The 144179-nt window shown below is 38.4% G+C and overlaps 1 pseudogene; it reads right to left on the bottom strand.

Annotated features, from left to right (window-relative positions):
- Positions 1–76261: 76261 nt before the first annotated feature.
- On the bottom strand, positions 76262–76812 carry LOC145092425 (auxin-responsive protein SAUR23 pseudogene; annotated as a pseudogene).
- Positions 76813–144179: the final 67367 nt, after the last annotated feature.

Raw genomic sequence — 144179 nt, 5'->3', positions numbered from 1 at the left:
ATCTACGATCCGGATATCACCAATTACGAGTTCTAGAGGGGGATATTCCAAAGACAGCTTTCCGAACTCGTTATGGACACTACGAATTCGTGGTGATGCCATTCGGATTAACCAATGCACCAGCAGTATTTATGGACCTAATGAATAGGGTATGCCGCCCTTACTTGGATCAGTTCGTCATCGTCTTTATCGATGATATACTTATCTACTCTCGAAGTGAGGAAGATCATAGTCAGCACCTACGAAAAGTCCTAGAAACACTGCGAACGGAGAAACTCTATGCGAAGTTCTCTAAATGCGAATTTTGGATTCGAAGAGTCGAATTTTTAGGTCAAGTTGTTAGCGAGAAAGGTATACACGTGGACCCCTCCAAAATTAAGGCTATTGAGAACTGGTCGGCACCAATGACACCTACAGAAATTCGTCAATTTCTAGGTCTAGCTGCCTACTATCGCAGATTTACAAAGAACTTTTCGAGCATTGCGAAACCTCTTACTACATTAACCCAGAAAGGTGTGGCTTTTGACTGGGAAGCGAAACAAGAGAAGGCATTCCAGACACTAAAGCAGGCCTTGTGCACCGCACCGATACTATCCCTCCCCGAAGGGATAGAAGACTTCGTAGTGTATTGCGATGCGTCAAATCAAGGACTTGGTTGTGTTCTTATGCAGAGAGGGAAGGTTATCGCTTATGCCTCCCGACAGCTTAAGACACATGAAGTGAACTATACGACACACGATCTTGAGTTAGGAGCAGTGGTATTTGCTCTGAAGATCTGGAGGCACTACTTATACGGAACAAAGAGTACTATTTTCACCGATCACAAGAGCCTTCAACACATTTTCGATCAGAAGGAACTCAACATGCGACAACGACGATGGGTTGAGTTACTAAATGACTACGAATGCGAAATTCGTTATCATCCTGGCAAGGCCAACGTAGTAGCCGACGCCCTCAGTCGAAAGGAATACACTGGTCGGAGGGTCAAATCTCTGACCATGACTATCCATTCCCACTTATCCACACAAATTAAGGAAGCACAAATGGAAGCTTTGCAACCTGAAAACGTGGTGGGTGAATCCCTGCGAGGAATGGAGAAGAATCTAGAAGTCAAGGGTGGCGGAGCCTACTATCTCATGGACCGAATCTGGACCCCAAAACATGGTGGTTTCAGAAACGTAGTCATGACTGAGGCTCACAACTCAAGATATTCCGTTCACCCGGGTTCAGATAAAATGTATCTGGATCTTAAGAAACTGTACTGGTGGCCTAACATGAAAGCAGAAATTGCTACCTTCGTGAGTAAATGTCTTACTTGCGCTAGGGTTAAGGTCGAGTATCAGAAACCATCAGGATTACTACAACAACCAGAGATACCAGAATGGAAATGGGAGCGGATTACTATGGACTTCATAACCAAGTTACCCAAGACGACCAGTGGACTCGATACCATATGGGTCATTGTCGACAGATTGACCAAATCCGCGCATTTCCTACCCATCAAGGAGACTGACAAAATGGAGAAGCTTACAAGAACTTACTTAAGGGAAGTAGTGCGACTGCATGGTGTTCCGATATCCATTATCTCCGATCGAGATAGTAGATTCACTTCAAGATTCTGACAGTCACTACAAAGTTCCCTGGGAACTAGGCTAGACATGAGTACAGCCTACCACCCACAAACAGACGGACAAAGTGAGAGAACAATACAAACTTTAGAAGATATGCTGAGAGCCTGTGTGATTGACTTTGGAAAGGCATGGGATATTCATTTACCCCTTGTCGAATTTTCATACAACAATAGTTATCATACAAGCCTAAAGGCTGCTCCGTTTGAAGCCCTCTATGGTCGAAAGTGCAGATCCCCTCTGTGCTGGACTGAAGTTGGCGATACCCAGTTAGCTAGAGGAAGAGTTCCTGAAAGCACTCTCACCGGTCCGGAAATCATTCGAGAAACGACAGAGAAGATCGTTCAGATTCGTGAACGATTGAAAGCCTCTAGAGACCGATAGAAAAGCTACGCTGACCAAAGGAGGAAACCTTTGGAATTCCAGGTAGGAGACCACGTCTTATTAAAGGTCTCACCGTGGAAGGGTTTAATTCGATTTGGAAAGCATGGGAAACTAAATCCAAGATACATAGGGCCTTTCGAGATTCTTGCCAGAATCGGCCCTGTGGCTTACAAGCTTAACCTACCGCGCGAACTTAGTAACATCCATCCAACCTTCCACGTCTCAAACTTGAAAAAGTGTCTGTCCGACGAGACTCTTGTTATTCCACTCGACGAGATCGAGATCAACGAGAGCCTCAACTTTGTGGAAGAACCAGTAGAAATCATGGACCGAGAGGTCAAACAAACAAAACAAAGTCGCATACCCATCGTGAAGGTTCGCTGGAACGCCAAGCGAGGACCTGAATTCACATGGGAACGTGAAGATCAGATGAAACAAAAGTACCCTCATCTCTTTCATGTTCACTAGTATCTTTACTACTTTAAATTTCGGGACGAAATTCTCTCTAACGGGGGGATGATGTGACAACCCGATATTTCAACTCTTTGTAACGACCAAAATGGGTCAAGTATTGTAACCACTTTTGAGTAATAAAATTTACTTTCATAATAAAATGTACAAATAGTTCTATTTTAATTTCCTTCTATGTTTAAATGTCTTTGAACCATGATCGTACGTGAAAAGAACGCCCAAATCCGACTTCATATAGCGAAGTTATGATTTTTCCAAGTTCGGCTTAGCAACAGACAGCTAAAAACTCGAATAGGAGATCGAGCGACTTTTGGCCGGAATGACCTAAACGAGAATCGAAGGTCTCAACATTAGTATTCCAGCGGTAAAAAGTCTGGCAAAAACCGACATCAGATAAAGAAGTTATGAATTTTCAAAGAAATTCCTTAAACACGATGAGTTTATAATAAATAATAAAAAAATGATTTCGGAATTTGCCGACGGAGTCTAAACGAAAGTTGTAGAGCGTAGTCTCGCCTACGCGTGGATATAAAGACCATCGAAAACGGAGTTCGTATGAAGAAGATATGAATTTTTGAAGTTTATTAAATAAATTAATTATTTATTTAAATCAAAATTCGGACATTAACCGAAGGGGAGTCAGCGTCCTCATCCGAGGTACGCGCTGCGTACCCCTGTACGCCCAGCGTACCCGAAGGACTTGGCCTCTGATCGTCCACGTCGCCATATCCGAAGAATCCGACCCGTCCGAAGCTCCGACCTGTCCGACCCGCTGTCCCGTCCGACCCGCCGTCCCATCCGACCCGTGTACCCAGCAACCCGTCTCATCCGAAGCCGAGGCAGTCGAGGCTTCGGTCATGCATGACGTACGCGTACGCGCTGCGTACAAGCGTACGCCCCGCGTACCGAGGCAGTCCAGCCTTACTATAAACCGGATGCGAGGGCTTCCAAGAAAAGGGCTCATTTCTCTCCTCTCTCTCACAATCTTGCCTCGTTTTCCGTGCCCGTTCAAACCCGAAGCTCTGGTCTTTTTGGCTCAAGTCCCGAGTGTCGATTTTACTCCCGAGATTCCCGAGAATCCCGAGGAAAATCCGTTTCCCGAGACGAAACTCTGCCCGGTTTTCCATCTCGCTATCTCCAAAACTTTCAAGTGAGTTTCATACCCCTTAATCAACCTTTTTAAATATTCTAAATGCTTTTATATGCTTTCAAGGGGGGGATTACAAGTAAAACACACGAGTATTATCGTGTGTTACATAAAGAAACTCTTTTATATGCTGTTATATATTCAAATCACATGCGATTTATAAACCTTTGAGGAACTTTTATATATATATAACATATGTTAAAATAGCATTCTATCTTTTGAAGTATAAATTTGTTGTAATGCATGTATAAACTAAACTTTTCTTAGATTAATCTTGTCTATCTTAGACTCTACACCAAAAATCTATGCTTTCATAAACAAGTGATTCCTTTTCTAGGTATTTCTAAACAAACAAGACACACTTTTAGAAAACTATAATAGGTATAGTTTTACGAACAAATTTCTAACTCCTATGTACTAGAAACATGAATTTCAAGAAGTTTACTTTCGTATACAAGAACAAACGTAACATTTTAACAAGTAGATCTGTTTTTATACCACGGTTTTGTGAGACACTAACTTCATGTACGTTCGAGTACACATTTCAAGTCCTGTATTATATACCAGAATCCCTTGGAGGGGGAGCATGGTGTTTGTGTATAGATCTATACGGGCTTGACAACCCGCGCCCTGACTGTTAGCTGCAGTCCACCGTTTGGGGTGACAAACGTCATAACATTCCAACACCTGAAGAACGTTGTGTATAGGCATGCCGAGTCAATAGTATGGTTATAAAACTCACAAGGGGTATTAAAAATGCATTGATTTACAAGGTTTTCAAACTCATTGGTTATTTTACATTTACATACATTTTGGAAACAAACATTGGTCTTGAGTGAAGGCTACTTTTATACTAGTAGAAAATATAGGATTTTCTAAACACAAACAAACAAAGATAAAACATTTCATTTCATTCAAACATTGTCACTTAAATACTTATGAAATTCACCAGCTTAAATGCTGATCTACTCTTTCAAAATTTCTTGTATGTCCCAGGAAATCAGTAATTTCAGGTATTCATTACGCTTTTGATGAAGGGATGCTGCGGCGCCAGTTTAATCTTGTATTTTTGACATCATATTGTAATTGAGTTTTGAACATGTAACTTTTGACAAATGTAAACTTTCAATTATATATATATGATGGTTGTATTACTTTCTTTACTATGTATTCATTTGTTACGTTACCACATGAAGTCATCCGCCCCCGAACGTTTCCGCCGTTCAGGTTTGGGGGTGTGACACAAGTTCATTTAGGTTGGGCTAAGCTTTCATGGATAGTCCATGGAGTGTTTAACCCATGGATCCTAGGAAATGATAGGTCATGGGTATTAGGGTTTAACCCTAATCCTCCATACTATATAAAGATGTCCTTGGTTGGTGAAATTGGCACTAGTGTGGTACACTAAGAAGGGCTAGCCAATTTCACTAGAGAGAACCAAGTAACCATATTCTCTAAAGTATTCCAAGGTGTCTTGGTGATTTGTGATTCCACTTGAGGCTTCCACACTATTGGGGCTAAGCTCTTAAAGCTTCATGAAGACTTTCTACACCAAAGAGGTATGTATTCTATCCTGCTATAGTCATTGTTTTGTATGCTAGATTAGGATAATACCTTGGAAGTTCTTATTTGCATGTATAATAGAGAAAACATAGATCCAAGGTATTTAGGGTTGCATGTACACTTAGGAGTATTAGAATGCTCAAAACCCAACAAAAACATGCAAACTGAAACACAAGAATAATACTAATCCCATATGGCCTCAAACCTTTGAGCATAAATAAAACACCTTTTATTTATCACCATATCGATTACTCATTATTTGTTGTTTCGGGTAATCAACTTTTTACTTGAATTATTACACTTGTCCCATGCTCTTATCATGCACACAATGTTTACCTATGGTTCATACTTTGTGAAATAGATCAAATGAACACATTGCCAATCATACTCATTTCACAACTTCAAATCCTTTTTCATAAGTGAAAGGATATCAAATTCTTGCCACTTATAGAATATGTTAGATTCTAACATTTTAGGCAACGATCCTTTTGTAATGTCATAGCTCAAAAAATCACAAAGACTATTGCCAACGATATTACAAACTCCTCTATCGGAGATTGTTACAATACAATTCCTTAGATATGATGTCTCTCGCTCAAAGTACATTCCTTTGAACATCCTTTTGCATAAAAGTTTCTAATCTAGACACAGATTTTCAACATTCAATTCCCAATATGGAAAACATTCCATACTTACCATATGACAACTCATTCTTAATAGAATCTTATCTATTCATAATAATGTCGATATAGTCCATTCAATACTATACTTCCAACTACTCTCAAGCGACCAATCCTAGGCGAACTTTGGATTGTCCTTTGATAGTTGTTTAATTATCTTAGTCAAAACCGATTCTTGTCCTTTTCCCTCTAAATGCACTGGACATTTGGAAAATTTTATAATGGTCAAATATTATAGCATTTTCAATCAATCCTATACCCGAGGCGTATGGGACATGAAGCATAATGTCTTACATAAAGATTTGATACTTTATCAATCTTCTGCCATAATATTTTATGTGCTTTGTTCTCAAAATTCGAACTATGAAGAGGAATGCCATAATCATAATCGAAATTTGTGAACACATTATGTTTCCTTGACTAAATTATTAACATTACATAACCTAAGCCTTTAGATTTCAAATAAAGCATAACATTCTCTCCCTTAATTATAGCAAAACAACTTTTTAACTCTTGCAACTTTGCAAAGTGTAACTATTGTTTTCTATAATTAGTATTGCTAACTTGCAATAATTTCCATAATAATAATACAATCATAACATTTATGCTCCCATAATCGAATTCGAGAATTTAATTTCACAATCACTATCTTCTTAAAATATTTCTTAGTGAAAGCATTTCCTCACAGTCACTTTCATGAAGGAGGGAATCTTATGAAACCTAGATTTTAATGGTGTATGTGTTCCTATCCATGTGAATTTGTCAAAACCAAAGTTTACGACAAGTTCAAACTCATATGGACCGAACTTTGTTAATCTTGACTTCTTGCCTTATGGTAACACAACTGCCCACCATGTCTTCCAAGTAGTTAAGCAGCTCACCTTTTCCTATCAATGTACTTTTCATTGATCAAGGTCCTTGCCTTTTATGCATTCAAATGAGAACTCATAGGGCTCACATGCATAATTAACTCAATTGGAACGGCACAGAAACAAAATAGTGTCAACACGATAGGTTGTAAACCTCAACTCGTGTGCAAGTGATGATCGATAAGGTTTATTTTGATTTGTTCTTGAAACCTTTCAAGACCATTAAGACTCCCACTGACTCCTTGACATATAAGATTCTCTTGTCAATAAACATTTCTTGACAAACAAATATTCAAGAGTTAGTGTAGTTTTTATCAAAACACTTCATAAATTGGTCCTAGTTGGTCTTTGTCTTATCCAAGACATCACAACTTTCCACATTTGATGAATGCTATAAACCTTCTTAATACTTATCACTCAATTTCACAATCATAAATCTAAGACTTGTTTTGGAACGAAGTATGATTGACTTCTTGGTTTAACGATTTCTTCAATTCTTGATTCCTCTTCTTAGACATACAATTGTACTAAGACTCATTTAGAGGATCAATTCAGATATGGATCTTAATCATTAAGACCTATCATAAAGCATAAAAGGTACTCTCCCTTCTTCTTAGAATGGAGAAACTTTTATCTTTCTGCCTACTTGATTCTTCTTATTCGTTCTGCTATTGATTTAAACATTTTCAATCAATTCAGAATTACACTTAATCTTATAAGTATAATCATATTTACTAAACCCTTAGTAAATCATGACGAATATCTTGGTTACTCTTATGGTGGACTTGATCAATACGCAACTTTGTGTACTTGATCTCCTAGTCCTTCACTTGACACTTTGTCAATGAATTAGTCTAATTTCCAAATATGAAATTTCTCATTCATCGTGCAACCAAGTTGCATGATTCCAAGTTTTTGTCCAATTGAAACTTGGGCGATAAGAAACTCTCCTTATTTGGTAAATTTTCGACATTTCCATAATTAAGAATCAAATCCATTATTGCTAATAATAGAACCATTCAAACATCAATTTTTCATACACGTCATTGCAAGGATAAATAAATAATATAAAATCAAATTTTATTTTATTGCGGAAAAAAAATTGTCCTTATAATGCAATTCATTGAAAAACTATGCTAATACATATTTCTTAGCAATCTAATTCTAACTCTAAGAAGTAGCTCAAGAATCTAATCTTCAAGTAATGCGATCGAAATCCATTTCTTCACGGTTAGATTCTGCTCACTTCTTCCCTTAAGCTTCCTTCCTTTTCTTCGATCCTACAAAACATCAATTGTAATATTATCATATTATGTATTCAGAGTCTAGAATAGGAGCTTAAAAGAGTTAGTCAATGGATTTTACCTAAAGCAGATCCATACGTTTTGACTCTCCCATCTCTTAGATCTATTAGGTAAATAGGGCAGCTTCGTCTCCAATGCCTCTTCTCTTGGCAATGAAAGCAAATTAACTCTTTTGGAATAGGACATGGAACTACTTCAGACATTGGCTTTCTCTTATGATCAAACCTTTCGATCATAGCATGTCTTTCGTTCCCATTGTCTACATCCATAGAGGTCCTGAAGGTAGATTCACCAATCGACTTTGCTTTTCTATTGCGCCAAACCATTGCAGATCCAGCGGCAATAAGCATATAGGTGAGATCTATAAGGGTCACATCGCAGTTTATCATATAGTAATCTCTTACGAACTCACTATACGAGTTAGGAAGTGACTGAAGAACCCAATCAACAGCCATCTCCTCACAGACAACGGATCCCAACATTCTTAACCTATCAATGTGTGACTTCATCCCTAGGACGTATGCACACACCAACTTTCCTTCTTTATGTTTACTTGCCACAAGGGCTTGAGTGAGGTCGAACTTTTCAAGCCTTCGAACTTATGGGTTAGGGAGAATAATTGGAGGAGGTGGAGGAAGTGAAGCATGATTTCTTGTTCCTCAATCGAATCGTGGAATATCATCTTCATGTGGAAATCTTGTTCCACGGGATTTGGGAAGACCATAGTTTTCGAACTTTGACATCTACAAAACGGGAGAAAAACGAATTCAAGTTAGTTGATTGATTGAGTCCTTAATAATCACCCAAATGAAATACTAAGGCTAGGACCCAACACAATATTCCACAACTCGGGAAAGGGATGCCATAACCCTAATTGTAGAATATTTGAAGGTAAGTGAATGACGATTCACTAATTTCCACCATGAAAAACGAACAAGAAATTTAAGTTTTAAATCTATGAAAACTCCTAGATCCTTTGAGATTCATTGAACATTTCAATGGCATGTTTAAATCTCGATATGCCCCTCTAGTTTGTGACTGAGATGCCGAGGATCACAAAGCGGGTGTGAATAACCATGCAAACTTACATGGTGCCCTCACATGTTACAGTCACCTATTCGATGTGCCCGTAAACCACACACGCTCCACCGAACTATGAAAAACATTGAGTCACCCTTTGCTACCTTTTCTTAGAACCATTTAGTGTGCCGGTAAACCACACACGCTCCACTAACGTCTTCACAAGGGCACAAAGTGTAATTTCATGGAATCGCATCAATTCACTTTTTCCTAAGTAACTAAGATTGGGAATTTGTAAAACATTTAGTTACTTTTGTACTTCATTATACTTATAATAGAAGGTTTTGTCCTATCCTACCCGTTCGGCTAACGACCCTCCACTAGTCAAGAGTGCGGTGGATAAGAGTGGATACCTATTCAATCACCATTTTATAGGCAATTTCCTTAAACACCCCTTATAGAACAGCTTCGTGAATGAGGCCTACTAACGGTAAGACTGACTTTTACTCATACATATATATAATGTTATACTTTTAATGTTATATATAGTATAGAGTGTATTTTACAATTTTAAAATACTAGGAGGTCAAATTTAACAATTATACTTTTAATTCAATTAAATTGTAAACCTAAACTTTATGGATTTATTAAACCTCTTTTAATTATACACCTTAACTAATTAATAAAACCATAAGGGTGTGATTTGAATCTTTTCAAAACATGACTAGGGTTTTAGAATTTAACATTCCTAAATTAAACCTTTTAATCAACTTTTAAATTCCAAAACTTGAGGGCAAGTTTTGAAACATTTCAAAACATTTAGGTTTAGAATTTAAATATACATTAAACTTTTAATCAAGATTTAAATTCCAAAACTTGAGGGCAAGTTTTGAAACATTTCAAAACACAAGGGTTTCAACTATTTAAATTTCAAAACTAAACCTTTTGAGTTCAAATTTAAACTATAAAACCTAAAGGGGAAAATTGAAACTTTTCATAATACAAGGATCAAATAACAAACAATATAAATTAGACAATTAATTTCATCATTATCTATATTTGACCTAATTTCAATTTCTTGCAAAATAAGTTACCCAGTTAATACAAATCATCAACTTAAATCATATAAGGAAGTAAATATTTTATTAATTGATAAATATCTTCAATTAGATCAAGAATATACTCATATATATATCATAAAATCGGATTTATATTGATCTAATATGATAAAGGCAAGTATCTCAAAGATAAACAGCAAGAAATCCCGATATTTGCTCTTTCTGACGCTCGAACTCGCCGAGTACCCATATGGACTCGCCGAGTTGGGGCTACTCGCCGAGTCCACAATGGGACTCGCCGAGTCCATCAAGCAGTACCACAAAAATCAAAATTTTTCAACTTGAACAAACATACAAGGCATCAATACAATAGAAACCAATCAAGGCTCTGATACCACTGAAGGGTTTTAGTCTATAAGAACATCCTATGTGCTCATACAAACCCTAATGCATTGATCTAGGTTTCTCTATTGTACATGCAATTTATCCAAGACTATAAACCCTAATTATAGCATACAAGTAATCATATTAATATAAGAATGGGTTTAAGATATTACCTTGATTGTTATGTAGCAATAACAATCCCAAATCCTCCTTGTATTGACTTTAGAAAGCTTAGAGTCACAAATGTCACTCCTCTAATTGTTCACAAACACCAAGAGCAAGAGGATGAAGAGGAGAGGTATAGGAGGCTACCCAAAAACGTCTACAAACCCTAGAAGGAGTCATGTCCACGTTTTTGAGGCATAAGGACTCTATATATAGTGAGGCTATTAGGGTTATCTAACAAGGAAACCCTAATTTGGATGCTTAAGCCCTAAGCAACCCATGGACTCCTTTCCTTAAGGCCTTGGACGATTTCTAATGGGTTTCCCCATAGAATTTCGTCCACTCCTTAATATAAAGCAATCCATAGCCCAAATTGCAATTATCTTATAATTACAATTCCAGTCCCTTAATTTTAATTAATCTCTTTTAGTCACAAACTAATTCTTAATTAATTCTTGACTAATATTAATTAAACAATATAATTTCTCCTTTAATATATAATTCCCATAATATATTAATAAATCATATTTATCCTTTCTCTCCATAATTCATCCTATCAAGTTGCTTTGGTGAAGGCAACCCAAAAGGACCATGCACCATCGGATCAAGTACATACCAAAATATTTATGGACTTAGACACTAATCCAACTATTGTAAGCCTTAGTAATCCTTTGTTGATGGGCAGTGATACGTATTTTGGCAAGATCTATGAGTTCGTCAACAGTGTAAAGATCTTGGGCAACCATCTTTTCAATTGTTTCTTGATTTTGGTGCAAATATGTTGTCGTCGAGATCACTACTTTGGTAGGGATCATCGCTTATGTCCTAGACACCAGGGAGTAGGGGGTCTGACCTGTGGCCATTTTGGAAGTTGTCCTATCTGCCCATAAGGCGAAAGGAAGCTCTTATGGTCATCTTCCTTTCTTCTTATCCAAAATTTTCTTCAAGTTGTTTACTATGATTTTATTGTTGATTCTTCTTTACCATTAGCTTGGGGATGAACAGGAGTGGACAATATCATTTTGATTCTCCAACTTGTGCAAAAGTCTCTTGTCCTTTTGCTTATGAACTGGGATCCATTGTCGCATATGATTTCGGTCGGGATTTCGAACCAGGTCAAGATATTATGTTTAATAAACGAGACTACCTCTTTGTCTCTTACCTAAATGAAGGCTTTAGCTTCAATCCACTTTGAGAAATAATCAGTCATCACCAGCTTGAAGACTTTTCCCCCTAGAGGTATTGGTAGTTTCCCACTATATGCATTCCCTATTTCAGGAATGGCCATGAAGAGATAACATGATGTAAAGGTTCTTCTGGTTGATGTAGGATGTTGCTATTGTTGGATTAGTGTCTAAGTCCATAACTATTTTGGTATGTACTTGACCCGATTATGAGCATGGTCCTTTTGGGTTGCCTTTACCATAGCAATATGTAGGATGATTTAAGGAGAGAAAGGTTTAAATATGATTTATTAATATATTATGAGAATAATATATTAAAGGAGAAATCATATTGTTTAATTAATATTAGTCAAGAATTAATTGATAATTAATTTTGTGGCTAAAAGAGATTAATTAAATATAGGTGACTGGACTGCAAATATTGGATAATTGAGTAATTGGGCTAAGGAATGCTAAAGGAACAAGGGGTGAATGAAATTATGATGGGAGCCCATCATATTTTCGTCCATAGCCTTATCCAGAAAGTTCCATGGGCTGCTTAGAGTTTAAGCTGTCCATTAGGGTTTTCACTGAAACCCTAGCAGCCCACACAAGTATATAAAGGACCCCTTAGGCTCCAAAAACGTGGACAACTGATTCTCTAGGGTTTCTAGTCGTTTTTGGGCAGCCTCCTTTCTTCTCCTCTTCATCCAAGTTGTATATGGTGTTTGTGACTCCATTAGAGGTGCAGCACTTGAGGCACTAAGCTTTTGAAGCCAATCCAAGCAAGGAATTGATTGTTATTGCTATATAACAGTCAAAGGTAATTCTATAAACCCTAATTCAGTTTATAATATGTTAGATCTAAGTTTGTTAGTCTTGGATTCACAGCATGTACAATAGAGAAACCTAGATCCAAGCATTAGGGTTTGTATGAGCACATAGGATTGTTCTTATGCATGAAACCCATCAGCTATGTCATTGGCAAGCATTACGCATGTAGGAAAGAGTCTCTCTTCATGGTTGGCCAGTAGTATCTTGTTCTTAATATCTTGAAGCTTAAGGATCTACCCCCAGTGTGATTGCCACAGTCTCTTTCATGTATGTCTTTCAATACTACTGAAGCTTCAAGATCTTCCAAGCATCTAAGGTATGGACCTGCCATAGACTTTTTATAGAGTTCACCTTGGATTATTACGAATCTTGAGATACTTGTTCTGAACGCTCTTTCACATTTTTCTGTTGTTCGAATGGTACCATTTTGGATATATTCCATAATATGTTGGGTCCATGATCGTGGACTTACTTTAGGATGCTATTCGTCATGATCCCTTTGAGGAGGGATCTGATGGTCAGGATCTTTGACGGCTGCTACACTTATTGGTTGTTCGAGATCTTCTGATTTGTCGGGAAGGGCTTCTATGGCTAGAGTTATTATTATTGGAATAGTGTCTAAGGCTGCAACTATATTAGGCAAGTATTTGATCCGGTTGTGCATGGTCCTTTTGGGTTGCCTTCACCATAGCAACTTGATAGGAAGATTTATTAAGAGAGAGTAAATATTATATATTATGGGAATAATATAATGAATAATATATTTGTTATTTGATTAATATAGGTCATAGAATTAATTAGAATTAATTTGGTGACTTAAAGAGATTAATTAAATAAAGGGGTACAAACTGTCAATTGTTTGATAGTTAAGCTTTAGACTGTAAATCCATTGGGATATGCTTTGGACGAATTCTAAGAGTGTTAGGATAGACTAAATCGTCCAAAGGCTTATCTATGGAATGGATTTGGATAGCCTTAAGAGAAGATTATCCAATTAGGGTTTAGGTTGTGTCCCTTAAGGAGTCTACAAGTATAAATAGAACCCATGGCATAGGGAATTCGACACATCTCCTAAAGTAAGAGAACCCTGGCCGAATTCCTCCCCTCTCCTCTCTCCTAAATCATTCTTCTTGCTATTGGTGTTTGTAAGCCATTAGAGGAGTGACATTTGTGACTCTAGAAGCTCCAAGACCTCAAGATCAACAAGGAACTCAAAGGTATGATTCTAGATCTGTTTCAATGTTGTTGTTTAGCCTAATTAGTCATTAGAAGACTTGGATTCAAAGCATGTTTATTAGAAAGCCTAGATCCAAGCATTAGGGTTTTTCATGCGCACATAGGAAAGTTCTTATGGCTAAATCCCATCAGTGGTATCAGAGCGTAGCTTGGTTTTCTTTAAATTGTTGCTTGATTAACTAAAACAAACCTGCAAAATTTGATTTTTTGGTTTCTGAGTCACTGACTCGGCGAGTCCCAAGGTGGACTCGGCGAGCAGGCCTGACTCGGCGAGTTCCCTTGTGCACTCGGCGAGTCCAGGCGTCAGGAATGGCCAGATTCGGGATTTTTTCATAATTATCTTATGGAAACTTACCTTAATCATAATAGATCAATCTAAATCCGATTTTTTGATATATATGACTATTATCTTGATCTAGTTAAAGGTATTTATCAACTAATAAAATATTTAATTTCCTTATATGATAATTAATTAATTATTTTAATTATTTTGGTAATTATCTTGAATAAAATCAAATATAGATAATTAGGATATTAATTGTTAATTGGAATTATTTGTTATTTGATCCTCCATGTTTTAAATGTTTAAAACCTACCCTCAAGTTTTGAAATTTATATTTGTGATTAAAAGTTTTAATTTAGACAACTTAAATTTCAAACCCTAGATTTTAAAAGTTTTAAAATACAACCCTATACTAATATGATATTACTAGAATAATATATATATGTATAACTAAATGCTAGTCTTACCGTTAGTAGGCCTCATTCACGAAACCGATCTATAAGGTGGGTATAAGGTTGCGGCCTATAAAATGGCGCTTAATGGGTGTACACTCACACCCACCGCTTGCTTGATTGGTGGAGGGTCGTTAGCCAAACGGGTAGGATAGGGCAACCTCACCCTCTCATTAAAAGTATAATAAGAAATATAAAGTAACTACACATATTTTTAAAATTTCCCAATCCTAGTTACTTTAGGAAAAGTGAATTGATGCAATCCCATGAAATTACACTTTGCACCTTGCTAAGATGTTAGTGGAGCATGTGTGGTTTACCGGCACACTAATTGGTTCTAAGAGAAGGTGGCAAAGGGTGATTCATTGTTTATCATAGTTCGATGGAGCGTGTGTGGTTTACTGACACATCGAATAGGTGATCGTTACAATGAAGGCACCATGTGAATTTGCATGGTAATTCACACCCGCTTTGTGATCCTCGGCATCCCAGTCACAAACAAGAGGGGCATATCGAGATTTAATCATGCCATTGAATAGTTTCAATGAATCTCATCCGAACCTAGGAATTCTCAAAAACACTTAGGACTAATAGTTTAAGTTTTGTGATGGAGAATTAGTGAATCGTCATTCACTTACCTTCAATTTATTTGCATGTTAGATTACGGCATCCCTTTTCTAGTATGTAAATGTTATTGTTGGATCCTAGCCCTAATTTTTCTTATTGGGTGATAATTAGGGATTCTTATTCTAATCTATCTTTGTCCTTTTCTAATTGTAGATGTCGAACGCAAACAACACTGCTGCTAGTTCTTTCACGTTGATGAGCTTTTGCCAAAAGGTCACCTTCCATGGAACGAACTTTAGCGAATGGATAAGATACATTCGCACCATTGCTCGCTATGAGGATAAGGAGTATGTCCTCGATGAGAAGCTCGAGAAAATCAACCCCGAAGTTGCTACTCCCGCCGAAATCACCGCCTTTGAAACTCATGAGCGAGATGCAACGAAGGTACTGTTGGATTAGTGTCTAAGTCCATAACTATTTTGGTATGTACTTGACCCGATGGTGCATGGTCCTTTTGGGTTGCCTTCACCAAAGCAACTTGATTGGAGAAATAAATAAAGAGAGAGAGGTTATTATGATTTATTAATATGTTATAAGAATAATATATTAAAGGAGAAATCATATTTGTTTAATTAATATTGGTCAATAATTAATTAAGAATTAATTTTGTGATCAAGTGTAATTAATTAAACTAGAGGGGCTGAATTGTAATTATGTGATAGTTACAAAATAAGGTAAGGATTATCTTATATATATGGTGAACGAATTTGAGGTGTAAATCCCTTAGAATTCGATTAGGATAAGGGTTTCTAGGACTTATCTTATGGTTGCTTGGTGGACAAGCAACTAGATAAGGATAAGGACTAAAACCTTAATCTTTACACCTATATAAACCCCCTAGGGCTTAGGAATTCGTCAAACCCTTCCCAAGAGGTCCTAAGGACGAATTCTAACCTCCCTCCTCTCTCTTTATACCTTCTCTATTTGCTCTTGGTGTTTGTAAGCCATTAGAGGAGTGACACTTGTGACTCTAAGCCTTCCAAAGTCAATTCAAGGAGGAATTGGGATTGTTATTGCTACATAACAATCAAGGTAATATCTTAAACCTAATTATATGTTAATATCGATTTCCATATGCTAGAATTAGGGTTTATAGTCTTGGATTCAAAGCATGTACAATAGAGAAACCTAGATCCAAGCATTAGGATTTGTATGAGCACATAGGATGTCTTATGACCAAAACCCATCAGTGGTATCAGAGCCTTGATTGGTTTCTATTGTATTGATGCATTGTATATCTGAAAAATTCGATTTTTGGTGTTTTGGAGGCTGGACTTGCCGAGTCCATAGCTGAACTCGCCGAGTCCAAGGTGACTCGACGAGTCAACTCGTCAGATAGAGCTTATCTCGGGATTTCTTGTTGTTTTTGCATTGGGATAGTTACCTTATCATGTTAGATCAATATTAATCCGATTATATGACATATTTGACTATATTTTTGATCTAATTGAAGATATTTATCAATTAATAAGATAATTGTTTCCTTATAAGATAATTGATTGATTATCAAATAAATCAAATATGGATAATTATGTGATTAAATGTTAATTTGAATTATTTGTTATTTGATCCTTGTTGTTATGAAATGTTTCATATTTTCCCCTTTAGGTTTTATAGTTTAAATTTGAACCCAAAGGTTTTGTTGTTTTGAAATTTAAATAGTTGAAACCCAAATGTTTTGAAAAAGGTTTCAAAACTTGCCCTCAAGTTTTGGAATTTAAATTTTGATTAATAGTTTAATTTTGATGTATATTTAAATTCTAAACCCTAATGTTTGAAATGTTTCAAAACTTGCCCTCAAGTTTTGGAATTTAAAAGTTGATTAAAAGTTTAATTAGAAATGTTAAATTCTAAAACTCTAGTATAGTTTTGAAAAAGGTCAAATCACACCCTTATGTTTTTATTAATTAATTAAGGTGTATAATTAAAGGAGATTTAATAAATCCATAAAAGTTTAGGTTAACAATTTAATTAAAAGTATAATTGTTAAATTTAACCACATAAGTATTTTAAAAGTGTTAAAATACACCCTATACTATATATATATATATATATATATATATATATATAACATTAAAGGTATAACATTATATATATGTATGAGTAAAAGTCAGTCTTACCGTTAGTAGGCCTCATTCACGAAGCTGGTCTATAAGGGGTGTTTAAGGAAATTGCCTATAAAATGGCGATTGAATGGGTATCCACTCTTACCCACCGCACTCTTGACTAGTGGAGGGTCGTTAGCCGAACGGGTAGGATAGGACAAAACCTTCCATTATAATTATAATGAAGTATAAAAGTAACTAAGTGTTTTCATAAAATTCCCAATCTTAGTTACTTAGGCAAAAGTGAATTGATGCAATTCCATGAAATTACACTTTGTGCCCTTGCAAAGACGTTAGTGGAGCGTGTGTGGTTTACCGGCACACTAAATGGTTCTAAGAAAAGGTAGCAAAGGGTGACTCAATGTTTGACATAGTTCGGTGGAGCGTGTGTGGTTTACCGGCACATCGAATAGGTGACTGTAACATGTGAGGGCACCATGTAAGTTTGCATGGTTATTCACACCCGCTTTGTGATCCTCGGCATCCCGGTCACAAACTAGAGGGGCATATCGAGATTTAAACATGCCGTTGAAAGTTCAATGAATCTCAAAGGATCTAGGAGTTTTCATAGATTTAAAACTTAAATTTCTTTTTCGTTTTTTCATGGTGCAAATTAGTGAATCGTCATTCACTTAACTTCAAATGTTCTGCAATTAGGGTTACGGCATCCCTCTCCCGAGTTGTAGAATATTGTGTTGGGTCCTAGCCTTAGTATTTCATTTGGGTGATTTAATAAGGACTCAATCTATCAACTAACTCGAATTCGGTTTTCTCCCGTTTTGTAGATGTCAAAGTTCGACAACTATGGTCTTCTCAAATCCCTTGGAACAAGCATTCCACATGAAGATGATATTCCACGATTCGATCGAGGAACAAGAAATCATGCTTCACTTCCTCCTCCTCCTCCTATTATTCTCCCTAACCCACAAGTTCGAAGGCTTGAAAAGTTCAAGCTCACTCAAGCCCTTTTGGCATGTAAACATAAAGAAGGAAAGTCCGTGTGTGCACACGTCCTAGGGATGAAGTCACACATTGATAGGTTAAGAATGTTGGGATCCGTTGTCTGTGAAGAAATGGCTGTTGATTGGGTTCTTCAGTCACTTCCCAACTCATATAGTGAGTTCGTAAGAGAGTACTATATGATGAACTACGACGTGACCCTTATAGATCTCACGTATATGCTTATTGCTGCTGAATTTGCAATGGTTTGGCGCAATAGAAAAGCAAAGTTGGTTGGTGAATCTGCCTTCGAGACCTCTATGGATATAGACAATGGCAACGAAAGACATGCTATGATCGAAAAGTTTGATCATAAGATAAAGGCGATGTCTGAAGTAGTTTCATGTCCTGTTCTAAAAGAGTGGATTTGCTTTTATTGCCAAGAGAAGGGGCATTGGAGACGAAGCTTCCCTATTTACCTAAGAGATCTAAGAGATGCGAGAGTCGAAATGTATGGCTCTAATTTAGGTAAAATCCATTGACTAACTCTTTTAAGCTTCTATTCTAGATTCTTAATACATAATGTGATAAGATTACAATTGATGTTTTGTAGGATCGAAGAAAAAAAAAAGGGAAGCTTAAGGGAAGAAGTGAGCAGAATCTAACCGTGTAGGAATGGATTTCGATTGCATTTCTCGAAGATTAGATTCTTGAGCTACTACTTAGTTTTAGAATTAGATTGCTAAGAAAGATGTATTAGCATAAGTTTTTCAATGAGTTGCATTGTAAGGACAAATTTTTTCCGCAATAAAATAAATTTTTGATTTTAAATTTTATTTATTTATCCTTACAATGGCGTGTATGAAAAAATTGATGTTAAAATGTTTCTATTATTAGCAATAATAGATTTGGTTCTTATTATGTTATTTATGGAAAGTCGGAAATTTACCAAATAGGAAGAGTTTCTCATCGCCCAATTTTCAATTGGACAGAAACTTGGAATCATGCAACGTGGATGCACGATGAATGAGAAATTTCGTATTTGGAAATTAGACTAATTCATTGACAAAGTGTCAAGTGAAGGACTAGGAGATCGAGTACACAAAGTTGTGTGTTGATCAAAGTCCACCATAAAAGTAACAAGATATTCGTCATGATTTACTAAAGGTTTAGTAAATATGATTTTACTTATAAGATTATGTGTAATTCTGAATTGATTGAAAAAGTTTAAATCAATAATAGAACAAATAAGAAGAATCAAGTAGGCAGAAAGATAAAAGTTTCTCCATTCTAAGAAGAAGGGAGAGTACCTTTTATGCTTTATGATAGGTCTTAATGATTAAGAACCATATCTCAATTAATCCTCTAAGTGGGTCTTAGTATAATTGTATGTTTAAGAAGAGGAATCAAGAATTGAAGAAATGGTTAAATCAAAAAGTCAATCATACTTCGTTCCAAAACAAGTCTTAAAGTTAAGATTGTGACATTGAGTGAAAAGTATTAAGAATGTTTATAACATTCATCAATTGTGGAAAGTTGTGATGTCTTGGATAAGACAAAGACCAACTAGGACCAAAGTTATGAAGTGTTGATAAAAGCTACACTAGCTCTTGAATATTCGTTTGTCAAGAAATGTATTGACAAGAGAATAGTATATGTCAAGGAGTCAGTGGGAGTCTTAATAGTCTTGAAAAGTTTCAAGAACAAATCAAATAAACCTTATCGATCATCACTAGCACACGAGTTGAGGTTTACAACCTATCGTGAAGACATTATTTTGTTTTTGTGCCAATCCAATCGAGTTATTTATGCATGTGAGTCCTATGAGTTCTCATTTGAATGCATAAAAGGCAAGGACCTTGATCAATGGAAAGTACATTGATAGGAAAAGGTGAGCTGCTTAACTTCTTGGAAGACATGGTGGGCAGCTGTGCTACCATCAGGAAAGAAATCAAGATTAAGAAAGTTCGGTTCATATGAGTTTGAATTTGTCGTAAACTTTAGTTTTAACAAATTCACATGGATAGGAACACATACACCGCTCAAATCTAAGTGTCATAAGATTTCCTCCTTCATGAAAATGATTGTGAGGAAATGCTTTCACTAAGAAAGATTTTAAGAAGATAGTGATTATAAAATTGCATTCTCGAATTCGATTATGGTTACGGTATCCCTTTCCATAATTTGAATTGTGAGGTTTGGAAATTAGTCTTAATTGTTTAGACACACATATGAACTATCGAAGGCAAAGGTGTATAAGTTCAAGAAGCCTTGATAAAAGATTATCAAAGCATTAAGTATTAGAAACATAAACTTAAGAAATTCAATAAGTATTGTTTTTCTGGAAGAGAAGCTGCCCAGATTACCTGCAAGCAATCAAAGAGGGAAAGATCAAGCCATCTTTCGCAGGTATATACACAATCAAATCTAACGATTCTAATCATGCTATTTCTTGGGTTCTTGATACCGGTTGTGGTTATCACATTTGTTCTAATGTGCAGGGACTAAGAAGAAGTAGGGATGTGGAGCAAGGAAGGATCAATCTAATCACGGGGAACAGAAGATCGTCGCCTGTGACCAAGATTGGAGTGTATTCTTTAGTGCTTAGAAATAGTTTGGTTTTGGATTTGAACAATTGTTGCTATTCGCCAGAAATGGCTAGAAACATCATTTCATTTCATGGTTTATATAGACAAGGATTTAGATTTTCTTTTAATAATGAGAATGGTTATGATTGTTGATAACTTAGGAAATGATGTTTTGAATATTGATTCTTCCACTAGTATGGATAAAGCATCCTTGTGGCATTGATGTCTTGGACATGTCAACAAGAAACGCATAGCCCAACTCCAAAAGGATGGAGTGTTGGAGTCATTCGACCTTAGGGAAGATGACACATGCGAGTCTTGTTTGCTTGGAAAGATGACTAAGTCGCCCTTCACGAGTACATGTGAAAGGGGCGAGGGTCTATTGGACCTAATACATACCGATGTATGTGGACCATTTAGATCAACCACGAAGGATGGGAACCGCTTCTATGTGACTTTTACCGATGACTATTGTAGATATGGGTATATCTACTTAATCAAGCAAAAGTCAGACACCTTTGAAAAGTTCAAAGAGTTCAAGAATGAAGTGGAGAATCAATTGGGCAGGAAAATCAAGATGCTTCGATCCGATCGAGGAGGAGAGTACCTAAGTCTTGAATTCCACGATTATCTCAAGGAGTGTGGAATAGTTTCACAATTGATGCCTCCTAGGACACCGCAGTTAAATGGTGTGGCAGAAAGGCGTAATCGAACCTTATTGGATATGGTTCGCTCTATGATGAGTCGTGCTTCACTACCTATCTCTTTTTGGGGGTATGCCTTAGAGACTGCCGCCCATATCCTTAACCGAGTCCCTACTAAGAAGGTTGCCAAAACACCTCACGAGATATGGACAGGGAAAGCTCCCTCATTGGCACATATCAAGGTTTGGGGTTGCGAGGCTTTCGTAAGACGAGATACTCACGACAAGCTTGAACCTCGAAGTGAGCGATGTATTTTCATCGGCTACCCGCAGACATCCTTTGGATATCTCTTCTATAGAGCGAAGGACAATGTTGTCTTCGTTGCGAGGAGAGGAGTTTTCCGAGAGCGAAAAATCATGAGCCAATGAGACAGTGGGAGGCAAATCGAACTTGAATAGATTCAAGAGTCGATAGATGAAGGAACCTCTACCGCTGGCACTCAACCCGAGGAGGAAACTCCGGTTGAACCGATTGACGAATCCTTACCTCTTAGACGTTCCGATAGAGTTAGAGTTCATCCCCAGTTTTATGGCTTTCATATTACTACCGAAGGGGACACGTATATTAGTGATGGTACACTAGTAAACCTTGATGAACCTAATAGCTATAAGGAAGCCATGGCAGGCCCGGAGTCTGCAAAGTGGAAAGAGGCAATGGATAGCGAGATCCAATCCATGTATGATAACCAAGTTTGGAATTTGGTTGATTATGTGCCCGGACGTAAGACCGTTGGGTGCAAATGGATCTTCAAGAAGAAGACCGACGTGGATGGGAACGTACACACATATAAAGCGCGATTGGTCGCGAAGGGCTTTACTCAAACTCCCGGAGTTGACTATGATGAGACCTTCTCACCAGTTGCGAAGATTAAATCTATTAGAGTGATGCTAGCAATTGCCGCATTTCATGATTATGAGATTTGGCAAATGGATGTCAAGACCGCTTTCCTTAACGGAAAGTTGGCTGAGGATGTTTACATGGCTCAGCCAGAGGGCTTTGTGGATCCGAAGCATCCGGATAGAGTGTGTAAGCTTGAGAAGTCCATTTATGGACTTAAGCAAGCGTCTCGCAGATGGAATCTTTGCTTCGATGAGAAAGTCAAAGAGTTTCGATTTGTACGAAGCGAAGGCGAATCTTGTGTATATGTCAAAGCCAGTGGGACTATAGTAAGCTTCCTCGTTCTATATGTCGATGACATATTACTCATAGGAAACGACATCCCGACTCTGCAGGAGGTTAAGTCTTGGCTCGGGAAGTGCTTCGCTATGAAGGACCTCGGAGAGGCTTCTTACATTTTGGGAATAAGGATAGTAAGAGAAAGAAGTAAGAGACTAATTGGACTTAGTCAGAATACTTACTTAGAGAAGGTACTAAAACGTTTTAGTATGGAAAACTCAAAGAAGGGAGAACTACCGATACAAAGTAATGCCAAATTGAGTAAGACTCAAAGTCCGAGTACCGAAGCTGAGATAGCATAAATGATCCGAGTACCATACGCTTCCGCAGTTGGCTCAATCATGTACGCTATGACTTGTACTCGCCCTGATGTAGCCTTCGCTTTGAGCATGGTTAGCAGATATCAAGGGAATCCTAGCAAAGCACATTGGATTGCGGTGAAAAACATCCTTAAGTACCTTCGGAGGACGAAGGAATGGTTCTTAGTCCTCGGAGGGAGTGATGACTTGAAGGTGCGAGGGTATAGTGACGCCAGCTTTCAGACCGACAGGGACAACTACCGTTCGCAGTCGGGCTGGGTCTTTACCCTCAATGGAGGAGCAGTGACATGGAAGAGTTCCAAGCAAGAAACCGTAGCTGATTCAACGTGCGAATCAGAGTACATTGCAGCGAGCGAAGCGTCGAAGGAGGCAATATGGCTAAAGAACTTCATCAGTGATCTTGGAGTTGTACCTGCCATAAAGGAGCCAATGGAGATTTTCTGTGATAACGAAGGCGCGGTTGCCTTGACCAAGGAACCGAGGGATCATGGTAGATCAAGACATATCGACAGAAAGTATCACTTCATTAGACATCGTGTAGAAGAAGGACAACTCGTAGTGAAGAGGATATCATCAGAAGATAACCCAGCAGATCCGCTTACGAAGGGGCTGAGTAGGGTTAAGCACTTGCAGCATGCTAGGAGTATTGGGCTGAAGGATGATATTAGCATAGATTAGATAGTATTAGAAACGTGTAATAGATAAATGTAATTGACATTTGATGATTAAATAAAGGAGTTTTATTTATGAGTAATGTTACTATCTTATGTTAATTGTTTAGCTATTGTTTCACTTTGCATGTTTTGACTTCCGGAATAATTGAGTTTATTAGGAATAATCGAATTGTTCAAATGGTCCACAATCGTTCATATGTTGGGAGTAGATATGAATGAAGATTGTCATGAATTGGTGTGTAGAATGTCTAAATGGTGTTAGACATAGCAAAGGATTGTTGCAACGTTCATGAGTGCTTATGAACTAGTTTTGAGCATTGGAATAAACCCGCGCTTGCTGGAATGACCTTATGGAATACGATATAAAAGGTGATCGCAAGACGATAATATCATATGGTCTTAAAACCTAGATATATGGTTTATTATTTGTTAATTGATGGTAGATTGATAATACGAAAACGCATCAGTAACTTGGTGTTATAAAACGTATTGTTGTGTATAGTTGGTTAATGAATAAGTAAATGCATATAAGTCGAAGTTTATCTGTAACTTTTATCTAAGAAGGTAAAAGTGATATCTCGGCCGCTCGATGATTTGATTTGACTTATGTGTCGGGCACGGTCAGAACTAAATTGATGTGTTCGATTAAGTTCTATGTCAAATAAATCAGAGATCGAGAAACCTAAATGCTTGACTAACCATTCCATAGGATTGTCAGCATGATATCTAACAGAGGACTGTACGTTCCCTTATCTAAAGGACAAGATTGATTAGATCAGAGTTGACAGCGTCTTTGAGAGCTACGATTGCAAACCGAATTGTACCTGTAAATATAGTTACTAGACTTATCCAAGTGGGAGACTGTTGGAATAGTGTCTCAGGCTGCAACTATATTAGGCAAGTATTTGATCCGGTTGTGCATGGTCCTTTTGGTTTGCCTTCACCATAGCAACTTGATAGGATGATTTATTAAGAGAGAGTAAATATTATATATTTTGGGAATAATATAATGAATAATATATTTGTTATTTGATTAATATAGGTCATAGCATTAATTAGAATTAATTTGGTGACTTAAAGAGATTAATTAAATAAAGGGGTACAAACTGTCAATTGTTTGATAGTTAAGCTTCAGACTGTAAATCCATTGGGATATGCTTTGGACGAATTCTAAGAGTGTTAGGATAGACTAAATCGTCCAAAGGCTTATCTACGGAATGGATTTGGATAGCCTTAAGAGAAGATTATGCAATTGGGGTTTAGGTCGTAACCCTTAAGGAGTCTACAAGTATAAATAGACCCCATGGCATAGGGAATTCGAACATCTCCTAAAGTAAGAGAACCCTGGCCGACTTCCTCCCCTCTCCTCTCTCCTAAATCATTCTTCTTGCTATTGGTGTTTGTAAGCCATTAGAGGAGTGACATTTGTGACTCTAGAAGCTCCAAGACCTCAAGATCAACAAGGAACTCAAAGGTATGATTCTAGATCTATTTCAATGTTGTTGTTTAGCCTAATTAGTCATTAGAAGACTTGGATTCAAAGCATGTTTATTAAAAAGCCTAGATCCAAGCATTAGGGTTTTGCATGCGCACATAGAAAAGTTCTTATGGCTAAAACCCATCAATTATATGGGTTATAGGGATCTTCTTTCTGTTGGATTAATGTCAAAGTCCATAACTATATTTGGTATGTACTTGACCCGACCCGGCATGGTCCATTTGTGTTGCACTTCACCGGCACAATTTATATGGATAATCTTTTGAGAATAGTATATTTATGATTAATATTAATATATTATAAGTTCTAATATATTAATATGGAATCATATTATTTAATTAGTATTGATCAAGAATTAATTTAGAATTAATTAAGTGATCAAAATGAACCAATTAAATATGGACTCTTATATATATGGAATGGGCCAAGTTCATTTAGGTTGGGCTAAGCTTTCATGGATAGTCCGTGGAGTGTTTAACCCATGGATCATATGAAATGAAAGGTCATGGGTTTAACCCTAGTCTCCATACTATATAAAGATGTCATTGGTTAGTGAAATTGGCACTAGTGTGGTACACTAAGAAGGGCTAGCTGATTTCACTAGAGAGAACCAAGTATCCATATTCTCTAAACTCTTCCAAGGTGTTTTGGTGATTTTTGATTCCACTTGAGGCTTCCACACTATTGGGGCTAAGCTCTTAAAGCTTGAAGACATCAAGCTACCTCAAAAGGCATGTCATCTAACTAGTACTTTGTAGTACAAGAACTTCATAATATGCTAGTTAGGATTAAAGCCTTGGAAAGATCTTATTTGCATGTATAATAGAAAAAACATAGATCCAAGGTTTATAGGGTTGCATGTACACCATAGGAGTGTTAGAATGCTCAAAACCCAATAGTGGTATCAGAGCCTAGGCTTGCTTTCTCTTATACTTGATGCAAATTTTTGTAACCATTGCCAGCTTTTATGAGTTTTATGAAACTTAAATGTGACCTTTCATGTAACTTGAGGACAAGTTACACAAACACATTTTAGAATCATCTCTTAGATTAAAATGGATTGAAAACAACTATTCAATTAACTTATCTATTAATCTAAGCAACTCATAAGAACAAGATAATTCAAATCAAACTTTTTCATGTAATTAGTCTAAACCTTAAACTAATACAAAACATGAATCTATTGACAATTATCTTGTTCTTATAAGTTTCTTAGATTAATAGATAAGTTAATTGAATAGTTGTTTTCAATCCATTTTAATCTAAGAGATGATTCTAAAATGTGTTTGTGTAACTTGTCCTCAAGTTACATGAAAGGTCACATTTAAGTATCATAAAACTCATAAAAGTTGGCAATGGTTACAAAAAATGAAGACTCTTGTCTCATTGAATAGTTTTATGACTCCATAACTTGTCCTCAAGTTATGGAAGTTCAAGAGTCTCTTACACCATTCAAGTTATGGAGGACCAAGAGTCTCTTCATTAAATAATAAATAAATAAAAAAGTGTAACCTTAATTAATTCCGTAAGTTATAAAATAAAGAAAAGTTAATTCTTTTATGAGTTTAAAGTCTTCCATAACTTGTCCTCAAGTTATGGAACTTGAAGAGTTTTTGGATTAAAACTACTTTAAACACATAAGTTATGGAATTAATTAGTTTTGAATAGTTTCAAAACTTGCCCTCAAGTTTTGGAATTGGAAAAATTTTCTCTTATGAATACTTTAATTCCAAGTTAGCCCTTAGAATTTTAAAAGTTAAAATTCAACCCTTATACTTTATAATATTATAAGTTAATAATATTTATATATATGTATAAGAGCAAGTCAGTCTTACCGTTAGTAGGCCTCATTCACGAAGCCGGTCTATAAGGGGGGTATAAGGTTACTGCCTATAAAATGGCAGTTTAATGGGTGTCCACTCTCACCCACCGCTTCCTTGACCGGTGGAGGGTCGTTAGCCGAACGGGTTTGACAGGACTATAATTCTCCCTTCATTAAAAGTATTAATGATAAATACTAAGTAACTAAACTCCTAATAATACCCAGTCTTAGTTACTTAGGAAAATGTGAATAAGGAGCTAATCCATGAAATTACACTTTGCACTTTGGTTAAGTCGGTTAGTGGAGCGTGTGTGTTTAATCGGCATACTAGCTCGTATTTAACAAGGTAGGCAAAGGGTAACTTAATGTTTATCATAGTATCGATGGAGCGTGTGTGGTTAACCGGCACATCGATTGAGGGGTAAACACTTAAGGGTACCAAGTAATTTGCATGGTTACTTCACACCTTGTTTTGTGATCCTTGGCATCCCAGTCACAAAACCTGAAGGGCACACTCGAGATTGAAACATACCATTGAACAGTTCAATGAATCTCAAAAGATCTAGGAGTTTCAAATCCAATTAAAAACCTAATTATTATTTCGTTTTTCATGGTGGAAATTGGTGAATCGTCATTCACCTACCTTCAAATATTTTATAGCTTGGATTACGGCATCCCTCTTCTAAGTTATAAAATAGTTTGTTGGGTCCTAGCCTTAATATTTCATATTGGGTGTCATATTAATGACTTTAAATCAACTATCTTGAATATCTCCCAAAAGATGTCTGATTTAGACATTTATGATCTTCCCAAATCTCTTGAAACAAGCTTTCCTAATGAAGATGATGTCCCATGGATATCATACTTCTTTCACCTCTTCAAATTATTCTCCCCAACCCACAAGTTCTTGAAAAGTTTAAGGTCACTCAAGCCCTATTGGCAAGGCAAGGTCTAGGTGTGGTCACATCTTGGAGATGTAGTCACATATTAACAAGCCGGGAGAGTTGGGTGTCAAAGTCTTGAGAAAGTTAGTGGTTCAATCACTTTCTAAGTCGCATAGTGAGTTCCTTTGGGACACCTATGAAACAGACTATGACAAGACCCTTAATGATCTTATCTATTTGTTAAGATCAACATACTTAAAACTTGATGGACATTGACAATAGTGACACAGGAAATCCAGAAAAACATTCTCTTCCCAATGGAAAAGGATCGGCCATTGTCAACTCGGTTGACCAAATGGTAAAGAGAAAAGCTAAGTCTGTGATAATCCCGTGTACCATTATCAAAGGGTCCATATGTTTATATTTCCAAATGAAGGGGCATTGGTTGCGAATCTGCCAAATTTACCTAAGGATGTTAAAGTCAATAAGTTTGACTCTACTTCAGGTAAAGTCCACTGTCTAACTCTGTTAAGTTTCTATTCTGAGATTCTTGATAAATGATGTGACTGGGTCACATGGTGATGTTTTAAGAATCAAAGAAAAGTGAAGAAACTTAAAGAAAGAATATGCTAAATCTGATCGCATAGATGGATTTCTATCGCGTAGTTTGAAGATCGGATTCTTGAGCTACTTCTTAGGAGTTATGAGATATTGCTTAGGAATAGATAACAACAAGTTTTCATATGGATTGTAAGGATAAATTTTTCCACAAAGTTTTAAAATAAAAGAAATTTTTTATTTTATTTATTTTAAAATATCCATACAATGACATTTGAGGAAAAGTTGTTGCTTATATGATTCCATTAATAGCAAGAGTGGAAATATGAATTTGATTCTTTCATTTGTGGTAGTGTCTAAATTTACCAAATAACGAAAGATTCTCATCACCCTAGTTTCAGTTGGATAGAAACTTGGAATCATGCAAGTTGTATAGTATGATGAATGAGAAGTTTCGAGCTTTGGAAAATTAAGACTAACTACTTGTTCACATGGATGTGTGAGTCAAGAGAAGGACTAAGGGATCAAGTACACTTTCTTGTGCACTTGTCAAAGTTCACCACAAAATATGGATAATACTATTCGTCATGATTTACTAAGGTTTAGTAAATATGATTATACTTACAAGCTTAAGTATAATTCTGAAACATGTATGACAGAACGAATAAGAAGAATCAAATTAGGCAGTAGGATAAAAGTTTCTCAAATCTGAAAAGATGGGAGGGTACTTTAGTATCATGTTTTAAGATCATCTTAATGATTGTGAGACCTTATCACAATTCATCCTCTAAGTCCCTTCTTATAGTTAAGAAGAGGAGCTATGAATTGTTGAAGTGGTTAAATCAAGAAGATGATTCATACTTCGTTCCAAAACAATTCTTAGAGTCATACTCCAAGATTGTAACTTGAGTGACATGTCTTAAAGAAGCTTTAAAACACTTGTCAAATGTAAGAGTAAAAGTTTTCTACTCTTGTACATTTGAAATTGGTAAGTTGTGATGTTTTGGATAAAACAAAGACCAACTTAGGCCAATTGTGTGAAGTGTTCGTCTTGATTAGAATCCACACTATCTCTTGGATGTTTGACAAGGGAGTCTTATAGGTCAAGAGGACAGTGGGAGTCTTAAAGGTCTTGAAAGTCTCAAGAACTAATCAAGAATAGAACCTGAAGTTCTTCACTAGCACACGAATTTAGGTTTATAACCTATCGTGTTGACATATTCTGTGCCTATTCCAGTTAAAGTCAGCTTTGCATATGAGTTCTTAGAGTTCTCAATTTGTTGCACAACAACTTGGAAGCAACGACAGACCCTTGAGCTGCCAGGTGGCAAGAAAATTAAGATTGAGTTCAATCCATATGAGTTTGGATTTGTCATTATCCTTGTCTTGTGACTATGGTTATGACAATTCACATGGATAAGAACACATACACCATTAAATCTAAGTTTCATAAGGTTTCTCTCTGATTCACTAAGTAGATTTTAGCTAGATAGCAATTGTGATATTTGAATTCTCAAAGTCGTTAGTGGAGCGTGTGTGGTTTACCAGCACACTAACCTGGACTTGTGAGAAGTGGCAAAAAGGTCTAACCATTATGATTACGGCATCCCTCTTCATAATTGTTTAGACACACAAGTGTGCTATCTAAGGGATGGTGTATGATTTTTGATAAAGTTTTATCAAAACAATCTAGTATCAGAAATCTAAACTTTGGTGAGAAAGTCAGTTGATTTCTGAGTACATGTCAAAGCTAGTGGGAGCATAAGTGTTATGCTAATAATCATCATGTTAGTGGGAGCATGATAATTATGATAAGTATTGCAAGTTAGCAATGTTAACTATAGAAAACAAAAGGTTTCAATTGGGAAAAAGTTGTTTTGCTATAATTAAGGGAGAGGAAATTATACTTCATCTCAAATCTATAAGCTTAGATCGTGAGGTTTTAATCATTTAGTCAAGAATATATATATATATGAATTTCATGTTGGAATGGCTCAACATAAGGAAATTCTATATATGGGTTCATTATTTGCGTTCTTAAATTCGATTATGATTACGGCGTCCCTTTTCATAATCTGAATTATGAGAACTTGGCAAATAGAAATGGAAATGTTATAGCAAAAGACGGGTTTAGTCTTTATGTGAGACATCATGAATCGTGTCCCATATGCTTCGGATATAGGATCAATTACATGTGCTATATTCATCCTTTCTAAAAAAATTCCAAATGCCTGGGGCATTAAGAAGGGAAAAGGTTTAGAACCGTATATGACTAAAAGGATTAAGTAATTGTCGAGGACAATCTAAGGTTTACCAAATATTGGTTGCTCAAGGATAGTTGGAAGTATAGTGATAATTCTGAAAGGACCCTATTGACATAATCTGTAAGGAGGCAACTCTTGTTCAGAAGTGATAGTCAAAATGGAATCTGGAAATGTTTCAAAGTTAGAAATTATTTAATCTGTGTAAGATTAGGAAACTTAATGCAAGAAGGATGTTTCTAAGGAACTGATCTCCTTTGGAATGCTCTGTAATGGTTGTTGTCAAGTCTTTCTGACTTCGTGCATAATCATTACAAGAGGATCAATGCATATAAGTTTAGAATCTAACAGATTTTAGTAAATCGCATGAATTTGGAATTCTTGAATTTGCAGTAAGGATTTGGGTCTGTGAAAAGAGAATCATTGAAGTTATGTTCAATTGATCTAGTTCACAAAGTAAAGATCATAGACAAACATAGTATGCATACTTGGTGTGTGGCATGACTAGTGTTTAGAAAACATAGTGTACATGCTTGGAGCATGGGATAACTATTGTTTTAAATTCAAGAATAAATTTGATAGCTGAAATAGTATACAATGAATAATGTGTAATCATATGGTGATAAATAAAAGGTGTTTTATTTATATTCATAAGTTCTGAGACCATATTGGATTCAATTATTATTGTGTTTCACTTTGCATGTTTTGACTTCCCGAATAAACTAGGTTATTCTTCCGGAATGACAAAGTTATTTAAACGATCCACAGTCGGTCACATGTTGGAAGTAGATATGAATTAAGACTGTCATGGGTTAGCTTGTAGAGGTCTAAGGTGTTGGACAAAGGGCTACAACATTCATGAGTGCTCATAAGTTCTGAGTATTGGATTCAACCCGCGCTTATTGGAATCACTTCATGGATTTTATCACGAGTGATCATGAGACGATAATATCTTATATTCTTCAAACCTAGAGATATGAGTTGTTACTATGAGTTGGTTGTACATTGATTGCACGAAAACACATTCGGTAACTCGGTGTTATAAAATGTGCCTTTGTGTATGATTCAACAAGTAGTAGAACAAGCCATATGAGTCGAAGTTTATCCATTCCTTTTACCTTCGGGATAAAAGCGATATATGTGGGCCCCTCGATGATTTAATGATGACACATGTGAGTGCTTGTCCAAGCCAGGACTGATTTGATTTGTTCAATCAGTCAGTCGTCATGAATCGGAAATCAGGAAACAACAAATGAACAGAGAGAATGATTATAATCCATGTCTTAGTCCATATGATATCTAGAATGGAGGAATATATGATCCCTTATCTAATGGACAAGTTCGTTGACAAGATCAGAGTTTGACAGCGGCTTTAAGAGCTACGATTGCCAGTTAGGTTTTGAGGTCATACTCAATAATAGTTTTAGACTTATCCAAGTGGGAGACTGTTGGATTAATGTCTAAGTCCATAACCATGTTTGGTATGTACTTGACCCGACCCGGCATGGTCCATTTCAGTTGCACTTCACCGGCACAATTTATATGGATAATCTTTTGAGAATAGTATATTTATGATTAATATTAATATATTATAAGTTCTAATATATTAACATGGAATCATATTATTTAATTAGTATTGATCAAGAATTAATTTAGAATTAATTAAGTGATCAAAATGAACTAATTAAATATGGACTCTTATATATATGGAATGGGCCAAGTTCATTTAGGTTGGGCTAAGCTTTCATGGATAGTCCATGGAGTGTTTAACCCATGGATCATATGAAATGAAAGGTCATGGGTTTAACCCTAGTCTCCATACTATATAGAGATGTCATTGGTTGGTGAAATTGGCACTAGAGAGAACCAAGTATCCGTATTCTCTAAAGTCTTCCAAGGTGTTTTGGTGATTTGTGATTCCACTTGAGGCTTCCACACTATTGGGGCTAAGCTCGTAAAGCTTGAAGACATCAAGCTGCCTCAAAAGGTATGTCATCTAACTAGTACTTTGTAGTATAAGAACTTCATAATATGCTAGTTAGGATTAAAGCCTTGGAAAGATCTTATTTGCATGTATAATAGAGAAAACATAGATCCAAGGTTTATAGGGTTGCATGTACACCATAGGAGTGTTAGAATACTCAAAACGCAACACTTTTTTGGTGGGATCCTTAGGGAGGATCCTAAGTTGGCTAATGTGTCTGCTTCTACGTTTTCTTCCCTGGGAACTTGGGTTAGACTATAGTTTTCAAAATCAGAGGCTAATTTTTTGAGGATTTCCAAATATATTGCTAATATTTCACCTTTCACTACATAAGATCCATTGAAGTGATTAGTCAGTAATAAAGAATCAACAAATACCTGAAGATCCCGCATTTGAAGATCCTTAGCCAATTGCAGTCCCATGATGAGTGCTTCATATTCTTCTTTGGTATTGGTAGTGTTGAATTTGCAACTAACTTCCTGGGGCAGGATGTCCCCCTATGGCGATTTTATTATGATCCCTAGCCCTATTCCTTTTTTATTTGAAGCTCCGTTTGTGAATAGTGTCCGTTTTCCTAGGTGTTCATCTTCTAGGAGTTTAGCTACCATATCTACTTCATTTTGTAGATCATCACTAAATTTAACCACAAATTCAGCTAATGCTTCTGACTTTATGGCGAATCTTGGTTCATATTTGATGTTGAACGTGCTTAACTTCAACGACCATTTTGCCATCCTTCCTGACATTTCTGGTTTTCTCATGACATTCTTAATAGGATAATTAGTTTTCACATTTATAGTATGTGTTTCGAAATAATGTCTTAATTTAGTAGAAGCAGTTACTAAGGCAAAAATTATCTTTTTGAGGTGACAGTACCTGGTTTCAGGATCCATAAGACTTTTACTTACATAATAGATAGGATGTTGGTCTCTGTTAGGATCCTTGGCCATGACAACACTTACCGCGTTTGAGCTACCGAGAGGTAGAGGAGAAGTGGTTATCCATTTATGGGCTTTACCTATAATGGTGCGGAACTCAAGTGTTTTTTGAGTTCTTGAAAAGCTTTTTCATGTTGTTCAGTCCATTCGAACCTCTTGTTCTTCTTCAAGATATCGTAAAAGGGTTTACATCTTTCTGGAGATCTTGAAATGAACCTATTGAGTGCCGCTACCCTTCCGGGTAGGCTTTAGATGTCTTTTGTTGAAGATGGAGATTTCAGCTCAATGATTGCTTTAATTTGGTTCGGGCTTGCTTCTATTCCTCTCTTAGTTAGCACATACCCAAGGAACTTGCCCGACTCCATCGCAAAGTGGCATTTGAGTGGATTTAACTTCATATTGTATTTGTCTAGGATGTCGAATGCTTCTTTGAGATCCCTGAGATGATCTTGATCTATCATCGACTTCACCACCATGCCGTCAATATATACCTCCATGGTGTCCCCCAACTTGTCTTTAAACATTTGGTTCACCAATCTTTGATATGTTGCACCTGCATTTTTAAGACCAAAAGGCATTGCATTGTAACAATATATACATGTTGGTGTTATGAACGTCATATCTTCTTGATCAGATGGTTCCATCTGGAATTGTTGGAATCCTGCTGAAGCATCCATGATGGTCATGAGTTCGTGCCCAACCGTTGCGTCTATCATAGAGTCAATGTGTGGTAGAGGGAAAGGATCCTTAGGACAGGCCTTGTTAAAATCCGTGTACTGCATACATACTCACCATTTTCCATTCTTCTTCTGTACGACAACCACATTAGCTAGCCATCTCGGGAACTTAACCTCCTTGATCATTCCTGTCTTGAGAAGCTTTTCTACGTCTTCTTGGATGATCTGATTCCTTTCAGGTGCAAACTTCCTTCTCTTTTGGTGTATTGGTCTGAAAGACGGATCAATATTAAGTTTTTTAGTGATAATACTCTTGTATATACCTGTCATATCTTCATTTTTTCATGGAAATGTTTTGCTTTTGGTTCAAAGGAAGTTTAATAGATCTTGTTCGATTTACTCGGGTATCGAGGATCCTATGAGGACTTTAGCTTCAGGATCCTCGATGTCCAGGGGCACTTCCTTCACATCTTGCTCCTTCGTTTCTAGAACATGTCGTGCCCCCTGCTTTAATTGTTATGCATGTTGGGGTTTGGTCACATGTTTCATAGAGGTTTTATAACATTCCTTCGATTCTTGTTGATTTCCCGTGATCTTCATTGTTCCCCATGGAGTATGCATTTTTACACACTGATGATACGTTGACAAAACTGCTTTCATCTCGTGGATCCACAGTCTACCTAGTATCACATTATAAGAAGATAAAGTGTGAATAACACATAAATATTGTCTAGAGTTTACCCCCCTCTATTTATATTGGTAGTTTTATCTCCGATTCTGGCATGTCCATCCTTTTTAGTGCATCTAAAAGTACAATGTTGACCAAGGATCCTCCGTCATCAAGGATCCTTCTGACGAAGCATTTGGCCATGTACATTGTTATAACGAGTCCGACATGGTGAGGATTACTACTAGAAAAACAACCTTTTACGACGCTCATTGCGCGTCGTAAAAGGCTCAGACGACGCGCAAATGCGCGTCAAGGAAGGTCCTTTCATAAAGAGAGACGACGCGCATTTACGACGCGCAGTTACAACGCGCGTTTACGACACTCAATGCGTATCAAGAAAGGCCCTGTCATAAAGGAAGACGACACGCATTCGCGTGTCGCAACCGTACGACGCGCGTGTTAATGATACACAATGCGTATCAAGAAAGCCCCTGTCAAGAAAGGTCATGTCATAAATGAAGATGACACACATTTTTGCGTATCGTAATCTTAAATTTTTTTAGAAAAAAATTTATTTATGGATTTTCTTATTTTCATATTAAATTTGCATTTCATGTCTCATAATGGAAAATAAAATACCATATACAAATAATACAATGCATTGCACAAAAGTTAATGTTATACAAATAATCATTCCAATAGTAGACAAATGTAATACATCAAATTTGAAAAAGATGAAAGTCATCAACTAATAATAATTGAACTACAAGAACTTGTTGCCCACCTTCACAACATCCGAGCTACTTTGCTTGACATTATGCACATCAACAAGATTCTCCTGTAAGCATAGACTCATCCACAACACTTCTTCCTGCAATTACTTTCCCCTAAACACAAGATTTAATTCATCATATCAAAAGCCCTAATCCATAAACTATTTTATTGAAAATGTAATTTGAATTATGATGTTCCAATTGAAAGTTAACAAGACTTACATCTTGTGGATATTAGTGACTGCATACATATGATAGCCATAAGGTTATAAAGGTCAAAACACTAACAAAAGCAATATACTTATATGAGTAAAAAATATTGGCATTTTGAAAAGCAATAGACTTATATAAGTAAAAAATATTAGCATCAAGTTCCACAATATCAAGTTTCTTTAAATAACCAAATGTACTAGCATGTATGCATATAAATATTAAAAAAACTAAAAAAACTAAAAAATAGCAAAACGTATGACACAAAGTATATTTGGGAGCTGATTTCTTACCTCCTTGCAGCTTTCCCCACAGAACCATGTGGTTGATGACATCAAGTCTCTTTCCAGTTTCTCCATGACATTCCTCATGGTCCTGTAAGCATTAGCCATTTGCAAATCTAAATCACTGTTAAGGTTGAAAACCAACAATATACAAATATTAAATTTTATTTATCAAATTCAATACGTTGATATGAAAACAAAATAACTTGAAAATTTTATAAAATGTTCAGGTGAGAAACCTGATTAGTGTTGAAAGTTCCACAATGATGGAATAGTTCTAGATTCACTTATATATATATATATATATATATATATATATATATATATATATATATATTGTTATAACAGTTATTACTTATTATAATTTATACCTCAACTAAATCAACATTATGTCTCCTTGCATGTTCCAATGCTTCATGCCTTGACACAACACCATGTCCTGTAATTTAGCATTCTGCTAAAGATTATAAAATAAATAATAATAATAATATATAGTAAAATGATATGACCTTCAAAATGAATTCTAATCTTTTTACATTCTGAAAGTTGTATGAAGTACATGAATAAGTAGTAGACATACCTTCAACTGTCACATTTCTAACAATCCTGCTTGACCCTCCATTTCAAACCTATAACAAATCATCATGCCATTCATTAATTTTGTTTCTCATTGTCTCCACAAAAAGAATATATGTCATTCATACAAATGGGACATCTTTAATTTCTATAGTTGCACATGGTGACTCTGATAATTCATCTTCATGTGTTGAATATAATTGCAATCTAGCTTCATCTTCTAGTGCCCTGGATAAATAAGATATTCCTGAATTTATCCAAAGTTGTAAAATCTTAAAAAAGAGACACGGATAAACTTCACAAAGGATTTGTAATATAAGGGATAAGATACCTTCTTTTACACACAAATTGAAATCAAATTGGTACTTTGCCAAGAAATCAATTGCGGAAGTCTAGCATAAGAACTCATAAGATCTGGAATCACCTCCAACTTCTTGACTTGGAAATATGTATTACAATCTATAACCCATTTTTACATATATGGGTTGAAATATACAAAAAGAAAATAGTAAAATGTCTAGAATTCCCTTCAAACACTTGTAATCATGACAAGAAACTAACCTCACGATTCAAATCATTAACTTTTTCAAATGCATCTTCAACATTCCCAGATTGAACAACTTTTTTAACAACCATACAGTCTATAATGGTCAATAAGTAATATTCAAACACAATCCCAAATACACACTAAAAAATTAGCAAGTGAATCCCAACATATATACTAGTAATAAGTAATAACGGAAACACATCATATTCTGTTAAGAAAAAAAAAATTCAATCAACAAAATATGCCAAATTAGTGAAAACCGGGAAAAAATGTAAAATGAATAAATTCAAAGAGTTGGATAAAAATTATTGGAAAAAAAACTTTGAGAAAACTATAATTTTTTACAAACTTAAGGATTTTCTTGTGAGTCTCATTTTAAGAAAATGTGGAAACCAACAAAAAAGCAAAACTAGGGGTTACAACCAGAGAAAAAAGTGTAAACCCAATAAAATTGTTTACACTTGAGGTTTTTTTATTGGAAGTAACAAATATTTTAATAGTTTGACCAAGTCAAACAGTGGGGTCTTCAAGTGTGGTTGATCTGTGATGCGTGGATAAGCTGCCTTTTCATCAAGCTGATTTTGAGACCATAAAAGCATTCTTAAAAAACTTGTCAACTTTGGATCTGTCAAATCAATTCTCATTCACTCAAATGCTAAAATAAATACAAAGTTTCATGGATAATTGGATTAAAAAAAAAACTAACCTTTTTCATGGCTTTGACTTGTGAGGATTGCAGCATTGACCTCACTTGCAGTTTTTAGGTGTTGAGATATGTCTAAAAGATCTCCAATAGGGCTATTCTTCACATCTACAAATGCCAGAAGGGCAACTGTTCTCTCCAACTCCTCTAGAAAGCTTTGCTGCAATGGTGGGAGTTTATCAGATAAAGGGCATTTTGGGCATATTAAATTAAATATTATTACTATAAGAAGGATCAAAAGCTACATTTTCCTCTACCCTTGGAGCAAGCTCCACCTGTGCAAATTCCAGAGCTTCTTCAATCTTTCCATTTGTAATCAATTATATCAACTTTTGCTGTTGCAGATGGAAAAATAACTGTGGATTTGTCTCTAGAATTTGCATAAAACATTTGTCACATCAACATTTTTATCAAGCAAAAGGTTAGTTTTTTTATCCTATTTGCCCTGTTTTCATCTTAGTTAAGAGGTTGTTTCTTTGACTTAATGAGTTAAGCACAAAATCTGGATAATGGGAAAAGAAGCCCCTAAGTCTCATTCAGATAGTCTACCTATAGTCACATACAAGACATAATGGGAAAAGAGGCCCCTAAGTCTTTAATTTTACACATTAGATCAGTTAAAAAATCTATACCCATTTTTACATATATTGGTTGAAAGATTCAAAAAGAAAATAGTAAAATGTCTAGAATGCCCTTCAAAAACTTGTAATCATGACAAGAAACTAACCTCAAGATTCAAATCATTAACTTTTTCAATTGCATCTTCAACATCCCCAGACTGAACAGCTTTTTTAAAAGCCATACGGTCTGTAATGGTTGCAAGATCTATATCTGCTGTTTATATATTAAGGAAATTCATATAAAGGAAGAAAATGATTCAAATTGACACATTAACATTAACAAAAACTCATTAAAAAGATGAAAATGGATACATTCTGTTCCAGATTCCATTCATAACTTTTCTGCTGCATCAACATATCCCTTAGTGACAAGAAAATTCATAACCAATTTGTTCACGTCTTCTTTTCAGATTTTAACATCATTAAGCTTTTTCTCCGATTCATCCCTTGTTATTACCTTCTTTGAAGTAGCCTATATATAATAATAAAATTTTAAAATAACAATATTGCTAAATCCATCACAAGAACAAGACTCGAGGAGCTTTCTTAATATCATCTATAAGTTTTGTGTTCAAATACACAATTGGGCTGTGATAGTTGCTTACCTTTGCTTTTTCTCTTATTTTTAATTCTTTTCTTTTTCTTGCATATAACCTATTTAAGAGACGGATTTGTGGATCGTTGGTCCAGATTCTCAAAGGTTCCAACTTTTCTTCCTGAAATAAACAATTTACTCAAGGAATGTGTGATTGGCAATAATAAATAACTAAATAATTTATTTGTGTTACCTTGCTCAGGGAGATGAAAAGTGTGACATTGAAATGGGGTTCAATGACCAAATCAGGGGCAAAATCGTACCTTCAATGAAATGGTAGCCGAGATGTTGATCCGAGCCCTAGAAATTGATGTTGGTTTTGTGTCTTCTGGTTCGGCTTCCCGTTGAGATTTACGAACCGGAAGGGATTGTTGTCTTGTTCACCTTGGTCTTCTACTAGAATTGTTACATAATCCTTCTAATTTCGAAGAGCTAATAGGTCGATGGCAGAGGAAGGTGTGAAAGAGATGCGATGTTGGTGGCGGGTCGACGATGGTAGAGGGTCGACGACCAGGAAATAGCACAAAGTGGTGGTCGAAGTGTGAGGGGAGTAGTTAGCGGTCGATGTTGGAAGGGGAAAGAAGTATTTCCGATTAGGGTAAAGAGGGAAGTGAAAGCGGGCTAGGGTAAAGAGGGAAGTGAAAGCGGGCTTTTCTAATTTTTGGGTTTTTCTTTTTCCCGCTTATTACTAAAGAGTGCATTTCATTAAAAAATATAAAGCGACATGTTTAGATAACGCATATTTTATAATCAGTGCCCTCCGTGTTTTTTTTTTCTAACACTTATTCTAGGGCACGCAGAAATGCGCGTTCTAAATCCTTCAAATTTCTAAAGAGCTGACATTATTTTTAGGTCACGTGCTTTTGCGTATCATAAATCACTGTGTGTCATAAATTACACGTCATTAAAGGTTTGTTTTCTAGTAGTGGATCCTGGATCCCTTCCGTGCCTGTCTTGTCAAATGCAATGTCCTTATCGTTACTAACCATGATATTCTTCCATGGTCTATCCTCCTTTTTTGTTTTAGAGACCTTGGCGTGTCTTTTATCCTGAGAATAAGAAATACCACAAATTTTAGATCCTCCCGAGATAACATTAATTATCTTGGCATTTGGGGGTGGAGATCTAGGTTTCTTCGGGATCTTGTGACCATCCTGGTTGTTCTCCTTGGATTTTTCTCTTTTTCTCCCGAGGATCTCTTTAAGGTGCCCCTTGCTAAGGAGGTAGCTAATCTCCTTTCTTAGGGGCATACAATCCTCCGTCGTGTGACCGAATTCTTCATGGTAAGCACACCATTTGCATTTGTCTTTCCAGCTGGGGGACTTATTATCCTTCTTTGGCCATCTTGCTTTGTCTCTGAGATCCTGCACAGCACGAATTATACTTAAAACTATTGGATAAGGTGTCTAAGTCCATAACTATTTCGGGTGTGTACTTGACCCGACCCAGCATGGTCCATTTGGGTTGCATGGCACCATGCAATTGGATAGACTAAATGAGAGAAATAACACTTGGAGATTATTAATATATTATAAGTTCTAATATATTAATAATATTATTTGATTAGTTTGATCAAGAATTAATTTAGAATTAATTAAGTGATCAAAGGATAACTGATTAAATATATGGGTTGATTATGTAAATCATTCATATCTTGTATAGTGGGCTAAGAGGCTCCATGGATTATCAAGTTGGGTTCTACCAATAGGATGCTCCATGGGAGTTACAAACCCATGGGTCATTGAAATGAAGAGTCATGACACATTAGGGTTTACATGTTGTAACCCTAGATGTGTCAACACTATATAAGGATCCCATTCTCCACCAAAATCGGCTACACATAAGAAACTAGAGGGCTTGGCCGATTTTAAGAAGTGTGTATTATCTCAAAAGTCTTTCCAAGAGCATTTGGTGTTGTGTGAAGCATTTGAGGCATCACACTTTGGGTGCTAGGCTCACAAGGTTTCAAGGAACATAAGCAACAACAAGGTAAGTTATTCTATCTTTCATTCAAGTTAAAATTGTTCCCCATGTATGCTAGATAGGAATATAACCTTGGAAATTCAACTTTGCATGATAATTAGACAAACATAGATCCAAGGTTATTAGGGTTGCATGTACACTTAGGAAGTGTTAGAATGCTCAAAACCCATCAGTGGTATCAGAGCCTAGGCTTGTTTGTTTGTTATTTGTGCTAAAAAGTTGAAGAAAGTCGAAAAACTTATTGTCTGTTAGCTAGACTCGTCGAGTCTATGAGGGGACTCATCGAGTTCACTTGTATCTTCAACCTACTCGTCGAGTAGGTTAATGCACTCGGCGAGTAGGGTCGACAGAGTGCAGATTTTCGACTTTAGTTGCTGAAAATGGATTAGAAACATTACCCTAAACTGTTTTGGTACTTGAAAACATGTTTTAGATGGTGTAATGTCTTGCTAATTCATTTACAACAACTAGTTATCAAAATTACAAAGTTTTAAGTGTAGTTTTGATTCATGAAAGTGCTTATGTTCTTGTTCTTGATCTTATGATGTTTAGATGCTCATAGGAATTATTTGTAACCTATGTGGTAGTTTAATTCTTGATCATAATATGTTTTAATGGAGTCCATAACTTGTCCTCAAGTTATGGAAAACCAAAAGTCACTTGAGTTAAAAACCATTAAAAGAACACAAGAGTTAGAAAAATGAAGAGTCTTCATTTTATTACTCTATTAAACTCATAAGTTACAAGAAGTGAAAAGTTTTGAAAGTTTATAAAACTTGCCCTCAAGTTTTGTAACAAGTAAAGTCAAGTTAAAACTTTAGTTCCAACCCTTAGAATTTTAAAAGTTAAAATTCAACCCTTATACTTATATTATTATGATTTAATAATTATATATATGTGTATAAGAATAAAGTCGTCTTACCGCTAGTACACCTCATTCACGAAACCGGTCAATAAGGTGGGTATAAGGTTGTTGCCTATAAAATGGCAACTTAATGGGTGTCCACTCTCACCCACCGCTTGCTTGACCGGTGGAGGGTCGTTAGCCAAACGGGTAAGACAAGGACTTACAAATTCTCATTAAAAGTATGATGAATATTATGAAGTAACTAAATGTTTTATTAAATTCCCAATCTTAGTTACTTTAGGAAAAATGTGAATAAGGTGCTAATCCATGAAGTTACACTTTACACTTTGTTTAAGTCGTTGGTGGAGCGTGTGTGGTTAACCGGCACACTAACTTGGACTTAACAAGGTAGGTAAAGGGTGACTTAAGGTTTATTATAGTATCGGTGGAGCATGTGTGGTTTATCGGCACATCGATTGAGTGATAAACTTTAAGGGTACCAAGTGATTTGCATGGTTACTTCACACCTCGTTTTGTGATCCTCGGTATCCCAGTCACAAAACTTGGAGGGCACACTCGAGATTGAAACATGCCTTTGAAAAGTTCATTGAATCTCAGAGAATCTAGGAATTTCTAAGAACCATTCAAAAACCTAATATTTAATATTCCGATTTTCGTGGTGGAAATTGGTGGATCGTCATTCACCTACCTTTCAAATATGTTATAGCTTGGATTACGACATACCTCTTCTAACTTATAATATATTGTGATTGGATCCTAGCCTTAATATTACATTTGGGTGTTTTATTAAGGACTCTCTTAATATCTAAACTAGTCTTGTCCTTTTCTTTCAGATGTCCTCAAACAATGCTGCTTCTGGCTCTAATCCTAATGGCTCATTTACCCTTATGAACTTGTGTAGGAAAGTCACTTTTGATGGATCCAACTTCAATGACTGGATCAGAAACATCCGGATGATTACCCGCTACGAGGACAAAGAATATGTCCTTGACAAGGAGCTTAAGGAGATTGATGAGACCACTGCAACTCCCCAGGAGATTGCTGACTTTCAGGCACATGAAAGGGATGCTACGAAAGTGGCATGCATCATGATGGCCACGATGACAGCGGAACTCCAAAAGTCTTATAAGGATTTCTACCCTTATGAAATGCACCAAGATCTGATGGAAAGATACCATCAAAGTGCACGACAAGAGAGGTATGAAATCATCTGCTCCATGATAACAACCATGATGAAGGACGGGGAATCCGTCACGAGCCACATGCAGAAAATGCAAAGGTATGTGGATCGATTGCTGAAGCTTAATGTGAACTTCCCTGAGGAGCTTGCAATAGATATCATTTTGCACTCCTTACCATCGTGCTATGATCAATTCCGCATGACATATCACACGAATAAGGAAGAGGTCACACTCAGCAAACTTCAGGGACTTCTCAAGACCGCAGAATCAGGTCTTAAGGGGAAGTCGGTTGTTAACACTCCTACACCAAACTCCACTCCGGTTTTGGCAATCGGGAAAAGTCGAGGGAAGAAGAGAAAGAGCTCTTCGAAGAGTACCAAGGCTCGGACCCTTGATGGCTCTTCTTCAAGTGGAACCAAGAAAGGTTTCGTCACTCCTTCTTCTGACCCAAAAGAGGCTAAATGCTTCTATTACCATGAAAAATCACATTGGAAGCGGAACTGCCCAAAATACCAGCAAGATGTGAAGGATGGGAAAGTTAAACCCAACCATGCAGGTACTTACACTATCATTTCTAATAACTCACCCCATTCTAAATCTTGGGTCCTTGATACCGGTTGTGGTATTCATATTTTTTGTGACTTGCAGGGACTAAGAAGAAGTGAGAATGTGGAGAAAGGAAGAATAAACTTAATCATGGGGAATAGGAAAGCTTTACCTGTTACCAAGATTGGAGTTTATACTTTATCGCTAAGTAGTGGGTTTAATTTAGATTTGAATAAATGTTGTTATTCGCCAGGAACGGCAAGAAATATTATTTCCTTTCATGCTTTGTACAAACAAGGGTTTACCTTTTCGTTTAATAATGAAGTTGGTTCGATTGATGCTTTCTTTAATAATGATCTTTATTTTAAAGCATTACCTTGTGATGGTGTGTATGAAGCTGTATTTGTTACAGATAACTTAGGAAATAATGTTTTGTGTATTGATTCTATTAATAATAATAACTTGGATAAAGCATCATTATGGCATTGTCGTCTTGGACATATAAGCAAGAAACGCATAGGCCAACTCCAAAAGGATGGAGTCTTGGAGTCATTTGACCTAAAGTCAGATGATAGTTGTGAATCATGCTTACTTGGAAAGATGACAAAGTCACCCTTCACAGGTTCTTGTGAGAGGGGTGAAGGTTTGTTGGACCTTGTACACACGGATGTGTGTGGACCATTCAAACATGCCACAAGGGATGCTAATCATTATTATTTGACTTTTACTAATGATTACAGTAGATATGGATATGTCTACTTGATCAAGCATAAGTCAGAGACTTTCAAAAGGTTTAAGGAATTTAAACAGGAAGTCGAGAATCAATTGGGCAGGAACATTAAGATGCTTCGATCCGATCGTGGTGGTGAGTATCTTAGTTCAGAGTTCCTTGACTATCTAAGGGAATGTGGGATAGTCTCACAATTGACACCTCCCAGGACACCACAGTTGAATGGTGTGGCTGAGAGGTGTAATCGAACCTTGTTAGATATGGTTCGTTCCATGATGAGTCGAGCTTCGCTACCAATCTCATTCTTGGGGTATGCCTTAGAGACTGCCGCCCATATCCTTAATCTAGTCCCTACAAAGAAAGTTGCCAAAACTCCTCACGAGATGTGGACTGGTAAAGTACCCAAACTAGACCACATCAAGATTTGGGGTTGCGAGGCTTTCGTGAGACGCGAGACTCATGATAAGCACGAACCCCGAAGCGAGAGGTGTATTTTCATCGGCTACCCACAGCAATCCTTTGGTTACCTCTTCTACAGACCTAGTGAAAATGTGGTCTTTGTAGCTAGGAGGGATTTCTTTAGAGAGAGAGAGAGTTCATAAGCCAAGGAAACAGCGGGAGGCAAGTTGATCTTGAAGAAATTCAAGAGTCAAGTGGTGAAGGAACTTCAAACCCTAGCACTTAACTTGAGGAGGAAACTCCTGTTGAGCCAATTGACAAGTCTGTACCTCTGAGGCGTTCCTCAAGGGTTAGGAATGCTCCTGAGCATTACTATGGATTCCATATTACTGCAGAAGGAGATACACTTATCAGTGATGAGACACTGATAGGTCTGGATGAACCTAACAGTTACGCGGAAGCCATGGCAGGCCCTAAGTCAGCCAAGTAGAAAGAGGCAATGGACAGCGAAATACAGTCCATGTATGACAATCAAGTTTGGAACTTGGTTGAGAATGTACCAGGTCGTAAGACAGTAGGGTGCAAATGGGTCTTCAAGAAGAAGACCAACATGGATGGTAATGTACACACTTATAAGGCTAGACTGGTTGTAAAAGGCTTCTCTCAAATTCCTGGAGTGGACTATGATGAGACCTTTTCTCCAGTAGCCAAGATTAAGTCTATTCGGGTTCTGTTAGCCATAGCTACATTTCATGACTATGAAATATGGAAAATGGATGTCAAAACCGCTTTCCTTAATGGAAAGTTGGCTGAAGATGTTTACATGAATCAGCCAGAGGGTTTTGTCAGCAACGAGTACCCTAATAGAGTGTGTAATCTTGAGAAATCCATTTATGGATTGAAGCAAGCACCTCGCAGATGGAATCTTTGCTTTGATGAAAAGGTCAAGGAATTTGGCTTTTCTAGGAGTGAAGATGAGTCTTGCATGTATGTCAAGGCTAGTGGGAGTATAGTTAGCTTTTTGGTATTGTATGTGGATGACATACTACTCATAGGAAACGACATTCCAACCCTGCAGGAAGTAAAGTCCTGGCTTGGGAAGTGTTTCGCTATGAAGGACCTTGGTGAAGCTGCCTATATTCTAGGGATAAGAATCTTGAGAGATCGGAGTAAAAGACTAATTGGACTTAGTCAGAGTACCTACTTGGATAAGGTGCTGAAGAGATTCAGCATGCAGGATTCCAAGAAAGGAGAGTTACCCATCCAGAGCAACACCAGATTGAGTAAGACACAAAGCCCTGGCACTGAGGCTGAGATAGCAGAAATGAGTCGAATACCTTATGCTTCGGCTGTAGGATCGATCATGTATGCTATGACGTGTATTCGACCTGATGTAGCCTTTGCCCTGAGCATGGTTAGCAGGTATCAGGCGAACCCTGGCAAGGCACACTGGACTGCGGTAAAGAATATCCTCAAGTACCTACGGAGGACTAAGGACTGGGTCTTTACCCTCGGTGGGAGTGATGACTTGAGAGTTATAGGGTATAGTGATGCTAGCTTCCAGACTGATAGGGATAATTTCCGCTCTCAGTCGGGCTGGGTCTTTACCCTAAATGGAGGAGCAATCTCTTGGAAGAGTTCCAAGCAAGAGACAGTGGCTGATTCAACTTGTGAATCAGAGTATATTGCAGCTAGCGAGGCGGCAAAGGAGGCGATATAGCTGAAGAACTTCATTGGAGACCTTCGAGTTGTACCAGCTATTAAAGAGCCAATGGAGATTTTCTGTGATAGTGAAAGTGCTGTTGCCTTAGCAAAGGAACCAAGGGATCACGGGAGATCCAGACACATCGACAGAAAATACCATTTTATGAGACATCAAATAGAAGAAGGACTCCTCGTGGCAAAGAGGGTATCATCGGATGAGAACCCAGCAGATCCCCTCACGAAGGGACTGACTCGGGTTAAGCATCTCCAGCATGCTCGGAGCATAGGGCTGAAGGATGATATTAGATTTAGTAGTTAGATAACCCAGAAATTTGTAAAGTGTAATTGACATTAGATGAGGAATAAAAGGTGTTTTATTTATGAGTAAAGTGTTGCTATCTCTTGTCGATCGTTTACTATATTTCTTTTGCATGTTTTGACTTCCAGAATAATTTTGTTTGGTATAACATATTATTCAAACCTCCACAGTCGGTCATATGTCGGAAGTAGGTATGAATCAAGACTGTCATGATTGGTTGTAGAGGTCTAAGGTGTTGGACAAGGCTACAACAATCATGAGTGCTCATAAGGTCTGAGCATTGGACTCAACCCACGCTCACTGGAATCACTTCATGGAATTCTATCTCGAGTGATCGTGAGACGGTAATATCATATAAGTCTTCAAACCTAGAGATATGATTTGTTACTTACAAGTTGGTTATGCATTGATTGTACGAAAACGCATTGGTAACTCGATGTTATAAAACGTGCTTTTGTGTATAATTCAATGAGTGGTAGAACAAACATATGAGTCGAAGTTTATCTATTCCTTCTTGGATTAGAAGCTGATATCTGGGCCCCTCGATGATTTTGTTTTGACCTATGTACCGGGCCCGGTCAGAACTAAGTTAATGTGTTCAATTAAGTTCTTTGTCAAACAAATTGGAAATCGAGAAACAAACTGCTGGACAATAAGTAAGACATTGTTCCATGTATTTGTCCGGCTGATATCTAGAACAGAGGATTATATGATCCCTTATCTTAAATGGCGTACCATCATCTTCTCAATTCCAAGAGACCTTGAAAAGAGCTACGATTGCCGGTCGGTTCCTGAAGTACTGGGATACTGTTGGATAAGGTGTCTAAGTCCAAGTGGGAGACTGTTGGATAAGGTGTCTAAGTCCATAACTATTTCGGGTGTGTACTTGACCCGACCCGGCATGGTCCATTTGGGTTGCATGGCACCATACAATTGGATAGACTAAATGAGAGAAATAACACTTAGAGATTATTAATATATTATAAGTTCTAATATATTAATAATATTATTTGATTAGTTTGATCAAGATTTAATTTAGAATTAATTAAGTGATCAAAGGATAACTAATTAAACATATGGGTTGATTATGTAAATCATTCATATCTTGTATAGTGGGCTAAGAGGCTCCATGGATTATCAAGTTGGGTTCTACCCATAGGATGCTCCATGGATGCTCCATGGGAGTTACAAACCCGTGGGTCATGGAAATGAAGAGTCATGACACATTAGGGTTTACATGGTGTAACCCTAGATGTGTCAACACTATATAAGGATCCCATTCTCCACCAAAATCGGCTACACATAAGAAACTAGAGGGCTTGGCCGATTTTAAGAAGTGTGTATTATCTCAAAAGTCTTTCCAAGAGCATTTGGTGTTGTGTGAAGCATTTGAGGCATCACTCTTGGGGTGCTAGGCTCACAAGGTTTCAAGGAACATAAGCAACAACAAGGTAAGTTATTCTATCTTTCATTCAAGTTAAAATTGTTCCCCATGTATGCTAGATAGGAATATAACCTTGGAAATTCCACTTTGCATGATAATTAGACAAACATAGATCCAAGGTTATTAGGGTTGCATGTACACTTAGGAAGTGTTAGAATGCTCAAAACCCATCAAAAACATCCACAGAAAAACAATAGTCAATGATCTTAGGAAGTTCCTCTTCTTCCCCTTCATCTTCGAGGGCATTAACCCTGTGATGATCCGGTTTGGAATAGGATTTCGATTTGTAGGATCTTGGGGTCGAGGATTCGGCCTTCCTATTAGGATCCCCGTATTGATTTGAAAGGTTTCTCCTTTTCTGGATTACTTTATCCTCTTCAATCCTTATGAATCTCAATGATCGGAACCTAACTTCGTCCAATCTCTTACATGGGGTCATCACAAGATCCTCATAGAAGGGTGAATCCTTCCTTAGACCCATCTTGAAGGCATCTACAGCAGTCGCCATGTCGATGTTGGGGATGCTTAAGGCTTCCCTGCCAAACCTGTTAACAAAATCTCTAAGTCGTTCCTTAAGATCCTAAACCACCCGATAGAGATCACTAGTGCTCTTATCGAAGGTTCTGCTACAGGAAAACTGGTTATTAAAAATATTGACTAAGTGTGCAAATGAAGTAATAGAATATGGAGGAACGTTTAGCAGCCGTTTGAGAGCTGATCCCATAAGGGTTGAACCAAATCCTTTGCATAGGCAAGCTTCCTTCAAGTGTACTGGGATGGGAATGATCTCCATCATTTCTCGCTATTGTGCTACGTGTTCTTTAGGATCCGTAGTTGCATCGTATGGCTTCATGCTAGGGGTTTGGAAATGCTTGGGAACTTAAGTATCGGCTATTGCGGGAGCGAATCTCAAGATCCTATGACTTGTTGGAGATGCTTCTGGTATGGGTTGGACCATCCCGGGTACACTTGAGATCATTTGTCTCAACTGCTGATGTTCCCTAGCCATGCTTAGATTTATTCCTATATCAACATTAGTAGAGTTAGTATTAATAGTATTGTTGTGCCCTTCTGGTGATTTCTTGAGGACCTTGCATTATCAAGGTTTAGGATCCTTGGTTATATAACTGTGGGTGTTGTTTCCTGGGATTTCTGAAATTCCGCCTTCATCCTCTAAACTTCTCTAAGCAGTGCTCTATTCTCCTCCCATTGTTGGGTCCCTTGTTGCGTTATTTTCCTTATCATAATGAAGAGTTATGCAGTAGTGATTGAGGCAGTCTGATCCTGGAGTCCTGAAGATCCCAAACTTCCTTGGTTAGCGATCGAAGGGGTGTTTTTGTTGGAAGTGTCAGATGTTTTCCTCTGACCAAGGGGTCCACTCGGATGAGGTGGTAGGTTTTTGGTTGGAATGGAAGGAGCGGAGGATGAAGAAAGGATCGCTTGTGTAGACATGATCTTTCGAGGATTTTGAACACCATGGCCCCATGGTGTAAGCCAAGTTGATTTGGTCAAAAATTACACAAGTACTAATCAACCAAATTGAATGAGAGGTTATGATGTTCGAATTGTGCAATAGCAAATGATAAAAGAGAATGACACAGTGGTTTACAAGGAAAGCCCTTGACCCTTGCTAGGATCTCCGACACAAAACCTTGGGAGGTGATAATGATCACCTTCCTTGATGATTTTATTAATGTAAAATGGTGATTACAAAGAATATTTCAGAAAGAACAAGTGAATAATTTCGTAGAGTAAGCTCGGAAAAAAAAACAATGTGCTGTGTGCGAGATACATGTGTCAATTTATAGTCTAAACTAGCTAACAAGATGTCCGATATTTCTGGGATCCTCCATGACCAGCTTCATGAACGTTATTTGACTTGGTATTCCGGGTCTTTAGCATAGTTTAAACGAAATTCCGTCGAGAATAAATCTTATCTTAACTATTTCTGCACATGTGGTGATTAAAAACAAAATGTAACTATTATAAATATTAGTAAATAATAATAAGGGTAATATTTGGGACCCTAAGATAGTTGAGGATCCTGAGTATTTGATGAATGTTGAGGATCTTAAAGACTTTGAGGATCCTAACCTTAACATTAGCTATGACAGGTGTGTATGAAAATGTTCACTGGATTAGGGACCAAATATAAGGGTAGGGATTAACCTTAGATTTTGATCGGGCTCATGGCTTTTAACGAAAACATGTAACCCGAAAGTTTGATGTCGCAACTAAAGGTGGTTGTGGCCGCTAATAACCATTATTCTTGTAGTCTTTATGTCCTTATAAAGTCTAGAAAATAAGTTTAGAAACCAATTAGACTAATTCCAAAAATGTTATAATCCTACAATGTCATTTCCCCTATCTTTAAAGATGTCATATATATACTCTCTACATCAAACGTTAATATTGTTATCGATGACACTTGGCCGCTAAATAATTTATTTATGTACTTATCTTATTGCGATGTAATTGCTAATGATTATTAATTTTATAATTTTTAATTATCTAGTCCGCGACATGTAGGATCCTAAAGGTAACTAATCTCTCGCATAGCATATATAGTAATCACACAATGTCATCGTTTTCATAATACAAGTATTACTAAGTTAACGCAAAAAGGTGGTAATATAAATATATAATATTGCTAAACAATAGTTATAGCCAACCCGACCTGATGGTCTACACATGTGTTTGGGCCTGATGGGGATCTGTTAGCCCGGTTATGTACTTAACGATTACCAATTACCATGGTTGGGTATTTTACACATAATTTTGATGTTAACTAGTAGGGTTTTCATTTGTGTAAGCCGACATGAGACATTTTATGTAAATAAGTACTGTATAACATGTTACGGTTATGCACCTGACCATTTAGCTCCAGAAAATGAAATCACTGCCAGTACGACTTTTTATTTATTTGTATATAATTGTTATTGTTTTGTCTAAATATAAATAAATGCATGTGACTAGCTATTTGATTTCCATGTAATTTGTTCCAGGAGTACATCAGCGCCATCCCACTTGGGGAACTGGGGAAGTATCAATACACCCCGCCCATGGTTTTATTCTCACAGCCCGAGGTTTTAGATTTGAAATGGTGTGATTGTGACACATTGGCTGGATCTACATAAATATCTTATCAAATTCTCGTCGAATTGTACTGCATGCCCATACCCCAGGTTATCAGGGTATCATTCTCACGTATTTTTAATTTCTTTTCTTTTCCCTTTTGATTGACATTTATTAATTCTTTTTCTAAAATATAGAGTCGGTTACAAGTCCAAGTGCATGAATGGTTGTGCCATTAGCAATATGAAACTGGAAACCCAACGTCGCAAACGAATCTTGGAAAGAAGCTATATAGCCGTATGAATACCATAGAAGATAAGGTCATGCATGGTGTAAATTATTGTTCAATTTTGTGATACAAATCTGTTTTCATCCAAGTTTTCTTTTTTTTTTTTTAAATCATGAAGCAAATTAACTCAAAATTGTATTTTTGTCATTCAACTTTTCATCAAGTTTTATCATTTTTTTTTGTACAATAACTTTAAAAAATTCAGTGAAACATATTTAAGGAAAATTATTTGAACTCCAAAATAAAATGATACAATGGTTGAATTTCATCAATTAAATGAAACTATATATTTCATCTCATTCCACTTTTCCATCTCATTCCGCTTTTCTTAAATTTAAACTATACATTATAGATGTTTTAACATGCAACTAATTTAAGAGAAGAAGAACACTAAATGATAAGCCATAAAAACATTCGAAAGCCAAACATATCTCTCTCTCTCTCTCTCTCTCTATATATATATATATATATATATATATATATATATATATATATATATATATATATATATATATATATATATATACTAGCCGTCTACCCGCGCAAAGCGGCGGGCGGCGAATAATTTGATCTCTTTAGAGTTAAAACCATTTTACGTTCACTTCGAGAAAATGAATATTAAATGACATCTATTTTTCAAGAGCATTACCATACCATATTAAGGGGGTGTTTGGCTAAGCTTTTTTAAAACAACTTATTAGCTTCCACATCACTATAAGTTAAAAAAGTGTTTGGATTAAAATAACTTATTCCGGTGGGGAACCTCTAATACGTCATTTTTTTATAAGTTACCGTACACTTACTTATTAACTTATAAGCTAATAAACTAATAAGCAATAAGCTTTTTTGCCAAACACCCCCTAAATGGTTATTACTTCCATTTATACATACCCAAACCACTTGTACTGTTTGTCGTCCTTTTTTTTTCGTTTTTCTTAATTCTTTTATTAATTTAATGTCCTACTAAGTAAAATGCTAAAATATATAAATAATAGTTTATAAAAATAAACCTTTAGAATATCAGGTGTTGTGATTCAAAAGTCGATAAATAGGCATTTGAGAAGGCCAAAATACTCAGGTGTCAACTTGTTCATTGTGATTTTAAACCAAGTTTGGTCACAAATTAAAACATTTTCAACGATGGTATGTAATTCAAGAATTCATATTGATTTAGGTTCTCGAAACCTTAAAATATTGAACAAAATTTATATATAACCCTATAATAAGGACAATAATCACCGTAATCATGAAGTCAATGCGATGAAACTTGATATTATAAGGACCAATGATGAAAAATGTTTCATTTTTAGACTAAACAAGATGAAAAGTATACAAACTATCTTAATCATGTCAAATCTTGTGTTTAATCGTTCTTTATTGCAAAAGTAAGATGTCAAAATATACAAACTAATGATCATACAATGCTCTAACTAGCCCTCTTGGTTGAGTTCTTTGAACCTGCAAAGCCAACACATTAAACAAACATAGTAAAAACATTTTTAGGAACAAACCTGATATAATAAAGCATTCACCCAATATATTTATAAGACAAAAATACAAAAAGTTAAAAATAATGAAATTAATTACAAGTAAGGATTAAAATAAAAACCTGTTAAGAAAGAACCATCTGCAGAAGGTATATTTGAATCAACTTGTATTTTCTGATGGTTTCAAATTTTGAATCATCCGAAATTCAGGGAAGGAGATAAAATTTGTTGAGAAATATAAGGATTCAAAACACAGGTTAAAATTTAATATTATTTTATTGATGACTACTTCTACTATTAGCTTAATGATTTGAACGTCTTAAAAAAATAATATTATTATATTGAATCTATTTTTAGAAACAGTGAGATTTCTTTTATAAGATAGTAAATATATATATATATATATATATATATATATATATATATATATATATATATATATATATATATATATGAAAACTCAATGAAAGACAAGGAGTTTTACTAACAAGAACGTTAGTTTTATTTTTGAACGACGAGCTATTTAGTGATTATAAGGCTATTTTCATTCACAACCCAATATAATCTAATCATTAATTATAAAATATTTTCTATTTCTTCAACATCTATAATTCAATAAACCTGATCTTTTACTTTCATTAGCAATTTAATCTAATTGTTAGGTCCAGAAGGTGTTGCGTCTTGGGCTCGATAGTTAGTCCATTTAGTCTCTGGTATGGGCCTGTCCATCCGTGAGTTGTTTTGTAGGGTTTTATATTTATAGATGCTTGCATGCATCCTAGAACGTAAGTTTTGATAGAGAATTGAATTGCGTTCATTGTTCTTATCTTTTGTAACCCTAAAATCCTCTACAACAGAAGTTCTTCATCGAGCTCTGCGGAGGATTGAATCTATTGAATCATTCGACACATTCAGATTCATTCTTGTGTTTTATCTTACTGTTTTTCGCTTTCTTGATTTACCTGTTATAAGATCTAATCGATCAAAGAGTTTTATAAACTCATCAATTGGTATCAGAGCAGGAGGCTGTGTAATTCATACACATCTCTTCTGTGAAAGAAGTGATTAGGGTTTATTCCGCATTAACTGATATTTATTGAGCCGTCACTCCATAAATGACGTATCTCATTATTTATTCGTTTTGCCCTAATATTACATCTTACAAGTCTGATCTTGCAACAGGTTAAACGATCAAGCATGGACGATTCTCAATCTAATCCTATCAACATCTCAAACAACATTGGATCTACAACAAAAATTCCTATTCTTTACACTCAAGATTACGAGGTTTGGGCGCATCATTTCGAAGATTACGTCATCGGATCTGAAGATAATGGGTATCTAATATGGGAAGCCATTGTGTCTGGACCATTTGCTCATTTAGGAACATCCAGAATTATTAAAACTCAGAAGGAGTATAATGATCTGTTAAAAGATATGAAAGACGTCGCTCAGGACGAAAAGGAGAATTTTCAGTGCAACATCAAAGCATTGAGACTGAGTCGATTCGCTCTTCAATCTGACACATTTAGATTGGTGAGTTCCTGTAGTACTGCTAAAGAAATCTGGGATCGGCTGCGAGAGCTGTATTCCACAGATGAAGATTTGGAGCACTCAATTCAAACCTTGATTTTGTCTGAGTTTGGAGAGTTCAAGCAAAATCCTGATGAGTCTGTTACACAGACGTTTGATCTCTTCAATCATCTTCTCAACAAGATGATCAAACATGATATCGAAAGGAAGCTGATTGAACAGAAGGTCACTTTTCTGAATGGCTTAAGATCCGAATGGAGAGCTGTTGTGTCTACAGTTAAAGCTCACGAGCAGTTCAAGTCATATCCGTTGGCGAAACTGGTAGGGATTCTGAAATCTCAAGAAAAGATAGTGATGCAAGAGAAGACTGTGGTCCCAAACTTGGGGTCCTTGGCCCTCCTGTCTAAAAGTAAGAATGCAGTAGAAGATGAAGATCTGAACCTGGAGGACTACGATCTAACTTCAGAAGATTATGCTATGATGGTGTCCAATCCCAAAAGGTTCATCAAGAAGAAGTTTCCTACCAATAAAAACAGAAATTGGCAAGGAAGCTACAGTTCTGAAAAAATAAGGGAGGAGCCGAAGACTGAAGAACCAAAGAAAGAGGCGAAGGTTGAAGCGGATTCTGGTGTCAGTTGTTATTACTGTGGAGGAAAGAATCATTATGCCAAAGATTGTGTTTTGAAGAAGATAACAGAGAAAGATGAGGAGAAAGATGAAGAGGCAATCCTTATGAAAAAGCTGGAGAAGATTAAAAGGAAGAAAGCTGCTACTAATCCTTCTATGAATGCTCTTATTGTACAGGGTTCGGCAGAGGATGATGAGTTCGGTGGCGTATAGGTGTGGTCGACCAACTCAGAAGATGATGAGGTGAGAAAGCCTTCACATGGAAAGGCCTATGTCACAAGAGGTGGTGAAAGCAGTGGAAAGTGTCTGATGGTGACTAACGTATCTCACATGAGGGAATATAATACTGATGGTGGAAATGAAGACACCAAGGAGCGAGAGGACTTGTGCTTCACAGCAAAACCTCTCAGTGTGCAGATCAGTGAACTTGATGAACTGATCAAGAAGGTACAATCTCTTTTTATTTCGTTCAAAATTCCATAGAAATCATATGAAAAGGAATTAAATAACTTAAATTCAAGAATCTCAAATCTGGATAGTTGTTTAACTCAAACACGGGTCACAAATTCTAACCTAACTGACCAAATAAGCAGGGTGTCATCCAAGAGTGAGGAGCGAAGGATGTGGATTGAGCAGAAGGAGTCGGAGCTAATTAAGTCTAAGGATGAAAACATTTATTTGCAAAGAGACAATTTGAAATTGTTAAAAAAAAGGAATGTTTTTTGTTTGATTGCTAAAAGACTTTATGCTAACATTACTCAACTGCATCTAAATTGTGAAATAGGGCAGAAGATACATCGCATGATTCTACCCTTCCTTGAGTTTAAGGAGGATGAAATCGATGCCGAAGCATACAACTGTGAAAGTGTTGTATCTTCCGATGATGTGAATCCTACTTATATGTATGGTCTGGACAAAATAGAATCTTTTATAAAGTCCAAAGACCATAATGACATGCTTAAAAATCTTTTGGATGAAAACGATAAGCTGAAACTCAGGACCGAAACCATACAAAAATTTGACTCATTGAGTGCCAATTTAAGTTCAGAAAATAAAATTGATGTTGAAAACGCATCTGAACTTAATGAGGACGATGATATGAGTGAAATTTCTGTAGAGGATGAAGTCGACTGTTCTGAGTTTGTCAAGAGTGAACCCGAAAACCACAAAAATCTGATTTCTGAAAATTCTGTGGAATTCGCTCGTTTGTCCAAAAATAAGTCACCGGCCCTTGAAGAAAAGGCTGTTGTGTACCAAAAGGTGAGAACCACACCGAATCAAGTATATAAGGTCACAGGAGTAACCGAACATCAAACGGCCGAACTCACTGCCATAGTGAACGAAGATAACGCAGATGGTTGTGATGAGTTTTTCTGGTCAGCTCCTATAGATAATGCAGACGAAACAGTTGGTCTGTCAGAGCGTACGTCCTGGAAAACCAAAGGAAGATATGTACCAGAGCCGCTGAATAAGCCTGACAACTTTGACGTGCCAAGTACAAGTGGCACAAAAGAAATACCTGTATAAGAAGTCACCTCCACAAGCGAAACCTCATCTATGAAGAGTGAACTGGTTGCCAAGCCGCTAAAACAAAAAGATAATATCCATAGACAACTGAAGCAGGTGAAAAATCAAAAGCAGTAGAGAAACCTGAGATACAAAAAGAATCTCTCAGAGCGAAAGCAGTTTTGGCGCTCTCAAAATGCTCACTTCTCTTATCCTAATAAAGATTCAAATTCAGGGAAAAAGACTTTCGGGCCACATGAAGAACAGAACCAAAATGAGAGGTTTGGTCCTGAAAGCAACAAGAACCGAAAGGAGAGGTTCGGTCCGGAAAGCAACAAGAACCGAAAGGAGAGGTTCGGTCCTGAGAGCAACAAGAACCGAAAGGATAGGTTCGGTCCGATCAACAACACTCAAAAATCCAACTTCAGCTCATCAGCAAGCAGCTACCGAAGCTCCAGGTTCGGTCCTTCTAATGACCATAAACAAAAGGGTCATTTCGAACCTCAAGTCAGGAAAAATTCCCATTCTAAATTCTCTTTTTCTAATTCTTCATCTAAACCTAATTCTTTTCCTGCACAAAGTTCAAAATCATCATCGAACTTAAAAGGAAAATCGAAGGTTTCTTCAGTCAAGGAAGAACGAAAGCAGAATAATGCCCAAACACCAGAATCTGAAACCAAAACAACTGCAGCTAACCCTAACAAAATCAAAGTGTTTACCATTAAAAGAAAAGATGAAACAACCTTAATAAAAACAAACATATCTTATTGATATTTCTCTTACTATTCCTGTTCCTGTGAAAAGCTCACGTGGACCCAAGAAACTTTGGGTTCCTAAATCTTCTTAATTTTTGCAGGTTATTAGTGACGAGCAGTTCGACGAAGAATGGTACATTGACAGTGGCTGCTCACGTCACATGACAGGAAGGAAGGAAGAGTTGAGGGAGTTTCGATCTCTTCACAATGGTGGTAATGTCAAGTTTGGTAACAATTCCTATGGAACTATAAAGGGATATGGGATGATAACCAATGGAGACTTCACAATACGAAAGGTGGCGTACGTTGAAGGGTTGCAGCATAATCTCATCAGTGTATCTCAACTGGTGGGCGGTACCGGTCTCAAAGTTTCGTTTGACGATGAAGGTTCAGAAATCATAGAGAAGAAATCCAACAAGGTCATCCTCAAATCAGACCGAAAAGGCGAAATGTTTCCTCTAAATCTCAAACCAACCAAAGGAAATCCAGCTATATGTCTTTTGTCCAAAGCTCATTCTGACGAAAGCTGGTTGTGGCACTGAATACTCTCACATCTCAACTTCAAAGACATCAACAAGCTTGTTATTGGAGGTCATGTTCGGGGTCTTCCATTACTCAAGTTTGATCGAGAACACTTGTGCGCTGCATGCGAAATGGGGAAACAAAGTCGTCAAATTCACCCCTCAATTATAAACACAAAAGTTGTTGAACCACTTGAGTTGCTTCACATCGACTTGTGTGGTCCATCATCAATCGAAAGCATTGGCGGTAGCAAGTTTATTCTTGTTATTGTTGATGATTTCTCACGTTTTACATGAGTGTTCTTTCTGAAGCACAAATCTGAGGCTACTCCTAAGCTAAAGATGTTTATCAAGCAAGTTGAAGTGCAACTGAGAAAAGTCGTTCGCAACATTAAGAGCGACAATGGACTGGAGTTCAAGAATAAAGAATTTGAAGACTTTTTGGCAGAAAAAGGAACCAGTCACAACTTCTCTGCCCCTACATGCCTCAACAGAACGGAATTGTCGAAAGACGAAACCGATCCTTGTGTGAGGCGGCCCGAACTATGCTAAGTTTCGCTTCTCTTCCCTTATATTTCTGGGCTGATGCTATTGTTGCAACATGTTTTACGTAGAATAGGTCTTATCTCAACAAGCGTTTCTCTCTTACTCCTTATGAGATCATCAATAACAGGAAGCCGAACGTAAAATTCTTCCATGTGTTCGGTTCGCGATGTTTCATCTTCAATTCCAAAGAACATCGTAACAAGTTTGACGTTAAAGCTGATGAAGGGATTTTTCTGGGATATTCTCTTACTTCAAAAGCATACCAGGTTTTAAATAAGCGTTCTCGAAAGATTGAAGAAACATATTATGTGACTTTCGATGATAGCTATGTCAAGAAGCTAAATACCACTAAAGGAGCGATTGGAGAGATTTTCTCTCAAACAGGTCAAGTCACGGCCACGATTGCCAATTTGTTCGATCAATTTATGGAGTTATTCGATGAACCGGAGAAAGCTACTCTCTTGGAGGCTAAGGAAGCAGACAACAAAATCGATCATCTGAAGCAAATTGTTGAAGATGCAGCCAAACAAATGGGTGAAGGAGAACAAGTTCCAAACGAACCTCCTCAGCAAGGCTCTTCAATTGAGGGGGAGAATCCATTTTCTTCAAATCAACCGAACTCACACTTTCAGGGGGAGAATTCTATTCCTGTAGCACCCGAAAGCTTTGCTACACCCGAAAGTCCTGTAGCACCCGAAAGCGTTGCTACACCCGAAAGTCCTATAACACCAGAAAGTCCAGCTACACCTGAGAGTTCTGTTGCACCCGAAGGTACGAACCAACCTGAAAATCAAGGAGACTCATCAGTCGAGGGGGAGAATTCTGATATGTTCTACGACGACGATAGTCAATCTGAATTGGAAGAAATGGTCAACGCCGAATTGGATCCATCTTATGATCTAAATTATCCTCCTCTTATTAAATGGACCAGAGATCATCCTGTATCTCAGATAGTGGGTAATGTCTCTGAAAAGGTCCTAACCCGATCCCAACTGAAGGCAAAGCAATCATCTCTATTCTCCAAAGTAGAGTTCTGCATGTATAATTCTTTCGTATCCAAAGTTGAGCCGAAGACAGTTAACACGGCTCTTGATCATTCTGATTGGCGCCTTATTCCAACACCTAAAGATGCCTCAGTCGTTGGTCTCAAATGGGTATTTAGAAACAAAATGGACAAGGAGGGTAATGTAATTCGAAATAAAGCTCGCCTCGTGGTGAAAGGATACTGCCAGGAAGAAGGAATTGATTACAAAGAAACTTTTGATCCGGTAGCAAGGCTGGAATCTGTTCGAATATTTCTTGCCTACACTGCACACAAGAACTTCGAGGTCTACCAAATGGATGTAAAATGCGCCTTTCTGAATGGAGAACTTGAAGAAACGGTCTACGTGGAGCAACCTCCTAGTTTTGTGAATGAAAAGCATCCAAATCACTGTTATATTCTGGACAAGGCAGTTTACAGTCTGAAACAAGCGCCTAGAGTATGGTATGAAACGCTAACTAAGTTCTTAAAGATGTCTAAATTCAAACAAGGTTCGGTTGACCCAACCTTCTTTCGAAAGAAGGAAGGTAACCACCTTATGATTGTTCAAATCTATGTCGATGATATCATCTTTGGCTCAATGAATCCTAGCTTAACAGCTGAATTCAGAAAGCTGATGGAGACTAAATTTGAAATGAGCTCAATGGGTCCGATTAACTTTTTCCTTGGTGTAAATATTAGACAGGGACCCGAAGACATCTTTATCAACCAGGAAGCATAGACCAAGACTCTTCTTGCTAAATTCGGCATGATGGGAGACTCAAAGGTCAAAGTTCCAATGGCGTTCGACACCAAGCTTACACCATCCTTGGAAAAACCGGCAGTCGATATAACGTTATACCGCCAGATGATTGGTTCCTTGATGTATCTCACAGCTAGCAGGCCCGATATAATGTTTTTTGTGTGTTATTGTGCTAGGTTTCAGGCGAATCCTCATGAACCACATATGCTAGCAGTGAAAAACATACTCCGGTATCTGAAACGAACCACCTCCCTCGGTCTATGGTATCCATCAAACTCAGGTTTATTTGTTCAAGCCTACTCAGATGCAGACCTTGGAGGATGTGGTTTAGACAGGAAAAGCACCACTGGAGGCTGCCAATTCCTAGACGGGAAGTTGGTGAGCTGGCAATCAAAGAAACAGACATGTTTTTCTCTGTCTACAGCCGAAGCAGAGTACATTGCAGCTGCCTCCTATACATCTCAAGTGATTTGGATCCAAAGCCAGCTCCGTGATTATGGACTCAATATGAAAAAGATCCCACTATATTGCGATTCAGAAAGTGCAATTAGGATCTGTCATAACCCAGTGCAACACTCCAAGACCAAGCATATAGCACTGAGGTATCACTTTATAAAGGATCATGTGGAAGATGGAAACATCGAAATTCACTTCGTTCGAACCACTGATCAACTAGCCGATATCTTCACCAAAGCTCTTCCTAAAGCAAGTTTCAATAAAATTCTACAAGGGCTAGGTATGATGGAATTGGAGTCAGTACCAAAAACTGCCTCTCAAAACTAAAAGTTGGAAGTGAAATGAACCGAACGTTCTGGTTCGGTTCACGTGTGTGCCGAAATGAACCGAGCGCTCGGGTTCGGTCCTATTCTCTTATCTTCGCTTATCACTCAAAGGTAGTTTCTTTGGTTGTAAACCTTTTGTATCCTTTTCTCAATTTCATCTCTCTTATTTTCAAAGTCCTTTTCTTTTTCAAATTCATTTTTTTTGCAACCGAAATAGACCGAACGCTCGGGTTCGGTTCCAAATTTTTTTTTTGTGTATTTTTTTTTTTATTTTTCTTTCCTTAAAACAAAACTCCAAAATCTTTTTATTATTTTTATTTTTCTTTATTTAAAACAAAAACTCCAAAATCTTTTTATTGTTTTTATTTTTAAAAATCAAAAAACTCCAAAAATATTTTTTTTTGTGTGGATATTTGTGGGGACATTCCTTTATTAGTTAAGTGTCCCTAGAAGCATGCTGTTGTATGTGTCTAAAGCCTCACCTGATTCTGAATAATAGCCTTACTGACTTGATATATACAAACCTTGTCTTCCCAATTAGGCTTTTATGTTTATTCTAATCATGAGCTACCTTACTCTCTTCTCACATAAGATAAGAGTTTTCTGCTTGGTCCTTATTTTAACGGCAGAGATACTTTGGTCTCTTTACACCATCTAAATATTTTTCTCCATCATATTTCGATCTCATACACGTAACCCTTGAGACTCTCAGAAATTACCACTGAGGTTTATGGTTACACAATCTCTATGTTCATGATCTTAGCTTCGTGCCACTACGTGCTAAGTGAAACTCACAATTCAATACCTACTATGCATTGACGCTGAACAATTAAATTTGCTCTAGTTTTAACTAAAGAATTGACGAATTCACCCTTGAGGCCATACCTTGAAATCTCTGAATTTTTTTGTGATTCCTATGAAATTGTTAAATCCCATAACATTTCTTCCCTTGGAATCCAGTTTTTCATTTTTCTTGAGATTTCACATAAAGTATTTTACACTTCCACTTAAATTCTTTTCAAACCTACTTGTTCAACAGACTACATTGGTCTCACAAGTACTTCAGTCGATTTCTGCCTTATGTCAAGATCAGGAATTCTGAACTGAAGAGAAAGCCACCCAAATTAACCTGATTAAAAGATGCCTTTCAACACTTCTCAATAAGTGTCTGATCGTAATTCAACGGGAAACCAAACAAACACTTTAAGGTCTCTCTTGACTTTGAAGGAAGAGATTCGTGCCCAGGATCCATTGTTTCGTGTCTTTACTGACATCACAAATTCTCACATATGTGTTGCTTTATTTCTTTTTCTTTTACACCCTAAGCACGAAAATCTTTTTGATTTTCCAAAATTCTGGTTTCATTGCTTGATGGGCAAGTAACTAGATAAGGATAAGGACTGAAACCCTAATCCCAACCCTATATAAAGACCCCTAAGGCCTTATGATTTCGTGTACTTGATCCCTAGAGCATCTAAGGACGAATTTCTACCTCTCTCATCTCTTTTTATACCTTTTCCACTTGCTTATGGTGTTTGTAAGCCATTAGAGGAGTGACACTTGTGACTCTAAGCCTTCCAAAGTCAATACAAGGAGATTTGGGATTATTATTGCGTACATAACAATCAAGGTAACATTATAAACCTATTCTAATATCTAATATGATTACTTGTATGCTAGAATTAGGGTTTATAGTCTTGGATTCAAAGCATGTACAATAGAGAAACCTAGATCCAAGCATTAGGGTTTGTATGAGCACATAGGATGTCTTATGACCTAAACCCATCACTTTCCATACTACGAAGATCATTGTCTCTGATTCATCTAAGTTTCAGTTTGTTGGCTCAATCCCTGAGTCAATGTTTGGAGACGTACCAAGCGACAGCCGCATCATCAAGACCTACAAGGAGTTTCGTCGCTCTGGTCCTAGAGAGCTCACTCCTGATATGATCAAATCCATCCACGATGCTGATAGGCCCGCTCCAAGAGGAAAGAAAAATGAAAAGGGGAAAGAGAAGAAGGTTGCCAGGAGCGAAAGGCCCTTCTCCAAAGAAACGCAAACCTACCAAGGCGGCTCCATCTCCTCCCCTGAAGAAGAGGAAAACCCAACCTAGGCGAAAGCTGATACTTGCTTCCTCCTCAAGCGAATCTGAGGAAGAAAGTTCTGACTCTGAAGAGTCCCTCCGTGGTAACACTCCTCCATGATCGCTTACCCTAGAGGTACATGTTTCTAGTTCACCTGTCTCTTCTCCACCAATATCCATTTCTATTTCCATTCCCCCCATCACCTCCACCACTCAAATACCACCCACTTCTATCCCAGTAACCCTCCCATTTTTACTGAAGCTACCACAACAACCGCTGAAGTAAGAACCAACGTATCTGATACGGGGGCTCCTACTGAAGCACCCGAACCCCCTCCCACTACCGAACATACATCAGCACCCGAACCTACCTCCACAACCCAGCCTCGAACCTCACCTCCACCCTCATCTCCTGCTCAGTCCGCAGAGAATGAAGAACCATTTCTTGGTGGGGAGAACATGACATTTGATTCGGTCTATTACAGTCCGTATCAGGTGCAAAGTGACGATGATGATGATGCTCCCGTCACCAAGAAGCATCTCAAGGAGCTTCACGAGAAGATTGATTCTCTCATTGCTTCCTCCTCTTCTTCCTCACAGTCTACCATCTCCTACGCTGCTATCCAGGGGATTATTGATGCTTTCACTAAGGCTCATGAAGCCTCCATCAGCTCAACCATTGCCGCTATTGACGCCTCCACCAAGGCTTGTGCTGCTGCGAACGAAAAAGTCGAAAAACTATTTGTTGACGCTTCTTCTATTTTGCAGTCTTTACAGGGCACTGCTAATTCCAACGCCGAGCGACTTGACTCTCTTGTCAACCAGATTGCTACCTCGGTTGCCTCTGAACTGCAATCGTTCGCCAGTCTTCGTCAGACTCTCAGTGATGACCATTCATCATTTATGGCGACTATTGAGGAGCGCCTAGCTAAGCTACATGAAGATCTAGCTGCCGAGAACTCTCTCATGGACGCTCTTGCTCGAAAGACCACTGCTCTCAAGGTCAAGAATCTTCAACTCTCCAATTCTCAAAAGGAGATTGAGTCTCTTCGATCTGAACGAGAGGTGATTTCATCATGTGTTTTGGATGTCTACGCCGCCCTTTCCAACATCCTTGAAGCACATGATCCAATACTGAATTACTCAGTGAGGCATGATCTCGCAGAAAAACTTTCTCCTGCCCTTTCTCCCTAAGCAAAATTGAAGGGCTTCTTGATTTCGTGTCCATTCCGAAACAAGGGGGAGAGGATGTATCTCAACCGCCTCCCACTTCTAAAGCAACAAAAACAACCGAACCTCCTTCAACAGGTCAAGCCTCAGGTTCGGGTGTCAAAGACAAAGGGAAGCAAATTGCTGAAGATAGTGACGATGATAAAGAGACGATTGCAGATCTCTTAAAGAAGCAAGGTCGTGATAAGGATGCTGATATGAGTGCTCGGGTTGCCAGAGAGGCTGAGGCAACTGAAAGAAAAATGAAAGAGGCTCATGACCTTCTTGAGAGTAGGAAAACCCTTTTTCCTCCATGGACACTTGAGAAGCTTTTGAAGGAAGCGATTGAAACTCCAAGCATTTTGTGGCTCGAACCGGTGATTTCACTGGATCGCATCAACTCTGTCGATTCACAGTTTGACATGCCACTGACCCGAAAGGCCTTCATCTTCCACGCCTTCGATAACGTTGCTGATATCCTTCATCCTCATCCAAAGGTTGATAGGGATCTTGTCGAATTCTATCTGACGGCTGCTCAATCACAATATCAAACTTTGAGCGCTCAGAAGATTGTCAACGTTCGGGTCCTCAAGCCGTTTCGAGAAGGGAACTTCATGAACATTCGGTTCAAGGTGCTGAGGGGTTCTGCAAAGACCGAACATGCCATATCGCTTGCCGATCTTCCCAATTTGAATCCACATGATTGGATAATTTTGCACAACATCCTCCTCACAAATGAAGCGGAGTATGGTCCGATAATTGTGATGGGTTTTAGCCATAAGAACTTTCCTATGTGCGCATGCAAAACCCTATTGCTTGGATCTAGGCTTTCTAATAAACATGCTTTGAATCCAAGACTTCTAATGACTAATTAGGTTAAATAACAACATTGAAACAGATCTAGAATCATACCTTTGAGTTCCTTGTTGATCTTGAGGTCTTGGAGCTTCTAGAGTCACAAATGTCACTCCTCTAATGGCTTACAAACACCAAAGCAAGGAGGATGATTTGGGAGAGAGGAGAGGGGAGGAATTTCGACTAGAGTTCTCTTACTTTTGGAGATGTTTTGAATTCCCTATGCCATGGGGTCTATTTATACTTGTAGACTCCTTAAGGGTTACAACCTAAACCCTAATTGGATAATCTTCTCTTAAGGCTATCCAAATCCATTCCATAGATAAGCATATGGACGATTTTAGCTATCCAAAAGCTCTTAGAATTCGTCCATACCATATCCCAATGGATTTACAGTCTAAAGCTTAACTATCAAACAATTGACAGTTTATACCCCTTTATTTAATTAATCTCTTTAAGTCACCAAATTAATTCTAATTAATTCTATGACTTATATTAATCAAATAACAAATATATTATTCATTATATTATTCTCATAATATATTAATAATATTTACTCTCTCTTAATAAATCATCCTATCAAGTTGCTATGGTGAAGGCAACCCAAAAGGACCATGCACAACCGGGTCAAGTACTTGCCCAATATAGTTGCAGCCTTAGACACTATTCCAACAGTCTCCCACTTGGATAAGTCTAGTAACTATACAAGTACAATTCGGTTTGCAATCGTAGCTCTCAAACACGCTGTCAACTCTGATCTAATCAATCTTGTCCTTTAGATAAGGGAACGTACAGTCCTCTGTTAGATATCATGCTGACAATCCTATGGAATGGTTAGTCAAGCATTTAGGTTTCTCGATCTCTGATTTATTTGACATAGAACTTAATCGAACACATCAATTCAGTTCTGACCGGGCCCGGCACATAAGTCAAATCAAATCATCGAGCGGCAGAGATATCGCTTTTACCTTCTTAGATAAAAGTTACAGATAAACTTCGACTTATATGCATTTACTTATTCATTTACCAACTATACACAACAATACGTTTTATAACACCAAGTTACTGATGCGTTTTCGTATTATCAATGTACAATCAATTAAAAAATAATAAACCATATATCTAGGTTTTAAGACTATATGATATTATCGTCTTGCGATCACCTTTTATATCGTATTCCATAAGGTGATTCCAGCAAGCGCGGGTTTATTCCAATGCTCAAAACTAGTTCATAAGCACTCATGAATGTTGCAGCAATCCTTTGCTATGTCTAACACCATTTAGACATTCTACACACCAATTCATGACAATCTTCATTCATATCTACTCCCAACATATGAACGATTGTGGACCATTTGAATAATTCGATTATACCTAATAAACTCAATTATTCTGGAAGTCAAAACATGCAAAGTGAAACAATAGGTAAACAATTAACATAAGACAGTAACATTACTCATAAATAAAACTTCTTTATTTAATCATCAAATGTCAATTACATTTATCTATTACACGTTTCTAATATTATCTAATCTATGCTAATATCATCCTTCAGCCCAATACTCCTAGCATGCTGCAAGTGCTTAACCCTACTCATTCCCTTCGTAAGCGGATCTGCTGGGTTATCTTCTGATGATATCCTCTTCACTACGAGTTGTCCTTCTTCTACACGATGTCTAATGAAGTGATACTTTCTGTCGATATGTCTTGATCTACCATGGTCCCTCGGTTCCTTGGTCAAGGCAACCGCGCCTTCGTTATCACAGAAAATCTCCATTGGCTCCTTTATGGCAGGTACAACTCCAAGATCACCGATGAAGTTCTTTAGCCATATTGCCTCCTTCGACGCTTCGCTCGCCGCAATGTACTCTGATTCGCACGTTGAATCAGCTACGGTTTCTTGTTTGGAACTCTTCCATGTCACTGCTCCTCCATTTAGGGTAAAGACCCAGCCCGACTGCGAACGGTAGTTGTCCCTGTCGGTCTGAAAGCTGGCGTCACTATACCCTCGCACCTTCAAGTCATCACTCCCTCCGAGGACTAAGAACCATTCCTTCGTCCTCCGAAGGTACTTAAGGATGTTTTTCACCGCAATCCAATGTGCTTTGCCAGGATTCCCTTGATATCTGCTAACCATGCTCAAAGCGAAGGCTACATCAGGGCGAGTACAAGTCATAGCGTACATGATTGAGCCAACTGCGGAAGCGTATGGTACTCGACTCATTTCTGCTATCTCAGCTTCGGTACTCGGACTTTGAGTCTTACTCAATTTGGCATTACTTTGTATCGGTAGTTCTCCCTTCTTTGAGTTTTCCATACTAAAACGTTTTAGTACCTTCTCTAAGTAAGTATTCTAACTAAGTCCAATTAGTCTCTTACTATCCTTATTCCCAAAATGTAAGAAGCCTCTCCGAGGTCCTTCATAGCGAAGCACTTCCCGAGCCAGGACTTAACTTCCTGCAGAGTCGGGATGTCGTTTCCTATGAGTAAAATGTCATCGACATATAGAACAAGGAAGCTTACTATACTCCCACTGGCTTTGACATATACACAAGATTCGTCTTCGCTTCGTACAAATCCAAACTCTTTGACTTTCTCATCGAAGCAAAGATTCCATCTGCGAGACGCTTGCTTAAGTCCATAAATGGACTTCTCAAGCTTACACACTCTATTCGGATGCTTCGGATCCACAAACCCCTCTGGCTGAGCCATGTAAACATCCTCAGCCAACTTTCCGTTAAGGAAAGCGGTCTTGACATCCATTTGCCCAATCTCATAATCATGAAATGCGGCAATTGCTAGCATCACTCTAATAGATTTAATCTTCGCAACTGGTGAGAAGGTCTCATCATAGTCAACTCCGGGAGTTTGAGTAAAGCCCTTCGCGACCAATCGCACTTTATATGTGTACACGTTTCCATCCACGTCGGTCTTCTTCTTGAAGATCCATTTGGACCCAACGGTCTTACGTCTGGGCACATAATCAACCAAATTCCAAACTTGGTTATCATACATGGATTGGATCTCGCTATCCATTGCCTCTTTCCACTTTACAGACTCCGGGCCTGCCATAGCTTCCTTATAGCTATTAGGTTCATCAAGATTTACTAGTGTACCATCACTAATATACGTGTCCCCTTCGGTAGTAATATGAAAGCCATAAAACTGTGGATGAACTCTAACTCTATCGGAACGTCTAAGAGGTAAGGATTCGTCAATCGGTTCAACCGGAGTTTCCTCCTCGGGTTGAATGCCAGCGGTAGAGGTTCCTTCATCTATCGACTCTTGAATCTCTTCAAGTTCGATTTGCCTCCCACTGTCTCCTTGGCTTATGAGTTCTCGCTCTCGGAAAACTCCTCTCCTTGCAACGAAGACAACATTGTCCTTCGGTCTATAGAAGAGATATCCAAAGGATGTCTGCAGGTAGCCGATGAAAATACATCGCTCACTTCGAGGTTCAAGCTTGTCGTGAGTATCTCGTCTTACGAAAGCCTCGCAACCCCAAACCTTGATATGTGCCAACGAGGGAGCTTTCCCTGTCCACATCTCGTGAGGTGTTTTGGCAACCTTCTTAGTAGGGACTCGGTTAAGGATATGGGCGGCAGTCTCTAAGGCATACCCCCAAAAAGAGATTGGTAGCGAAGCACGACTCATCATAGAGCGAACCATATCCAATAAGGTTCGATTACGCCTTTCTGCCACACCATTTAACTGCGGTGTCCTAGGAGGCGTTAATTGTGAAACTATTCCACACTCCTTGAGATAATCGTGGAATTCAAGACTTAGGTACTCTCCTCCTCGATCGGATCGAAGCATCTTGATTTTCCTGCCCAATTGATTCTCCACTTCATTCTGGAACTCTTTGAACTTTTCAAAGGTGTCTGACTTTTGCTTGATTAGGTAGATATACCCATATCTACTATAGTCATCGGTAAAAGTCACATAGAAGCGGTTCCCATCCTTCGTGGTTGATCTAAACAGTCCACATACATCGGTATGTATTAGGTCCAATAGACCCTCGCCCCTTTCACATGTACTCGTGAAGGGTGACTTAGTCATCTTTCCAAGCAAACAAGACTCGCATGTGTCATCTTCCCTAAGGTCGAATGACCCCAACACTCCATCCTTTTGGAGTTGGGCTATGCGTTTCTTGTTGACATGTCCAAGACGACAATGCCACAATGATGCTTTATCCATACTAGTGGAAGAATCAATATTCAAAACATCATTTCCTAAGTTATCAACAATCATAACGGTTTCATATATTCCATTACATGGTATAGCTTCAAAGTAAAAGACACCATTTAGATAAGCCAAAATAGAACCATTCTCATTATTAAAAGAAAATCTAAATCATTGTCTATATAAACCATGAAATGAAATGATGTTTCTAGCCATTTCTGGCGAATAGCAACAATTGTTCAAATCTAAAACCAAACTATTCCTAAGCACTAAAGAATACACTCCAATCTTGGTTACAGGCGATGATCTTCTGTTCCCCATGATTAGATTGATCATTCCTTGCTCCACATCCCTACTTCTTCTTAGTCTCTGCACATTAGAACAAATGTGATAACCACAACCGGTATCAAGAACCCAAGAAATAGCATGATTAGAATCGTTAGATTTGATTGTGTATATACCTGCGAAAGATGGCTTGATCTTTCCTTCTTTGATTGCTTGCAGGTAATCCGGGCAGCTTCTCTTCCAATGTCCTATCTTGTGGCAGTGGTGACACTCTGCCTCCTTCGGGTTCGAACAGGGCTTAGCGGGATCAACTTTGGTTTCACTAGAAGAGGCACCATCTCGGGCTTTCACCTTGCGATAGTTCTTCGATGAAGCTTTCCTCTTCTTTCCCTTTCCTTGACCAATAGCCAAGACAGGAGCAGCGGGCGGATTGGGAGTAGGTGCAACAGACTTGTCCTTGAAGTTGCTCTCAGCGACTCTCAAGAGACCTTGGAGTTTGCTTAGGGTGACCTCTTCTTTGTTCATGTGGTAGGTCATCCTAAATTGATTGTACATTGGAGGCAAAGAGTGAAGCACCACGTCGATCGCCAAGTCCTCACCGAAGTCAACATTTAACTTGCGAAGGCGGTCGACATACCTTTGCATCTTTTGCAAGTGCACGGTAAGAGATTCTCCATGACCCATCTTCGCGGAAATCATGTTAGTGAAAATCTCATACCTCTCTTGTCTCGCGTTTTGGTGGTATCTCTCCAATAAGTCTTGGTGCATCTCGTACGGGTACATGTCCTCGTAGGACTTTTGGAATTCGGAGTTCATGGTGGCGATCATGATGCAATGTACCTTCGTTGCATCTCGCTCATGAGTTTCAAAGGCGGTGATTTCGGCTGGAGTAGCGATTTCAGTGTTGATTTTCTCGAGCTTCTCATCAAGGACATACTCCTTGTCCTCATAGAGAGCAATGGTGCGAATGTATCTTATCCATTCGCTAAAGTTCGTTCCATCGAAGGTGACCTTTTGGCAAAGGCTCATCAACGTGAAGGAACTAGCAACAGCGTTGTTAGCGTTTGACATCTACAATTAGAAAAGGACAAAGATAGATTAGAATAAGAATCCCTAATTATCACCCAATAAGAAAATTAGGGCTAGGATCCAACAATAACATTTACATACTAGAAAAGGGATGTCGTAATCTAACATGCAAATAAATTGAAGGTAAGTGAATGACGATTCACTAATTCTCCATCACAAAACTTAAACTATTAGTCCTAAGTGTTTTTGAGAATTCCTAGGTTCGGATGAGATTCATTGAAACTATTCAATGGCATGTTTAAATCTCGATATGCCCCTCTTGTTTGTGACTGGGATGCCGAGGATCACAAAGCGGGTGTGAATTACCATGCAAATTCATATGGTGCCTTCATTGTAACGATCACCTATTCGACGTGCCGGTAAACCACACACGCTCCATCGAACTATGATAAACAATGAATCACCCTTTGCCACCTTCGCTTAGAACCAATTAGTGTGTCGGTGAACCACACACGCTCCACTAACATCTTAGCAAGGTGCAAAGTGTAATTTCATGGGATTGCATCAATTCACTTTTCCTAAAGTAACTAGGATTGGGAAATTTTAAAAATATGTGTAGTTACTTTGTATTTCTTATTATACTTTTAATGAGAGGATGAGGTTGCCCTATCCTACCCGTTCGGCTAACGACCCTCCACCAATCAAGCAAGCGGTGGGTGTGAGTCTACACCCATTAAGCGCCATTTTATAGGCCGCAACCTTATACCCACCTTATAGATCGGCTTCGTGAATGAGGCCTACTAACGGTAAGACTAGCATTTAGTTATACATATATATATATATATATATATATATATATATATATATATATATATATATATATATATATTATACTAGTAATATCATATTAGTATAGGGTTGTATTTTAAAACTTTTAAAATCTAGGGTTTGAAATTTAAGTTGTCTAAATTAAAACTTTTAATCACAAATATAAATTCCAAAACTTGAGGGCAGGTTTTAAACATTTAAAACATGGAGGATCAAATAACAAATAATTCCAATTAACAATTAATATCCTAATTATCTATATTTGATTTATTCAAGATTTCTTTGAAAGATAATTACCAAAATAATTAAAATAATTAATTAATTATCATATAAGGAAATTAAATATTTAATTAGTTGATAAATACCTTTTATTAGATCAAGATAATAGTCATATATATCAGAAAATCGGATTTAGGTTGATCTATTATGATTAAGGTAAGTTTCCATAAGATAATCACAAAGAAATCCCGAATCTGGTCATTCCTGACGTCTGGACTCGCCGAGTGCACAAGGGGACTCGCCGAGTCGGGCCTACTCGCCGAGTCCTCCTTGGGACTCGCCGAGTCAGTGACTCAGAAACCTAAAAATCGAATTTTGCAGGTTTGTTTCAGTTAATCAAGCAACAATTTAAAGAAAACCAAGCTAGGCTCTGATACCACTGATGGGTTTTAGCCATAAGAACTTTCCTATGTGCGCATGCAAAACCCTATTGCTTGGATCTAGGATTTCTAATAAACATGCTTTGAATCCAAGACTTCTAATGACTAATTAGGTTAAATAATAACATTGAAACAGATCTAGAATCATACCTTTGAGTTCCTTGTTGATCTTGAGGTCTTGGAGCTTCTAGAGTCACAAATGTCACTCCTCTAATGGCTTACAAACACCAAAGCAAGGAGGATGATTTGGGAGAGAGGAGAGGGGAGGAATTTCGACCAGAGTTCTCTTACTTTTGGAGATGTTTTGAATTCCCTATGCCATGGGGTCTATTTATACTTGTAGACTCCTTAAGGGTTACAACCTAAACCCTAATTGGATAATCTTCTCTTAAGGCTATCCAAATCCATTCCATAGATAAGCATATGGACGATTTTAGCTATCCAAAAGCTCTTAGAATTCGTCCATACCATATCCCAATGGATTTACAGTCTAAAGCTTAACTATCAAACAATTGACAGTTTATACCCCTTTATTTAATTAATCTCTTTAAGTCACCAAATTAATTCTAATTAATTCTATGACTTATATTAATCAAATAACAAATATATTATTCATTATATTATTCTCATAATATATTAATAATATTTACTCTCTCTTAATAAATCATCCTATCAAGTTGCTATGGTGAAGGCAACCCAAAAGGACCATGCACAACCGGGTCAAGTACTTGCCCAATATAGTTGCAGCCTTAGACACTATTCCAACAAAATGATCATTTCAAGAGGATGCTTGTATGCTACATCATGGAAGTTGCCAAGATGGATCAGGAGATCGCTAGCATTTTCAAGAAAAAGCCCACTATTTCTCCTGTTGGCTCAGCCAGTGATCTGGACATGATGCGGATGAGAAAGATTGACCCAAAAAGAAATTCTGTCATGTTTACAAGGAACGAAGGCCAAAAATGCCTGTTCGCTTTGGCAGACAAACATCTCTACACCACTGCATGCCTGGAACATGTTTTGGGTATCATTCATCGTTGCAAGCAGAACTCAGCAGACGACAAGAAGTACTTCGACGATATGATTCAGTGGTACATTCGCTTCAGACAGACAATCCTCGCTCTCATCCCTAGTCTGTTTGAAACCACTAAGAAGGTTCCTGCAGCTGGACCCAGCAAGAAGAAGTGATAGTCTCACTCCAATTGACGCAAAGGGGGAGATTGTTAGGTCCAGAAGGTGTTGCGTCTTGGGCTCGATAGTTAGTCCATTTAGTCTCCGGTATGGGCCTGTCCTTCCGTGAGTTGTTTTGTAGGGTTTTATATTTATAGATGCTTGCATGCATCCTAGAACGTAAGTTTTGATAGAGAATTGAATTGCGTTCATTGTTCTTATCTTTTGTAACCCTAAAATCTTCTACAGCGGAAGTTCTTCATCGAACTCTACTGAGGATTGAATCTATTGAATCATTCGACACATTCAGATTCATTCTTGTGTTTTATCTTACTGTTTTTCGCTTTCTTGATTTACCTGTTATAAGATCTAATCGATCAAAGAGTTTTATAAACTTATCACTAATCCAATCAAATTTTATATTAAAAAAATATAAATAATATTATATCAATATTGGTATAATTTTGTAAAGAAAAATTAATCATGTATTTTGAAATATTTCATTTATTTTTTCACTCAAAATAAAATACAATATTAACAAAATTAAAATTTAATTACAAAAATTATTTTACCTATACTAGTATGTGATTGACACATAGGTTTAGTTAATGATAAAAAGAGACGAAGCATTGGTTGACTGGGGTTGTGTCTCCGGCCTAGTTCACCAAAGTTAATTTTGTTTTTATTTTCTTTTAATTTCGAACAGGTGAACGGCTCGCCCATATAATCCCAATGGGATTACAGTGACGGAGCTTGAAGTTATGATCTGGGGGGCCGAAAATAGAATACGTATAAAAATTGAAGAATAGGGGGACCAAAGTCAAATTTTATAGTTTTGGGCATAATATGTAACATTTTCAATATTTATGGACTATATATAAAAAAAATATAGGGGGGCCACAGCCCCCTTGGCCCTATATATGCTCCGTCCAGTCTAAGCTAAATTCACAAAGTTCCCTAATTTGCTTATGTCCGAGTTTGAACTCAGCACATCCAATCTAAAACTGTTCCACTTTTACCAAATAGATTAATCTCACGTTAACAACAACAACAACACACTAGTGTTACAAGATATTTGTAGATTCCTATTTTGAGCTACCACACCCATTAGACCAACTAGCTGGACCAGTACTTAAGGGTGCCGCCATTTCTAGCTCTATATTTGATTTGGATTAAAACGCCATTAATAAATTGATCTCACTAGCTAAATCTTTACAACTCTTATGCCATGTTCTTGAAAACAATCTCATCTCCATGATTCCAAATCACCCACACAAACGCCAAGAGAATGATCATGATGCCCGAATGTGCTTTATGACAAAGACTGCTATTGTTTAGTTTTATAATATTACTAAACAAATCACTTAATGATTTTCAAATACACTACATGCCATTTAAGTTTTATGGTCACAGTTAGCAACTCATTTTCTTTTTAATTAATTGAATTACTTTATTTTAACAATTTGCTTTAATTCATATTACAATATAATGAAGATATTATTCTAATCAATACAATATCATTCCAAACTTATAGTTAAACGTGTCTCGATATGCATTAAACACATTTTGGTGGTTTAACTAGTTTTCCATATTTTTGAGTAATAGTTGTCTCGATATTAGTGGTCTTTTTCCCATAAAGTGTCATCTATGTGTACACATATTCTTTATTTATATATATATATATATATATATATATATATATATATATATATATATATATATATATATATATATATAAAAGAGTTCTTTAATAATTTTTATTTACTCCATATGCTGATATACAACATCTCCAATGGATCTCTAATTTTGTGTTATAGAGATTAAAAATGCTTTATTTTTGCAGGAAGAAATATATATATATATATATATATATATATATATATATATATATATATATATATATATTTCTTCCTGCAAAAATAAAGCATTTTTAATCTCTATAACACAAAATTAGAGATCCATTATATATATATATATATATAAATAAAGTCTATTATTTATAACATCAAATCACTTTTTTCCTGGTTATTTTAATTGCTTTTTAGTTTTTATAATTATTGTTTTATATTTTATAATATTAAAAATATGTTTTAGTGTAATTTTTTAGTGTGTGGTTGGAGTTAAAATGAATTTTGGTGATAGTTTTACATAAAAATAATGTAATTTTTAGTAAGTGAAGTGCTTTTTATGTGTACACATATGCTTTATCAATTTTTATTTACTCCTTGTACATCCCTTTAGTGAATTAAGCGTGCATGAATATAGTAAATAAAATTGTTTCTATGTACCCTAGCCCTACGTAATTGGTATAACCACTCCCTCAACTATAAATAATAGAACTATACATGCTAAGATTAATCATGAACCGATGACCATCTATTGAAATGTAACAACAGCTGAAAACTTCATTAAGAATCATGTCTTTGCAAATGAGAAGAAAAATACCTATTCTTATACATTTACCAGATTGAAATTAATAAACACCTTTGTACAAAGTCTAGAATAAATGAATATATAATGCTATATATTATACATATTCTCATTGAGATAACGACATACAATACAAAATCGTGGTGGTCCGAACACTTTTCTAGCTAGGGTGAAAACTATTGTTTTCAAACTACAAAACATGCAGTTGAGCAGAAAGGTAGACAAATGTTTCTTCATGGCAGGGAATAGTAAGTCCTCCCATTGGATGGTAGAATCCATATTCTTCTTCTGACCTACGTAACAAATCTTGGAACAAGGGTTGGTCCAAGTAAGACAAAGGCACAACAAACCGCTTCTTTTGGGTTTCACCAACATACACAGCCAAGTGTCCTTTGGGAACATCTCGTTGGTTTTTCTTGTGCATTTTCATCATCTGTTTCAGATTAGCAACCATCCAATGCATTCGGAAAACGCCCATGTATAACAAAAGATAGTTATTTTTTAGGAAACGAAGAACTAGTTTGTGGAATTGAGGAGCTAGATTTGGAGGTTGGCTTTGATGGAGCTTCGAGTACGAAGCTTTTAATTTATAGTGTCTAGTACAATCAACTAGCCAGCTATCTAAATGGAAATCTGATATTGGATGATGCTAGACGGGGCCTAAGTCATGTGTGGGCTCACATGGCTTTACTACGTTTATATATATTTTTCTATCATACTCTCCACTCCGTCATAAAATAATGGTCTACTTGTTTAAACAAGATCAAGATCAGAAATGAGGAAGACCCTATTTTTTTATAATGGGCAATAATGATGAGTCATTCACCTTCAAATTGCCACAAGTAGTCAAGTAATGAACCAAATGTGATTTTTGATCGAAAAGAATGCAATCTGAGTGTTGTTATATTTTAGTTGACCAACGAAAATTACGGAAGTTAATTTAAGTTCATGTGTCAAAATCCACGATCATACATTTGATAAAGAACAAATTAAGTCACCCTTATATAAATCAGGTTAATTAATCTAACGAATCGTGTCAGGACCAATCATTTCCATGAAACACTTATTGATGTGTTAAAATACACATTATTTTCAAGTTGGCCAATGTTTCGAGGGTTGCAAGATGCCCCTTATATGCAATCTGTTTGAAAGGTACATATAATAACATAAGTGGCCTGATTGTGGTGAGAATAAATATAGGCAATAGGCATATAGCCCATTGTTCTATTCTTACAACCATTTAGAAGCCATAGTATTTCTAAAAATGCCAATTGTATATTGCTATTAATTTTTTTTGAAATTTTGCAACTGCCCATCCCGTTGAGTGGGACCATTGTCAGTGCTTTATTCTTGCATCTATCTCTTACTATTATAGACGTAATGGGCTACAAGTCGCAAAACCATGCGAGGGTGTACAACCACCAGAACTCATATGTTGAAAGATTTCAGAAATAAGGATGAAAACAGATTCCGAAATATAACATTGTGTTTTTGTTCAAGGAGTCATGTATATACGTTGAGAAATGCGGCAGTGGTAGCCAAATTTTTACTCGTACTAATGATGGATTTTTTACTAATGAAAAAAGTCCATCGGCATTTGAGATAAGCAAGACCAACTGAAAATAATTTTCTTGCGTTTGTTAGATATAAGAATGCTACCAATAAAAAAATGTCGTTGTAAACGAAGAAAATGGAGGCCAGAAACAATCTGTATCGATATGGAAAGGGGAGATTTTGTACACAATGGTGTACTTCAAAATTCAAATTTTTTTACCAAAATATGATAGACCGAAACTTGTTTACAAAATCTGTAAAAACAGATGTGGACCTACCTTTTATTAAAATAACAACAAAAATAAATGACTATCATCTTTTTCATCCTTTTAACCGGCGCCTGCGTAATCAGTTTCCACTTTTCGTCCTATACTGCTACATATAAAACGGTTATATATTATTGGGACCATTTAAATTAAACTAGCGGAAAAACCCGGGCTTAGCCCCGGTCCGTTTTTTGTGTTTTTTATGAAAAATTGTAAAAGTTTTGATTGTAAGGATCGAAAGTGTCAAAATAGCTAAAAAATTAAATGGGTTAGAATTAACAAGTTTTTAGAAAATGGACAAAAGTTGTCAATTCTTTAAAGTTTTGTGCTCAAACTTTAAATATTAAAATGTTCCTAAAAAATAAAAAATGTTGATTGTAATGACAAAAAAATGTCAAAATGGCTAAAGTTGAAAGACAAAGCTACAAAAAAACATACAAATTTACTATTAATGAGGCCAATGTAAAGAATTAAAAGTAAGGTGTCAAAAGTCTAAAAAATGAAAAGTTTGGTGGTGAAAATCTGAAAAGCAAAAGTATACTGTTCTTAAAGGAACTCTTTTTTAATATAATATATATGTTTTTATCCGGTAAGAATCCGGATGATCATTTTTACCGGTCATTTCGTTAAACAACAAATGTCAAACTTATTTACTTGGTTGTAACGCGTTCACATGAGAAATGCAAGTTTATAAAACATAATATGGATTCTAGCTAGCAAATAATCATGCATAACAAACCTTCATTCAACATTATTTAAATGTTTTTTTCTTTTTCGTTTTCATTTTTTATTTTTTCTTTTATTTTTTTTAAACTTTTTTGATAATAATAAACTTGGTTTTTCAGCTTTCTTAAGTTTTTTTCATTATTTTTGTGGTTATTTTTGTTTTTGTTTTTTTTTATTCAAAAAAATGTTGTTCTTAAAATAACATTTATTCAGATTAATATAAACTTAGTTTTTCAGTTATTTTATTTGCATTTTTTAATTTTTGTTTTGGTTTTTTAAGTGTTTTACTACGCCATTGAAGTTTCTTGTGTTTTCTTTTGATATTTTTACATTTTCTTGAGTTAAGTATTGTAACAGTACAAAAATACCGATATTTTTTTTTCATTTTTAATTAAGAGTTATAATCATAATTTTTCTCCAATATCCATTACAAATAAACATGTCAAATTATCAGAGTAACAACATCAGTAACTGCGGAAAATAATGGAGAGTGAATGTTGCGCCATCAAGCTGTACACATCCCTTTAGTACCAGAAGTACCTGAAACCACAATACAAACTGTAAGCAAAAGCTTAGTAATTTTCTCAAATACCACATAACATACAATCGCAAAATACCACACAACATACATATAATTGTCATGGGCTACCCTCATGGTCTGATATCCAAGTGTCATGGACTACCCCCATGGTCTTCCATACAAGCGTCACGGGCTACCCCCGAGGCCTTTCAGAGAAGCAAACACATAGTGAACTAGTATTCCACATGTCAAGTAATAGGTCGGCATTGGTGCCTTCGACCCATTGATATAGTGAGAAGACTCACCTCGGTCTGCTGATAGATACCAACTGCTCAACTACTGCTCCAAAAATCTCACACAAAATACACAAATTACCCTAATTAGAATTAGGGCAAAATCCCAAATCATGGGCCAAAACCATAAGTCGAAATTCCTAAAATAAGGACCAAAAAGCTTTTTCCTTTAATGGCCTAACCAACCCTGGTCTCAAAAGCAATAATGGGCCCTAAGGCCTAACAGGCCCAACAACGCCACTTAAGGCCCATTAGCAAGCTCAAAGGCTCACTCCCTCTAAAAAGATCAAGGCCCAAAACCAATTAGGGCCTAAATGACTCAAATGCCCAACACAAGCCCAAAAGCTCACTGGGAGGGTACGCGGGGCGTAATCCTTAAACGTGCAACGTATTAGCCCGCCATACAGTACGCATTGCGTACACCTTGGTACACTCAGCGTACTGCCCAGCTCAACTCATACAGTCATTTGACGTTTAATCCATGCAGACATTGAATCCCAATACTAGATCACGGTTGGAAACAGGGTCTTATGGCATAAAGTTGGCAAATTTGTGCCTTAGCATGGCTTATGGAAGCCTAACATCCATTTTAGTCCATGAAAGCTCATTTAAAGGTCCTAGACTCATGCATGGGTTCCTATCCATCAAAAAGATTACATTTTTATGCTTCTAACATGCCAAAAGGACTAAGATCTAGCATTACTATCCTTTGGAGTTGCCAAACTCACAAAAGAGGATCCATGGACCAAAAATGAACTCATAACCAAACGCTAATTCAATCTAGCAAAAGTATCAACAAGGTATGAACTTTTTACCTCCAAAAGCTTCCCAAGGTGATGTAGATTCAGGATCTCGAAGCTCAACCACGTCCAAGGCTAGCTCGCCAACTTCTTTTTCTTGCAAACGCACCAAAAAGGGCCACTAATGTCACTTCAATCCTAAAGATTACCTTTAAAGGCAACTAGGGTTTTTAGGGATGTTTAAAGGAAATATAGGGTGTTAAGAGTGAGGTCCAAAGATCATAAATGACCTTAAATAGGGCTCAAGTCCAAAGATTAGGGGTTTAGACTTTTGGCCACGTACGCCCCGTGTACGAGGCGACTGCTCGATCAATGCGCCTATGTACGCTAAGCGTACATACATGTACGCCCAACGTACATAGGGTATTTTTTGCCAATTTGATTTATATCAAGGACTGAAAAAGGAAATACATGGATTTAGATGTTACAACTCTCCCCACTTGAATTAGACTTTGTCCTCGAAGTCCGCTGGTGCGAATAAATCTGGGTAGTGCTCTATCATCTCGTCCTCCGGCTCCTAGGTCTACTCAGAACCTCTACGGTGTTTCCATTGCACCTTCACTAGTCTCACCACCTCGTTATGAATAGTTTTAGTTTTCTTTTCCAAAGCTGCAATAGGCTTCTCAACATAGTTCAAACGCTCATCCACCTGAATATCATCTAACGAGATCACTACAGAATCATCGACTACACATTTCTGTAACTGAGACACATAGAAAGTGTTATGGATATGACTGAGCTCATCAGGGAGATCTAGCCGGTATGCAACCTTGCCAACACATGCAGAAATCCTGAATGGACCAATGAATCGGGGGCCTAGCTTACCCTTCTTCCGAAAACGGATGACACCTTTCCAAGGTGACACCTTCAACAACACAAAGTCTCGCACCTGAAACACGAGATCCGAACGACGTTGGTCAGTATAACTCTTCTGACGAATCTGTGCGTGACCTGCAACCTGTCGCCCACATGTTGAATCAACTCAGTGGTCTTAAGCACTACCTCGGTGCTCCCCATGACCTGTCACAACTAGCATTTTTGGCTAGGAAATTTTGTATTCATGAAATCAATTCTTATATAACTTGTAACCTAAGTTAATGTCAAGTGCAATGCTCAATAAAATCAATCATTTGAAATCCTAGTAACCCGGTTCAAACTCAGAATGGACCAAAATCCTCTTATTGGGCCAATAAACTCTCAATTTGACTGTTTTGGGTTAAGGAACCTTATTTGGACCTTGATACGACCTATATTCATTATATATAAGCATTTTGGGTCATAAAACTTCTTGTGGACCTTATTGGGCCTAAAATTTCTCACTTTGTCATCATGGGCCTTAATGGGTCGTAAATAGTTTCATAAGCCCTATTGAACCGTAAACTAACTTCTTGGGCTTCATTGGGGCGTAAACCCCATTCCTCCATCATCTTGGGACTTAAACCCTCATATGGGCCCAATGGGCCGAAAACTTGCAACTTGGGCCTCACAATTTCGAACACAAGCAAGTATGGCCCAAGCCTTTCCCCTTCTCTTTCCTCTCCCCCCCCATTCTCGGATATATAAAAAAGGGGAAAATGTTGAATCAATTCTAAGATGACACATAATATCTACATGGAGGATATCCATGTAAATTATCCATCATATATCTAGGCTAAATCTCATGTTCCAAGGCATCCATTTTGTCACTTCTCTCCCTCCCCTTCTATTCTCGGCCATAAGAAGCCATCACCACCATCTTCATTCCACCCACAAATCAAACACCAATTCTCTCTAAAAATCTCAAGAAATTCCATCACTTCCTTGCTCTAAAAAAATCGTGTGGGTGATTGTTCTCCAAGGAGTTTCTTCCAAAGCTTCATACACTAGACTCTAGGACCACCCACATCTTCAAGATCTCTACTCAAGAAGCTTGCTAAGCCCAAGAACCTTCTTATTCTTCATCAAAAACCTAAACCTTCAAACCAATGTGAGTTTATACCCCCTATTTTCAGTGTTTACTAAGTTTTAGGGGAGAATACAAGCTATTTTGTGTAGATCTATGTGTATATGCATGACTATGTGTGTTTTTCATGATTTATTTGGTGATTATGTGTTGTTTACTTCATAAATCTAAAAATATGTTAAAAATATGAAGTTTATCACTTAGATCTTCATAAAATCTATGATAAATGTATATTTTGACATGTAAACTTCCAGATCTGAGATTTATACACTCAAAATAGCAAAAACAAGTGTTGTGTTCAAAAATCTATAACCTAAACTCAAAAATCAGCTTTTAACAGAAAAGTTTTGGTCTAGTTACGGACTGTTTTGACCAACTTGATGGTAATCTTTTTCAAAACTGTTTTACATGCAAAACGTTCAGGTTTATACGTTTAAAATGGCTACTCTCACGCGTTCATACGATTTTTCTACAATTTTTGGCGATTTTTACAAAACTGTCTATCATTTCAGGAACAATTTCGGACCAGTCTGTGAAGATGAACATTTTCACACTGGTTTGAGATCACTAAAAATTATAATAAAAATTATGAAGAAAGTAGACTCATTTTCTAAACTTTCAGAGTTGATGGATCCAAATTTTGACTTACAATGATATTTCTATATTTTTCTAAAAATAGAGACGTAAATGTCAAAAATTAGAAAATTGTTTTAACTTACTAATGTGTTTATACGTTTGTTAGATGTAAGTTTATATGACTCATACATACTTTTCAATCATCTAGACATGTTAACTTATGTGCATTTAATATATATGATTACAAAAGTGGTATTTTTAAGTCAACTTGACAAATAATTGAACTAATACTAACAATAAAATAGCAAACGGACTAATTTTGTCATTAATATGTTTGATAGGTCCTGAATACTATTTATATGTTTATTGGGCCTCATTGATCCATTAACATGCGCGACGGACCTTGGATACTAATTTTGTGCTATTTGGGCCAGTAAATACCTTACATGTGAAATGGGCCTTAGTTGTCCTTTTACATATATTTTGGGCCCATGTTATATAACTTCATTCCTTTCGGGCCTGAAAATGACTTACGTGTTTAGTGAGTGTCGGTGGTTCGCTTACATGGTTCATTGGGCCCGGAGTGAGTTTTATACGTTTCTCTTCGCGTAAAATTCGATTCATGATCTAGTGACACGTCTCGGTTGACACCTATTGATTGTACGATCGTAGCCTATAGTTATAACCAGAGTCTCTTGGAGAGAGAGCGAGGTTTTGTGTATAGATCTATACGGGGATAATACCCCACACATAAGCTGTTCGCTACAGTTAGACTACGCTAGTCTAGGGTGACGACAACCTTATACTATTTTCCGTCGGCGTTCACAAACACCAAGACAGGCGAAATTGTCATTATTTAGTATGGTTATGACGGCTTACTTAGAGGAATTAACATTATGAAATTTACAGGAGACCATTCTTTTTCTTCTTTTATAGGCAACATAGGGTTGTATGGGGGCATTATCTTTACATTCTCTTCATTCACTTTTGGTATTATATTAAATAATAACACACATGCATTAATACAATATCGGACACAAACATACTAAACTGTTTTAAGAAAATACATGATTTTCTTGTGATTACAAAGTTATACAAATCATTTTCTCAAACATGCTAATGAACTCACCAACGTTTTTAAATTAACTTGTATTCTCAGGAAACCGTTGAAGCAGGTTGGTCTGAACAAACTAATGGATGTTTTGTTATATTTTATTTCATCAAACTTTAATTATTTTGACATGTAATATTCAAACACAATATTCGATGTAAACAATGTATGTTGTTATATTACATGTGTGGTGATGATCATGTTATGTTTCAATTATATACTATGTGATGATAGTACAAGGATGAAGTCACGCACAAGCCCCTGGACGATTCCGCCGTCTGGTTCACCCTAACAAACCGGGTTCCTACACCTCTTTCCATACAACATCTCGAATGGTGGTCGGTCGATACTAGCATGATAACTGTTATTGTAGGAGAAATCTGCTATTGGAAGGTAAGTATCCCAACTCCCTCTGAAATTTATTTTGCACGCCCGAAGCATATCCTTGAGTGTCTGGATCGTTCGCTAGCTCTGACCGTCGGTTGGGGGTGGTATGTCGTACTGAAATGTAACTGAGTTCCAAATTACTCATGTAATTTCCTCCAAAATCGGGAGGTGAAACGAACATCACGATCAGAGACCACTGACACAGGCACCCCATGCCTAACTACTACCTCTCGGACATAAATATCAGCTAGCTTCTCGACAGATATACTCTCTGCAATCGAAATAAAATGTGCACTCTTGGTCAACCTGTCCGTAATGACCCAAACAGAATCAACACCTCGTGCCGTCCTGGGTAATTTTTTTTATTAAATCGACGATGATCTTCTCCCACTTCCGCATGGGGATGGGTAACAGCTGGACCTTGCCGTGAGGTCTCTGATGTTCGGCTTTGACCTTCCTACATGTTAAACACCGCTCAACAAACCAAGAAACTTCTCTCTTCATGCATGGCCACCAGTAGCTCAATCTCAAGTCCTGATACATCTTCATGGCCCATGGATGGATAGAAAACTTGGATTTATGCGCCTCCTCCAAAATCGTCTGTCTCACCCAACCTGATGCCAGAACTCAAACCCTACCACACTAAGTCAATAACCCCCGACTGTCTCTTACAAACAACTGAATCTGCCCTCTAATCTGCTCAGTCTTCTAATTTTCCTTCTTCAATCCTTCTATATAAGCCTCCTTGATCAAATCCATCAAGGGTGAAGTAATAGTCATCCTCAAACAAATATCTCGAATCGATGAGCACACCGCCTTACGACTCAAAGCATCGGCCACCACATTGGCCTTCCTGGGGTGATACAAAATCTCGCAGTCATAGTCTTTTACCACATCTAACCACCTCCGCCGCCACATATTCAAGTTCGACTGGTCCATCAAACACTTGAAACTCTTTATGATCGGTGTATATAGTGCATCGAACCCTGTACAAGTAGTGCCTCTAGATTTTAAGGGTAAACACCACCGTCCCCAATTCCAAATCATGTGTGGGGTAATACTCCTCATGAGGCTTCAGCTGCCTCGAGGCGTAAGCAATGACATGCCCTATCTACATAAGGACAACTCCCAATCTCGAAATAGAAGTGTCTCAATAAACCACAAAATCATCCAATCCCTCAGGTAATGTAAGAATTAGGGCCTCGCAAAATACCTGAATCGGAGTCTCGGAGGCCGACTGCTATTATGGACCTCACTAAAAGGTCACATTCTTCTTGGTCGGGTGGGTCAAAGGCACTGTAATCTTGGAGAAGTCGTGAATAAATCTCCGATAATACCCCACCATACCTAAGAAACTCTGAATCTCATATGCGTTCTTCAGAAGTTCCCAACGCATCATCGCCTCAATCTTGGCCGGGTCCACCAAGATACCACCCTGGTTGATGATGTACCCCAAAAACTGCACCCCATACAACCAAAACTCACATTTGGAGAATTTGGCATAAAGACTCTCCCTCCTCAAGGTCTCCAATACCTCTCGCAGATGCTGGTCATGTTGTTCCTTGGTCTTAGAATAGACCAGAATATCATTAATGAAGATAATCACAGACCGATCCAACATTGGCTTGCAAACTCGATTCATGAGATCCATGAAGGCATGAACGATGTTGGTGCATTGGTGAGCCTGAAAGGCATCACCACGAACTCGTAATGACCATAACGAGTTCTAAAAGGTTGTCTTCTGTACATCCTCATCTGATGGTATGTTGACCGAAGATCAATCTTGGAGAGACAAGACACACCCTAAAGCTGATTAAATACCTCGTCGGTCCTCAAAAGTGGGAAACGGTTCATCACCGTTAGCTTGATCAATTCCCGTTAATCAATACACATCATGTGTGACCCATCCTTCTTTTTTACGAACAGGATCGGTGCTCCCCACAAGGAATTGATCGGACAGATAAAACCCTGTTTAGCAGCTTCTGCAACAGAGTAGACAACTCATGCATCTTAGGTGGTGCTAGACGATATGGGGCCTTGGCTATCAGAGCCGAACCAACATCAGATCAATCTGAAACTCAACCTGTCTCTCGGGAGGAACTCCCGGCAACTCCTCGGGAAATACATTGGGAAAATCCCACACGATGGGTACCCTGCTCAATTCTAACATGGTCTCAACCCGCGAATCTAAAACATAAGCTAGGAACCCAGAACAACACTGCTGAAGAAGCCTCCTAGCCCTCACGGCTTAATAGAGAGCTAACAAATACGAATCTCTCTGACCAGTAAGGATTAGTTCCCCCCCCTTGGGGTTCAAACTCTTACCTTCTACCACTTACAATCAATCACGACCCCATTGGGCCCCAACCAGTCCATCCCGATGATCACCTTCAATCCTCTCAAAGGAGTCGGTACCAAATCGATAGGAAATCTCTCACTAAACATTTTCAAAACATAGCCTCAGAATACCCTCGCAGCACTCACAGTACGATCATTCGCGATCTTTATCTCCATAGGGGAGTCCAAAGTCCCCGAAGCATCTCGAAACTTCTTGCTGAGCGCGAGAGATACAAAGGATCGGGTAGCCAATGAATCAAATAAAACATGAGCTGACAACCCATTGACCAAAAAGGTCCCTATACAAGAGCATAACAATTATAAGCATAATAATAAAGCAATAAAGATAAAGTTAAGTCACATACCAGTAACTACGTTCGGTGTTGCTTGGGCCTCATAGGTGGTCAACTGAAATGCCCTGATCTTCACTGCAGGAGTTTCCGCCTTACCCTGGCGGCCATCGGTAACCCTTAACGTGGATTGTGTAGGCGTCACCACTGCTCCACCATAGAACCTCGTATAATCGGCCTTTTTATGGTCGGTCTGGTTGTAGTGGAAATAAATCTAACCCTTTTTGGGGAACTCCCTGCTCATGTGACCCGACTGGACACAACTATAACATACCGAGCTTGCTACCCGATAGGCCCCACTATGCGCCTTTTCGCACTTAGCATAACGGCCCCGACACTGCTGACCTCTACTAGAAGTATCGGAGGTCTTGGGCTTCTTGGCCTCGCCCACTACTGTCTGCACCTACTCCGACTTCCGCTTCGTCCGGAGCTCCAACTCGATTTCCCGCTCATGGTCCTTCTCAATCATATCATTCAGGGTGTTGCACTATGAAAAGCTCACAAACGCCCAAATATCATCCCTCTGCATAGCATGATATTGATGGGTTTTGAGCATTCTAACACTTCCTAAGTGTACATGCAACCCTAATAACCTTGGATCTATGTTTGTCTAATTATCATGCAAAGTTGATTTCCAAGGCTATGATCCTATCTAGCATACATGGGGAACAATTTTAACTTGAATAAAAGATAGAACTACACACCTTGTTGTTGATTTTGATCCTTGAAACCTTGTGAGCCTAGCACCCCAAGTGTGATTCCACAAATGCTTCACACAACACCAAATTCTATGGAGTAAACTTGGAGAGAAAGTATAACACTCTAAAAATCAGCTCTAGCCCTCAAGCATGCATGTGTAATCGATTTTGGGAGAAACATGAGCTTTATATAGTGTTGACACATTTAGGGTTACACCATGTAAACCCTAATGTGTCATGACTCTTCATTTCCATGACCCATGGGTTTGTAACTCCCATGGAGCCTCCATGGAGCATCCAATGGGTTCAACCCAACTCGATTATCCATGGAGCCTCTTAGCCCACTATATAAGTTACAGATGATTTACATAATCAACCCATATATTTAATTAGTTATCTTTTGATCACTTAATTAATTCTAAAATTAATTATTGATCAAACTAATTAAATAATATTATTAATATATTAGAACTTAGAATATATTAATAAATCACAAGTGTTATTTCTCTCATTTAGTCTATCCAATTGCATGGTGCCATGCAACCCAAATGGACCATGCCGGGTCGGGTCAAGTACATACCAAAAATAGTTATGGACTTAGACACCTTATCCAACAATCTCCCACTTGGATATGTCTAATAACTATAACTGCAAGTATGACTTCAGGAACCGATCAGCAATCGTAGCTCTTTTCAAGGTTTCTCTGACCTGAGAAGATGATGGTACGCCATTTCAGATAAGGGATCATATAATCATTTGTTCTAGATATCAGCTGGACAAATACATGGAACAATGTCTTACTTATTGTCCAACAGTTTGTTTCCCGATTTCTGATTTGTTTGACAAAGAACTTAATTGAACACATCAACTTAGTTCTGACCGGGCCCGGTACATAGGTCAAAACAAAATCATCGAGGGGCCCAGATATCAGCTTCTAATCCAAGAAGGAACAGATAAACTCCGACTCATATGCTTGTTCTACTATTTGTTAAATTACACACAAACGCACGTTTTATAACATCGAGTTACCAATGCGGTTTCGCACGTTCAATGCATAACTAACTCATAGTTAACAAGTCATATCTCTAGGTTTGAAGACTTATATGATATTACCCTCTCGCGATCACTCGAGATAAAAATCCATGAAGTGATACCAGCGACCGTGGGTTGAATCCAATACTCAAAACTTATGAGCACTCATGAGTGTTGAGGCCATGTCCAACATCTTAGACCTCTACAACCAACTCATGACAGTCTTACTTCATATCTACTTCCAACATATGACTGACTGTGGATAATTTGAATAATATGTAAAACAACATAAATATTCTGGAAGTCAAAACATGAAAAAGAAATAACAGTAAACGATTGACAAGAGATCTTTACTCATAAATAAACACAACTTTTATTCATCATCAAATGTCAATTACATTTTACAAATTTCAAAATTATCTAACTACTAAGACTAATATCATCCTTCAGCCCTATGCTTCTAGCATGCTGGAGATGCTTAACCCTACCCAGTCTCTTCGTGAGGGGATCTGCCGGGTTCTCATCCGATGATACCCTCTTTGCCACGAGAAGTCCTTCTTCTATACGATGTCTGATGAAATGATATTTTCTGTCAATGTGTCTGGATCTCCCGTGATCCCTTGGTTCCTTGGCTAAGGCAACAACACTTTCACTATCATAGAAAATCTCGATAGGCTCATTTATAGCTGGTACTACTCCATGGTCTCCTATGAAGTTCTTCAGCCACATAGCCTCTTTTGCCGCCTCGCTTGCCGCTATATACTCTGATTCGCAAGTTTAATCAGCCACTGTCTCCTGCTTGGAACTTTTTCAAGAGATTGCTCCTCCATTTAAGGTAAAGACCCATCCCGAATGAGAACGGAAATTATCCCTATCAGTCTGGAAGCTAGCATCACTATACCCTACGACTCTCAAGTCATCACTCCCACCGAGGGTAAGGACCCAGTCCTTAGTCCTCCGCAGGTACTTGAGAATGTTCTTTACTGCTGTCTAGTGAGCCTTACTAGGATTCCCATGATACCTGCTAACCATGCTTAAAGAAAAGGCTACATCAGGACGAGTACAGGTCATAACATACATGATCGAGCCTACTGCCGAAGCATAAGGTACCCGACTCATTTCTGCTATCTCATCCTCAGTACTCGGGCTCTGAGTCTTACTCAGTCTAGTGTTACTCTGGATGGGTAACTCTCCTTTCTTGGAATCTTGCATGCTGAATCTCTTCAGCACCTTATCCAAGTAGGTACTCTGACTAAGTCCAATTAGTCTTTTACTCCGATCTCTCAAAATCCTTATCCCTAGAATATAGGCAGCTTCTCCTAGGTCCTTCATAGCAAAACACTTCCCAAGCCAGGACTTAACTTCCTACAGAGTTGGGATGTCATTTCCTATGAGCAGTATGTCATCCACATACAGTACGAAAAAGCTAACTATACTCCCACTAGCCTTGACATATACAAAAGATTCATCTTCACTCTTAGAGAAGCCAAACTCTTTGACTTTCTCATCAAATCAAAGATACCATAGATGGATTTCTCAAGCTTACACACTCTATTAGGGTACTCTATACTGACGAAACCCTATGGCTGATTCATGTAAACATCCTGAGCTAACTTTCCATTAAGGAAAGCGGTTTTGACATCCATTTGCCATATTTCATAGTCATGAAATGCAGCTATGGCTAACAATACCCTAATAGACTTAATCTTGGCTACCGGTGAAAAGGTCTCATCATAATCAACTCCTGGAGTTTGAGAAAAACCCTTTTGCAACCAGTCGTGCCATATAAGTGTGTACATTACCATCCATGTCGGTCTTCTTCTTGAAGATCCATTTACACCCAACTGTCTTACGACCTAGCACATTGTCAACCAATTCCCAGACCTGATTGTCATACATGGATTGTATCTCGCTATCCATTGCCTCTTTCCATTTAGCAGACTCAAGGCCTGCCATGGCTTCCGCATAGTTGTTAGGTTCATCCAGGCCTACTAGTGTCTTATCACTAATAAGTGTCTCACCTTCCGCAGTAATCTGGAAACCATAGTAATGCTCAGGTACATACCTAACCCTTGTGGAACGCCTCAGAGGTACAACTGGAGGTATAATTTGATCAACATGAGGTTCCTCCTCAAGTTGACTGCTAGGGTTTGAGGTTCCTTAACCACTTGACTCTTGAAGTTCTTCAAGGTCAATTAGCCTCCCACTGTCTCATTGGCTTATGAACTCTCTCTCTCGAAAGACAACCCTCCTTGATACAAAGACCACATTCTCACTAGGTCTGTAGAAGAGGTAACCAAAGGATTTTTGTGGGTAGCCGATGAAAATACACCTCTCGCTTCGAGGTTCAAGCTTGTCATGAGTCTCACGTCTCATGAAAGCCTCGCAACCCCAAACCTTGATGTGGGCTAGACTAGGAACTTTTCCAGTCCACATCTCGTGAGGTGTTTTGGCAACCTTCTTTGTAGGGATCAGATTAAGGATATGGGTGGCAGTCTCTAAGGCATACCCCCAAAATGAGATTGTTAGCGTAGCTCGACTCATCATGGAACGAACCATGTCCAACAAGGTTCGATTACGCCTCTCAGCTACACCATTCAACTGTGGTGTCCTGGGAGGTGTTAATTGTGAGACAATCCCAGATTCCCTTAGATAGTCGAGGAACTCAGTACTAAGATACTCACCACCACGATCGGATCGAAGAATCTTAATGTTCCTACCCAATTGATTCTTGTATTCCTTTTTAAATTCCTTAAACTTTTCGAAAGTCTCTGACTTATGATTGATTAAGTAGAGATATCCATATCTACTGTAATCATCAGTGAAAGTCAAATAATGACGATTAGCATCCCTTGTGGCATGTTTGAAGGGCCCAGACACATCTGTGTGTACAAGATCCAACAAACCTTCACCCCTCTCACACGAACCTGTGAAGGGTGACTTTGTCATTTTTCCAAGTAAGCATGATTCACAACTATCATCTGACTTTTGGTCAAATGACTCCAAGACTCCATCCTTTTGGAGTTGGCCTATGCGTTTCTTGCTTATATGTCAAAGACGACAATGCCATAATGATGCTTTATCCAAGTTATTACCATTAGTAGAATCAATACACATTAAATTATTTCCTAAGTTATCTACAACAGACACAGCTTCATACACACCATCACAAGGTAACGCTTTAAAATAAAACGCATTATTAAAGAAAGCATTTATTCCACCAATTTCATTAACAAAAGAAAAGGTAAAACCTTGTTTATACAATGCATGAAAGGAAATAACATTTCTTGCCATTTCTGGCGAATAACAACATTTATTCAAATCTAAAGTAAATCCACTACTAAGCAACAAAGTATAAACTCCAATCTTGGTGACAGGTGAAACTTTCCTATTACCCATGATTAAGTTTATCTTTCCATCCTTCAGATCTTGCTGGTATTTTGGACAGTTACGCTTCCAGTGCGCCTTTTCGTGGCAGTAGAAGCATTCAGCCTCTTTGGGATCAGAAGAAGGTGTAACGAAACGTTTCTTGGTTTCGCTAGAAGAGGAGCCATCAAGATTCTTACCCTTGGTACCCTTCGAAGGGTTCTTTCTCTTCTTCCCTCTACCTTTCCCAATTGCCAGGACAGGTGCTGTGTTTGGAGTAGTAGCAGGAGTGGTCACAACCGACTTACCTTTAAGACCTGATTCTGCGGTCTTTAGGAGTCCCTGAAGTTTGCTAAATGTAACTTCCTCCTTATTCATGTGGTATGTCATGCGGAATTGATCATAACACGAAGGTAAGGAGTGCAAAATAATGTCTACTGCTAACTCCTCAGGGAAGTTCACATTCAACTTCATCAATCGATCCACATACCTTTGCATTTTCTACATGTGGCTTGTGATGGGTTCGCCATCTTTCATTCGGGTTGTGATCATAGAGGAGATGATTTCATATCGCTCTTGACGAGCACTCTGATTGTAGCGGTCCATCAAATCCTGGTGCATCTCAAAATGATAGTAGTCCTCATAGGAATTTTGGAGCTCGGCTGTCATGCTGGCCATTATGATGCATGCCACTTTGGTAGCATCTCTTTCATGAACCTCATATTCAGCAAGCTCCTCAGGAGTAGCATTTGGCTCAGGCACCTTGAGCTCCTTGTCAAGAACATATTCCTTGTTCTCGTAACGAGTGATCGTCCTGATGTTTCTGATCCAGTCAGTAAAGTTGGATCCATCAAAGATGACTCTCCCACAAAGGTTCATGAGAGAGAAGGAGCCAGTAGGGTTTGAGCCAGGAGTAGAATTATTGGAAGACATCTGAAGAGAAGAAAGATAAGTTTAGTTTAGATATAGAGATACTCCTTAATAAAACACCCAAATGTAATATTAAGGCTAGGATCCAATCACAATATATTATAACCTAGAAGAGGGATGCCGTAATCCAAGTTATAACATATTTGAAAGGTAGGTGAATGACGATTCACCAATTTCCACCATGAAAACGAAATATAGATTATTAGGTTTTATTTGGTTTTTTAGAAATTCCTAGATTCTTTGAGATTCATTGAACTTTTCAATGACATGTTTCAATCTCGAGTGTGCCCTTCATGTTTTGTGACTGGGATACCGAGGATCACAAAACAAGGTGTGAAGTAACCATGCAAATTACGTGGTACCCTTAATGTTTTTCACTTAATGCCGGTAAATCACACGCGCTCTTTCCGACCTCATGAAAAACCTTAAGTCACCCTTTGCCTTAAACCACACACGCTCCACAAACGACTTAAACAAGATGCAAAGTGTAATTTCATGGATTAGCACCTTATTCACATTTTTCATAAAGTAACTAAGATTGGGAATTTATAAAACATTTAGTTACTTTATAATAATCATTATACTTTTAATGAGAATTTTTAAGTCATTGTCCTACCCGTTCGGCTAACGACCCTCCACCACTACTAGAAAAACAGCCTTTTACGACGCTCATTGCGCATCGTAAAAGGCTCAGACGACGCGCAAATGCGCGTCAAGGAAGGCCCTGTCATAAAGAGAGAAGACGCGCTTTTGCGCGTCGTCTATAGACGACGCGCATTTACAACGCTCATTTACGACGCGCGTTTACGACGCGCAATGCGTATCAAGGAAGGCCCTGTCATAAAGGAAGACGACACGCATTCGCGTGTCGTAACCTTACGACGCGCGTGTTAATGACACGCAATGCGTATCAAGAAAGCCCCTGTCAAGAAAGGCCATGTCATAAATGAAGATGACACACATTTTTGCGTATCATAAATTTAAATGTTTAAAAAAAATATTATTTATAGAGTTACTAATTTTCAAATTAAATAATACATTAAAAATCTCATAATAAAAAATAAAATACCATAAATAACAAAGATAATTCATTTCACTAATATGTCAAATACAAATAATTATTCCAAAAGGGAGTAAATGTTATAAAAAATGAACTCATTTATATACAATTGCATCATCTAGCTTATTATGTGCCAACAACTCTCTGTGTGTTTACTTTTGCTTGAGCCTCATTTCCTCCAAAGCTTCTAGCCATGCCAATATGATATCTTGAGTCTCGTTTCAAGAACCAAAATCACCTTCAATCACCCAATTAAACTCTAATGTTGGTAGACTAAGAGTTCCTGAATTGGTACGACTCTCTAAAAACTTTTAACTGTCCAGATAGTTATGTTTATATCCAACCTAATGTAGTTGACCGCCCCTTTGAACACTGGTGCATCTAAAATATCACATGGTTCACGTTAAAACATAAGAAACTCAACATAATATTTCATATAAAAACTATATTTCTGGAAGTAGTATGTAATGCAAGCGTTGTAAGCTACATTTATTTTAAATTCTTTCCATGGGATTAGTCAAATGCTAATACGTCAGATACATACATATGATATATATACATGAATTACCTTCTTTAGTCCTCTTAGACTTCTTCCATATAAGATAATATAATCCCAAAGAAATATCAAGAAAGAAGAGGCCTACACCCCCAACTGCTCCAGCAATTATGGGTACCTTATTTGACTTTTTTTTTCTGTAATATAGAATAATAAAAGTGTTATTATGATAGCAATAACAAAATGAAAGGTAAAAGAAGATACCTCACCTTTTAATAGATTTGTGATATCAATTGTCTGATTATCACTAAAAAATGGAGTGATTGAATATCTTGCAAAACACCCCTGGTCAATAAACCTTCCTTCTGTATTAGGAAGACAATTATATAGATTACTATGGTAAGAGCATTATTATTATCAGCATAGGCCAAAGGATAAACACAAAATTAGAACTCCTTTGACAAATCCACAAAATGGATGTGGAAAAGTTGTTATCAGATACACTAAGTGATCTAAAAATAAACAAAAACCAAGTGAAATGTATAGAAGATTCAACGCTTACCCTTTGACACAAGATCTAGCCAGGAATATTGCAGCCTGGGATGGTCCTTGATAATATTGGTGGGCTCCACCAATGGTCAAATCTGGAAAGTTAATCATTTCTTGAATCTGCTATCTCTAAAAAAACAGTCAATTTATTATATATTGTTTGTTCATCTCTTTAAAAATCCCATTGCCTGTTACACATTACTGAGAGTAGAATCTGCTATCTCTGCAGCTTTTCTTACACCTTCTGCTAAAAGTCACCTTTAGACTTTTTCAAACATCTTCATCTCTCAGAGACAATATGTCAAACACATGGCAGGCATAAGACTATATTTCAGAACTAAGTCATTGTACATGCCCTATTCGTAATTTTACCTCTGGAGCAAGTATTTTGTGACAACCCCTGAACCAGGGGCAAGGCTGTTTTAATATGAAAGAGTGAAATAGTAAAATACCTTTTGGCAATTGTCATTGCAATAATTCAATACAACCCATACCTGTATAAAATATTAAAATTTAGCTTGGAGTCATACTCTAGAAGAAAGGATAACTTCGAAGCCACCATAAACTAGCATACCTGTTTTCAACAGAATTTATGTAAGAAAGAAGAATATGATTTAAGTTTCCAATATAAAATATTAGTTACCTCTCTGGAATTGAAAATGTCCTAGGGATAGATAATGTGGTAATTTGAGAAGACAAAAAGGTCCTTAAGAGAGAATATGATTCAAGTTTCCAATATAAAAACCAGAGCCATCTGATTTACCACCAACAAAAAAAAATACCAATTTTTGTTCAAAAAGAAAGCTGTTGGCAGCAATTAGGTTTTTGATTTGAAGCTCAATTTTACCAGTCAAGAAGCCTTTGGTTTTGGGGTTGGCTTTATCCTCTTTACTCTTTTATACAGGAAAACTCCAACAAGTGCCAAACTAGTTCCTGAAATTAAATATGCTGAAGGTAAGAATAAAAACAATGTACACATATATGAGAAGATGCAAAAGTTAAATTATATTATTTATAACCCTGATTATCAGTTTAATGAAGAAAAAAAGTGTATGACCTTAGCAAGAGGGGTGTTCATAGGTATAGACAAGATCATATCAATTAACATACTAATTATTATTTTAAGAATTGGGGTGTTCTCTTGGTGGCGACACAAAATTCTTTCTCCTGCCTATAATTAATTAAATAAAAGAAAAATCATTAAACACTTATAAAGGAATGGAATGGAAAGGAATGGAATGATTGATTCCAATGGAAAGAATAATTCCATTCCAATCCTTCTCCGATTCTGAAATACCAATTACCACTACTTAAGAATTCAAAATTTATAAAGAGCTTTGCCCTGTTAGTTTAAAGCATCCAAAGTTTATTCATTGAGTTCATTGCTAGTTGTGATTCCGGTCTTTCCAAACCCCGGAATTACAAATTCCTTTTCAATTGTTTGAAATAATTTTCTTGTCTCACATGAAAGATAAGCAAGATCACCGGAATCCAACTGAATACCCCTTGCTTTATACCTATTCAAATAAACACATCAATTAACATATTAATTATTATTATTATCATTTAAGCTTTTGTATCATAAAATAGAAAAAAAAGACAAAAATACCCCAGATCATTTAGTGCTAAAGCAACTGCACAGAAGTTAGGAACACCACTCTTCATCACCTAGAAAAAGACAATAATACCCCAGATTATAACTGATAATGTAAGCAAAAAATAATAATAATAATAATAATAATAATAATAATAATAATAATATTAATAATAATAATAATAATAATAATAATAATAATAATAATAATAATACCCCAGATTATTATTATCGTTTTCTTCTTCTTTTTCTCTTAATCCGACTTCTGCTTTGAGGAGGATTCTTCTCTGTAGTTCAGCAAGATATGACGACTTCACCAGCACTTCATCTGACTCATTGCCCTGTTTGCAAAAATTAATCTCACTTGGTGAGTTGTCACATGATTTTATATTTTTATATGTTATTAAACAGAATCTCATTAAGTGTGTACCTTTCCAAAACCAAATTGAAGTAGTGCAATGTCCCCTGAGCATCTTCTAACCAACCACTCTCGTATAACTGAAAAAATATAGGTTTTAATAACATAAATCAATACCATAATTATAATTATAATATCATGATATATAAAAGTTAATATACCAGCTTATAATTTCTTGCTTATTTTTGATTTAATTTGCATCTGTATAACAACAGCCGCCCTAATGTTAAGCAATATCCCAAAATTCATCACGCATCTGCTTAAGTTGCTCTGTTGTAATTGGTTCAGTATGTTTCCATGGTTTCGGTTTTCTTATCTTTTTAATAGGTTCTGTGTTAAATTAAAAGGGAAAATGCTCAAATAGTATATTGACTAATCCAGTATCATGTCAATGAAATATAAACAAAGATTGAAAGCTTCAAAAATGATTATATGAATCTAAGGGTAGAGATAGATTAAATAAGTAAACCTGAAAACATCACAATAAATTTATAATAAAGAAGTGTATAGTTTACATAAGAATCAGGAAATAAGCACAAATAGGTCTTAGGAATATAAAAGTAATGAATTATGTATATTGGTCATAGATGACAACAATTTAAAATTACTTGTTTTCTAGATAATTTGATTGCATTCATTAGGATCCACAGGATCCATCTTTCTTGGATTATATATAACACATTTGACAGAAAATTATCAACCAATTTTCAAGTAGGAAAAATAAAAATGAAATGACATAATACGTATAACTGACGCAACACAGACTACCAAACATGAATTAGAGCTTCCAGGTCAAAATCATTATTTGTTTTAGAATTTCAGAAGCCCTAGGAAAGATTCACACTTTGAAAAGCACCTAAATCAAGCAAGGATTATTCAATAATACTCAATATAACAACAAGTAAACTAAAATTTAAGAACCATCTTATTCAAAAACCCCCCAAAGATCAATCAGAACAAGTTAAACCCTTTTCTCCTAGCACCTAAATTAATCAGTCAATTGAGTAAAATCAAATCAAGCTCATTAGATGAGAAATTTGTTTCTACAATCGATACATGCAACAATAAGAAAAAAGGTCTCCAAAAGCACAAAAAATAATCGAACCCCAATAGAAACTCAGAAATTGGAATCTTTACCATCCCCTTTCGCATGCGATGATCCAGCACAACCCATACTGAAAACTCCGGTTATCCCCCTTTAAATATCTCCATCGAGTAACGTTATATCGACATTGGTATAATTTCCTAAGATAAGAATAAGAAGATCCCAAAAACGATTTTATTCAAAATCTTGAGAATAGTCTGGGTCTATGACAAAAAAGCTATACACTGAAAACTAATGAATGATTATTGGATAAAAGGAGACATATTATGAGGAAAAAGTTAAACCTTCACACAGGAGATGAGAGAAAGCAAAACCAATTACCTTTTGAGCATCATTTAGAGATTCGTCTACCGAGTCCGACCTATCATCTTCTTCTTTGTAAGATCGAAAAACGTTAGATGAGATGGAGGTGGGATTAGAAGTGAATCTGAGGGATTGAACCCACCCAGTGCCATTTTCCTTCCCCTAAACCACCATCGCTCATAAGCGTAGATCCCAAGGTGAGGAATCGTCGACGCTCCGTGAACCAACGAAAGCAAGAGCAATTCTCGTATGAAGACGAAGCCCTAGGGCTTTTTCGAAGAAGGTGGAGACGGCGGAATCGAGATCGTAGTTGTGACAACCCGAAATTTCCATTCTGTACAATCTATGTCACTTCAATAGAAGTTATAGTGGTCACTGTTAATTTTCAGACTTTTTCACACAAGTTTGAGTAATTAAGGGTTTACACTTCAGGAAATATCAGGAGAGTGGGTGCACTAGGGTTTTGTGCAACACTGTTATTCTAACACTCTATTATATTAGAGATCATAACAGGAATAAAAATATTTTATGCCAAAATATCTCAGGACTATAAATAGATTTCTAAACCAAATTCATTCATTATTCACATTTCCAACTAGAGAAAAACCATTTTCTCTCTCACGGATCTTCGGGTTTTTATACCAAAACGTGAGTAACTCTTTCTAGTAGTGATTAGAATGCTTATTAGATGCTTATAACATGATTTACATGGCTAAATCATTAGATCTAGGAGTTTACTCCCCAAGGTGTTCTTGGGTGGTAAACTCCCGAAACGAAGCCAAAACCGACCCTTGTGTTATGCTAAATCCTTAGACTCATATGTATGCATGTTAGGGACAAGAAAACAACCAAAAATCCACCCAAGTTTGGGAGTTCACGGCCCAAGAGATTCGTAGGCCGTAAACTCCCTTTTCACACTCAAAATGGTGTTTTAAGGACTCTAACACTTTAAGGCTTTTATCTAGACTAGATCCCATTTAGTGTAAGGCGTTAAACACATCAAAGAACACAAAAAAATGAGAGTTTATGGCCCAAGTGTATCTTAGGCCGTAATCTCCATTGAAATGGACAAAAGGGGTGTTTTCAAGACACCTAAAGCCCTAGAACTTTACAAGGAATTGTTTCCACTTAATTGAAGGACCAAAACTCATCCAAATCACTTAACCAAGTGAGTTTACGGCCAAGAGAATGCTCTTGGGCCGTAAACATGAAAGAAAAGCACCAAAGTGTGCCTAGGGTCCTCATTTGACTTAAACAATTGTCTAGAACATGTCCTTCAAAAGCAAGAGGCTTGAAAACAACAAAAACACCCAATAGAGTTTACGGCCATAAACTCTAAGGGGATTGGACTCAGGGACGTAAACTCCTATTTGGAGTATTTCTAGACCTTAAACCCCTTCAAGAATGGAACCACCAAGTTAGAATAATTCTAGAAAGCATTTGGGACTTCAAAACACACCAAACACACATGTTTGGGAGTTTACGGCCGTAAACTCAAGAGTTTACAACCGTAAACTCCATGTATGATGGTTTATGGGGAGTAAACTCACTTATAGGGTCCTTTGGAACCCTAAACACGAATACCTTGTCCCATAATAGCTTAGATGCAATCCTTAGGGCTTAAAACACTTATATAAAGTGTTTATTATGTCTAGGATGTCTTAACTTTATCAATTAGTTATTTAAGACTAATTGAATGCATATATGTGTGATTATATGTTCATTAGGATCGTAGTGTGTGTACAAGTCCTCGCTTGACACCTATCCATCCTATACCGTTCAGTTCATCCCAATCACCAACTTTAGGTGAGTTCATACCCCTAATCAATATTTTAAATGATTTTAAATGCTTTAATGGGGGGGGGGAATACAAGTAGAAACAAATAGGTTATTAAATCATTGATATGTATTTTATAACTGTGTTTGTCATTTAACAGATTTCACATGCTACAAAATGTGATGCATGAAATGGTTTTACATCTTAAAAGCACATTGTTACCAAATGTTTTACCTTTGAAATGTTTATTAAAATGACATCAAGTCATTGTTAATTATTGTTCAAAACCCATAAGATGTCTTACAAAACCATTTTTCACTCTTGAACTAAACTATGCATATACACTTATATTCTTATATATGTATTGATGTTATAGTTTACATCTTTCATTTAGTTTCCCACACCCTTGAGTAGTAAGAGTGTACAAACCTACATGATCAACCAGTTATATTACAGTAAATTATCATAGGGATAATTTGAAGATATCAAACATTACTTCTATTACAAGGAATCACACAAGAGTCAGTTCATTCATGAGTCTATACTAGTACATTACTTGATACATGAGTACTTACAGATGTTTACCTGATACATGAATATGTTTACATATACTTACCTGTTACATGGACACACATACATGAATACCATACAGGAAACTTTTACATAGGTGCATTATCCTGTATTCACTTACCTGGATACTTGTACTTAGGACTACGAGGATGATTTATTAGTACTTACTCTGTAAATTGTCTTTCCTATCCCGGTTCAATGAGCTAGCTAGATGGGACTTACCATTCCGAACCCCACTGATTAGCACCAGTGGTCGATGACCATCTTTGGAGGTCTAAGGTTACTACTTATATTAGGAAGATCGATTTGGGACTAACCCTTCCACCTACCTGTTGCTGCTATAGAGGACAATTGGACAATCTTCGAATGTTCATTAGGTTATACATTTCGCTTAATGCGATGTTGTGTTGGTCCTAGTACCCAGTGACAACACTTACAGGAGTACATTTTCCTGTTTACTTTATTTTGTGATACATTCACATAAACAATGAGTTAGACTAAGCACTTTTAGTACTAGTCAATACAAAGGAAAAACTATCATTTTACAAACAGAACATTCGGGTCTTGGTAGAAGACTACAATTCATACTCACAAAACATTCGGGTCTTGGTAGAAGACTACACTTCATACTTACAAAACATTCGGGTCTTGGTAGAAGACTACACTGCACACGTACAGAACATTCGGGTCTTGGTAGAAGACTACATTTCATACTTATAGAAAATAAGGGTTTTTCTAGGGATTTCATACTTACCTCAACATTTTCATTTAAAGGTTTACATGGCATTCATAACAGATTTTCACAAACAAGGCAATGACACTTATATACTTATGAATTCACCAGCTTTAAAGCTGATACTCGCTTTCAAAATAACTTGTATTCTCAGGTCATCAGTAGACAGGTACGGAGGCCAGGTTTTGAGAAGACGGAGTAGACAAGTCTCGTCTTTTATTTTCATTGTATATTTTTGGTGTCTTATTACAATGAAAGAACACACACGTATTAAAATTTACTTATAATGCAATGGATGATGTTGTTGCTTGTTTATTATATTACACTGTTGTGATACTGTACATGACGTCCTCCACCCCTAAACATTTCCGCCGTTCGTGGTTTTGGGGTGTGACAGGTTGGTATTAGACCATTGTTTATAGTGAATTAAGTATATCAACCCATAAAAGATATACTAACTATAAATACATGGGATTAAAACACTCTGTCTTAGAGTTATACTTTTAAATAATAAAATATTTAAGTAAGTATACGTGCCTGCATTCATACTAAAATCAGTGTCACAACGACAAGACCAAAAGTATTACGATTGTTGAATATCACAAGTAAGCCTGGCGATATATGGTCAGTCTTGGGAATGGCATAGCCTGATCAACTATGCTGGTCCGAGGAGTGATTAGAATATGCCCAAGAATGGTTGTGATATGGCAGCAAGTCTAAAAATTTACCAACACAACCATAAAGAAATACCATAGGGGTATTTGGTCTTACTGTAATTATCTTAGTCAGTTCGTCTATTTAGCTATTTCTTATAATCCCTTTTCTCGCGTAGATTAAAATGGCTGGATTTCACCATGGCGATCCGTACTTCTCAAACCAAGGCAATGCTGGTTGGCTAGAGGCTGAACCAGAAGATGATAACCCAATTCCTTTGGATCATCACCATGCTGAAGGTTTTTCTGATAGTTCTGACTCGGAGCCAGAAGTCAACAACCTACCCCCAAATGCCCAAAACCCAAACCTGAACCCCCGCCCTGTGTTTCAAGGACCCACACCTCTGTGGGCCACTAACTTGATTACATGGAGTCATGAACAGGGTCAGCCCATTCCCTACAATGGAGACCGAAGTTTTCTACAACCTCACTGAAGGAGGTTCTGCTGATAGAGTCCTACCAATCATGGTGCGTAGGATTTCTCGGAACTCGATAATTGCTCAGGCGACTATCAATCCAGTTTTGGAGCTGGAACGTGAGATGTGGGAGCAGCATCTGGAGCTATTTTCAGAGTGAGACTTCGAGGGCGAAGTCTAGTCCTAGTGGGGGAGAGTTGTAACAGCCCGGAATTTCAAGTATTGTAATAATTATGTTTTTGGGGTGTTTTAAGAGGGGACTCGGCGAGTTGGAGCCTAGACTCGCCGAGTAGGATCGCAGACCTGGTCGCGGGTTCGCGACTGGACTTGACGAGTCCAGATATGGACTCGGCGAGTCTGCGCTGTTTAGCGAAAACCCTAACCGTTCAGGTTTGGGACGTATAAGAGGGACTTATTGGCCGTCATTGTTCACTTTAGCCTTCTGAGAGAAACCCTAAATTGATTGTGAGCGTCTGGAGCAAGGTTGAAGGCCATTGTTGATTTTAGAAGAGTTATTGTGCAAGGAAGAGAAGGCTTGATTAAGGGAGCAGCAAAGGAAGTCACGTTCTGAGGATTTGGGGACACAGAGGGCACATTATTCAGGTAAGAATTCGAGTTATGTTCTGCTATGTTGATGTGTATATGGATTTAGGGTTTATGGAACCCTTTTGTGACTAGATTGAATGTTACCCTAGTTCCCCAAATGATTGGAACCCTGTATTGGGACCTTTGGAGGTCCAGAATGTCCCATGCCTGAGCATTTCGGGAATTGATGGAGGTTTTGGATTGGAATCCTTATGCCTTAGGTCAAAATGTGAATTATGAGTCATGGGGTGTATTATGAGCACCGAAATGAGGACCTTACGTGATGGATCAGTCTAGGAAGGCCAGACCTATGAATGGTCGGAGCAGTTCTGGCCTTAGAAAGCAGTTTGAGCGGTTGCATGGCATGGACTCGCCGAGTCCGATGAACCGACTCGGCGAGTAGCTTGAAGATTTACTGGGACTCGTCGAGTTGTTCTTCAGACTCGGCGAGTTGAGTCGGGGTGGCCCCGCGATTCTTCCAGGAGGAACTCGTCGAGTAAAAAGGGGACACTCGACGTGTAGAAAGGGAATCTTAAGGAATCGGTGAGTTAAGGGTGAGTGGACTCAGGGTCATTGAACTCGGCGAGTCTTGGGGTGACTCTGCGAGTTAGATCGCGGGTTGAGTGAAGTTCTGAGTATGGGGACTCGGCGAGTCATAGGGTTGACTCGGCGAGTAGGGTCAGTCAGGGGTTGACTTTGACCTTGTCTTTGACCAAGGATTGACCAGTGGTTCCAGGGGTATTTTGGTAATTGTTGTTTATTGTTTGAGTTCAGTGCATTGGTGACTGTCCAGAGGTGGAGATCGTATCAGTGATCGGAGCAGCTTGAGCTATCTGTTCAGTCGGCAGTTTCGAGGTGAGTTATCCTCACTATATCGCTAGGGTTTATGGCACCAAGGCCGACCCTTTTTATCGGATGGAAATCCGGGTAGTTGTCATTATATGTTATGGGCCGGAAGGCAATATGTTGTGTGATGGACCGGAAGGTCGGCGTGGGTAGGACCGGAAGGTTTACCCAGCATGGACGGAAGTCCCCTGAGACACATGGACCGGAAGGTCAGGGCCTGGAAAGGCGTATGTATGCATTTAGTATGTTGACTGATTCATAGGGTAATGTTATGCTAGTGACCGGCTAGACCGGTATCTTGTTTAGAGAAATGCTATGATATGTGATCTGTTGATCGATTGTTGTCTATGAACTGCTATATGATTATTTGTTATGTTATATATGCATTTTATGCTTATGGGCCAGAAGGCGATTATGTTGTGTGATGGACCGGAAGGTCGGCGTGGGTAGGGCCGGAAGGTTTACCCAGCAAGGACGGAAGTCCCCTGAGACACATGGACCGGAAGGTCAGGGCCTGGAAAGGCGTATATGTGGTTGGTATTTTGGGGGTATCTCACTAAGCTTTCGGGCTTACAGTTGTGGTTTTATGTTTCAGGTTCTCAAGAGTCTGTGGCAAGGCAAAGGCATGATCGTACCGTTCTTCGCGTTGGTGTTTTATGATATGAACCTGGGAAATTACTCTGTTTAATAATGTATTGAAAACCTTTTTGTAACAACGTTAATAAAATGGGTGATTTTGAAAAGTTCTAATTGTTTTGAAATTTTGGACGTTACAAGTTGGTATCAGAGCCTTGGTTTGAGTGAATTGGGGGAAACATTCGTGTGACTCCAGTCTCAAATCGAGGAGGATTTTAAAATGAGAAATTAAAATGGTTTTCAAATTTAGTAAAAGGAGGACGCGGAGGTACAATCAGCCGGAGCCAGTAAGTAACCCCAAGATACCATACATGATATTTGTTTATTTGAGCTTGATAGAACAGCATGCTAGAGTTAGGCTAGGGATCTTCAGGAATTCATGATAATGTTGCCTGATTTGTGATGCCTGTAGCCTAGGGTCCCTTATGGGATATTCTCAGTGTTCCTCTAGTGGTGAGGGTTGATAGTTGTTATGCATGTTCCCTAGGGTATTGTGGTAGTACTTCATACAAATATGGGTAGGTGTGGAAGGTAGTATGGGCCCGTACTATTGAAAGCACAGGACCCATACGCGTATCAGAGAAACCATGGTCTCTAGGGTAGGGTTGCGAGAGTTGGATCCCAGGATTTTGGGAAGTGTCCGAGATTGGTAGGGTGTCTTCAGTATGGAGATTTTGAGGCATGATGATAGTGGATCCGGATCAGGATCGGGAGCTAGAGAGTGAGTTCCGGGTGGATCGGTGCCGTCGGAGGTTATCGATCGGACGAGCACGAGCGAGCGGGATGCGAGGATTCACGAGATCCTGCGTGATGGGGTTGCTGCATTGTTCCGGGCTGAGTTGCCGGAGTTGTTTGGGTCGATCCAGACCGCCATGATTGAGTATTTCGATGAGCGATATGCGGCTCTCGCAGAGACGGTTGTCGCGGCGGCTACAACGGCTGTAGCAGCGGCAAGGGGAGGAGCTAGTCGGGGTTTTCAGTATCGGGACTTCTATTATACGAAGCCTCCCACATTCGATGGAGTTCAGGACCCGATTGTTGCTATGAGATGGTTATCAGACGTGGAGGGGTGTTTCTCCACGAATTTATGCCCTGCTGATCAGAGGGTGAGGTGTGCTCTGAACCTATTGAGGCTCGGAGCGAAGGATTGGTAGAGATTGACTACGGGGTCATTTTTCCGATGTGCAAAGGGCTGCAGTTTCATGGGATCAATTCAGAGAGATGTTCAGCACTCGCTATGTTCCGCGGGATGAAAAGGAGAGATTGGCTCGGGAGTTCCTTGAGCTGAAGCAGGATTTGGAGTCGGTGACTGAGATCACCAGGATGTTTATTGAGAGGGCGATGTTTTGCCCTGAGTTCGTTTTTGGAGCAGGCTCAGATGTCCCGATATCTGAGTATGCTCAAGGGGGATATCAGACAGTTCGTGTCTGCGCAGAGGTGTGAGACCTTGTTGGTGTTGCAGGAGGCCGCCATGCGGCGTGAGTTAGAGGTTGAGTTGCGGTTGCGTGAGCTGAGGCAGGCTCCGATGCAGTCGCAGCCAGCGCCGAAACGGTCCAGTACCGTTGATGTTAGAATGGGGGATCGGAGCGGCTACACTTGTGGGAAGTGTGGGAGGGGTCACACCGGAGTTGCTGGTCCGGTGGTGCATGCCGCAAGTGCGGAAAAGAGGGGCACTATGCGCGGGACTGTCGGCAGTCAGTGCCGATTCGGGATTCAAGGATTTGTTATCATTGTCAGCAGGTTGGACATTTGAGGGTCAACTGTCCACAACTTTCTGCAGGACCGGTGCAGGCTCTAGCATCGGCCACCTTGAGGAGTTCAGGAGGAGGACAGGATGGAGCGGAGCCCCAAGGGCTCAGGGTCGTGTTTATCAGCTTGCGGCAGAGGGGAAACGGAGCAGTGCCGGAGGCAGCTGCGGGTATGATGCTTTCTTGATGTCTTGATTATCTTGCGTTGATTGTGGCGTATTGTTGGTGCTGATATCTCGTGTGGATTTCGATGCGGTATTCGTTGTTCGCAGGCTTGGCATGGTTATGGATTGGTGGTTCAGGTTTTCGCTTTGGCATTCGTTGTCCCCTGATGGTTTGGTATGATTATAGTTTGGTGTTTTGGTGCCGGTAGCCTTGTGCGGTCTTAGATGCGGTATTCATCCTTTTGCCGATTGTGGGTTTGGTTACGGGTTATTGTTTGGGAATTCCGTTGGTCATCGTTCGCGAGGGTTGATAGTAGAGATGCGGCACTGGGTTGAATGTCGGGTAGCATCTGCAGTCGTGGAGTGGATAATTGAAAGACCGGATTCTTTTGAGCGGATTGATCAGGGAAGAGATGTGTTTTGCTGAGGGTTGTTTATGCTTGTGGGAAGCAGTCAGGGTGTAAGTGTTCTCTTTGTGCAGGGTTGCTCTGGAATGTCTTAATGGCGATTGGTGGCTGTTAGTTAGTGCTTTAAGTGGGGGAGAATTGGAGAATTCTCCGGGAGATCGATGAGTATGTGAGGGTGCTTAGCTGTTGGGATTCAGCTGTGTTTGTCAGCTCAGAGTATAGGCCGACGAGAGCGAGTGTCGGGTATGCGGGGCGGGATACAGACCTAGGGCATTTGGTTGTGGGGGCCTGGGAGCAGGCCGGGATCAAGTTTGAGTAAGTAACCGGGGTTATGTGATCAGAGTATTTGTATGCTTGATGTACGTGATGGGTTGTACTGCATTAATCCCACGGGATTTATGTTGTGCATGTTTCTAGAGTTGGAACCGGAAGGTTCCCAGAGTTAGAACCTGAGGGTTCACAGAGTTTGGGTGTACGGACCCACATAGATATAGCCCCGAGTGGCTAGTGTGTGTTATGAGAGTCGGTCCAGTCATGCTGGGGACTCTGATGGTATTGTTGGATCGGTTTGAGATTTCGGACTGTGTACGTTACAATGTGATTACATTGGAAGGTCTGGCCCCGGGTTAGTGATCTTGTTTAGCTGAGGCAGTGATTTTGATGAGTGGAGAGAGTGCATGAGATTGAGAGCCCCTGCAATGAGAGCCAGAGTATGTGAATAACGGTTGCGCAAAAAGGGTGGTGTCGCTTGGGGCGAGCACCGTGACACTGGTTGGAGTGGCATTATGGCCAAGAGGGTTCCTTGGAAAAAAAAGGGAAAAGAGAAAGGTGTGTAACTCCGAAGGGGAGTGCAAGTTCACGAAAGTGAAAGCTGCGGAGCAAAAGTTATGGTTAGAGTATTTCGAGTATGGCTTTGAGCATCGTGTTCGCGGCAGCGAAGTAGGAAACCATCCGGTTTGGGATGTCTGTCGAGGCAGAAGGGATGCAGGGGGAGAGAGAATCTTAAATTCTCAGTGTGATTCTAATCAGAGTATAGGGTGGATATTAATGGTTCATCTTGGGAGATGTTCGAGGATAGCATCAATGTATCGGGTCTTCCAACCTGCGGGTGTTGGGACTAGTTCAGCATGTGTATGTGATTGCAAGAGGAGAACACGTGAGAGTTGCTCTGAGAGTGAGAATGGGTCTCTCAGTCGGTCCGGAATGGACAAAGTGGGCTTTGGATCGGGGATCCGGTGGTTCATGGTTTCCTAACCCTTATTGGGTCGAGTGATCGTTGAGGTTTAGAGCAGAGTTGCATCTTCGGTAATTCTCGGTTACAGAGAGTGATGGGCAGTACAGAGATCGTGCTTCAGTCGACAGAGCAGATTCAGCAGATTAGACAGAGGTTATTGACCGCCCAGAGCCGACAGAAAAGTTATGCAGACAGACGTCGGTCCGAGCTTGAGTTTCAGGTCGGCGACTTCGTGCTCCTGAAGGTCTCTCCTTGGAGAGGAGTGATTCGATTCAGGAAGAGGGGCAAGCTGGGGCCCCGGTATATTGAGCCATTTCGTGTGATTGCAAGGATAGGCCGGGCAGCCTATCGTTTGGAGTTACCAGCAGAGTTGGGGCAGATCCACGACATTTTTCATGTGTCGCGATTGAGAAAGTATATAGCCGATGGGTCGGCAGTGGTCCCATTAGAAGACATTCAGGTGGATGCGAGCCTGAATTATGCCGAGAGACCAGTGGTCATCATAAATCAGAAGATCGAGGTTCTGAGGTATAAGGAGATACCTCTGGTGTTAGTTCAGTGGCAGCACCGGAGGGGATCGGAAATGACCTGTGAGCTGGAACGTGAGATGTGGGAGCAGCATCTGGAGCTATTTTCAGAGTGAGACTTCGAGGGCGAAGTCTAGTCCTAGTGGGGGAGAGTTGTAACAGCCCGGAATTTCAAGTATTGTAATAATTATGTTTTTGGGGTGTTTTAAGAGGGGACTCGGCGAGTTGGAGCCTAGACTCGCTGAGTAGGATCGCAGACCTGGTCGCGGGTTCGCGACTGGACTCGACGAGTCCAGATATGGACTCGACGAGTCCAGATATGGACTCGATGAGTCTGCGCTGTTTAGCGAAAACCCTAACCGTTCAGGTTTGGGACGTATAAGAGGGACTTATTGGCCGTCATTGTTCACTTTAGCCTTCTGAGAGAAACCCTAAATTGATTGTGAGCGTCTGGAGCAAGGTTGAAGGCCATTGTTGATTTTAGAAGAGTTATTGTGAAAGGAAGAGAAGGCTTGATTAAGGGAGCAGCAAAGGAAGTCACGTTCTGAGGATTTGGGGACACAGAGGGCACATTATTCAGGTAAGAATTCGAGTTATGTTCTGCTATGTTGATGTGTATATGGATTTAGGGTTTATGGAACCCTTTTGTGACTAGATTGAATGTTACCCTAGTTCCCCAAACGATTGGAACCCTGTATTGGGACCTTTGGAGGTCCAGAATGTCCCATGCCTGAGCATTTCGGGAATTGATGGAGGTTTTGGATTGGAATCCTTATGCCTTAGGTCAAAATGTGAATTATGAGTCATGGGGTGTATTATGAGCACCGAAATGAGGACCTTACGTGATGGATCAGTCTAGGAAGGCCAGACCTATGAATGGTCGGAGCAGTTCTGGCCTTAGAAAGCAGTTTGAGCGGTTGCATGGCATGGACTCGCCGAGTCCGATGAACCGACTCGGCGAGTAGCTTGAAGATTTACTGGGACTCGTTGAGTTGTTCTTCAGACTCGGCGAGTTGATTCGGGGTGGCCCCGCGATTCTTCCAGGAGGAACTCGTCGAGTAAAAAGGGGATACTCGACGTGTAGAAAGGGAATCTTAAGGAATCGGTGAGTTAAGGGCGAGTGGACTCAGGGTCGTTGAACTCGGCGAGTCTTGGGGTGACTCTGCGAGTTAGATCGCGGGTTGAGTGAAGTTCTGAGTATGGGGACTCGGCGAGTCATAGGGTTGACTCGGCGAGTAGGGTCAGTCAGGGGTTGACTTTGACCTTGTCTTTGACCAAGGATTGACTAGTGGTTCCAGGGGTATTTTGGTAATTGTTGTTTATTGTTTGAGTTCAGTGCATTGGTGACTGTCCAGAGGTGGAGATCGTATCAGTGATCGGAGCAGCTTGAGCTATCTGTTCAGTCGGCAGTTTCGAGGTGAGTTATCCTCACTATATCGCTAGGGTTTATGGCACCAAGGCCGACCCTTTTTATCGGATGGAAATCCGGGTAGTTGTCATTATATGTTATGGGCCGGAAGGCAATATGTTGTGTGATGGACCGGAAGGTCGGCGTGGGTAGGACCGGAAGGTTTACCCAGCAGGGACGGAAGTCCCCTGAGACACATGGACCGGAAGGTCAGGGCCTGGAAAGGCGTATGTATGCATTTAGTATGTTGACTGATTCATAGGGTAATGTTATGCTAGTGACCGGCTAGACCGGTATCTTGTTTAGAGAAATGCTATGATATGTGATCTGTTGATCGATTGTTGTCTATGAACTGCTATATGATTATTTGTTATGTTATATATGCATTTTATGCTTATGGGCCGGAAGGCGATTATGTTGTGTGATGGACCGGAAGGTCGGCGTGGGTAGGGCCGGAAGGTTTACCCAGCAGGGACGGAAGTCCCCTGAGACACATGGACCGGAAGGTCAGGGCCTGGAAAGGCGTATATGTGGTTGGTATTTTGGGGGTATCTCACTAAGCTTTCGGACTTACAGTTGTGGTTTTATGTTTCAGGTTCTCAAGAGTCTGTGGCAAGGCAAAGGCGTGATCGTACCGTTCTTCGCGTTGGTGTTTTATGATATGAACCTGGGAAATTACTCTGTTTAATAATGTATTGAAAACCTTTTTGTAACAACGTTAATAAAATGGGTGATTTTGAAAAGTTTTAATTGTTTTGAAATTTTGGACGTTACAGCAAGCAAGGTCGGACAGGCGTATAAGGGACATTGAACGTCTACTGTCGGGATCGAGGGCTCATGCTAGCAGTTCTCGTCACCGATAGAATCTCGTCGACTCATCTTTTGGATATAACCTAGTTTATGTAAAACTTTGGTCTAATTTCCTACCTGTATAAATCTTAGACCTGTAAGGTCTTGATCTAGTCTTAATTCTGTCAAAATTCCATCTCGGTTGATGTAAGGCCTACTTCTAGGCCATTTTTCCCGAAGTTGTTACATCTATAATTCCAGTATTATTGACGGATATCTAATCTAATGGAAATTATTATCCAAATGCTATCTTCTTCATTTAGTGATACTATTCTTTCTGTTGTTGGACTATGGGGATTTAGTCCATGAGACACATTCATTAATCATTTATTCTTATCCATTTCGTCATCTTTTAAACGTATAGTTAAAGATGCCGCCACGTAGGAATCCAAGGAGGAACCCAAACAACGAAGCACCAGTACCACCACCTCCACCACCACTTGTACCTCTTCAACCACCAAATCCTTTCGATGCCAATATGTTCCAGGCAGCATTCACAACAGCAGTTGCAGCTGCTGTGTCAGCAATCAACGCTCCTGCCCCTAGTGGATCAGGAACATGTGCACCACCCTCGAACCACGGCAAAAGCCATGGACACCCTCGGGAATGCACCTACAAGGACTTCACTAACGCCAAACCCCGCAGCTTCAATGGAACTGGGGGTGTAATGGTGTGGAGACAATGGATTGAAAAGATGGAATCTGTCTTTGAAATCTGTGCTTGCCAGGAGGGCAGCAAGGTCAAGTTTGCAGCTTGTACCTTCTCTGACCGAGCACTAACATGGTGTAACAGCCATGTTAACTATCTAACTTTGGTGGTGGCGTATTCCATCGGCTGGGAAAAGTTGAAAGACATGCTGATGAAGGAATACTGTCCTCGAGGTGAAATACAAAAACTCGAGCAAGAATTCTGGGGTCTACAAATGGTTGGATCCGACATCACTACCTACACAAATAGATTCTGTGATTTGGCAAACTTATGCCCTGATATGGTTGCTCTCCAGAGCAAAAAGATCGAGAGATATATCTGGGGACTGTCGCCCCAGATCCAGTCAAGTGTGATCGCTTCCAGGCCTATTACCTTTGATAGCGCCAAGGAACTAGCACAATCCCTCATCGATCATCGGAAACCTCAGAACACAACAATCCCTACACCTGTACCACAAAAGTCCAACCCCGACTACCACAAGAAGGGGTGGAATAAGAGGAAAAGAGGGGCACCGCAAGGATCCTCCAATAAGCAACAACTTGTGGCGATCAATGCTGCCACAGTGACTCCTGTTGCCCCTGCGAACCTCTTACCAGCAAAAACATATGCTGGGACTCTCCCGAAGTGCACCAAGTGCAACTTCCACCACCACGGACCTTGCAGGGAGATGCAGTGCTCTAACTGCAACAAGAAGGGACACACCATCCGTTTCTGGAAGACTCCAACAACTCAAGCTACCCAGGTTCCTAACGCAGGTATGGGCCAAGCTTGCTACGGTTGTGGCGAAGTGGGCCACTACAAGAGGAACTGCCCTAAAGCGGGGATGGCTGGAGGAGTAGGAAGAGTTATGGCCCTAGGCCATGAGGAAGCAGTAGCTGATCCTACGATAGTTACTGGTACGTTCCTCCTCGATAACTCATATGCTTGCATACTTTTCGATAGTGGAGCTGAGAAAAGTTTCGTAAGTCACAAATTTGCACACCTGCTTAAACAAAAACCATGTGCATTAGATAGTTCATTCACGGTAGAAATGGCTAACGGGAAAACAGAGAGTACAAACTGCATATACGTAGGTTGCACCTTAAATTTAGATGGCCATACTTTCAAGATAGATCTCATGCCAGTCACAATTAAATGTTTCGACGTTATCATCCGTATGGATTGGTTGAGTCTTCTTCGTGCCGACATTATGTGCTTCGAAAAAGCAGTTCGTCTTAACCTTCCTAACAACGAAACTTTAGTTATCTACGGCGACAAACCTAGTACGACCCTTCGCATCATTTCGTGCATTCAAGCCCAGAAGTGCTTGCGGAAGGAGTACCATGCATTTCTCGCACACGTCGTCGATACCAGTCAAGAACTGAAAGACATCCAGAAAATCCCAGAAGTACGCGACTTTCCCGACATATTCCCAGAAGAACTTCCCGGTTTACCACCGCAACGCCAAGTCGAGTTCAGAATCGACTTAGTGCCAGGGGCTACCCCCGTAGCCACATCTCCTTATCGTCTGGCACCGGTTGAAATGCAGGAACTTTCCAGTCAACTTAACGAACTTCTCAAGAAGGGATTCATTCGACCAAGCTTCTCACCATGGGGAGCACTGGTCTTGTTCGTTAAGAAGAAAGATGGATCGTTTGGCATGTGCATCGACTATAGAGAACTCAACAAACTTACCGTTAAAAATCGTTATCCCTTGCCCCGCATTGACGATTTATTTGATCAACTTCAAGGAGCCAACTACTTCTCGAAGATAGATCTGCGATCCGGATATCACCAACTACGAGTGTTAGAGGAGGATGTTCCCAAGACAGCCTTCCGAACTCGTTATGGACACTACGAGTTTGTAGTGATGCCATTCGGATTAACTAACGCGCCAGCAGTATTCATGGATCTGATGAATAGGGTGTGTCATCCTTACTTGGATCAGTTCGTCATCGTCTTCATTCATGACACACTCATCTACTCTCGAAGTAAGGAGGAGCATGGTCAACATCTCCGTAAAATCTTAGAAACATTGCGATCGGAGAAGCTCTACGCGAAGTTCTCAAAGTACGAATTTTGGATTCGGTGAGTCGAATTCTTGGGCCATATAGTTAGCGAAGAAGGTATACACGTGGACCCTTCCAAAATTAAGGCCATCAAGAACTGGTCAGCACCAAAGACACCTACTGAAATTCGTCAATTTCTAGGTCTAGCTGGCTACTATCGCAGGTTCATTCGGAACTTCTCCAGCATAGCGAAACCTCTTACAACCCTGACCCAGAAAGGCGTGGCCTTCGACTGGGAAGAGAAACAGGAAAGAGCGTTCCAAACGCTCAAACGAGCCTTGTGCACCGCCCCGATACTATCCCTTCCCGAAGGAATAGAAGACTTCATTGACTATTGCGATGCATCCAATCAAGGACTCGGATGTGTTCTGATGCAGCGAGGTAAAGTCATCGCCTATGCCTCGAGACAGCTGAAGACACATGAGGTTGACTACACAACCCACGATCTCGAACTAGGAGCAGTTGTGTTTGCTCTGAAGATCTGGCGACATTACCTATACGGTACAAAATGCACGATCTTTACAGACCATAAGAGTCTACAACACATTTTCGACCAGAAAGAGCTCAACATGAGACAACGACGGTGGGTCGAGCTACTTAGTGATTACGAATGCGAAATTCGTTATCATCCGGGTAAAGCCAATGTAGTAGCCGACGCCCTAAGTCGGAAAGAATATACTGGTCGTAGAGTCAAATCTTTGACTCTAACTATCCATTCACACTTGTCCACGCAAATAAAGGAGGCTCAGCTCGACGCTTTGAAACCTGAAAATGTGGCGGGTGAATCCCTTAGAGGGATGGATAAGAACTTGGAAGTCAAGGGTGGCGGAGCCTTATACCTCATGGATCGGATCTGGACACCGAAACACGGTGGCTTCAGAGACTTGGTCATGACCGAAGCTCACAACACTCGTTATTCCGTCCACCCGGGTTCATATAAGATGTATCTGGATCTTAAAAAGCTATACTGACGATTCCATATGGGTCATCGTCGATAGACTGACCAAGTCTGCACACTTCCTACCGATCAAAGAAACAGACAAGATGGAGAAACTTACCAGAACTTACATTAGGGAGATTGTAAGGCTACATGGTGTTCCTTTATCTATCATCTCAGACCGAGATAGTAGATTCACTTCGAGGTTCTGGCAGTCATTACAAAGTTCCCTAGGAACTAGGCTGGACATGAGTACAGCCTACCATCCACAGACCGACGGGCAAAGTGAGAGAACTATCCAAACCCTAGAAGATATGTTGCGTGCCTATGTGATTGACTTTGGAAAAGCTTGGGATATCCATTTACCCCTTGTAGAATTTTCCTACAACAACGGTTATCATACGAGCATAAAGGCAGCTCCATTCGAGGCCCTCTATGGCCGAAAGTGCAGATCCCCTCTGTGCTGGGCTGAAGTGGGTGATACCCAGTTAGCTAAGGGACGAGTTCCCGAAAGCACTCTCACGGGTCAGGAGATCATTCAGGAAACGGCAGAGAAGATCGTTCAAATTCGTGAATGATTAAAAGCCTCTAGAGACCGACAGAAAAGCTACGCCGACAAGCGTAGGAAACCATTGGAGTTCCAGGTGGGCGACCGAGTCCTACTGAAGGTCTCACCCTGGAAGGGCTTGATACGCTTTGGAAAGCGTGGGAAGCTCAATCCAAGATACATAGGGCCCTTCGAGATTCTCGCAAGAATCGGCCCTGTGGCTTACAAGCTTAATCTACCGAAAGAACTCAGTAACGTACATCCTACCTTCCACGTGTCAAATTTGAAAAAGTGTCTATCCGACGAGACTCTTGTTATTCCACTCGACGAGATCAAGATCAACGAGAGCCTCAAATTCGTGGAGGAACCAGTAGACGTGATGGACCGAGAGGTCAAACAAACAAAGCAGAGCCGTATCCCGATAGTGAAGGTGCGCTGGAATGCAAAGCGTGGACCGGAATTCACTTGGGAACGTGAGGATCAAATGAAACTGAAATACCCTCACCTTTTTGCTTAGTTATTTGTAATTTCTTACTTGCTTAAATTCTAATTTCGGGACGAAATTCCTTCTAACGGGGGGATGATGTGACAACCCGAAATTTCCATTCTGTACACTCTATGTCACTTCAATAGAAGTTATAGTGGTCACTGTTAATTTTCAGACTTTTTCACACAAGTTTGAGTAATTAAGGGTTTACACTTCAGGAAATATCAGGAGAGTGGGTGCACTAGGGTTTTGTGCAACACTGTTATTCCAACACTCTATTATATTAGAGATCATAACAGGAATAAAAATATTTTCTGCCAAAATATCTCAGGACTATAAATAGATTTTTGAACCAAATTCATTCATTATTCACATTTCCAACTAGAGAAAAGCCATTTTCTCTCTCACGGATCTTCGGGTTTTTATACCAAAACGTGAGTAACTCTTTCTAGTAGTGATTAGAATGCTTATTAGATGCTTATAACATGATTTACATGGCTAAATCATTAGATCTAGGAGTTTACTCCCCAAGGTGTTCTTGGGCGGTAAACTCCCAAAACGAAGCCAAAACCGACCCTTGTGTTATGCTAAATCCTTAGACTCATATGTATGCATGTTAGGGACAAGAAAACAACCAAAAATCCACCCAAGTTTGGGAGTTCACGGCCCAAGAGATTCGTAGGCCGTAAACTCCCTTTTCACACTCAAAATGGTATTTTAAGGACTCTAACACTTTAAGGCTTTTATCTAGACTAGATCCCATTTAGTGTAAGGCGTTAAACACATCAAAGAACACAAACAAATGAGAGTTTACGGCCCAAGTGTATCTTAGGCCGTAAACTCCATTGAAATGGACAAAAGGGGTGTTTTCAAGACACCTAAAGCCCTAGAACTTTTGTAACAGCCCGGAATTTCAAATGTTGATATAATTATGATTTGGGGGTGTTTTAAGAGGGGACTCGGCGAGTTGGAGCCTAGACTCGCCGAGTAGGATCGCAGACCGGGTCACGGGTTCGCGACTGGACTCGACGAGTCCAGATATGGACTCGGCGAGTCTGCGCTGTTTGGCGAAAACCCTAACCGTTCAGGTTTGGGAAGTATAAGAGGCACTTATTGGCCGTCATTGTTCCGTTTAGCTTTCTGAGAAGAACCCTAAATCGATTGTATGCATCTGGAGCAAGGATTATAGGCCATTGTTGATTATAGAAGAGTGGTTGTGCAAGGAAGAGAAGGGATTGGCTAAAGGAGCAGCAAGGGAGTCACATTCTGAGGATTGGGGTCACAGAGAATACATCATCCAGGTAAGAATTCAAGTATACTCTGCTATGTTGATGTGTTTATGGAATTAGGGTTTGTGGAACCCTTTTGTGATTAGATTGAATGCTACCCTAGTCCCCCAAACGATTGTGACTCGGTATTAGGACCTTAGAGGTCCAGAAGGTCCCATGCTTGTGTATTTCGGGACAATACTTATCTCAGGAAGCAGTTTGATCGACTGCATGGCATGGACTCGACGAGTCCGATGATCAGACTCGGCGAGTAGCTTGAAGAATAACTGGGACTCGTCGAGTTGTTCTTCAGACTCGGCGAGTTGAGTCGGGGTGGCCCCGCGATTCGTCCAGGAGGAACTCGTCGAGTAAAAAGGGGATACTCGACGTGTAGAAAGGGAATCTCAAGGAATCGGTGAGTCAAGGGCGAGTGGACTCAGATTCGTTGAACTCGGCGAGTCTTGGGGCGACTCGGCGAGTTAGGTCGCGGGTTAAGTGAAGTTCTGAGTATGGGGACTCGGCGAGTCACAGGGTTGACTCGACGAGTAGGGTCAGTCAGGGGTTGACTTTGACCTTGTCTTTGACCAAGGATTGACCAGTGGTTCCAGGGGTATTTTGGTAATTGTTGTTTATCGTTTGAGTTCAGAGCATTGGCGGCTATCCAGGAGTGGAGATCGTATCAGTGATCGGAGCAGCTTGAGCTATCTGTTCAGTCGGCAGTTTCGAGGTGAGTTATCCTCACTATGTCGCTAGGGTTTATGGCACCAATGCCAACCCTTTTATCGGATGGAAATCCGGGTAGTTGTCAGTTGTTATATGTTATGGGCCGGAAGGCAATATATGTTATGGGCCGGAAGGCATTACTATGTGGACCGGAAGGTCATGGCCTGGAAAGGCATAGGTATGCATTTAGTATGTTGACTGATTCATAGAGTAATGTTATGATAGTGACCGGCTAGACCGGTATCTTGTTAGAGTAATGCTATGATATGTGATCTGTTGATCGATTGTTGTCTATGAACTGCTATATGATTGTTTGTTATTTTATATATGCATTTTATGCTTATGGGCCGGAAGGCGATCTGTTATGGGCCGGAAGGCAATATGTTATGGGCCGGAAGGCGATTATGTTGTGTGATGGACCGGAAGGTCGGCGTGGGTAGGACCGGAAGGTTTACCCAGCAGGGACGGAAGTCCCCTGAGACACATGGACCGGAAGGTCAGGGCCTGGAAAGGCGTATATGTGGTTGGTATTCTGGGGGTATCTCACTAAGCTTTCGGGCTTACATTTGTGGTTTTATGTTTCAGGTTCTCAAGAGTCTGTGGCAAGGCAAAGGCGTGATCGTACCGTTCCTCGCGTTGGTGTTTTATGATATGAACCTGGGAAATTACTCTGTTTAATAATGTATTGAAAACCTTTTTGTAACAACGTTAATAAAATGGGTGATTTTGAAAAGTTTTAATTGTTTTGAAATTTCGGGGTTTGTGGAACCCTTTTGTGATTAGATTGAATGCTACCCTAGTCCCCCAAACGATTGTGACTCTGTATTAGGACCTTAGAGGTCCAGAAGGTCCCATGCTTGTGTATTTCGGGACAATACTTATCTCAGGAAGCAGTTTGATCGACTGCATGGCATGGACTCGACGAGTCCGATGATCAGACTCGGCGAGTAGCTTGAAGAATACTTGGACTCGTCGAGTTGTTCTTCAGACTCGGCGAGTTGAGTCGGGGTGGCCCCGCGATTCTTCCAGGAGGAACTCGTCGTGTAAAAAGGGGATACTCGACGTGTAGAAAGGGAATCTCAAGGAATCGGTGAGTCAAGGGCGAGTGGACTCAGAGTCGTTGAACTCGGCGAGTCTTGGGGCGACTCGGCGAGTTAGGTCGCGGGTTAAGTGAAGTTCTGAGTATGGGGACTCGGCGAGTCACAGGGTTGACTCGACGAGTAGAGTCAGTCAGGGGTTGACTTTGACCTTGTCTTTGACCAAGGATTGACCAGTGGTTCCAGGGGTATTTTGGTAATTGTTGTTTATCGTTTGAGTTCAGAGCATTGGCGGCTATCCAGGAGTGGAGATCGTATCAGTGATCGGAGTAGCTTGAGCTATCTGTTCAGTCGGCAGTTTCGAGGTGAGTTATCCTCACTATGTCGCTAGGGTTTATGGCACTAATGCCAACCCTTTTATCGGATGGAGATCCGGGTAGTTGTCAGTTGTTATATGTTATGGGCCGGAAGGCAATATATGTTATGGGCCGGAAGGCATTACTATGTGGACCGGAAGGTCATGGCCTGGAAAGGCGTAGGTATGCATTTAGTATGTTGACTGATTCATAGAGTAATGTTATGATAGTGACCGGCTAGACCGGTATCTTGTTAGAGTAATGCTATGATATGTGATCTGTTGATCGATTGTTGTCTATGAACTGCTATATGATTGTTTGTTATTTTATATATGCATTTTATGCTTATGGGCCGGAAGGCGATATGTTATGGGCCAGAAGGCAATATGTTATGGGCCGGAAGGCGATTATGTTGTGTGATGGACCGGAAGGTCGGCGTGGGTAGGACCGGAAGGTTTACCCAGCAGGGACGGAAGTCCCCTGAGACACATGGACCGGAAGGTCAGGGCCTGGAAAGGCGTATATGTGGTTGGTATTCTGGGGGTATCTCACTAAGCTTTCGGGCTTACAGTTGTGGTTTTATGTTTCAGGTTCTCAAGAGTCTGTGGCAAGGCAAAGGCGTGATCGTACCGTTCCTCGCGTTGGTGTTTTATGATATGAACCTGGGAAATTACTCTGTTTAATAATGTATTGACAACCTTTTTGTAACAACGTTAATAAAATGGGTAATTTTGAAAAGTTTTAATTGTTTTGAAATTTCGGGGTTTGTGGAACCCTTTTGTGATTAGATTGAATGCTACCCTAGTCCCCCAAACGATTGTGACTCTGTATTGGGACGTTAGAGGTCCAAAAGGTCCCATGCTTGTGTATTTCGGGACAATACTTATCTCAGGAAGCAGTTTGATCGACTGCATGGCATGGACTCGACGAGTCCGATGATCAGACTCGGCGAGTAGCTTGAAGAATAACTGGGACTCGTCGAGTTGTTCTTCAGACTCGGCGAGTTGAGTCGGGGTGGCCCCGCGATTCTTCCAGGAGGAACTCGTCGAGTAAAAAGGGGATACTCGACGTGTAGAAAGGGAATCTCAAGGAATCGGTGAGTCAAGGGCGAGTGGACTCAGAGTCGTTGAACTCGGCGAGTCTTGGGGCGACTCGGCGAGTTAGGTCGCGGGTTAAGTGAAGTTCTGAGTATGGGGACTCGGCGAGTCACAGGATTGACTCGACGAGTAGGGTCAGTCAGGGGTTGACTTTGACCTTGTCTTTGACCAAGGATTGACCAGTGGTTCCAGGGGTATTTTGGTAATTGTTGTTTATCGTTTGAGATCAGAGCATTGGCGGCAATCCAGGAGTGGAGATCGTATCAGTGATCGGAGCAGCTTGAGCTATCTGTTCAGTCGGCAGTTTCGAGGTGAGTTATCCTCACTATGTCGCTAGGGTTTATGGCACCAATGCCAACCCTTTTATCGGATGGAAATCCGGGTAGTTGTCAGTTGTTATATGTTATGGGCCGGAAGGCAATATATGTTATGGGCCGGAAGGCATTACTATGTGGACCGGAAGGTCATGGCCTGGAAAGGCGTAGGTATGCATTTAGTATGTTGACTGATTCATAGAGTAATTTTATGATAGTGATCGGCTAGACCGGTATCTTGTTAGAGTAATGCTATGATATGTGATCTGTTGATCGATTGTTGTCTATGAACTGCTATATGATTGTTTGTTATTTTATATATGCATTTTATGCTTATGGGCCGGAAGGCGATATGTTATGGGCCGGAAGGCAATATGTTGTGTGATGGACCGGAAGGTCGGCGTGGGTAGGACCGGAAGGTTTACCCAGCAGGGACGGAAGTCCCCTGAGACAGATGGACCGGAAGGTCAGGGCCTGGAAAGGCGTATATGTGGTTGGTATTCTGGGGGTATCTCACTAAGCTTTCGGGCTTATAGTTGTGGTTTTATGTTTCAGGTTCTCAAGAGTCTGTGGCAAGGCAAAGGCGTGATCGTACCGTTCCTCGCGTTGGTGTTTTATGATATGAACCTGGGAAATTACTCTGTTTAATAATGTATTGAAAACCTTTTTGTAACAACGTTAATAAAATGGGTGATTTTGAAAAGTTTTAATTGTTTTGAAATTTCGGATGTTACAACTTTACAAGGAATTGTTTCCACTTAATTGAAGGACAAAAACTCATCCAAATCACTTAACCAAGTGAGTTTACGGCCAAGAGAATGCTCTTGGGCCGTAAACATGAAAGAATGGCACCAAAGTGTGCCTAGGGTCCTCATTTGCCTTAAGCAATTGTCTAGAACATGTCCTTCAAAAGCAAGAGGCTTGAAAACAACAAAAACACCCAATACTTAGAGTTTACGGCCGTAAACTCTAAGGGGATTGGCCTCAGGGACGTAAACTCCTATTTGGAGTATTTCTAGACCTTAAACCCCTTCAAGAATGGAACCACCAAGTTAGAATAATTCTAGAAAGCATTTGGGACTTCAAAACACACCAAACACACATGTTTGGGAGTTTACGGCCGTAAACTCAAGAGTTTACAACCGTAAACTCCATGTGTGATGGTTTATGGGGAGTAAACTCACTTATAGGGTCCTTTGGAACCCTAAACACGAATACCTTGTCCCACAATAGTTTAGATGCAATCCTTAGGGCTTAAAACACTTATATAAAGTGTTTATTATGTCTAGGATGTCTTAACTTTATCAATTAGTTATTTAAGACTAATTGAATGCATATATGTGTGATTATATGTTCATTAGGATCGTAGTGTGTGTACAAGTCCTCGCTTGACACCTATCCATCCTATACCGTTCAGTTCATCCCAATCACCAACTTTAGGTGAGTTCATACCCCTAATCAATATTTTAAATGATTTTAAATGCTTTAATGGGGGGGGGGGGGGAATACAAGTAGAAACAAATAGGTTATTAAATCATTGATATGTATTTTATAACTGTGTTTGTCATTTAACAGATTTCACATGCTACAAAATGTGATGCATGAAATGGTTTTACATCTTAAAAGCACATTGTTACCAAATGTTTTACCTTTGAAATGTTTATTAAAATGACATCAAGTCATTGTTAATTATTGTTCAAAACCCATAAGATGTCTTACAAAACCATTTTTCACTCTTGAACTAAACTATGCATATACACTTATATTCTTATATATGTATTGATGTTATAGTTTACATCTTTCATTTAGTTTCCCACACCCTTGAGTAGTAAGAGTGTACAAACCTACATGATCAACCAGTTATATTACAGTAAATTATCATAGGGATAATTTGAAGATATCAAACATTACTTCTATTACAAGGAATCACACAAGAGTCAGTTCATTCATGAGTCTATACTAGTACATTACTTGATACATGAGTACTTACAGATGTTTACCTGATACATGAATATGTTTACATATACTTACCTGTTACATGGACACACATACATGAATACCATACAGGAAACTTTTACATAGGTGCATTATCCTGTATTCACTTACCTGGATACTTGTACTTAGGACTACGAGGATGATTTATTAGTACTTACTATGTAAATTGTCTTTCCTATCCCGGTTCAATGAGATAGCTAGACGGGACATACCATTCCGAACCCCACTGATTAGCACCAGTGGTCGATGACCATCTTCGGAGGTCTAAGGTTACTACTTATATTAGGAAGATCGATTTGGGACTAACCCTTCCACCCACCTGCTGCTGCTATAGAGGACAATTGGACAATCTTCGGATGTTCATTAGGTTATACATTTCACTTAATGCGATGTTGTGTTGGTCCTAGTACTCAGTGACAACACTTACAGGAGTACATTTTCCTGTTTACTTTATTTTGTGATAAATTCACATAAACAATGAGTTAGACTAAGCACTTTTAGTACTAGTCAATACAAAGGAAAAACTATCATTTTACAAATAGAACATTCGGGTCTTGGTAGAAGACTACAATTCATACTCACAAAACATTTGGGTCTTGGTAGAAGACTACACTTCATACTTACAAAACATTCGGGTCTTGGTAGAAGACTACACTGCACACGTACAGAACATTCGGGTCTTGGTAGAAGACTACATTTCATACTTATAGAAAATAAGGGTTTTTCTAGGGATTTCATACTTACCTCAACATTTTCATTTAAAGGTTTACATGGAATTCATAACAGATTTTCACAAACAAGGCAATGACACTTATATACTTATGAATTCACCAGCTTTAAAGCTGATACTCACTTTCAAAATAACTTGTATTCTCAGGTCATCAGTAGACAGGTACGGAGGCCAGGTTTTGAGAAGACGGAGCAGACAAGTCTCGTCTTTTATTTTGATTGTATATTTTTGGTGTCTTATTACAATGAAAGACCACACATGTATTAAACTTTACTTATAATGCAATGGATGATGTTGTTGCTAGTTTATTATATTACACTGTTGTGATACTGTACATGACGTCCTCCACCCCTGAACGTTTCCGCCGTTCGTGGTTTTGGGGTGTGACAGTAGTTGTGCGATTCGAGGAAGAAGAAGCCTTCTTCTTTGGTAGTAGAAGTAATTTCTGAGAACGCTGTGATCATTTCCTGGCGGCGATTAATCTAATATTTAGTTTCAGTCTTTAGTGAATTTACCAGTGGTGGTGGCTTTCTAGCCATCTTTGAGTTTTTCTTTTAACTGAGAGAAATTGAACACGAGTGCAGGTGGGGCCCAGACATTAGGGCTTCTTGACTCACTCCAGCCACGCTCAATAGCCAATGAGATCAATGGAGCCGAAGAGAAAGCACGCAGGAAAGCATGACTCCCCATGTAAAGATGAAGAAACAGTGATTTCAACATTGTGAAGTTCTTTATGCCAAGCTGGCGGCTGAGCAACCGCATAGCGGTGTCGAAGTTTCTAGACGCCGCATGTTCAGCCACAAGAGATGGTTTCTGGACCCTAGCACGTCCTAAAGAGAAGGGAGGTGGCGATGCCTTAGGGTTTGTAGAGAGCAGCTCTAGAGGAAAAAGTGAAGAAGCGGGCACTTCAAAATTTTAGAATGTCAAAGGATTTCATTTTCCTCCTTTAAAAACACTCGTTAGATAAAAAAATATAAAGCGACATTTCTACAGGACAGGCATTTAAAACAAGTGCCCTCCGTGTTTGTATTTTTTTGTTTGTTGGACATTAATTAGAAGGCGCGCAAAAATGCGTGTCCACTATCCTTCAAATTTTGGAAGGCTGACATTATTTTAAAGGTCACACAAAAATGCACATCGTAAATCGGCGAGTGTCATTGTTTGCACGTCATTAAAGGGTATTTTTCTTGTAGTGCACCAGTTAAGCAAGCGGTGGGTGAGAGTGGACACCCATTAAGTTGCCATTTTATAGGCAACAACCTTATACCCACCTTGTAGACTAGGTTCGTGAATGAGGCGTACTAGTGGTAAGACGACTTTAATCTTATATATATATATATATATATATATATATATATATATATATATGTATATATTATTATTATTATTATTATTAACTTATAATATTATAAGTATAAGGGTTGAATTTTAACTTTTAAAATTCTAAGGGTTGGAACTAAAGTTTTAATCAAGACTTTACTTGTTCCAAAACTTGAGGGCAAGTTTTTTTAAACTTTCAAGACTTTTCATTTCTTGTAACTTACGAGTTAATTAGAGTATTAAAAATGAAGACTCTTCATATTTCTAACTCTTGTGTTCTTTTAATGGTTTTAATTCAAGTGTGACTCTTGGTTTTCCATAACTTGAGGACAAGTTATGGACTCCATTAAAACACATTATGATCAAGAATTAAACTACCAAGTAGGTTACAAGTAATTCCTATGATCATCTAAATTCATAAGATCAAGAACATGAATATCCATATCATAGTTTCAAGACCATATGAACACATATAATCATGAAAAATTGATATTTGCCATTGTAAATGGATTAGAACAAACATTACACCATCTAAAACAAGTTTTATAACACCAAAACAGTTTAGGGTAATGTTTCTAGTCCATTTCTAGCAGCAAAAGTCGAAAATCTGCATTTTGTGGCTCCTACTCGCCGTGCGCATGAATCTACTCGGCGAGTAGGTTGAAGATACACATGAACTCGGCGAGTCCCCCCATGGACTCCGCGAGTTCATCAGGCAGATTGCACAAAATCGACTTTTTTCAACTATTTAGCACAAATAACAAACAAACAAGCCTAGGCTCTGATACCACTGATGGGTTTTGAGCATTGTAACACTTCCTAAGTGTACATGCAACCCTAATAACCTTGGATCTATGTTTGTCTAATTATCATGCAAAGTTGATTTCCAAGGCTATGATCCTATCTAGCATACATGGGGAACAATTTTAACTTGAATAAAAGATAGAACTACATACCTTGTTGTTGATTTTGATCCTTGAAACCTTGTGAGCCTAGCACCCCAAGTGTGATGCCTCTTCATTTCCATGACCCATGGGTTTGTAACTCCCATGGAGCCTCCATGGAGCATCCAATGGGTTCAACCCAACTTGATTATCCATGGAGCCTGTTAGCCCACTATATAAGTTATGGATGATTTACATAATCAACCCATATATTTAATTAGTTATCTTTTGATCACTTAATTAGTTCTAAAATTAATTCTTGATCAAACTAATTAAATAATATTATTAATATATTAGAACTTAGAATATATTAATAAATCGCAGGTGTTATTTCTCTCATTTAGTCTATCCAATTGCATGGTGCCATGCAACCCAAATGGACCATGACGGGTTGGGTCAAGTACATACCAGAAATAGTTATGGACTTAGACACCTTATCCAACAGATATCTCGTCTTCCTCATCTCCTCATCTGCAGCGTAATGTGTAACTAGAAATGCCCTCTCTCTAAAATTAGTAGTGATCTCCGCCACAGTCTTCGTAGTCAGGTGAAGGCCTTGGAACTCCCTCACCAATTGTTGCACCTCAATGGCCGATGCAAACTCCCGATCAAACATCGACACAAAATTCTCCCAAGTCATCACTACAACACCCACCGTCCCTACCTTATGGTAACCTCCTCCCACAAGTCCCATGCTCGGTCCCTCAGCATACAGGACGCGAATCCCACCTTTGCCGCCTCAGGGAAAAAACTCATGTGTTGAGCATTCTCCATGTCAGCGATCTAGTGATGACTAGCGATGGGATCCTTAACCCCAAAGAACTCAGGTCCTCCATACGCCTTCAACTCCCAAGATAAGTTAGTTCGAGCCCCAATCTGTCCTGTGGAAATCTCGGGTCAAAATGAATGGAGTCGCTCCTCCATGATCTCCATAATCCCCTCCTTGATGGTACCGAAAATCAGTGGGGTAGCGTCAAGGATGTCGCGAGTAACCTCGGTTGCGATAAGCTTACACAACCTCTCATCGATCGGCTCAACACCTAAACTTGAACCCAAACCGGAACCTGATCTTGAAACTGAACCTCCTCGCATAGTCATCACCATCCTCAACTGAAAATACAACATAGATAGGTAAAGAGGTTCGATGGGATTCCTCCCCACCGAACTCCTTAGAGTTTCTAGGTCTGCTATTGTCTCGGGTATAGGTCTTGTGCTTTTAGTAGTATGGGCCTAATACTACCTTCCACACCTACGTATACCTTCCTCAAGGTCAAACCTGATACCTCTAATTCACATAACTATACTCAGAAACATAACGCATACAACACATCACATACATATCGTAGACTGTTCTAGCATTTCTGAATCCTTGCACAACCAGAAACCTCAATAAACACCGCAGGTTGCCTTATGCATGCAAGTTATACACAAATAGAATCACATAGACTGTCAAATAAAGTTCTACCCTAAGTCCATAAGCAAAAAAGGAACATGAAATGAGGCAGAATCCATCATTCTAAGGCTATGCGATCCTAATCGTATATAACTTTGAAAGCATACACTGAGCAATTTCACATATTAAGCATACTAATCATGACACATAAGCTAGGATAATTGGGAAACACTTACTTGAGCTCGGCCGATAGCACGCATTGCACTCTCCCTTTTTACTTAAGAAAACCTTTTCAGAAAAATTAAGTTCTTTTTCTTTTCAAAAAAGTTATCATTCCTCAGTTTGAGTTCTGACACACCCAAGACTGTGCCCGAATCCCTCAAACCAAGGCTTTGAAACCAACTTGTAATAGCCCAAAAATACCGATAATTTTTTTTATTTTTAATTAAGAGTTACAATCATAATTTGTCTCCAAAACCCATTAGAAATAAACATGTTAAATTATCAGAGCAACAACATTAGTAGTTGTGGAAAATAGTGGAGAGTGAACGTTGCGCCATCAAGCATGCTCTTCCCTTTAGTACCGGAAGTACCTGAAACCACAATACAAACTGTAAGCAAAATATTAGCGAGTTTCCCAAATACCACATAACATATAATCGCAAAATACCACACAACGTACATATAATTTCCGTGGGCTACCCCCATGGTCTTTTCCCTGGAATACCATGGGCTAACCCTATGGTATGATATCCAAGTGTCATGGGCTACCCCCATGGTCTTCCATACAAGTGCCACGGGCTACCCCCATGGTCTTTTAGACAAGAAAACACATATTTAACTAGTGTTCTACATGTCAAGTAATGGGTCAACATTGGTTCCTTCGACAGATTGATATGGTGAGAAGAATCACCCCAGTCTGCTGATAGATACCGACTGCTCGGCTACCGCTCCAAAAATCTCACACTGAATACAAAAAGTACCCTAATTAGAATAAGTGGCACAATCCCAAATCATGGGCCAGAACCCTAAGTCCAAATTCCTAAAATTAGGGCCCAAAAGCTTTTTCCTTTAATGGCCTAACTAACTCTGGTCACAAAAGCAACAATGGGCCCTAAGGCCCATTGGCAAGCTCAAAGACGCACCCTGTAACAGCCCGGATTTCCAGGTATTTTATTGTTTTGATTTTTGGTGTTTTGAGAGGGGACTCGGCGAGTTGGAGCTCAGACTCGCTGAGTAGGGTCGCGATTCTGGACGCGGGATTCGTCTGGACTCGGCGAGTCCAGGATATGGACTCGGCGAGTCCATGCTGTTTAATGAAACCCTAAATTTCTCGGGTTTGGGACCTATTTAAAGGGCCTTATGGCCATCATTTGCACCCAACAGTCCATAGAGAGAAACCTTAGAGTGCTTTAGCGATTTGAGAGAGAAAGGAAGCATTTCTTGACATTTGTGTGTTGTTTAGCAAAGAAGAGGGAGGTTCTAGCCAAGAGGAGGCCAAGGAGACTGCTATTCGGTGGATTTGAAGCTTAGCCCTTTAATCTAAAGGTATGATTTCGGCTCATCTCCCCTTGCTAGTGATGAGACTTCGGATCTGGATCCATAGAGGTCTAAAGAGCCTCATTCATCAAGCTTTATAGAGAACAATGGAGGTTATGACCTTGAGTAGTGAGATTTGTTGATAATTCTTCATATATGGTCATATAGAGGTTGTTTATGCACCAAGTCTGGGGCTTTACGGGGTGAATCAGTCTAGGAAGGCCAGATCTATGAATTGTTGGAATAGATCTGACTTTAGAAGCAAATTTGAGTGATTGCATGGCATGGACTCGCCGAGTCCGATGAGCAGACTCGGCGAGTAGCTTGAAGATTGCCTTGGACCGGCCAGTGAGTGGTCTAGTCGAGTCATGGGTTGACTCAGTGAGTCAGGGCGAGTTAGAGAGGGTTGTCAAGCGGACTGAGTCGAGCTGGGACTCGCCGAGTCGTTCTTGAGACTCGGCGAGTTGAGTCGGGGTGGCCCCGCGATTTCTGCCAGGTGAAACTCGTCGAGTCAGGGGGAGTACTCGACGTGTAGAAAGGGAATCCTAGAGAGTTGGTGAGAACGTCTAGACTCGCCGAGTTGCCGTGTGCACTCGCCGAGTCCGGTCAAAGTTGACCGTTGACCGTTGACCGTTGACTTGTGTTGACTTCTTAGGGATAGTCAACCTTAGAGATAAAAAGTGTTAATTAGAGTCATGTGATGTTATAGGAGGATTAGAGCTCGGAGGATCGAGCACGAGGGATTTCCAGGATTCGTGAGATACCGAGACACGCGAGGTGAGTCTTCTCACTATACTTTACCTTGAGTAGGTAATCAGAGCTATGTGTTAGTGTATGTATGTTATGTGTATGCCATGTGTTGTACTGCATTATTTCTATGTGATTTATGCTGTGCATGATTTCAGAGTTGGAACCGGAAGGTTCCTAGAGTTAGAACCTGAGGGTTCACAGAGTTGGGTGCACGGACCCATAGAGTTATAGCCTCGAGTGGCTAATATGTGTTTTATGTGTGGTATGTTGGGGAACTCACTAAGCTTCGTGCTTACAGTGTTAGTGTTGTTGTTTCAGGTACTAGCGATGACCGTGGGAAGGCGCCGGCTTGATCTGTACACACGCAGGGGACTTTGATATATTTATGTGATCTTGGGATTTGTATGATACAGATTGGAATTTGAAACTTAATGTTTTATGAAATTAAATGAGAAATGTTTTTTTTATATTGCGAAAAATTATTTTGAAATTCACGGTGTTACACACCCACTCTAAATCAAGGCCGAAAACAATTAGGATCCAAATGACTCAAAAGCCCTACACAAGCCCAAAAGCTCGTTGGGAGCATATGCAAGGCATTATCCTTGAACGTGCAGCGTACTAGCTTGCTATGCAGTACGCACTACGTACACCTATGTACGCTCAGCATACTGCCCGACTCAACCCATACAGCCGTTTGAAGTTTAACCCATGCAGACATTAAATCCCAATACCAGATCTCGGTTGGAAAAAGGGTCTTAGGGCATAAAGTTGGCAACTTTATGCCTTGGCATAGCTTATGGAACCTTAACATTCATTTTAGTTCATCAAATCTCACTTAAAGGTCCTTTTAGACTCATGCATGGCTTCAAATCTAAAAAAAAAGATTACATTTTTATGATTCTTGATGGGTTTTAGTATACTACAACATCCTATGGTGCACATACAACCCTAAATGCTTTGGATCTATGTTTTCTCTAATTTTAGATGCAATATTGTTTCTAAAGCATTAAGCTGACAACTAGCATGCAATTGACATAAAAACATAGAAATGAGTTATAGAATTACCTCTTTGTTGTTGCTTGTAGTTTTGGCCTTTAAGAACTTAGCACCAATAGTGTGAATGCCTCAAATGGAATCATAGAACACTAGTGTGTAATTTTGGATACTAAGGGACCTTTTATATAGTGTGGCATGATTATGGTTACACCATGTAAACGCTAATGGGCATGACTTTCCATATTCCTTAGGCGCCATGGGTTTAAACCTCCATGGATCATCCATGGATTTTCACGTGGTTTTAGCCCAACCTAAGGAATCATGGATCAGTGGCCCACACCATAAGAATGAATGATTTAGCAAATCAACCCCTTATATTTAATTAGTCTCTTTTGATCACAAAATTAATTTCAAATTAATTCTTGATCAATACTAATTAAATAATATGATTTCATATTAATATATTAGAACTTATAATATATTAATAAATCATAAATAACCTCTACTCAAAAGTCCATGCTATCAAATTGTACTGGTGATATGCAACCTAAATGGACCATGCTACTCTCGGGTCAAGTACATACTAATTATAGTTATGGGCTTAGACACATAATCCAACAGTATCCTACTTGGATAAGTCTAATAACTATTATTGCAAGTACGATTCCACAACCCGACTAGCAATCGTAGCTCTTAAAAGCTGTTGTTAAACTCTGACCTAGTCAATAACGCGTCCATTAGATAAGGGATCATATATTCCTCCATTCAAGATATCATATGGACCGAGACATGGATTTTAATCATTCTGTGATAGTTTCGTTTTTATTACTTCTTTTCATAGTTTATTTTTAGTTAAAACCATCTCATTTTAGTCAATCTTCATGCATATTTTCTCTTTTTGTCATTTTTCTCCTTTACCGGGTGCTTTCTAGTCTTTTGAGCTTAATTGCAGGATTTACCGGAGACTATTTGTTATTGGAGGCTAAGAAGCATGTGGGACTTATGGAGGCATGTGATTTGCTTATGGACTTGAAGTGGTGCGATTGGTATTGGTGCTTGCGTAAAAGAAGAAATCAATTTGGATTTAATTTGCACTACAAGAAAAATACCCTTTAATGACGCGCAAACAATGACACTCGCTGATTTACGATACGCATTTTTGTGTGTTCTTAAAAATAATGTCATCCTTCCAAATTTTGAAGGATAGAGGACACGCATTTTTGCGCGCCCTAAAATTAATGTCCAATAAAAAAAACACGGAGGGCACCTATCATTAAAGGCGTATCGTCTACAAATGTCACTTTATAATTTTTACTAAACGCGCGGGACTCCTTATAGGTAAGGGGGAAAACAAAACCCCCCAAAATTTTGAACACCCGCCTTTCTCTTCCTCTATACTCTCTACACCTGCCATATCAACTTCATTCTCTCCCTTCTTTCTCTCTGCAAACCCGTTCCTCTACGATCGATTTTTACTTCCTTCTCTGTACAAACCCTAATCAAACATAACACATTTTCAATGGTAATATATTCTTTCACAAAATAGATGATTGACCGAAGAACTAGGGCTTTTGATGAATTAGACATCACCACAATAACGCCTGCATCTGCTGCATCTTCTCCATCATTTGTGTTGATTATAGATCAAGGATATTGCGCCTAAAGCGTCTGGATCAGCGTATCGGAGTTGCAATCCTTGTACAGGAACGGCGATGATGATGACTCCGCAACATCAGTTACAAAAGAGCAACGATGTGCAATCGGATTTATCGACGTCTATGTCGGAGAGATTCCGGTGGTCGTCCTGGCGGAACATGAGCAAAAATTCGAGTTTCGGCAGGGTGAGACCCTGCCAGTTTCTTGAATGTGTTTGCCTTATATAACCTAGTTTTTCATTTATAACTGATTTATTTTCTTTAAATAGGAAATATTAGAGTTTATTGTCGGGTGAGACCCTCTTTAGGAGGACGATCGGATTTCAAGAATGTTGTGGATAGCATTGAAGAAGGAACAATTACCATTAATACCCCTGAAAAATACGGAAAAGGATCTCGATTATTTAACTTCAACAAAGTATTTGGTCCCTCATCAACCCAAGGTTTGTACTTTGTAGATCTTCCTTCTTCTATTCGTCTCTCAATTCTACATTTGTAGATCTTCCTTCTTTATTTTCTCTACTCCATTTACAACATGTCTCTTTGTTTGCAGGTTAGTAGAGACACATATTTTCTTTTGTGGTTGGTAGAGCATTTGTTACAGATATCGAAAAGCTTAAATTGAGTAACAAAGCACACCTGTTAGAGATTGAAAGTTTGATGGGCTATTTTTTGGAGGTCACAGAGGTCTCCTTTCAAATCTTTCTCTTTGTCTCTTATATCTCTTGCTTACTTTCACTTAAATTGAGTTATCAACCTTTTCAATATGCACTAATAAATCTGTCTCTATCTCTGTAGGATGGAATTCAGCTTGGCTCAAATCTTTTGCAGGCAGTTGAATTTCTTGTATCCGGGGTACATTCTTAACCTAAATTTTTTTTTTAGTTGCATAACAGGAAGAATTTGTTTTTTGGATTTTTGGGATAAATCTTTATTTTAAATAATGGGCCCATCCATATATGTTGTTGGCAGCCTATTGATAAACAATCTCTCCTTCATTCTGGGATCTTATGTTGCCTGATTTATATTCTTAATGCCCTTTTGGGTCCTGATCGAAGAAATACAAGGAAAAAGGTAACGTCCATTAAAGAGGAACTAGAAGCCATGGATAGCCCAGGTCCAGATCGACGCCTTGAGGTATACCATATGTGTCATCACTTTTGCAAATATCTGTTAACTTACTTTTTTTTGCTAATGCTCTCTTTTATCTTTGAAGGTAGAAGGCAGTGTTGTGCATATTATTAAGGCATTGGCAAGTCATCCTGCAACTGATCAGAGTTTAATTGAAGACAAGTCACTTCAACTACTCTTTGAGATGGTTGCTAATGGATCTTTAATTTTATTTTCAAGATATAAGGAAGTTCTTGTACCCTTACACAATATTCAACTCCATAGGCATGCAATGCAGGTGACTTTTCAACCTTATCACTTAGTGTAGCCATTTATATACTAACAAATGTTATGTAAGAGGAAGTGTGACTGTTCTTTATCTTATTCTGTAATCCAGATACTTGGTCTTCTTATGTCTAATAACAATAGAAGCACCACCAAGTACATTAGGAGGCATCAGTTGGTAATGATCTCATATCTATAGTCCGCCCTTTAAGATCCTAGTGTATGAAATTTATGATACAATTATAAACTATATGCAGATAAAAATACTGCTAATTGTTGTGAAGGACTTCAAGCCGGAAACTGGAGACTCTGCATATACACTGGGAATTGTATACTTGTTGCTTGAATGCATAGAATTGTCAAATAGACCTGGTCAGTTGCTTCCTCTGTTTCCTTCTCGTACATTGATTACTATTATTTATAAAAAAAAAGTTCATTCAGCACTGAATTTAAATGTAAAATAAGGTGCAAAATATAGTTCCCAACAAAAAGGGATCCGGAACTATCTTGATCTGGATCAAGGATCCTGCCAAAAAAAGTCAAAAATCAATGTTTACTTAACAAAAAAAGTCAAACTCTTTCGTTTTATGTGTCATGTATTAACCTTGAAGCTACATCGAGTAAACTGTTGGATTAGATGTCTAATCCCATAACTATTATTGGTATATATTTGACCCGAGAGTAGCATGGTCCATTTGGGTTGCATATCATCAGGACAATTTGTTAGGATGGACTTTTGAGAGAAGGTTCTTTATGGTTTATTAATATATTATAAGTTATAATATATTAATATGAAATCAAATGTTTTAGTTAGTATCGATCAAGAATTAATTTGGAATTAATTTAGTGATCAAAAGAGACTAATTAAATCTATGGGACTAATTATGATAATTAGTTATATTTATATTTGTTGGGCTTATGACCCATGTTGGACCAAGTTTATGTATGGATACATAAAGAGTTGGGCCACATGAACCATGGATCATAAAATCCATGGGTATGGATTATGGGTTATAACTATGACCCTTGGAATCCTACATATAAATAGGTTACTCCATAGCCAAAATCACCACTTCTTTTCTTAGAGAAATATGGAGGTGTTTTGGTGCATGGAATTCTCTCTCAAGAGCCACCTTTGTCCTAGGTGTGTTGTGATTCCATTTGAGGCATTTCATACTATTGGTGCTAAGCTCTTAAGGCCAAATACATCAAGACTTCAAGCCACATAAAAGGTATGTTTCCCTAACTAGTATATTATATGGTTTATGTCAAATGCATACTAGTTATAGGTTTAATGCCTTGGAAACCATTTGCATGTATAATTAGTGAAAACATAGATCCAAGGTATTTAGGGTTGTATGTGCACCATAGGATGTTGTATTATACCAAAACCCAACAGTGGTATCAGAGTCATGGGTTGTTTTCTACTATATTTGATGCAAATGTATTTTTTTTCAAGTTGATGAAAAAAAAAGAAAAAAAAACATGAAGTTTGTCAAATTTTATAATAATTACTTGATTTTATGAAAAACTAATTACTTGTAAAATTTGAGTCACTTTACTACAAGAGTTGAATTAGGTCAATTTATTAAAAGATAGAATGATATGATTATTTTATTTGTTTTAAAAGTTTGATCTAAGTGGTTTTAAGGAGTTACAAATTTTGTCATAAAATTTTGGAACTCAAAAGTTTTTTTTTAAAAGTTATGATCTTAAGAGTTTTGAAACTTCCATAAGTTATGGATGTGAAATGTATCATTTATTAAATCTTTAGGTTATGAAGTCCAAGAGTCTTCAAAGGATAATTGTCAAAGTTTCAAGATTTGTATTAGTTTATATGATTATCTAATTTCTTGAAAATTGCTGATGTGAATTATCTTTACTTATGAGTTTAATCTAGATCATAGAAAAATTATTTGATTATTGTGTTAATTGGAATATTTGATCTTAATGGTTTTTATGAACTCTATAACTTGTCCTCAAGTTATGGAAAGTGAAGAGTTTTTCTTTATAAAGTGTCATCAAGTCTGATAGGTTATGAAAATAGAAGAGTCTCTATTTTTAATGTCATCATTAAATGATTTAATGTCTTCCATAACTTGTCCTCAAGTTATGGAACTTGATTTTTTTTTCATTAAACCTTAATTAAACTCATAAGTTATGAAAAAGCCAAGAGTTTTGAAAGGTTTCAAAACTTGTCCTCAAGTTTTGGAATTTGTAAAGTTACCCCCCATGTATACTTTAATTCCAAACTAGACCTTAGAATTTTAAAAGTTAAAATTCAACCCGTATACTTTATAATATTATAAGTTAATAATATTTATATATATGTATAAGAGTATAGTCAGTCTTACCGTTAGTAGGCCTTATTCACGAAGCCGGTCTATAATGGGGGTATAAGGTTATTGCCTATAAAATGGCAGTTTAATGGGTGTCCACTCTCACCCACCGCTTCCTTGACCGGTAGTGGGTCGTTAGCCGAACGGGTAGGACAAGGACTATAATTCTCCCTTCATTAAAAGTATTAATGATAAATACTAAGTAACTAAACCTTTTATAAATACCCAATCTTAGTTACTTAGGAAAATGTGAATAAGGTGCTAATCCATGAAATTACACTTTGCACTTTGTTTAAGTCGGTTAGTGGAGTGTGTGTGGTTAACCGGCACACTAACTCGTATTTAATAAGGTAGGCAAAGGGTAACTTAATGTTTATCATAGTATCGATGGAGTGTGTGTGGTTAACCGACACATTGATTGAGGGGTAAACACTTAAGGGTGCCAAGTAATTTGCATGGTTACTTCACACCTTGTTTTGTGATCCTCGGCATCCCAATCACAAAACCTGAAGGGCACACTCGTGATTGAAACATGCCATTGAAAAGTTCAATGAATCTCAAAAGATCTAGGAGTTTCAAATCCAATTAAAACCTAATAAATTATTTTGTTTTTCATGGTGGAAATTGGTGAATCGTCATTCACCTACCTTCAAATATTCTATAGCTTGGATTACGGCATCCCTCTTCCAAGTTATAAAATAGTTTGTTGGGTCCTAGCCTTAATATTTCATATTGGGTGTTATATTAAGGACTTTAAATCAACTATCTTGAATATCTCCCAAAAGATGTCTAGTTCAGACATCTACGATCTTCCCAAATATCTTGGAACTTCACTTCCTCCACCTCCTCCAATTATTCTCCCTAACCCACAAGTTCAAGCTCACTCAAACCTTATTGGCAAGGAAAGGTCTAGGTGTGATCACATCTTGGAGATGAAGTCACATACTGACAAGCCGGGAGAGTTGGGTGTTAAAGTCTTAAGAAAGTTAGTGGTTCAATCACTTTCTAAGTCACGTAGTGAGTTCCTTGGGACTCCTATGACACAGACTATGACAAGACCCTTAATGATCTTATCTATTTTCTTGGTGCTGCTAAATCAGAAATGATTTAGTGTACTAGTAAAGCAAATTTGATTAGGAGATCAACTTCCCAAAACTTTATGGACAGGGACAATAGTGACACAGGAAATCCAAAAAAGCATTCTCTTCCCAATGGAAAGGGATCAGCCATAGTCAACTCAGTTGACCAAATGGTAAAGAGAAAGGCTAAGTCTAAGATAGTCCTATGTACTATTACCTAAAGGTCCATATGGTCCTATTGCCAAAAGGAAAGGGCATTGGTTGCGAAGCTGTCAATTTTACCTAAAAGATCATAAGGCTAGTAAAGTCAATAAGTTTGACTCTATTTCAGGTAAGGTCCACTATCTAACTCAATTAAGTTTCTATTCTGGGATTCTTATTACAAGATGTGACTGGGTCACATGTTGATGTTTAAGAATCAAAGGAAAAGTGAAGGAAACTTAAAGAAGATTGGATTCTTGAACTACTCTTAGGAGTTATGATAGATTGCTAGGAAACAAATAATAACATAGTTTTCATTTCAAGTTAAATTGTAAGGTAAAAAGTTTTTCCGCATTTTAAAATAAATAAAAGTTTGTTTTACTTTATTTTTATCTCCTTACAATGGCATTCATGAAAACTTGATGTTTGTATGTTTATAGCAATATTGGAAATATGAATTTGATTCGTTCATTTGTGGTAGTGTCTAAATTTACCAAATAAGGAAATATTCTCATCACCCAAGTTTCAATTGGACCGAAACTTGGAATCATGCAAGTTGTATAGTATGATGAATGAGAACTTTCGAGCATTGGAAAAATTAAGACTAACTACTTGTTCACATGGATGTGTGAGTCAAGAGAAGGACTAAGGGATCAAGTACACTTTCTTGTGCACTTGTCAAAGTCCACCACAAAAGATGGATAAGACTATTCGTCATGATTTACTAAGGTTTAGTAAATATGATTATACTTACAAGCTTAAGTATAATTCTGAAACATTGGAAAATTTTCAATGTATGATAACACGAATAAGAAGAATCAAATTAGGCAGAAGGATAAAAGTTTCTCAAATCTGAAAGGATTGGAGATTACTTTAGTATCATGTTTTAAGGTCATCTTAATGATTTTGATACCTTGTCACAATTTATCCTCTAAGTACATTCTGATAGTTGAGAAGAGGAGTTATGAATTGTTGAAGTGGTTAAATCAAGAAGATGATTCATACTTCCTTCCAAAACAATTCATAGAGTTATACTCTAAGATTGTAACTTGAGTGACATGTCTTAAAGAAGGTTTAAAACACTTGTCAAATGTAAGAGTAAAAGTTTTCTACTCTTGTACAATTGAAATTGGTAAGTTGTGATGTTTTGGATAAAACAAAGACCAACTAAGGCTAATTGTGTTAAGTGTCTGTCTTGATTAGAATCCACACTATCTCTTGAATATCTGGCAAGAAACTCGTATAGGTCAAGGAGACAGTGGGAGTCTAAAAGATCCTGAAAAAGGTTTCAAGAAGTAATCAAGAATAAAACCTGTATTTCATCGCTAGCACACAATGCTGACATTTCTGTGCCCATTCCAGTTAAGTTGGCTATACCTTTGAGTTCTACATGTTCTCAATTGTTTGCATAACTACTGGGAAGCAATGGCAGGCCCTTGAGTTGCCAGGTGGCAAGAAGTTAAGATTGCACAAGTTCAATCCATATGAGTTTGGATTTGTCATTATCCTTGTCTTGTGAGTATGGTTTTGACAATTCACATGGATAAGAACACATACACCATTAAATCTAAGTGTCATAAGGTTTCTCCTCGATTCATGAAAATGATGGTAACGAAACTCTTTCACTAAGTAGATTTTGAGTAGATAGCAATTGTGGGAATGACAAAAGGTCTAAACATTATGATTACGACATCCCTCTTCATAATTGTTTAGACATATATGTGATCTATCTAAGAGATGTGTATGATATTGATAAAGTCTTATCAAGGCAATCTAGTATCAGAAATCTGAACTTTGGTAGGAAAATCAATAAAGTATTGATTTCTAGAAGTTCAGTTGATTTCTGGGTGCATGTCAAAGCTAGTGGGAGCATAAGTGTTATGCTAATAATCATCATGTTAGTGGGAGCATGATAATTATGACAAGTATTGCAAGTTAGCAATGTTAATTATAGAAAACAAAAGTTTCAATTCGTGAGGTTGCAGGGGTTGAAAAAGTTGTTTTGCTATAATTAAGGGAGAGGAAATTATACTTCATCTCAAATCTAAAAGCTTAGATTGAGGTCTTAATCGTATTTAGTCAAGAATATATATGAATTTCATGTTGGGATGGCTCAACATAAGGAAATTCTATATATGGGTTCATTATTTGCGTTCTAAAATTCGATTATGATTACGGCATCCCTTTTCATAATCTGAATTATGAGAACTTGGCAAATAGAAATGGAAATATTATAGCAAAAGACTGGTTTAGTCTTTATGTGAGACATCATGAATCATGTCACATATGCTTCGGATATAGGATCGATTACATGTGCTATATTTACTCTTTCTAAGTTTTTCCAAATGCCTGGGGCATGATGAAGGGAAAAAGGTCTAGAAATTGATATGACTAAAATGATTAAGCAATTGTTGAGGACAATCTAAGGTTTACCAAAGATTGGTTGCTCAAGGACAGTTGGAAGTATAGTATTAATTCTGGAAGGACCATATTGACATAATCTGTAAGGAGGCAACTCTTGTTCAGAAGTGATAGTCAAAATGGAATATGGAAATGCTTCAAAGTTAGAAAGTATTCAATCTGTATGATGAGGAAACTTAATGCAAGAAGGATGTTTCCAAGGAGTTGATCTCCTTTGGAATACTCTGTAATGATTGTTGCCAAGTCTTTGTGAATTTGTGCATAATCATTACAAGAGGATTAATGCATATAAGTTTAGAATCTAACAGATTTCAGTAAACGGCATGAATTTGGAATTCTTGCATTTGTAGTAAGATTTGGGACTGTGAAATGAGAATCATTGGAGTTATGTTCAATTGATCTATTTCACAAAGTAAGGATCATAGACAAACATAGTATGCATACTTGGTGTGTGGCATGACTAGTGTTTAGAAAAACATAGTGTACATGCTTGGAGCATGGGACAACTATTGTTTTAATTCAAGAATAAAGTTGATAGCTGAAACAGTATACAATGAATAATGTGTAATCATATGGTGATAAATAAAAGGTGTTTTATTTATATTCATAAGTTATGAGACCATATTGGATTCAATTATTATTGTGTTTCACTTTGCATGTTTTGACTTCCAGAATAACTAGGTCATTGTTTTGATTGACTAAGTTATTCAAACCATCAACAGTTGGTCATATGTTGGAAGTAGATATGAATCAAGACTGTCATGGGTTGGGTTTGTAGAGGTCTAAGATGTTGGACAAGGTGGTGCTACAACACTCATGAGTGCTCATAAGTTCTAAGTATTGGATTCAACCCGCGCTCATTGGAATCACTTCATGGATTTTATCACGAGTGATCATGAGACGATAATATCTTATATTCTTCAAACCTAGAGATATGATTTGTTACTATGAGTTGGTTCTAATTGATTGCACAAAAACGCATTGGTAACTCGATGTTATAAAACGTGCCTTTGTGTATGATTCAACAAGTAGTATAACAAGCCATATGAGTCGAATTTTATCCATCCCTTTTACCTTCGGGATAAAAGCGATATTTTTGGGCCCCTCGATGATTTGATGATGACAAATGAAAGTGCTCGGCCGGGCCAGGACTGATTTGATTTGTTCAATTAGTCAGTCATCATAAATCGGAAATCGAAAAACAACAAATGGACAGAGAGAATGATTATAATCCATGTCTCAGTCCATATGATATCTAGAATGGAGGAATATATGATCCCTTATCTAATGGACGCGTCATTGATTTGTTCAGAGTTCGACAACGGCTTTAAGAGCTATGATTGCTAGTCGGGTTATGAAGTCGTACTTTCAATAATAGTTTTAGACTTATCCAAGTGGGAGACTGTTGGATTAGATGTCTAAGCCCATAACTATTACTGGTATATACTTGACCCGAGAGTAGCATGGTCCATTTGGGTTGCATATCATCAGGACAATTTGTTAGGATGGACTTTTGAGAGAAGGTTCTTTATGGTTTATTAATATATTATAAGTTATAATACATTAATATGAAATCATATGTTTTAATTAGTATCGATCAAGAATTAATTTGGAATGAATTTAGTGATCAAAAGAGACTAATTAAATCTATGGGACTAATTATGATAATTAGTTATATTTATATGTGTTGGGCTTATGACCCATGTTGGACCAAGTTTATGTATGGATACATAAAGAGTTGGGCCACATGAACCATGGATCATAAAATCCACGGGTATGGATTATGGGTTATACCTATGACCCTTGGAATCCTACACATAAATAGGTTAATCCATAGCCAAAATCACCACTTCTTTTCTTATAGAAATATGGAGGTGTTTTGGTGCATGGAATTCTCTCTCAAGAGCCACCTTTGTCCTACGTGTGTTGTGATTCCATTTGAGGCATTTCATACTATTGGTGCTAAGCTCTTAAGGCCAAATACATCAAGACTTCAAGCCACATAAAAGGTATGTTTCCCTAACTAGTATATTATATGGTTTATGTCAAATGCATGCTAGTTATAGGTTTAATGCCTTGGAAACCATTTGCATGTATAATTAGTGAAAACATAGACCCAAGGTATTTAGGGTTGTATGTGCACCATAGGATGTTGTATTATACCAAAACCCAACATAAACATCGCATTGTGAAACCTGATCACCACCCCATGAGAGAAATTGTTGTTGTCCACCAGAGACAAGAGCAGCAAGACATTTAGTTGCATTCTGATTCAATGAACAGAAACCAGAAAAAATGAGATATCAAAAAGGGTAAAATTGTCATTTGGATTATGGGCAAAAAGGAAAAATTTGTTATAATGCTATGTATATAACCTGCATCATATATGTCAATAGCGTTGCTCCTAATAGTCGATTTCTCATTCTTAATCAGTACTCTTTTTGATCTTCAGCAATCTTTATTTATTTGTGTATTTTTGTTCTTTGCTATTTAATTCCAATAGGTATGTAAGTCGGCTATTCTTATAACTTTATTTGCTATTATTATAATATTTCTTATCCTAATTTTAGTCTATGTCGGTTACACTATGGTTTTAATTTGCCAGAACCTTAAAGTATTATAAGTCACTACTAGAAGCTTTTCTGGAGGTGGAAGATTACTATCTGGAGAGACACCAACTACTCCTCATGTCTCTGAACCTGATGTTCACACACACACCATCACTTTCTGGACCAATGGTTTCACTGTTAACGATGGTCCTTTGAAAAGACTTGGTGATCCCCAAAATGCATCTTTCTTGGAGTTACCATATTAAGTTAATAACTTCTTTTCCTTTTTTCCAATTCCTATTTTACCCTTACATGATGTGTTCTCTAATTTTCTTTAACAGAGCATAAGGAAGTCAGAATGTCTAGAAGATCTTAGGCCTGCAAAAGGAAGAGCTCCTGTTCATGCCAGTCTTGTGAGGAAGCTTGAAGACTACCCTGTTAGTAATCTTTCCCATTTCTTGATTTCTTATACAATCCTTCTAGGCTGTTTTTCTCCAATGCAAAACATGCAGGTCAACTCTTGGAATGTTTTGTTCAAATTTGAAAATCTTAAGGTCACAAACATTAAAGATAATATCATATGATACATGTAATTATGATCAACAGATAGAAGTTTGACAATGTCAACAGTGTTCACATCAGACAATATTAGTGATGAAGGAGCCATGAACACTCGCACAAAAGGTTAATTGGTCCTTTTAAAAAAATATACAGCCCTTATTTTTAACAATGTTTACATCAAATTTGGATTTACTCCACCATTTGACACCAAATTTGACATTATTCTATTAGGGTTATTTTATCTTTATGCATACATTATAGTAAACATAAGTTTGAATCTTTGAAAGGAATTTGAGAAAATTATTATTATTGTTATTTTCTTCAGCCCTATTGATTGCATTCATTGGACTTCTGCTGCACAAGTATCTTTGCTTGAAGATGAAATGCAGAGGGTAGAAAGAGTTAATGTAAGGAACACTGTTTAAAAGATTTATATTACATCCTCATTTTTATCAATCTGAATTTCATATAAATTTGTAGCTGGAAATGTATCTATGACTTATTGATATATCTTAATTCTATTTTTTTTCTTTTTAGTTATATAATAATGATATTGCTGACTCTGCCTTTGGTTATTTTGACCAGGTTGCCCTCATGCTTGCAGGGATGGGTTCATCTGCAGATGTAGATACTGTGAGCAAGTTCATAGATTTAGAGTCCTTGAGTGGTGTTACTAAGGAAGAGTGGAGATACTGTGAGTAGGGATGGGTTCATCTACAGATGTAGATATTGTGAGCAGGGATGGGTTCATCAGCACAAATCTTGTTTATAGTGAGGGACACATTAGGTTATTAGAACTATTAGTTTGTAACTTTCTGTTACAACTTATATTAATTTATTTTATCTTTCCATGGAATGATTATTTGTATGACATTAAATTTTATGCAATGGATTCTAGTTTTTTGTATATGATATTTTATTTTCAATTATGAAACATTAAATACAAATTTAATTTGAAAATAAGTAAAACTATAAATAATATTTTTTTTAAACATTTAAAATTATAATAGGCAAAAATGTGTGTCATCTTCATTTATGACATGGCCTTTCTTGACAGGAGCTTTCTTGATACGTATTGTGTGTCATTAACACGCGCGTCATAAGGTTACGACACGCGAATGCGTGTCGTCTTCATTTATGACAGGGCCTTCCTTGATACACATTGTGCGTCGTAAATGCGTGTCGTCTATAGATGACGCGCAAAAGCGCGTCGTCTCTCTGTATGACAGGGCCTTCCATGACGCGCATTTGCGCGTCGTCTGAGCCTTTTACGACGTGCAATGAGCGTCGTAAAAGGCTGTTTTTCTAGTAGTGTTGTGGGCAAGGATGATGAGGAGGAGACGCAAAATTGAGCTACAAGAAAATTTAAGGAGTATTGGGTCAATTATTAGAAGGCTTGGGAATGGAAAATGGGTCCTAAAGAGTTATGATTGTGGGCTGAAGTTGAAGAAGTGAAGATTGGGCTAAAATGCATGATTAATGGCCCAAGTCTCACATTCAGCGTGACCCATGCAGTCCGCGTGGAATCATACGCGGTCCGCATGAATTGCTTAGAGTTGATTCTGGGTTTGACTTGT

The sequence above is a fragment of the Lactuca serriola genome, chromosome 3, assembly GCF_051521515.1.
Source record: "Lactuca serriola cultivar US96UC23 chromosome 3, Lser_US96UC23_V15, whole genome shotgun sequence".
Classification (NCBI taxonomy): domain Eukaryota; kingdom Viridiplantae; phylum Streptophyta; class Magnoliopsida; order Asterales; family Asteraceae; genus Lactuca; species Lactuca serriola.
Note: the sequence above shows the minus strand (reverse complement) of the source record. Positions and strands in the feature narration are given on the sequence as shown.